This window comes from Mauremys reevesii, linkage group 2 (assembly GCF_016161935.1).
Source record: "Mauremys reevesii isolate NIE-2019 linkage group 2, ASM1616193v1, whole genome shotgun sequence".
Lineage (NCBI taxonomy): Eukaryota > Metazoa > Chordata > Testudines > Geoemydidae > Mauremys > Mauremys reevesii.
The window spans coordinates 283,999,520-284,140,377 of NC_052624.1; the positions used below are offsets into that span (position 1 = coordinate 283,999,520).

The 140,858-nt window shown below is 50.8% G+C and overlaps 5 protein-coding genes across 13 annotated transcripts; 2 read left to right on the top strand and 3 right to left on the bottom strand.

Annotated features, from left to right (window-relative positions):
- Positions 1-8,533: 8,533 nt before the first annotated feature.
- On the bottom strand, positions 8,534-42,693 carry EEF1D (eukaryotic translation elongation factor 1 delta). Of its 9 annotated transcripts, XM_039523265.1 has the most exons (11): positions 42,624-42,647; positions 40,770-40,815; positions 40,607-40,658; positions 27,152-27,275; positions 25,003-25,074; positions 15,459-15,530; positions 13,075-13,174; positions 12,655-12,782; positions 11,273-11,542; positions 9,688-9,882; positions 8,534-8,631 (listed from the first exon to the last, which is right to left on the bottom strand). In XM_039523265.1, exons 3-11 carry the CDS (start codon positions 40,630-40,632, stop codon positions 8,593-8,595), a joined length of 1,026 nt encoding a protein of 341 aa, XP_039379199.1. In that variant the 5' UTR covers positions 40,633-40,658; positions 40,770-40,815; positions 42,624-42,647; the 3' UTR covers positions 8,534-8,592. The 9 variants fall into 9 exon arrangements, with proteins under 9 accessions (XP_039379199.1, XP_039379200.1, XP_039379192.1 ...); XM_039523266.1 differs by lacking the exon at positions 40,770-40,815 and having other exon boundaries at positions 42,624-42,693; XM_039523258.1 differs by lacking the exons at positions 40,607-40,658; positions 40,770-40,815; positions 42,624-42,647 and adding exons at positions 31,219-32,492; positions 36,887-36,893.
- A 473-nt stretch (positions 42,694-43,166) lies between these two features.
- On the top strand, positions 43,167-47,238 carry TIGD5 (tigger transposable element derived 5). Its single transcript, XM_039523267.1, has one exon. The coding sequence runs from the start codon at positions 43,217-43,219 to the stop codon at positions 45,443-45,445; it is 2,229 nt and encodes a 742-aa protein (XP_039379201.1). The 5' UTR covers positions 43,167-43,216; the 3' UTR covers positions 45,446-47,238.
- An 8,837-nt stretch (positions 47,239-56,075) lies between these two features.
- Positions 56,076-64,571, bottom strand: PYCR3 (pyrroline-5-carboxylate reductase 3). Its single transcript, XM_039527521.1, has 6 exons — positions 64,425-64,571; positions 63,667-63,731; positions 63,026-63,205; positions 61,407-61,619; positions 60,671-60,763; positions 56,076-59,227 (listed from the first exon to the last, which is right to left on the bottom strand). The coding sequence occupies exons 1-6, from the start codon at positions 64,507-64,509 to the stop codon at positions 59,045-59,047; spliced, it is 819 nt and encodes a 272-aa protein (XP_039383455.1). The 5' UTR covers positions 64,510-64,571; the 3' UTR covers positions 56,076-59,044.
- Positions 64,572-67,444: 2,873 nt separating this feature from the next.
- LOC120398100 (protein brambleberry-like) lies at positions 67,445-90,364 on the top strand. The gene is made up of 12 exons (XM_039525143.1): positions 67,445-67,714; positions 69,019-69,147; positions 71,070-71,255; positions 71,500-71,722; positions 73,705-73,821; positions 77,095-77,274; positions 78,144-78,350; positions 78,977-79,139; positions 80,859-80,920; positions 81,837-82,027; positions 84,578-84,669; positions 89,157-90,364. The coding sequence occupies exons 1-12, from the start codon at positions 67,466-67,468 to the stop codon at positions 89,290-89,292; spliced, it is 1,935 nt and encodes a 644-aa protein (XP_039381077.1). The 5' UTR covers positions 67,445-67,465; the 3' UTR covers positions 89,293-90,364.
- Positions 90,365-92,878: 2,514 nt separating this feature from the next.
- On the bottom strand, positions 92,879-110,278 carry GFUS (GDP-L-fucose synthase). Its single transcript, XM_039525144.1, has 11 exons — positions 110,144-110,278; positions 106,866-107,019; positions 103,163-103,277; positions 101,608-101,736; positions 100,187-100,260; positions 99,654-99,787; positions 96,627-96,691; positions 95,762-95,828; positions 95,325-95,404; positions 94,462-94,561; positions 92,879-93,902 (listed from the first exon to the last, which is right to left on the bottom strand). The coding sequence occupies exons 2-11, from the start codon at positions 107,006-107,008 to the stop codon at positions 93,847-93,849; spliced, it is 963 nt and encodes a 320-aa protein (XP_039381078.1). The 5' UTR covers positions 107,009-107,019; positions 110,144-110,278; the 3' UTR covers positions 92,879-93,846.
- Between the last annotated feature and the right edge of the window lie 30,580 nt (positions 110,279-140,858).

Sequence of the window (140,858 nt, forward strand, 5' to 3'; positions counted from 1 at the left end):
ACAATGTTCCTGCCTGGCCTTAAAGTCTACGAGGAACTGCTTTGCTTTCCAAGAGATGGGAATGGCTCAGAGGGGATCCCACGTAGTTAAGACCCCAAAACTTCTCTTAAGCCCCTCCCAGTTGTGATTCCTTCTTCCTATGAGCTCCTATCCGTTCCCAGCTCTGCTGACCTCTTGGGGCCAGATTCACCACAGGGCTTGAGTGCCTAACTGCTGTTTTAGGATCCTAACGGCCAGAATCAGGCCCCACTGGGATACCCAACCCCCCGCCCAGCTGCTGCTCACCACTGCAGGGTCCTAAACTCACTCAACAGTGACATTTTTTGTAGTAAAAGTTCACTAGGCATCTGTGTTTCTCAGCATGCTCCCTGCAGCACCCACACCAGGGCAGGAGGAGTCTTGCCACCTAACTTGACTATGGGGCCCAATCAGGCTCCTCTAAGTGAGCTTACAGAGGGTGAGGGAAGGATGGGGAGGTGGAAGACCCAGTGTCCAGGCTCCCTGCACCAAGGATTTTTTGATTATTCCCCCCACTATGGAACAGCTTCAACAGGAGTGATTGAGGGAGCCCCTGTCAAGGTGTCCCAAAGCCCAGTGTGTTCACCTGGCAGGTGGCAGATCCCCACTCAAATTCTTCTCCCCTCAGCCAGAGGGTGGGCCTTGAACCTGGAGTCTTCTCCACTGCCAGCTTTTGTGAATCCCTTTCTCAGGAGTCTGTCTCGCCCCAGTTGTCGTACAGGGAGCCCAGGCACCAACCCAGGTTTTGTGAATCATCCGAAAGTTAGGCCTGGTGACGTTCACTGTCACCGCACCTCAGTCGCATTGTAATTTAGCTCTTGGTGTTCTGTGTCAAACTGGGTGACGTTCTTTGGATGAAGAGGATTATTTCAGTTTCGAGTGACCTGAGATGAATAACGCATTTGACACAATACAGTTTTGGCCAGTCACAAAAGGGCCAGGAGAGAAGGAGAAAGGTGGTGCTGCTGGCGCTGTTGCAACTTCTCTGCCTTTAGTCCAGTGGTTAGGCTGCATTTCCCCTAGCTGTAAAAGGCAACAGTTCAAATCTCTGCTCTGTAATAGACCCACCATGGACTGTCCTTGAGTCACCGAAAAGTCTGACAAATGTCACATTCAGTTTGACCCAAAACAAAACTTTAAAATAACGTATTTCTCAGAAGTGCCACTGCACTGAAATATCCATTGTTTGCCCAGCTCTAGCTCTATCTAGAGCCCACTGTGGTAGTGCCGAGGCATCCAATCAGGGAGCCTCTGCCACTGTTTGATCAAGGGGGACCCCCCTCCCTTAGCTTGTAGTAAACCCCATGTCCCAGGCGGGCCTGTGCTGCAGACAGGAGGCGCTGGGGCACTCTGCATTGGTTTCCACATTGAAGCAACACCCCCACCACCGAGCCCAGACAGAGGCCCCCTGGGCTAGCAGACTTACATCAAGCTGTCTGGGACGGGAACGGTTTCAGCCCTGTCCCTGGCAGCTCTGCTGACTGCTGAAGATATTGTCAGTGCAGCCCCGGGCTGCCCGTGCACTCGGAAGAGGGTCTGGAGGGTGGGTAGATGAAGAGCTTGTGAGAGTGGAACCTCAGCCAGAACTGAGAACTGTTTGGAGCTCAAAGCGTCAGGGGCTGGATGTGTGTGTGTGTTTTGAATCCCAATTTCCAGTTCAGTCCAAGGGGCCTGCTCTGAAGATTGGATCTTACACCACATTCATCACTGTAACATCAGGGTGCCTTCTAGTCACGCATTAAACAACCTAACAGCTACTACCTGTAGTTTGTTCCTGAGCTTTGAAATTCAAGTCCTCTGCTCCCCAGAGCCAAGTAAATATTATCTGCATTGTACAGGTGAGGAAACAAGTGCACTGCCTTATGCAATATAGGGAGTACAGGCGATACGAGAGACTGAATTCACTGCTACATAACTATTAAAGTTAGTAGAATGGCACCTGCTTATGGCAGCTGTACAGGTATATAATTCTTCTAAGGCCCTAGCAAGAGCAAAGAACAAAACTAGCCAAAGCTCTACTAAATACAGCACAAGAAATCTTTACCTTCTTTGTTTCCTAATCATACAAAGTAGATGTTTAATCAGAACAGAAGGTACCATTGAACATAAGAACGGCCATACTGGATCAGACCAGTTGTCCAGTAGCCTGTCTTGACTGCAGCTATTGCCAGAGACTTCAGAGGGAATGAACAGAACAGGGTAATTTCTAGTGATCCATCCCCCCATCATCCAGTCCCAGCTTCTGCCAATTGGTTTATTGACACCATGAGGTTGCATTCCTGACCATCTTGGCTAATAGATTTTGATGGACCTATCCCCCCTGAACTTGCCCAGTTCTATTCTGAACCCATTTATATACTTCAAGAAAGGAATTAGATGAGTTCACAGAGGATAGGTCCATTAATTGAGATCGTCTAGTAGTCCAGCCTCCCGCATAACAGGCCCTAAGACTTCCCTGAGCTAACCCCTGTTTGAACAGGAGTATCTTTTACAAAAACATCCAATTGTGATTTAAAAATGTTCCCGGGGGGGAGTCCATCCTGAGCCTGGGTACGGTGTTTCCAAAGGTTAATTACCCTCTCCTGACCTGTTAAACATTTACACCTTATTTCCAGTCTGACTTTGTCTAGTTTCAGCTTCATAGAAACTTAGAAATGTGGGGCTGGAAGGGACATTGAGAAGTCAAAGTCCAGCCTCCCAGTGCTGAGGCAGTACCAAATAAACCTAGACTAATCCTGACAGGTGTTTGTCCAACCAGTTCTTAAAACATCCAACAGGGATCCCCCCTTCTCTACAGGAAGCCATTGGAGATTAATTACCCTTATTGTTAGAATTTTTTTCCTAATATCTAACCTATATCTTCCTTGCTGCAGATTAAGCCCATTACTTGTGGTCCTACCTCCAGTGGACATGGAGAACAATTGATCCCTGTCCTCTGTAGAACAGCCCTGAACATATTTGAAGACTTATCAGGTCCCCCCTCAGTCATCTTTCCTCCAGATGAAGCCCCCACCCTTTTTTTTAACCCTTTCTTCATAGTTCAAGTTTTCTAAACCTTTTATCATTTTTGTCGCTCTCCTCTGGACTCTCTCCAATTTGTCCACATCTTTCTTAAAGTGTGCTGCTCAGAATTAGACAAAGTGCTCCAGCTGAGGCCTCATCAGTGCTGAGCAGAGTGGAACAATTAACTCCCATGTCTTACATACAACACTCCTCTTACTATGCCCCAGGATGTTGATGTGTATTCTGGTTGTGATCCATTACAACCCCCATCTCCTTTTCAGCAGTGCTACCGCCTAGCCAGTTATTCCCCATTGTGTAGTTGCACATTGGATTTTCCTTCCTAAGTGAAGTGCTTAGCACTTGTCTTTATTGAATTTCATCTGGTTGATTTCCGATCAATTCTCCAATTTGTCAAGCTAATTTTTAATTCTGATCTTACCCTCCAAAGTGCTTGCAGCACTTCTCAGCTTGGCATCACTGCAAATGTTATAAGCCCACAGAGTTTTGTTTCAGAAGATGGAGTGTATCTAACCTTTACACTTGAGAAGTATCACTTGGATATAAAAGCACCAAAGGACTCCCTGCAAAGGAGTGTTTAGTCACCACGAGGACCTGCAGGAAATGAGACCCATGGTCTGAGGTGTACCTGCCTTTTATCTTCACTGCATTCTGACCCCATCCTACATGTTAGCCCCACCTCTGCTACTTCCCAGAGCTCTCCCTGCACCTAGGTCTCTTTTCTGAGCCTTTCCTGCAACTCCTGTGCCAGAGCTCAATAAGGAGCATTTAGTACTTAGAGACTAGTATCAGAGGGGTAGCCATGTTAGTCTGGATCTGTAAAATGCGACAAAGAGTCCTGTGGCATCTTATAGACTAACAGACGGATTGGAGCATAAGCTTTTGTGACAAAGTGAGTATTCACCCATGAAAGCTTATGCTCCAATACGTCTGTTAGTCTATAAAGTGCCACAGGACTCTTTCATTCATTGGATTCATGATGATACCTGCTGAGTAAGACAAATGTATCAATCATTGATCAGATAGGTTTCCACAACTGGATTTCAGTTCGTAATTGCATCCTGAAGTAAAACAGTCAAGAGCATCAACACACCCTTCCCGAAGCTTCGCTCCACAGCTAACTTTGCTCTCAAATACACAAGCTCTCCAGCAAAAGCAAACATGAAGCTCAGGTGTTGAACACCCCCATTCCCACATTGAAATCAATAGACGCAGGTGCTTGGCATCTGTCAGGATTGGGCTGTTCATTAAATACAGAAGCTATATAATTTCTCAGGAGCCCCACACACCTCCATGGCAAGGTCAACATGAAGCGCTCATTTAGGTAACAGAGAAACTACATTTATAAAGTTTGCGGACCATACCAAGCTGGGAGGGGTTGCAAGTGCTTTGGAGGACAGGATTAGAATTCAAAATGGTCTTGATAAACTGGAGAAATGGTCTGAAGTAAGTAGGATGCATTTGTCCATACTGAATTTCAAAGTACTATACTTAGGAAGGAACAATCAATTGCAGATATAAAATAGGAAATGACCGCCTAGGAAGGAGTACTGCAGAAAAAGATCTGAGGGCTATAGTGGATTATCAGCTATATATGAATCAATGTAATACTGCTGCAAAAAAAAGGAGACATCATTCTAGGATGTATTAGCAGAAGTGTTATAAACAAGACATCATAAGTAATTCTTCCGCTCTACTCGGCCCTGATAAGACCTCAGCTTGAGTATTGTGTCTAGTTCTGGGCACCACACTTTGGGAAAGATGTGAAGAAATGGAAAAAGTCCAGAGACAAGCAACAAAAATGATTAAAGGTCTAGAAAAACCTATGAGGAAAGACTGAAAATATTTGGTTCGTCTAGTCTGGCAAAGAGAAAACTGAAGGGGGACGTGATAAGTCTTTTCATAAAAAGCTTTTATAAAGAGATGGGCGATAAATTGTTCTCCTTAATCACCGAGGACAGAACAAGAAGTAATGGGTTTAAACTAGTGCAGGGGAGACTTAGATTAGACATTAGGAAAAAAAAACCTTCCTAACTATAAGGGAAGTTAAGTACCAGAACAAGTTACCTAGGGAGGTTGTGAAATCTCCCCGTCATTGGAGGTTTTTTAAGAACCAGTTAAACACCTGTCAGGAATGGTCTAAATAATACTTAATCCTGCCTCAGTACAGAGGACTGGACTAGATGACCTATCGAGGTCCCTTCCAGACCTGCATTTCCACAAAATCTGTTTGGCTCTGCTGTCAGTACACTAGCCTAGTATGGACGCAGGGGTAAGTTAACTGCATGGGAATTATGAAGAGGTCCCAAGAGAAGTCTTTAAGAGGAGTTTTTTAATATAGCAGCATTGCTTCTAGGTTAGCTAACTATTTCAATTGATAACATTACTTCTCAATAAGAACGACTATACTGCGTCAGACCAAAGGTCCATCTAGCCCTGTCTTCCGACAGTGGCCAATGCCAGGTGCCCCAGAGAGAATGAACAGAACAGGGAATCATCAAACTGGGAGGAGTGGTTGATACGCTGGAGGGTAGGGATAGGATACAGAGGGACCTAGACAAATTAGAGGATTGGGCCAAAAGAAATATGATGAGGTTCAAAGGACAAGTGCAGAGTCCTGCACTTAGGACGGAAGAATCCCATGCACTGCTACAGACTAGGGACCGAATGGCTGGGTAGCAGTTCTGCAGAAAAGGACCTAGGGGTTACGTGGACGAAAAGCTGAACATGAGTCAACAGTGTGCCCTTGTTGCCAAGAAGGCTAATGGCATTTTGGGTTGTATAAGTAGGGCATTTCCAGCAGATCAAGGGATGTGATCATTCCCCTCTACTCAGCACTGGTGAGGCCTCATTTGGAGTACTGTGTCCAGTTTTGGGCCCCACACTACAAGACGGATGTGGATAAATTGGATGAGAGTCCAGCGGAGGGCAACAAAAATGATTAGGGGCTGGAGCACATGACTTATGAGGAGAGACTGAGGAACTGGGATTGTTTAGTCTGCAGAAGAGAAGAATGAGGGGAGATTTAATAGCTGCTTTCAACTACCTGAAAGGGGGTTCCAAAGAGGATGGATCTAGACTGTTCTCAGTGGTAGAAGATGACAGAACAAGGAGTAATGGTCTCAAGTTGCAGAGGAGGTTTAGGTTGGATATTAGGAAAAACTTTTTCACTAGTAAGGTGGTGAAGAACTGGAATGGGTTACCTAGGGAGGTAGTGGAATCTCCTTCCTTAGAGGTTTTAAGGTCAGGCTTGACAAAGCCCTGGCTGGGATGATTTAGTTGGGTTTGGTCCTGCTTTGAGCAGGGGGTTGGACTAGATGACCTCCTGAGGTCCCTTCCAACCCTGAGATTCTATGATTCTATGAAGTGATCCATCCCGTCACCCATTCCCAGCTTCTGGCAAAGAGAGGCTAGACACCCCATCTCTGCCCATCCTGCCTAATAGCCATTGATGGACCTATCCTCCATGAATGTATCTAGTTCTTTTTTTGAGCCCTGTTATAGTCTTGGCCTTCACAACATCCTCTGGCAAAGAGTTCCACAGGTTGACTGAGAGTTGTGTGAAGAAATATTTCCTTTTGTTTTAAACCTGCTGCCTATTAATTTCATTCGGTGACCCCTAGTTCTTGTGTTATGAGAAGTAAATAACACTTCCTTATTTACTTTTTCCACACCAGTCATTTTATAGATTTTAATCATATCCCTCCTTAGTCATCTCTTTTCCAAGCTGCAAAGTCCCAGTCTTATTAATCTCATACAGAAGCCGTTCTATACCCCTAACCATTTTTATTGTCCTTTTCTGAACCTTTTCCAATTCCAATATATCTTTTTTTGAGATGGGGTGACCACATCTGCACACCGTATTCAAGATGTGGGTGTACCCTGGATTTATACAGAGGCAATATCATCTTTTCTGTCTTATTATCTATCCTTTTCTTAATGATTCCCAACATTGTTCGCTTTTTTTTTTTTTGACGACTGCCGCTGCACATTGAGTGGATGTTTTCAGAGAACTATCCACAATGACTCCAAGATCTTTCTTGAGTGGTAACAGCTAATTTAGACCCCATCATTTTATATGTACTGTTGGGATTATGTTTTCCAATGGTGACATGTACCCAGTCAATATGGGGATAGTTGAAAACCCCCCTTATTGAACTTTTTATTTTAATAGCTTCTCTAATCTCCCTAAGCATTTCAATCACTATCGCCATCCTGGTCAGGTGGTCGGTAGTATATCCCTACTGCTATATTCTTGTTATTCAAGCATGGAATTACTATCCATAGAGATTCTATGGTACAGTTTGGTGACTGAAAGCAATATCAGAGTGTGAATACAGACACTAAGAGTCAGCCCCCTGATACCTGAGTCTATGCTCCTCCTGTCACACACAGTCCAATTAGAGTCATACTCGGAGTGTAATGCCAGAAGGTATCATTGGTCTAGGTTATCTAGTCTGATCTCCAGTACCTCATAGGCCAGCAACACCACTCAGCATCTACACACTAACCACAACCACCGAAACTAGACCAAAGCCCACAGGAGACTAGACTTAGTGTCACAGGCAAAGACTAGAAGAACCCGAGGTACACCAGTGCCCAAGGTCCTTGCAATGGCAGGGCAATGATTAAATGAGATATACCCAGATATTGCTGGCAAGTGACCCGCACCCACATGCTGCAGAGGAAGGTGAAAAACACCAAAGTCACTGCCAGTTGGACCAGGGGTAATTCTTTCCCAACTTCATATGTGGTGATCAGTTAGACCCTGAGCATGTGAGCAAGAACCAGTCAGCTGTGCACTCAGGGGGGAGAGTGCTCACTGCCACCTCAGAGCCCTGGCCCTCCCTGCCCAATGTTCCATCTCCAGCTGTGGCCATCTCTGATGCTTCAGAGGAAGGAGATAAGGGGAGGTGTGACCCCTGCAGGTGGCAGGCAAATTCAAAGGACAGTTTCATGTTAAAGATTATTTGATTTTTTTAAAAACATGATTAAAGTAGCTAGTGTGAATAAAGGCAGCTACTTTTTAAAGTTACTTAACAAGCCAGCAACACTGCTGAACTCAGAGCTGTTTTAGCAGGTCTAAATAAATGAAACCCTAAAATCTCTTCACTATTTCATGGCCAAGGCTCAGCACAATGAAATTTAACGTTATAAGTCTGGAAGATACAAATTACGAGCCTTACATTAGGTTACAATGTTTGTACACTCAGTTTAAGACTAAGGGAAACAATGAGGTCCTAACCCCTGCTTGGGTGAAGTGGAAGCATAAAATACAGCCAAGTACGATATATTTGTGGCTATTCACTCTGGGCTATTTTATAGGACCCCTTGTCATACCAGCTTGTCAATGACATTGGGGATGATAGTTGCCTTTCCCCTATTTTGCAGTTTTGTAAGCAATATGCACAAGAGACTCCTGGGATGTTGGCTACCACCTTCTGATCCCCTGTGCAACTGGCACACGTTGCAAGGAAAGTCACCCCACACCATCTGCACTCAAAATCTTGACCTTTTATTAGTTACAGTTCCAGAAAGGATAAACGTTAGCTCTTAGATCTTGTTGAAAGCCGCTATGTCAACACTCTGCACCTGAAATAGAAAATAAATGCTGTTAAAGATCAGAAAACACATTCCAGAGATTTAAGATGTACAGAAAGCACATTTACCGGGTTGGTTTCTTGACAGAAGAAATTTGCTCTAACCACCCCCAAGTTTATAAAGCACAATCCTTTATTAAAAGACCATTTTTTAATCAGTCAACAATTAGTCCTGTGAATGGTTGTATTTTAGGATTGGGAGCTATATAACTATTAATGGCATTCAGGATCAGAACCCCATTGTGCTGGGGATTGGACAAATGGCAAGAAAAAGTTCCCACCCCAGAGAGCTTACAAATTAAAACCGGTTTCAGACTCACCCTATAGAAAGGGGATAAGTTCCATTCTTAATTATGGTCTGTGGGCCAGGATATAGTTTTAGGACTGCATACTCTCCTGAATCCACAGCAACCTCCCACTGATGTGAAAGGTTAGTTTGCACAGATCAAAAGGTAGGAGATAGCCTTTATATAGTAAATTAACTATGTTAATATTTGTCAATGCGCCGTGTCATCTTCAGGACCACTCAGTGGGAAAAAAAAACTAGCCTTCAGGATTGCCACTATTTCTGCTCTTTGTTTCTCTCCCTGTCCTTATCCTTGTGGGTCTCCTCTCTTCCCCACACAATAAGTCCCAATTCCACCTCTGCTGTAGACTTCATTCCACCTCACATCCATGTCCCATCCCAGCTGCTAAAACAATCAGTGACAAAATAGTGAATTGCTGTCCCTGAAGCATCAACACACTAAGCACCAGGAACTAGGCACCCCAATGAGTACAAGGGCAAGGGAGGTTCACACCTCTAAGCTATTGCTTCAGGCTGTCTGCAGGCTCTGGAACAGCATCCTTATACTCTTCATGTTTTCAGGGTTATCTTCACAAACATGGGGACTAAAAACTCAAGTCCCATCCCACCCTTGAAAGTTTAGATGATGCAGAACCTGAATATATTGTAGGCTGCAAACACATGAAGTGGATCAAAATCTGGGGTGTGGGTTTAAGGGCCCAGGTGTTTGAAAGCACCGCAAGGCACTAGAGGAGGACTTACGTAGTCTTCAAACTTAGTGATCTCCTCCTCCAGTATGTCTGTTCCAACCTTGTCATCCTCCACTACGCACTGGATCTGGAGCTTCTTAATACCATAACCCACTGGAACCAACTTGGAGGCTCCCCAAACCAGGCCCTCCATCTGAATGGACCGGACGCACTCCTCCATCTTTGCCATGTCAGTTTCATCGTCCCACTAACAAAGCACAAAAAGGGAACTTAGAAGGTTTACCTACATTAGCTGTGGGACTGTCCATCAGGGCTGTGGACTTTGCAATCCTCATCAATGGAAGCTGAACTGGATCAACGTGGTACATATTCCAATTCCATACATACGTCAGCAACAAGGGGTTTAACACACTACCCTGTAGGGCTGCGATCAGGAAAGCAGCGAGGAGATGCGAGATAGAACTCTTCCATGCTCAACAGAGAACAAGACTGACAAAATCATGAATTCTACTTGTACCTGCCAATTTGCTAGGCAGTGCTCTAGTCAGTGATGAGCCAGTATTCAGCTCTTTCCACCCAGTTCTACCATCGCTCTCTGTTAACGAGTCCTTTCTTTGATGAAAGGAGCCTTTCCCAGAGGAATCATCTCTCAAGTTCGACTCTACATGAAGCGAGACCAAGTTACTGCAGATAGTCTGGATTCTGCTTACCTAGGGGGAAGTGTTCTTGGAATGATGCGTCACTTCTTCCATCTCAGAGTCTCAGTTTCAAGAACTAACTCTAAGCCCTTGATAGTTGGTAAAACTACTACTTAGCACTTATCTAGTTAGCCGGAAGCGTTGGGTAATCCTATACACTTTTGTTTCATTGTCATCTTGAGAGAGTTTGTGCTTTACTGATCACTAATCTGTGCTCGTATTTCAGGCTTTTATTCTCTATATGTGCGCTCTAACAGGTGCAAGTTTTTTCAAGGGCTTTTCCACACAGACACGTCATGCATGGCAAGCCAGGGTGTGAACATACAAACACTCTACCCTGTCACACACTAAGACTGAAACAGCAGTATGTCCAAGCGCTCTATGGAACTTTTAGTGCGTGGTAGCCGGGCCCACCTGCCCAGATTGCGCACAGCAGGCTAGAGAGCTACAGATTTACACCCCATTTTCCTACTCTTCAACTGACCACGTAAATAAGCCCCAAGAGAAGAAAGATCTTCCAGACCAGGGGTGATCAAACTGCAGCCCACAGAACATCTGCAACTGCCATCTTGAATATGGAGCAGAACTGCTCACAGATCCCATCATGCAATGCTCAATGCCGATCCAAACAACTGCATGCTGACAGGTTCTGTAATTTGTGCACCAGATCATCTACACAGGGCAGCTGCAGTCTGCAAGTTAGATGTAAATAGGGTGACAAGATGTCCTGATTTTATAGGGACAGTCCCGATTTTTGTGCCTTTTTCTTATATAGGCTTATATTACTCCCCCACCCCGTCCCGATTTTTCACACTTACTGTCTGGTCACCCTAGATGTAACCCACACACTCCTGCAATGTTACAATCATAATCTCAGGACAGACACCCCACTTTACAGCCAAAACAGTTGTTGTGTAAGGAATAGCTTAAGCTGCTTACAGGCTTGACATCCAGAAGGATGGAAGACTTGGCAATGAGGCCAGGCTTTTTAGACTTCTTCTCCGCATACTGGCGTAGTCGCTCTTCCCGAACTTTGGCAGCCTCCTGGTCTTCCTCTTCGTCCCCACTGCCAAATAGGTCAATGTCGTCATCCTCATCTTCGTCGTCAGCCTCGGATGGTCCTACTTTCTTTGCAGGTGGAGCAGAAGGGAGTTCCACTTTCTTTGGGGGAGCAGCAGGTGATTCCACCTTCTTCATTGGGGTGACATGCTTCATGGAAACAATGGGCAAAAGAGGGAGAAAATAAATCCAAGTGTAAAACAAAGCAGCAAACTCCACCCCCTATCACAGTTAGGACTTGACTTGCCAAAACAAGGCTATGCCACCATCCAAAGGCATGAGCTCAAAGTCATGCAGCCAGGAGCTTGGTGCTTATATTCAAGGCACTCAATGGCCTGGGCCCAGCATAGCAAAAAGAGCCTAAGTGCCAGGCACATGTCTGCAGGTTGCCTTCTCTAAGCGGCATAGTAACATGTACACTTAAAAATAACCCCCAAAAGAAATTGCTCCAGCGTACAAACAATTCTTCTGTGGGCAAGGGAGGGAAGAGAGAGTGAACCACATTACGCAGGTTAATCTCACTGCTCGGTGCCCTACTGGAAGGCACTTTAAGGGTATGTCTGTGCAGCCAAGAAAAACCTGTGGCTGGCCTGTGCAGCCAACTCGGGCTCACAGGGCTCAGGCTGCAGGGCTGTTTCACAGCAATGAAACAGCTCCACGAACCAGAGTCATCTGGCACAGTCCAGCCGAGGGTTTTTCTTGGCTGTGTAGACGTACCCTCAGATACTGATGAAAGTACTATAAGAGTATTTATAGAATACAATACACAGGGGCAAAAGTTAGTTCCATTAAAGGTCTCCAATGCATCCTCCAAACTGGAGCAAGATGCAACGGGTAGAGGATACTCAGTTCCCAGAGATATTACTTTTTCCTACTCGAGGCAAAGATTCTCACAAGGCTTCTGAGAACCAACAGGTCCCCAAGTCTGTCCATCTGTATAGGTCTCTCCTTGCTATATACCCAATAGGTACCAAGAAGCTTAGTTTACTTAGTGTGCTCTCATTTATACACAAGTGTAAATTACTGGCTTAGCATCACAGATTTTGGTGGACCTCTACAGATCTGTCCCAGCTGAGGATCTGGCCCATCACATATCCTCTTCACTGGGCCTGAAGCAGGAGAATCCGTGCTCTGCATCTGCACTTGGGCTGAGACGAGGAAGAAAGAGCAGCTCTAGAAGGCTCTGCTGGGGAGCCCTTGGCTAACACTTGTGGAGAGATCTCTTTTCTCTTAGTAGTTGGCATGAAGTATTCTAAACTGACCTGGCACCTTGAGGAGTTGATTACCTGGGTTGGCGGCGTTGCTGAGGGATGGTGAGAGGTGGAGGATTTTTCTAGTGTGTTCAGGCGAGTTTCCAGCTTGCAGATGGCCAGCTGAAGATCTGCAACAACTAGAAAAGGGAGAAAGAACTCTCTCATTTTACTGGTTCAACGCATGGCAGAAGATGCAGCAATTATTCTTTGGTAAGGTCAGGATGAGTTTGCTTTCACTCTAGGCAGGCTACCAAGCAAACTGCATCTATCCCAACTCAAGAGAAATCCTCACTCCAATGTTAACAAAACCACCAACAAAATACACACAATTCACAGGGCTTCACAACATTACATTGAGTGGTCAGCAAGATGTGCCTGCCACTAGCTGCCAAGTCCAATGTGTTTTCTTGCCAGAGATTTCTCACTTACCACTGTGGAGATTTTGGTTCTCCACCTCCAGGTTAGCTATTCTGGTGACGAGCTCATTTTGGTCACCACCAGGCCCAGCAGAAGAGGTCGTGCTTGCACTCTGCAACAAGGGAAACCAAGATGAAAAACTAGCCTGTTCACTCAGTTCTCAGACTAAGACAGACATGCTGCCTCTCTAAAGCAGGAAGGCAGAGACAACACTGGGAAAAAGGAGAAGAGATTTTACAGGCTAGCTAGAAAAAAGTCCTTTTGATCGCAAGCGTTTTAAAGCAAATGTTAAACACCAAAATCAGAACGTGAAAAAAATTCTGGTGGAGCTGGCAGGTTCAGAAGACCACCACATTTCTACAGTCCCAAATTGTGGACTACCTTAATATTTGCATCTCTAGCATCTTCCAAAACTTCTCTAGTGCACCTCAGAAAATTTACAAACATTACTTACACTAACACCCCTGCTAAGGAGCTAAAGAGCTTCCAATTACAGATAAGGAAACTGAGGTACAGATGGCTGAAGTGACTTGGCTAAGGTCATTCAGTAAATCAGTGGCAAGGGTAGGAATAGAACATAAGAACACAGCACTAGCAGAAGACTCAAATGAACAGCAAACAATTTTTTTCAGAAGCAGGAAGCCTGCCAAACCAGTGGGGCCACTGGACGATCGAGGGGCTAAAGGAGCACTAAAGAAAGACAAGGCCATTGTGGAGAAGCTAAATTAATTATTTGCATCGTCTTCGTTGCAGAGGATGTCAGGGAGATTCCCTTACCTGAGACATTCTTTTTAAATAAATCTGAAAACTTTCCCAGATTCAGGTGTCAACAGAGAAAGTTTTGGCACAAACTGATAAATTAAACAGTAACTGGTCACCAGGATCAGATGGGATTCACCCAAGGGTTCTGAAGGAATTCAAATATGAAACTGCAGAACTATTAACTGTGGTATGTAACCTATCGCCTAAATCTGCTTCTGTACCAGATGACTGGAGAACAGCTAACGTGATGCCGATTTTTAAAAAAGGCTCCAGAGGTAATCCTGACAATTGCAGGCCAGTAAGTCTAACTTCAGTACCAGGCAAGCTGATTGAAACTATAGTAAAGAACAGAATCATCAGACACATACATGAACAGGATTTGTTGGGGAAGTCAACATGGCTTTTGTAAAGGGAAATCCTGCCTCAATCTACTAGAATTCTTTGAGGGGGTCAAATATGTGGACAAGGATGATCCACTGGATATAGTGTACTTGGACTTTCAGAAAGCCTTTGACAAGGTCCCTCACCAAAGGCTCTTAAGCAAACTAAGCAATCATAGCATAAAGAGACAATTCTCTCATGAATCACTAACTGGTTAAAAGATAGGAAACAAAGGGTAAGAATACATGGTCAGTTTTCAGAATAGAGAGAAGTAAATAGTGGTGTCCACCAAGGATCTGTACCGGGATTGGTGCTGTTCAACATTCATAACGAATGATGGGTCACCTGATGAGTGCCCTGCTCTGTTCACTCCCTTTGAAGCATCTGGCACTGGCCACCGGAGGAAGACAGGATATTGGCCTAGATGGACCATTGGTCTGACCCAGTATGGCCATTCTTATATTCTCTGCAGTGAATTAGATAGTGGCCCAGGGGGATCAGGAGACATGAGAACCATGTGTTCTTCTCTGCATTAGCCCCCCATGGTCTTGTGTCCAGGACACCAGGGATACTCCTGCAGATCTCCCCCCCCGCCACCAAGTTGCACAAACCAGTCTTGTGGCTGCCCTGCCATAGGTTGGCTCCCAAGCTTGGTGGGGGGGTCAGCAAAGGCTGGGACTGCTGTGAAGGGAGCAGGAAGAAGAGAGGAGCATCGTCTATCTTTCATACAATCCCTTCCGGCTATAAGAGGAGCACACTTTGGAGAACACCAGATTCAGCCCTCAGCTAAAGATTACTGTTCTGACACAAGGCTTTGGGTTAATGGGCAGATCTTAGAAGAACCTCCCCCCCGCCCCCCCCACCCCCCTGGAGTGTGGCTTCCAGGTTGCACAAGATGCCTAAAACTCAAGTCTCATCCAAAGGGCAAACCACTCGCAATAGGCACAGGCTCTGACATATAGGTGCAGATCTGCAATCCAGGGCCTTTAGCTCAGAGGTGGGAGGGCTACCTACTGAGCCCTTAAGACCTATCTACTTTAACTATGAACACTGACAGTCTGCCCATGGCCAGGCTCCTGAGTGTCCAGCATAGCATTGGTGGCAAATGCACTGCAAGAATTCATCAAATCGCCTGGGGCCCATACACTTCAGCATGAAATTTTTGTCCAAACGGGGGCTGTTTCTTCCTCCAGTTTATTCACAAAAAACAGACAACCACTGGTTAGCTGTCCCCCATCCCCAACAGGACTTACAGTCAGGCGACCTGACCTTCTCTTGGATTGGGCAGGTGGGGCTTCTTGGGGGCTATCCAGAATGGTCTTGCGCTGGTAAGGGTGAAAGGTTTGGGGATTCAGGACAAGTATAATATGAAAAAGAAAGTAAGCATTTCACTCATGCTAGGGTGGGCATTCAAATACAGGCATCACACATGCATGCAGGAAAACCATTCAGATTCATCAGGACAGTGAGCCATATATTCACAGAATCCACATCTAAAAACTCTGACCCGCTAAACAGAAAGATTCAAGTGGACGCGGAGGAAAACAGCACTACATTAAATCTTCCTAGTCAGCCTTGGCTTGAACTGCTGGGGTAAAATGCAGGTTATATGCCAGGTATTCATATTGCCAGCTTCTAGTTACACATCCTAGTACTTCCCAGGAAGGTACAGTCGCTTGGTGACAGGACTAAGAATCAAGAAGTCTGGATTCTATCACCAGCCCTGACCTTGACTTGTAGTGTGATTTGGGACAATTTCCCTATCTACAAAACAATAAAAGCGCACTATATAAGTACTAAATATCATTATATTATGTGACATTTTTTATTGTCAAAGCATTGTAAAAATCAACTAACTCTTAGCGCTCTGGTACGACAGATAAGTATCCCCATTTTACAGATGGGAAACCAAGACACAGAGGATATGTCAACACAGCAATCAGAAGGCATGACTGAAGCATATGCAGGCATACACATGCTTGCTCATGAAGAACAGCAGTGAAGCCACGACAGTATGGGCTAGCCGCCCGAGTACGTACCCTGGGTCCCAGGTGGGATTATACTCTGACAGCTAGCCTGTAGCACTGCAGCTACACTGTCATTTTTAGCAAGCTAGCTCAGATATGCTTATGTACTGCAATCACATCTCCTGAATGCCATATAGACATACCCAGATAAATTAACTAACTTCCTTAAAGTCAGACTGAATCAGCAGCAGTCAGGATTAACTCAGGAGTTCTCAGCTCCTAGCCAGAAGCAAAATCCAGGAGACCACACTCATTTCTCTCCTACAGAGAATAAAGCAGCAACATCTACACTAAGCAAAAAGCTCACATGACAAAAGTCAGCAAAGGCTTCCCCCCACCTTCCCAAATTGGTGTTGAAAACTAACTGCTAGCAAACACAGGACAACCAGGGTGAGCACGAGGTCATTTCCTAGTACAGACTCACTTGACAAGGCCACTGCTAGCCCAGCTCAGTAAACCACAAGGTTTTCAAGGCTAAAACTCATTGAAACCCTCAGCAGTTAGAACTCTTTCTGCTCTATTTACACCAACAGGTCTGAGAACAAAATATAGCTAGTTTAATTAAATGAGTGAACAAGGACAGTAGTCTCTTCCATACATTATTTAAACCCATTTTCTTCCCCTCTACCCATGTCACTGGCTCCAGATATGCGTTCGTTTTATTTAAAAATAAAAATAAAATAAAGATTTTTCTACCCCTAACGGTTATGAAGAGAACCTTAAAGACAGGAGCCAGATACAAACAAATACAGTGTTGTCTTCCTGAGTAGACATACAATCTGAAACAACAGCTCAGAGAAGTATCAATTGCTTCATTTGCCCCAAGGGGTTAAAAATTGAAACCTAAAGATGGCAGTTTAAATATCAGCATTGCTAACTATTAGGGCTGTCAATTAATCACCGTTAACTCACACGATTAACTAAAAAAACCCTAATTGCAATTAAGCACAGTTTTTATCACACATTGGTATAAACCGAATACCAATTTAAATGTATTAAATATTTTTGGATATTTTTCTACATTTTCAAATATATTGATTTCAATTACAACACAGAGTACAAAGGTTTCAGAGTAGCAGCCGTCTTAGTCTGTATCTGCAAAAAGATTAGTCTCTAAGGTGCCACAAATACTCCTGTTCTTTTTACAGAATACAAAGTGTACAGTGCTCATTTTATATTTTTTTATTACAAATATTGGCACTGTAAAAATTATAAGAGAAATAGCGTTTTTCAATCTACCTCATACAACCACTGTAATACAATCTTTTTCCTGAAAGTGTAACTTACAAATGTAGGTTTTTTTGTTACATAACTGCACTCAAACAAAACAATGTAAAACTTGAGCTTTTTTTTATTTTATTTGAGTGCAGTTTTTTATATATAATATATAAATTCTACATTTGTAAGTTCAACTTTCATGATAAAGAGATTGCACTACAGTACTTGTATGAGGTGAATTGAAAAATACTACCCCTCTACCTCGATATAATGCTGTCCTCGGGAGCCAAAAAAATCTTACCGCGCTATAGGTGAAACCGCGTTATATCGAACTTGCTTTGATCCGCCGGAGTGCGCAGCCCAGCCCCACCCCTCCGGAGCACTGCTTTACTGTGTTATATCAGGTCGCGTTATATCGGGGTAGAGGTGTATTTCTTTTGTTTTTTACAGTGCAAATATTTAATCAAAAAATAAGAAGTGAGCACTATACACTTTGTAATCTGTGTTGTAATTAAAATCAATATATTTGAAAATGTAGAAAACATCAAAAAATATTTAAATAAATGGTATTCTATTATTAACAGTGTGATTAATCATGATTAGGTTTTTTTAATCGCTTGACAGCCCTACTAACTATTTCCCTACTGATAGCTGGACATTTCTGCTAAAATTGTTATGCTCATGTCAGTCCCAAGACACCACTCATTTTTGGTGAAAGTCATTCAGTTGTATGAGAGGTTGGAGGAAGAGGAGTACTTACTTATTTCATGTTTCACAATGTGTTTGTACTGATCGATAATCGGACTTCAAACTTTACAGAGTCCTCACTGAGGAACAGTCAGAGTTTGGAAAAATATTCTAAGATTATGAAGTGATTACAAGAAGTTTTGCTATTGCAGTTAAGCGATTATTTAAATGACATAAAAGCCTGTTGCAAACATTTTATACTATACTGTGCCATAGGTTGTATTCTCTGTATTTATACATGGCTATATTTAACAGTTATGGAACTATACAGCTCTACCAAGCTGGAGTAAGTTTGCTCCAACAGCCTTTTTTCCTGTTAAACAAGGAAATTAAAACTTGCATGGAGGCAACATTAAGGTTGCAAATATAAATACTAAAGCCAGAAAAAGAGTTGTGGGTTAACAAAAGTTACATCTGCAACTTGGGTATCTAGTAGGCGATTAAACAGTGCTGTGCAATTGAACAAGTTAATGTTCACTTCCTGTTTCACATTTGCAAAGTTGTTGGATTATCAGTTTTGTATTTAATGTTAAAAATGATATATTTTTAAGAGGGGAAATGTGCCCCCTCAATGTATGTACCTGGGAAAATGGGCACAGGAGTGCAGCAGGTAGGCCTGGAACAGTCCCTCTGCTGGCCCATGGTTCTGTCAGGTGGGCATTCTGCAGAGTTACAAAGATCAGGAACAGAAAGACTGATGGACAGGCAAGGACATTCCAGGTTTTCAGGGACGCATAGTCAAGTACGTTTATTCCTATGTACAATCGAGTGTTTTTCCCTCTTACTTTTGATTAAAAGATTGCATTGGATTTCCTCTTGGCAAAAACAAACTGTAATGGATTCTATTAAGGATGAGAATTCAAATGCAAAAAAGGTAGCCATTCAAAGATTAAGGTTCCCACAGCATCACTGACTTGGTCACTTGACCATGTTATCTGTAATATTTACAAACGTGGATATCTTCTGTTTGGGAACCTTAGGGCAGGTCTACACTACGGGGGAAAATCGATATAAGATACGCAACTTCAGCTACGTGAATAACGTAGCTGAAGTCGAAGTATCTTATATCGAATTACCTACCGTCCTCACGGCGCGGGATCGATGTCCGCGGCTCCCCATGTCGACTCCGCTACCGCCGTTCGGGTTGGTTGAGTTATGGAGTCGACATGAGCGCGTTCGGGGATCGATATATCACGTCTAGATGAGACGCGATATATCGATCCCCGAGAAATTGATTGCTACCCGCCGATATGGCGGGTAGTGAAGACGTACCCTTAGTTTTCAGTTCCTGATTTCAATGGGGTTAAATGTTTAGCTTTAACAGGACATTGAATTAAGAGTGCTAAGAGCAGCACAGCAGTCTGCCTAAAAATCTCACAAGGAAGAAATCTCAGCCTGCCTAGAGAAGCCTCAAGTAGGCATGTAAAAAATTCACAGGAGTTTTCCCTAGTTATGAAGCAAGGAATGTAGAATCCAGTCCTGTAGCTTTACCATAGGTCTCAACCATCTGACCCTTTCCAGTTTACAGATATTTGAAGTAGAATAAACTTTTGTAATTAAGAGTTTAAAAAGATAACCCTAGCACTAAGCTGAATAAGACATCCCTCTGTTACAAAATGCAGGGACACTGCAGAACTCTCTTTCTAGCCTCAAGCAGCTGCAGAATCGAAATGTAATGGCAACAGAATGAAAATGCATACATGGCAGAATACACAGAAACTTAGATTTTCCCTTTTCCAAACAGCACTGTGGATCTCACAACAAATGACCCACTCAGTATTACTCTGAGAAGTACATACATAATACAGGAATCTACCCTGCCTGTCTTCAATGTAACACAAAACTGCCCGCTTACAAATAGTTATCACTACACTAACTTGAATACGGTACGAGTGAAAAGTTATGATAAAGGGGAATTAGATGGAGATGGCCTAGACAGCAGTTACACTATATGCATTTTGCTGCCAGATATTATTCTGAGATACCCAATAATTCATTAAAAATTGAGGGAGGGATGAATTATGGGAATGGATTGGAAAGTGTCAAAAATTCTGTTTCTGTAAACACACTTCAAATCAGATAAAGGAGCACCAACTAGTGGAGAAGAAAGGAAATTGGAATAGTTTAAAATCCAGAACTTTAGATTCACTTTATATGAGACTAGCCCAACCCAGAGTGAAGAAAGTGATCACACTAGTGTAGGGAGCTGACCCAACCCCCCCACCCCTCCCCCCCAACTGTAAACAGAACACATCCACTTTTTTGAGGGGGTGGGGGGGTGGGAGTGGAGAAAGGATATCCACTTCCCCAGTGGATCACTATCTAATCAACAGCACGTTAGGTCTTATAAGCACGTTTATAAACGGATGTCATTGAACTCAATGTGCACACTTTATCCTACAGTTTCCAAGAAGGCAGACCCAACCCATTTAGGGGTAAACTCTCATGCACATTAACCGCCAGGCGGTCTTCCTAATTTACTACTATGTCAGAGCACATGCTCTGGAAGGTTTGGTCATGTTCTTGGCCTGCAAGAACAGAGTCAGACTTACACACACATAAAAGCAGCCTATTCCAGCTGTATAGGGTTGCCTACAACACTATTACCTGGATACCTCAAACATTTCTAAAATGCATCCTCATCCTACCTCAAAAGAGGGTGTTAAGTAATCCCATTTTACAGATGGGGAATGCACGTACAGAGAGGTTAAGTGACTTGCCTAAGTCTGAGGGAGAGCAGGGAACAGAACCCAGAACTTTTAGGTCCCAGTCCAATGCCTAACCACAAAATCATTGTTTATGGTTAACAGTATGGACAGAGACTCTGGGTTCAATTCCCTGCTCTGTCAGGCTTCCTGTGTGTCCTCGGGCAAGACGCTTCACCTCCATGCCTCAGTTTCCCATCTGTAAAACTGAGATAACTCCAACCCCTTTGTCTTGACTATTTAAACAAAGTTGTTCAGGGCTGGGATTGCATCATACTGTACGTCTGTAGACTCTTCAGCCCATAGTAGTCCTGATTTCATTCGGCCCTTTAGACACCACTGTAATACAAATAATGAAGCCCCTTCCATGGTCTCTTTGGGAAACAGGGTTTGCAAAACAGCAGAGTGTATTTGAAGACACTAGCGGTCTCTGTATAGAGTCTTCCACATTGGCACAGCAAGTGCACCAAAGCCTCCATTAGTCTCTGGGCTTCCAATATACTTTGTAGTCACATCACAAAATCAATAAGGCTTTTTAAATGTTTAAGAAGCTTCATTTAAAATTAAATCAAAATGCAGAGTCCCCCAGACCAGTGGCCAGGACCCAGACAGTGTGAGTGCCACTGAAAATTAGCTCGCGTGCCGCCTTCGGCACCAGTGCCATAGGTTGCCCACCCCTGCATTAAAGGTACATAAGAAAGTGTTAGTATCAAACAGATGGGCTGAAATGAGTGATTATAAAAGCAGACGTGTCCATGCAAAGCAGAATGAAAGGTATGTGCAAATAAATGTTTCTGGCATCTTTTTTTTTTTTTAAACTTTTTGGGAGATGCAAACCACTACCTCAGATTCCTTCCACTGCACAGTATTTCGATATTTCTAGATACTGACTGTCAAACTGCAGTATTGCTATTTGCAATAGATCCATGAAATGCAACCAGGAAAGAGCTAGAAAAATGTAATTCTTCCATCTTCCCATCTCTACCCAGAGCCAGAGAACAGTTCTCTGGATCTTCAGGTTATCAAGCTGAAGTTCCCATACTTGGACTCTTTCCCACCACCAAAATCCTGGATACCGAGCACAAAAACCAACAGGCCTCCAAAGTCATTCTACAAATTTAGTGTAAACCAGTTTGTTTTGTGAGGTATGAGAACAAAATCCACGTTATCAGGCTATAAAGCAATGTAACACACTTATGCTATTCCATACAGATACTTTTGGTGCTTGTATTGTTACTGTCCATAATTTATAATGATCCTTTAGAAACGGAAAGCTAGGGAATTTGACATTTCAGACCTGTCTGTCTTCCCGCATGTCTAAGAGCAGAGGCCAACCGCTCTTACTGCCTAGCTGTGCACCGGCACAGATGATGTTAGCAATTATTTATGTTGTTGCACTACAGATGCACATGGTGCTTTACAAGAAAAATTAAGACTGCAGTGTCTGCCACAAAGAGCTAACAAAGCTAATATAGGACAAGATGAACAAGAGATCATGAACAAGGCGGGACTGAGAGGTCATTAATACTATGCATGTGCTTGGGTAAGCAGTGCACATATCTCGAGGGTGACACAATGGTTGTGGGTTTGCTATGTTGTTATGAAGCCACCTTAACAGCTACCTAGTTAAGCCTGCAACGAGTTTTCCCACTTCAAGCAGTTTTAACTGCAAATTCAAGTATGATAATTAATTGAGATCAGTCTGGTGTCCTACATGTATTTCACACTCTTTAGAGTCTCCACTGCACAAGTCTGAGATTTAAAATCCATCCCTTTGGGAATCCTCCCAGAGATTAACTGCATTTGATAGCACTTTCTGCCTACTCACTTTTGTTGAAACAACAGGGAGTTCGGTGGTACCCTGAAGACTGGCAGATTTATTTGGGCGTGGGTTTTCGTGGGTAGAAAACCCGCTTCTTAAGATGCCTGGAGCGTAAGGTCCCTAGAATCTCTCACTCTCAAAAACCACAACCATGTTGAAATCTCAACACAGGACCTGAGACTACAGAAAGCCCCAGCATATGGGAAAGTCAATATACAAACAAGTTATTTGGCTTCTTTGCCACAGAGACCACACAACACTATCTCCAGAGAAGACGTTTGTTCTGATGCTGCCTTGGCTTCACTAGCCCTCTTGCCCTGACTCCCCCACCTCTGAGGCTACAGTGCTTGGCTGCCCCAACCCTAGATGCCTCTACACCCTCCCATCCAAGCCTCAATTAGATAAAATAGCCTTCTGTAACAGGACTCCCATTCCAGCACAAGTAAAGTTCATCAGGCTGAGGGAAACCAGGGGACATTCACCAAACAGAGAACCTGCCTTCAGAACAGAGTTGCAAGCTCCATTTGTCAGGCAAATTTGGATTCAAGATCCCCACTCCTCTCCCTACCCACTCTCACCAGGCCCTCATTCTTATTACAAGCTGGGGGCATGGAGGGAAAGAAAAAAGGATTTACAATCAACGTTGAGCCTGATCTCCAGTAGGAAGCAGCTTCAAAGTCCACTCCACTTTCTATTACTATCTGAAAAGCTTTCAAAGCTTGCCTTTGATTGTTGGCTGAACTCTCCATAGTCCAGGATGTTTAGACCGTATTCAAGTCTTCCATCTTAGATTTAAAGATTTATATTGAAAACCCAAGCAGATTATGGAAGATTATAAATTTGCAGATGATTTCAATGCAGATTTCCCAGCTTGCCCATGCTGTTAGCAATTGCAGCAACACAAGAAAAGCAGTCAGCAGCAGCCCTTCAATCAATGGTCAAACAATTTACTCCCAGCACTACCCTCCTGAGTAGGTTTTTAAAACGTCAGTTGTTTCCCCTTTTCACTTCCAAAATTTAGAACCTGCTTTCAGGACCAATTTAGAAAGCAAATCTAATCCTTTTCTCTTGTTTTTTCTCCCGGTTTGCCTGCTGTCCTTGCATCAAATTCCAAGTGACGAATTCTGTGCTGAGCAGCTTTACTCCTGCACGTGATCTCAGTTATTCTAACACAGAACTATACAGCTGAACTTGACACAACAAAAACAGCAGGCCCAATGAGAGGACCAAGGGAAAAGCAGTTCCATTCATTCCTGTTTACCTACCCAAGATATTTGGGTACTAATCATCTTGTAACAGGCATATTTTGCATTCCAAGTCAATAGCTAGGGTTCCTTCCTCAGGAGGAATTACTGGGTCATCAGGACACAAGGCCGGATACCTAATAGTTCTAATTTTGTTAAGCATCTTCCATCTGCGGATCCCAATGTTTTACAAATATTGATTTGTCCTCACAACCTTCCTGTGAGTAGCTGACACGATCACCTCCATTTTACAGATGAGAAAACAGGAGGCATATCTTGGATTAGAACCTGGTCACTATCCCTCCTCCCTGCGTTAAGTCAGCACAACACCTCTTAATACGGGATCTAAATTCCGTTCTGAACAATCACCGTGATTAAAACTGCCAGCTTTGTGACAAACTGATTATGTAGCAGCAGCAAAAAATGCTCCAGCAGGGGATAGTAGCAATCTATTATAGTAGTGTTCAGAGTTAAAACTAGTAGCCAAGCTGAGTACCCTAGAAACAGTAGATGGAAGATGCCATTTCTTTGCACATACCCTAACTGAAAGCCAACAGGAAAGAGAAGGTGGTAGTTCAGTGTACTCCAGTATACAAACATGCCCCTGCTGACAGATGCATGCTGTCCCTATGCCGCTCAGCAGGGGTATTTTAACTATGGTTAAATTGGTTACATGTTAGTTAAAAGATCATTGGAACCAACTCAAACATTCCACTGGGAGAAAAGTAAGAAATGCATAGCTCTTTGAAGGCACCACTGAATTTTAGCCCCAGTGCAATTTGCCTGTAATTTTAAAGCCATTGTGCCAAGGTAAGCAGTTACACAGCATGCATTTCTGGCAATAGAGGGTGTTCTTGATGAAACAGAGCTAGTCTGGTGGTACACAGCACTGCACACCTTGTCAATCTCCTCTAACTTAAAATAAGAAGCCACACAATCTATGGAATCAGTCATAGTGGAGGAGATCTGTGAGATGCGCCATAGCTAAAAATGGACTGCAGGTAGCCAGCTGGTGAGAGAGCTTGGGTACTCACTCCGGCCAGCGATTTCTGGATATTCTCCCTGGCTCTGGCAATGTCGCGTAGGATCGTGCTGGCTCCGTTCTCCTGCAAACAGCGCAGAAAGAACCAAGATGTTTTGTAAAATGAGACATGAGAAATTGCTGTGAGCAGCTAAGAGGGGGAAGATTGGATTCTTTTAGCAATGATTAAGTGAGTATTGGAGGCAGCTTTTCAAGAAGCATCAGCTGGAGGCATGGAGTGCAATGACTGCAGCTTAGTATTGGTCACGTCATGCTACGCCTCCAGAACAGTGTCCAGTTGCAGAGTTTCTCCCCACTCTGGTCTCCTGACAGGCTGGCATAGCCATCACTCAGGCAGGTTGTCAGGATCACTTTAGTGGAGCTCTAGCTAGGCAGCTAATTTCCTTAAAAGATGGTGTGTGAATTTCATGCAGGTGAGAAGTGGCAGAGTCCTGCAGACTAAAATCTTCTATTCAAAGAGTGGGTGTGGTCCAGGCGGCGGCAGCGCTAGCTTTTCCACATTGATGTAGCACATCCCCAAACGGGAGGGTCCACCTCCTGGGACGAGAGTTCAGTTTCCAGGGTCCAGGTACTCCTTGGTTCTCTGAGACTACCAACAAGGGCACCACTTATAGCTGTGGTTTCTGTGACACAGACTACTGTCCACTGGAAACTGGACTGAGCACCAAAACTCATTTCACACTGGGCACCAATCAGCCCCAAGTAATCCCACGCTAGCATGGCACTTCCAAATTTGATGCAAATTAAAAAAAGTTTACTGAAGACTCCTAAACCTTCCTAGGAAGGGAGTGTTGTAATAAACAACAACTCTAAGAGTTTCAGTCAGTTGGGTTTCAGGCAACTTCTGGCAGGTAAAATTACCTCCTTCACTGAAAGTTCTGTGTGTGTCATGTGATATTCTAATTATTCCCCTTTCTACTACACAGAACACAGCTGTGCTTTAGAATCTGCTTTAATGTTTTACTTACAACTTCCAATTTTTGTAGACCTACTGTAGGAACATCTGCCCTTCAAATAAATGTTGTACAGAGCTTTGTGCTACCGCTATGGTAGCATAGCCAGCAGAAATTCAGCAGAACATGCCTACAAGCTACTAAAGCATTGACCTTTGTTTAAAAGCTCGGCCGTGCCACTTGCAAAACAGCCATTTAAGATTTCAAGCCGCTTTCTATGGAATTAAATGCATATGCAGTTAACCGTCCTTTACATTTTAGGATGGGAGCATCACTGCTCCCTACAATCTTACTCCAGTTGTGGGGGTGCAGATACCTCAGGAATGCAAGTGTGAGCCACCTTGAGAACTTTATGCTGGACCTGAAGTTTGTTTTCCCTGCTCTTCCCCCACCATAGCCACCACTGCTCTGGTGCAGACAAATAATATCTACAGCATTCCCAGCGGCCTCCTGGGGAAGCCAGAAAGGGAATGTGGGTCACAATCTCTCTGGAGCGTTAGCACCACTATGCTCCCGTCATGGACTCGGTCTCCAGGATGTGTCTGGCCAAAAAAAAAAAGCAGCTTGGACACTCCTGAACACTGGCTCCCTGGAAAAACAGGAAATTGCTAGATATCGTAATGGCTCACACAGGTCAGTCCTTAGCATAACTTCCCACCCTCCCATATTACCTCAACATTTGTTCTCAGATCTTGTGAATGGGATATAAAATTGCTCGCTGATAGGTCACAGACCCTATTTGTGGCCCTGCCACAGGTAGGGCACAAGTAACCTGAAGGATTAAGAAAAGACCAATTGTTGTAAACTATAACCCAGGTTTCCCCCCACTTCTGTTTCACCCCATTCACACAGTTGAACCTCTTCTTGTACACAGGCAAATCAGCTTCAGATACACCCTATATTTTGAACTACAGCCTGTGGAACACTGGAGGGGTTTGAAGCAATTATTTGTGGTCCACAGAACAAAACATTTTGAAAACCAAACAGGGAATTTGGTGACAGCACCTGAGTCTCCAAGAAAGGAGCTTTTACAAATTGGTCTCTAGAATAGGAGAATTACTAACAGACCTTAACAAATACATACAGGTGGGAAGGGTCAATTCTTTCACCTGCTATCAGTACTGGGAGCTCCTTAGACTCTAGCACTCTGCAAAAACTACTTCCTTACTACTTGAGGATATGCATTACCTGTTGGCATGAAGGACTGGCAACTGGCCCATTCATCTGTTCGTAGTATCTCTTCTCAGCATCGTCATACTTGAATTTATCAAACCAGATCTTCTCATGCATAAGGAAATCGGCTGCCATTTTTCTGCAAACAGGAAGAGACAATATGAGCACCGAGGAATATTTAAGGTTAGCTGCTTGTATCAGGTTCATCAGCAATAGCACTTATTTCCCTCCTCCCTCCCTCATAGAACTGCACTGTAGCTTTCTGCCCTTTATCTGCCTTCCCCTCTGGTGAAAAGCTTTAAGAAAATGGGATCCTATTAAGAAAGCAGGGCATTCTAATCATCCATCCACCTGTCTGCCTGATCTGACCTGCATTTAGCAACACAGCATAAAGCGGGGGCTGTACACGTTGGACAGTCTGCCCCTTCCCCTGTGGAAATGCCAGCTCCACCAAGATATATAGATCAAAATGTCAGACACTAAAAAATCCACACAAGTCAATTAATACAATGGTTTAAAAAAAAAATGGACAGAATCACAGCTGTTTTGGCTCATGTACAGAGACTTTTTTTTTTTAAATATGCCTAGTCAACCTTAGTAACTAATAGACTAAACTCCTTAACGTAGCTTTTAGCACAACACAGGGTGGAGGACACGGTGTTTTAGTCACATTACAACTATGTTAGGAAGCAGTGTTCAAACAGTAATGGGGAGCAAGTTGAGCACATAGTTCTATTGCATACTGTCAAAAGATTTCAGCCCTGCCCACACCTGAATCAGAACTGTGCTGCTCCAACCAAGCTATCTTTACCTTTGGGGGAATTCTGCACCACTGCGCAATGCAGAATTTTGCAGAAATTAACACTGTGCACACAGAATTGCTATTTGACCACAGAAATGAGCTGCAGTGCTGCTAGTCACCACTAGGGACCACTGGACTCAGCAGAGCCCAGCTTGCACATAGAAGACACTACTGGGGGAAGGAGCTAGAGAGTTCTGGCAGCTGCAGTTCCCAGCATGCTCTGAGGGAAGGAGAGAGTGGCACGCAGGAAACTCCATGCAAGCCTGAGATCAAGCATCAGGCTGTTTCCCCCTTTGGATCCCTGGGTTTTGGCAGGGCAGGGGGATGGATATCTGGGCAAGGGGGGGGAGGGGCCCGCAGCTGGGGTTATGGGTGTCTACCTCCCCCACCCCACCCCACCCCAAGCTGGGTTCTGAGTGTGTGTGGTGGGGGAAGGGGACAGAGAAACAGGAACTGGGCTGTCATAGGGATTTCTTTAACTCTCTACTCCTGGTGGAATTTTTGTGAGTGTCCATATTGTTATAAATATGCTTGCTGACAGGTATTTTGATATAAATTACCAAAATAATTGAAATTGGCCTGATTATGTACAGTGTTATTTTGACAAATAAAATTCATAGAATTTTAAAATATCGTGCACAGAATTTTTTGGCACAGAATGCCCCCGGAGTAGATTATCTTACATGGTTAATGCTAACGCAGTTCGGACCCTCTAGATGGGCAAGGCATCACTGAGTGTGCTGCAGAACGAGATTACCCAGTCCTCCTGGATAACTCCATAATAGTATGTGGCATGACAGACAAAACAAAACGGAGGTACTAGAAGAGCGCCTCCTTTCAAATCAAGAACCACAAAAAGTATTTCAGAAGATGGCATACGGAGGGGTGGAAGATGGACCTGCATGGGTGTATTTTCAGAAGACCCTGTAGTCATTTAGAAATTAAACTGTTACACTGTTGGGGAGAGATCCTTCCCATTGTGCTTTGTGTTAGTCAGAAATCACAAGATTCCAACCCATATGGGGAGGATAAGGAGGATGTTCTAAAGTGCACAGGGGTTCCAAAATGGCTATGAAAGTAGGCCAACCTACTACTTTGTATGTGGTAACAATGAATTCAGAGGCAAAGAGGCTAACTTAACATGGGCATGCAGTTAAACAGCTTCCAAAGGCTATTTAACTTCATGGTATATTTAGGATGGGGCTATTCCGAGAACCTAACATGGAGGACATACAGTTATTTCAAAGCAAGGGCACAGTACAGGAGCCTAGGACAAAAGGTCAGTTTGAGGGGGTAAGAAGAGACAAGAAAGGAGCATCTCAATGAAGTAACAGCAATTACAAGGCCCTGTTGTGAGAAGTGTAAGCAGGAACATAGCAACTAAGGAATATCAGCTTATGTAAAGGGCATTTAAAGATCTTTTAGGGAAAGTTTACACCACTCAAATGCTCTAAGGCAAGGACCATAACTTCAAGAATCAGCCTAGACCTTTGTAAGCCCTACAAATCCTCCAAAAACACACCTCCAGATCTCAACACTGGTTAACTAAGTAATGCTTTCTACTGTACGGTTGTAAAAACATCTCAGTATCAACACCAACCCATTCAGAAAGGCAGAGAAGGATCAAGAGAGACTGCTAAAAAAAAAAATCTCCAAATTCTGTAACCCCTTCCCAATGTTCACATCATTCCTACAAGAGACTGCCAGAAATGCTGTCCATATACACAAGGCTACATGCAGTCAGTTTACCACACACAATCCTAATTATACACTGGCCATATCAATCTCACACTGTACATTTTGTACTGACACAATCGTCATTTCATGGGGAGAGTGTGGGGTACAGATTCTTCTTACTCCATCTGGCAACAGAGAATCCTATTCAAACTCAAGGGATCACAAGTGTCTCCTCAAAGGGAGGAGAAAGGAAGACCTATTTATTCTCTGAGCAATTTATTTATTGCTGGGCTACAAAACAGCACTTAAGTACTGGCCTTTAAACAAATCCACTGAAGAGCTACAGCTCAGAAGGTAATGTGGCCTCTGAACGGTAGAAAAGTTTTGGGTTCAGCAAGTACAATGCAATTATGTAAAATCAAAATATAAACTGCATTGTTTCATGTACAGTGGAACAAAAATGCTGTTCTGTACTCACCCAAGACAGGCTGCTTTCAAATATTTCCAGCCTTTAAACAAAATTAGACTGTTTTAATTAGACTAATCGCAGGGCCAATAACTATGGATCTTTTCTACATTTTAAAAATGCATCTCCCCTCCCAGATCCAATGTTTGTTCATTGGATTTGTTATAATCTAGTTCACCTTCCCTTACATGCCCAGATTAAACACCCACTTTTAGATAAAATGGCTTATCAGATTACCTTCCCTCAATTGTTCAGAGGAAGCACCTGCGGTCTCCAGATTAAAACTTTGGGCCTATTTTACAGACAAATGGCATCTTTCATCCTGAAGGATCCCAAAGCTCCTCTACAAGCTGAACATATACAGTGACACAAAAAAGCATCCATTTCTCAGGGGAAGCCAGTGGAAAACCTACATACAGCAACCTCTAGGGAAATTTTGGTCAAAGCCACCGGAACAAATTCCTTCTCTTGTGAAGAATGCAATGGGATCTTTAATACTCATGCACTGCAAACACAATACCCATTCTAAAGGTCTAGTCCAAAAGAAAGCTACTGTTAAACCTGCCTAAAACTCAGTTTATGAACCTCAGAATGATGAGGGGCTAAGTGGTCAGTACCACCCCAGAGCAATGCTTAGACAATACGGTCATCTCCTCCACCTTTCTGCTGGTAAAGCACTTTGGGATTAAAGGCTCTGTGCAAGAAATGGGTGGCCTGAGCACAGGACTGGGAATCAGAACTCCCAAATCAAGAGTTCTAACCCCTCCTTTGACTTCAGTTCTCTGTGACCTCGAGCAAATTATCGAACTTGTCTGGCTCCAGCAATAAAATGACAATAACTTAACTACCGATCTCCTAGGGGTGTTTGAGGATTAATTACAACTCATCAGTGTAACAGTGAGCTACCTTAAAAAAGGAGGGCCCTCTTCAAAAGCCCTGCTGGTAAAGTGAAGCCTGATTAAGGTTAAACAGGACCTTTGGCTCAATAACTGGAGGTTATATCTATAGCGCCAGTGTTGTGTTTGGCACTACAGACCCACAGGGCGCTTGCCTTCTACATATGCCAATTATTTCAGCTCAATCCTGAACCATCAATTTTCCGAGTTTGAGTGTTACCCCAGAATAAGCTTTTCCTACTTAGTTTCTGATGAGGGCACACTTGCGGCACGAGAAGCAGGTCGAGATGGTTTTGCTAGTGAGAGTTCTGGAACCCTCGAATTATCTTGTCTGATTGACATTTTCAGGGCCTCAGATGCATAGTATCGTGATTCAGCGCTGTCGTATGTGGATTTACTAAGCCACAAATGCTCACTGTCCTTGTGTAGGAAATACCAGGTAGGCGAAGGGTGCTCAGCATCTTTAGGAAGGGAAGGGTTAGTGGTGAACTCCACATGTCGAGAATTCATTCGTTTCCCGGGACTGCGGCCCTTCTTGTCCTTTCGGCTGATCTTCAAGGCTTCTGGACGGCTGCGCTCTTGTGGCCTCACCTTCCCTGGAGGATGCCCGTCAGTCATGTTCTCGTAGAAGCATTTCTCAGCATCATCATAAATAGGTTTCTCCAGCCACACCCCCGAAATCAATGCCTGCAAGCTCAATATCTGAGGCTTGCCATTTATTGTCTGGCATGCAGGACTGGGCAAACTGGTAACAAAAGAGGCACCAGAATGAACCACCACATCTGTTGACAGGCATGGTGTAGCAGGGGTTGCAGGAGTAGATAGAGCTGTTATATACCCTTCATCTGGAGTTCTTTGATCAACATCACCATAGTCACTGTTCCATCGTACCGATGGAAGATCTAGAAAGTGTGGGTGAACAAAAGATTGAGACCTTTCAACAAACACCTTCTCTGCCTCATCAAAGTTGAACTTGTTGACCCAGACATCCTGGATGACATGGTGACAAGCAATCAGACTGGCATGAGTGCAGTGCAAGGCTGCTGGGTTCTTCCTTGGCTTATGAACACCTGGGACAGCTTCTTCTGACCAGGACACTAATGCTGGCTGCTCAGCAGCCAGTTCAGTCTCAGGGGCTTTCTGGGTCAGGTCATCTGCAAGTTTCTTTCTGAACATGTTTTCAGCATGATCGAAGAAAGGCTTGTCAAACCACACGCCATCAGCTAATAAACCAGTCAGGACGAAATCTACCTTGGAGACCAAACTCTTGGTTTTTGGAGAGCGTTTCCTTTTCTTTTGCTTCTTCCCATTTCTCACTCTTTTCATGTCTTTCAATTCGCCCTCGACGGGATCATCGTGGCAAACACTGTTCATTGCCTCCACCTCTTGGCACTTTTCAGTGGCTGAGGCTGCCAACGTGGCTTCTCTTTCATAGTGGAGCCTCTCCGCTTCATCATACTGGTGCTTGTCCAACCAGACCTTTTCTAGTAGGTACGGAAGTTTCCTTGTCCTCATCTTCCAAAGAGTGGCAGCATTAAAAGATAAGCACAATAATGTAGTTGCAACATAACTAAACAAGCCAATGGCATACATTAGATTTGAGCCATTTCTTAAGCACTGCAAAGTTTATATAAAAACCCACCACTCAGTCATGATTAATATATTAAGAAATGGTGCTTTGGGCATTTAATTCAATTTCCATTTCATTGTTTACACATTTCAGTGAGAAGGAATTAAGTTGTCCACATGTTTAATCCAAGTTCAAATTTGATCTATTTCTCTGTAAAGCACCTTTTTAATTAAGTTATCTACATCCACATTCACATTTGGTCTGGTTAGATCTGTATTAAGTCCTCAGAAACTGAAGCCACAGGGCTCTACATGTAGTTCACATTTTACACTGTAAGGCACACTTGTCAGTCATGTAGGCCAAACTTGAATCCTTTTCAAAGTTTTATGGTATAGTGGAGGGATTTTCCAAATCACCACCCAATAAGCACCACCAATGTGCTAACTAGATACCCTTAAACCGGTATTTTTGGAAAACTTGCTTTTTTAAAAAAAGATTCCCTACTCATGAAGATCTTTTTGTAGACACTGCCAATATAGGACATGCTGTATTGTACTTGACTGCTATAAAACCAGCAGAGGAGCAAAGGAAACTATTCCCAGAGCTGCACAAAGTTAGCTGAGATAGAGTAAGGTTATGTGTTAGTAATGGGCTCCAGGCTTTCTTGGAAACCATGAATCTCTCAAATATATTTTGAGCCAACAAACTTTGACACTCACTGGATTTCAGTTAAAAATCAATTACTGCCAAATGAAAAGGACAAGAGTTTTTAAGAGCGTGTCTCAGGGTTCATATATATTAACCTTCATTATATATGACAAGCTTATTTTAAACACAGCAATTTTAGAAAGATCAGCCTATAACTTTAAGCTAGATTTTGTTAAATGCTATTGTTTCACATTTAAATCAACTGAAATATCTCATACAAAGGAAGTGGCATAAATGTTGCATTTGTTTGGCATGAAAGTCTTGTGCTTTAACTATTGTTTATAATCCACTATGAAGTCAAATTTAGCTTCCAGGATATCAAAATTATCAAACATGATATTGGAGAGATTTTCCTAACTGCAGGATTTACAGCAGTGCTCAGAAATCCAGGTAAAGGTTAGCTACTAAATTTCAAGATAGTAAATTAGTAAAAGAGTGTGTTCAATTATGCACAAATCCAATTTAAAATTAACTAGCTGAAAAGTCAGTTCCCTCTTTGCTTACCTGCCAGTCTCAGTTTCAAGATTATATTTCACTCTGCAATAGGTGATCAAATCAGAAACATTTAAAACTGAACATTTTCCAACATTCCATTAGGTGCAGATGGCGATACCAACAGTTGGAAAAAATAAACCAGAATTCCTATTTCAGGACTCGGCAGACAAGTAAAGGGGAAACTATTTTCAAATTTAAGTGCCTTTGCCATTTTAAACTTACACTTATTATTTTGGGGATTTTTACATTGATATTAAAAAAATCTAACACCTAAATACAGTATTAAAATCACAATTTCTTAGGGGAACCCTTTTTTTTTTTTGCTTAAAAATAAAAATTGATACTTTTTATCAGGTAGAGAAGACAATGAACAACTCTTGTCCAATTGAAACAAACAATATATTTCTCTTGATTAAAATATCAAAACTGGAAACCCTGAAAGTCAGGCTGATTTAAAAAAAAATAGTTTAACTGGATGCTCTACCCTATGGACATTAATAAAACACTTCTTACTACAGTAAGCCACCGGTTTCAAAGAGAATTAATCCTACTTATTACTTTTGAAGTCAAAGCGTCCCATTAAGTGGGTGGCAATGTGGGGATAAAGCAGCAACTCTATGATCTGGCCCTCAGGATAAGCCATGCTGTCACAGCTTCCTTGGCATTGTGACCAAGCAGGCAATGACGACATCAGATTATAGGTCAAAGTCAGAACATATGCTAGTTGCATAAAAATGACTAAAATGTTAATCAAGTGCACATAGTACTCTAGAATGTAAAGATGACCATGTTACATGCTTTCATTGTAAAAGCATGGTAGCCCCACACTTATTTTAGTGTCAGATTTTTGACTTAGAAATATTTTACATGTTAACCTTTGTACTCAGAAAAAAGGAGCAGTCTCTACCCCACAAGACAAATATTGAATAGCAATACCTACTACAAGAAATCTTTTAAAGGGAATGGGGTGTTTGACTAGTTACACCAAGGAACTGTTTTGCACAGGAGCTTCCAATGCATCTGCAGAAAAGTAGTAGCATCCCCCACAGAGGAAGAAATAATCTGAATTGTGGTTATTGAGCAGTAGGTGGAAAAGGAAAAGGGATGATGATACTGAAAAAGATTAGGACTGAAGAAAAAATAGGATTAGGACTTTTCACAACCAGTGATTGCTTAAAACAGGTGTTCAAAATTAAACTACTATCTTGCAAGGGTTGTATAATTTAATTATACTGTTTACCTAGTTTTGACCATCTGAAGTGTACAAAATGTGAAAGTGCATGCTTAGATCAGCATTTGACTAAGATGGATAGGACAGTTATGTCTATGAACCTGAACTTTTAAGGTACTGACTGCAACAGCTCAATAAGGACACTGAAGTGGGAGCTTTGGGTATTGTGAATGCACGAGGTGTTTTAGATTAATGGGAGGGGGGTGCTCATTGGATCTGGGTTCTCTTAAATCATACCAAGAACAAAATATAGGCTGGCAGTGAACAGATAAAGCCTTCCATTTAAAAAGTCACATATGATTGTATCAGGTGAATCTGTGGCAGGCAAGTGCTTGCTCTGCATCTAAAGGTCACCTTCTGGTTACAATTCTCAACTACTTCAGAGAAGAGGGGAATATAGTCTTGGCTCTTAATATTCTGCTATTACATGTTTAACATTTAGTCTGCATGACTACACCTCTACCCCGATATAACACGGTCCTCGGGAGACAAAAAATCTCACCGCATTAGAGGTGAGACGTTATATCAAACTTGCTTTGGGCCCGCCCTGTTCCTTGTTCCCTGACTGCGCCCTCCAGAGACCCCCGTCCCTAATCACCCCCAGGACCGCACCCCCTACTTAACCCCTCTGTCCACTGACTGCTCCGATCCCTATCCACCCCTCCCCGCCCCGACAGGCACTCACCAGCGGCGGGAAGTGGAGCAGCCGGCCCCAGCCCACTCCACTCTGCCACCTCCAAGTACAGGGAGGTTGGGGAAAGGATGCCCCCCTGCACTCACCTGCAGAAGGAAGCGGAGCAGCCCAGCCCCAGACAGCTCCACTCCGCCAGCTCCCAGCTGTGATGCTCCACTTCCTGCTGGGCAGGTGAGTGCAGGACCTTTCCCCAGCCGCCCCGCAGTGACACGGCTGGGGAAAGAAAGTGGAGTGGGCTGGGGCCGCGTCGCTCTGCTTCCTGCTGGAGGTGACTGCGGAGAGGTTGGGGAAAGGACGCCCCCCATACTCATCTGCAGCAGGAAGCGGAGCGCTGCGGCTGGGAGCTGGCGGAGTGGAGCAGGCTGGGGCCGGGCTGCTCCGCTTCCGCCGCTGCTGGTGAGTGTGGGGGAGGAAAGGGGGGGAGGATCCCTTCCCTCAAGATCCCTCCCCCAAGCGACACAGCTGGGGCAAGGGAAGCAGAGTGGGCTGCTCCCGGCCCCCCGCTAATCCCCCAGGCCACTCTGGGACTGCGGGGCCACCAAAAGTGCCCTCCCACAGCTCCTGACCCCAGACCCTGGGGGCAACGGGGGAGGAAGAGCCCCTGACCGCCGCCGAGACCCTCTGCCCCTTATCGAACCCCTTGGCCCTGGCCTGGCCCGGCACCCGTAACACGCTGCTCAGAGCAGCGTGTCAGAGCTTCACCGCCTTGTATGTGAACCCACCTTATATCGGGTCACGTTATATCGAGACAGAGGTGTATAATTCAAGTCGGACATAAGAAGGCAACTGCATAGCAGATAAAACGGGAGGTTACTTAATCCAGTTTAACATAATTAGTGACAGTTTCTTGCAACTCCTCAAATGACCTCTGATTAATCAATGAATAGCAGTCATGGTGATGTGCATATATGGGGGTACATGTGCATTATGTATTTAATAAGGGTACTTAGGACACCATTACTATTGCAGGATTTGTGTGTTCTCGTGTAAAATCAGATGAGAGATCTTCCTCTCCAAAGAGCTGAAACCAGAATGAACGGTAAATTCCTATAAGTATACGGTCATTTCTATTAGAAGACAGAAAACTTAAATTGACAGTGACTTGTTTATAATCAAGGTGAACAAAATCCTAGCACCAATGCATGCAATCCAGTGATTTTCTTGAAAAAAAGAAAGCAGAAGTGACAAGATATTGACCTGTAAGTACTTACTTTTTTAGTTCCTATGACAGCATTAAGAAATAAAGTTAGGAAAAGTGAGAAAGTTTTATTTCTAGAGACGCAGAACCAGTGAGAGCACAGTAAACGAGTTGTATAGCAGGTAGGATATTACTTGTATAAAATGTTTTAACTTTCAAAAGAAATTAGAAACAATACAGTTTACTGCAAAGTTGTGGCTGCTTAATACTAGTGAGTCTAGAACTAACTAAATAGAACTATGTACATATACATCTAAAACCCAACTGTATTTGTTTTAAATTACTGTATCCAGCACTAAAAATACAATTAGATTACATACACACTGGAGTTGTTACCTCAGTGTACTTGATAGGGATCAGCCTTGGGTAAACTACAAATGTTTTGAGTATTCAGAAGAGCCTATAGAGCTGTTAACTAGCTAGAGCTAACTGGCAGTTAACGCAATTTAAAAAAAAAAAAAGGACAAGCCTGTAGCAGAAGTTTGTTAAAAGATTATACAAGAACAATTACTGGAAGAAGTCCAGTCCCCCTAAGAATTTAACAGGTCGTCTTTTTAGTCAAGAGACAGAAAATATACATATTTCTATGTCTGTTAAACATGATGTTTTAAAAGTTAATTCTTCAAACACCCAGCCTGTGGGCCACATGCAACCTGCTTAAGATATTTATCAGCATGATCATCTTAGCAGAAATCAAACTTATTTTTTATATATAAAATGCTAGTGCGAAGAAAATCTTCCAAATGGGAACTGCATGCAACCAATTAAGAGCCTACAAACATCCTGAAACAGCTCTGAGACATGTCCAGTTCCCTTTTACCTCAATGGAATGTTAATTCTTAAACCCAATTATGGTTACAGCTACACTAGAGAGTTTACCACCACTGTAAGCTATCTAACTGCTCTAAACCCACGGGAGAGAATTCTCCCATCAGCACAGTGCTGTCCACACCGGCGCTTATGTCGGTGTAATTTACATGGTTTATTCACACCCCTAGGTGACATAAATTATGCCAATTATGCTGTAGAATAGACATAGCCTATGACATTTAAAAAAAATCAGATTTTTAAATAATATAAGTGTACAATTGCCAATGTAATTTGCACAATTATACACATAGGACAGTTTCATATGCAAATACCTGATTTAACAAAAATACCACATCTGCATTAGGGAAAGTATTTTAACAAGTTAAAACCCTAGTGTAGACAAAACCATTATTGCTTTAATATGTGTCAGCTTCTGGAGGTAACCCTGAGTAGCCAAGGCAACTCAGAACAGCACTGGTAGGTGCTTTGTAACAACTCTGCCCAGAGAGATTCATTTCACTTTCATGAGCACTAAGCTTTACAACTAAAAAATAATCTTACTGTGCTTTATGAATAATCTCTGCAACAATTTCTATTTCCGAGTACATCAACAGTAGAAATCAGAGAAGCAAAGAACCCTATTCTATACTTAAATGCAAAGTACAGTAACTCCTCATTTAACGTTGTCCCGCTTAATGTTGTTTCAATGTTACGTCCCTGCTCAATTAGGGAACATGCTCCTTTAAAGCTGTGCAATGCTCCCTTATAACGGTGTTTGGCTGCCTGCTTGTAAGATTCTGTGGAAGAGCAGCAACTTTACAAGAAAGCATTGCCCAAGTTCCACTTCTCCACCTCCTCCCTCCCAGCGCTTCCCCTACTGCTAAACAGCTGTTTGGCAGCACTTAGGACTTTCTGGGAGGGAAGAAGGGGGAGGAGCAGGGACACACCACATCTGCCAGCTGTTTGGCAGCAGGGAAGCGCTGGGAGGGGGGCCAGGAGCAGGCCTGGAGTGGAGTGGGGACAGGAAGAGGCGGGCCTGGGGCATTCCTGGCAAAGTCCAAGCCTGTTCTTCTCCGGGGAAGCTGCCGCTGCTGCTGCAAAGGGGCTTCCTAGTGTTCCTGCCTGCAGTGGGCTGTGCCTGTGTGGGATAAGCCAGGGGCACTTCCCAACCATAGTACAATGCAGTACTGTACAGTATATAATGCCTTTTCTCTGCCCCAAAAAAATTTCCTTGGAACCTAACCCCCTGCATTTACATTAAATCTTATGGGAAAATTGGATTCATTTAACATTGTTTCACTTAAAGTTGCATTTTTCAGGAACATAACTACAACATTAAGTGAGGAGTTCCTGTACAATCACCTTATAAGCCTTTATTGTGCTCCCTAAATTGAATATAGTTATTAGGTTCTTATGCATTTAATTCATCGTAACTATTCTAGGAGCCACTAGTATTATGTACAAAATGTTTCTATGATTATAAAAATGTGTGTGCAGACTAGACAAGAAAAGTGCAACAATGTTTGCTCTTGCTGCACAGGTTGGATACTGGCCTTTGTATTATCCATGCCACTGAAACGTAACAGGCAGCAACTTAAATGGTGGCACAAAGCGTACCAGCTATTTGTAAGACTCAAAACATCAAAAAGGCAATGGTTTTTGTGTTGATTAATACATAGTTATCAACCTCCCTCACCCAATGTAAAGTTACACAGGACAATGCAGTGAAAACTTCCCATAACCAATATATAAGCAATATTAACCACCATCTAAAAGCCCTCTAAGTTTCAACAATTTCTAATTGAAAATGCATAGTTGCTCAGCTTCCTTTTCAGTTTCTGCTTATTATCACTTCTTGGCTGTCACAAACTAAAATAAGACTGTCACACTGGATTTCCAATGAAACAGGGGAATGCGTAGTTAAAAAAGTGATGAAAACATTTATATCAATATTTCATAAAACCCAAAATAAGATTTGAGCTTAAGCTTTTCACCTGTATTATTTTAAGATTGTGTTTTTCTTTTTCTTTTTTAAATGAAGGGAACACTTTTTCCACAGCAGCTGTTTCTGAAGGGAAATGTCAACTGCTTTTCAAAATCCACAATCTTAAACAGTGCAAGATTACCAATGAGTTGACTGTATCTCCCTACAGTAGAGCCCATCGACAATGAAATAGGAGACAGGGAGAGGGGGGGCCCGATGACATGTACCCAGAATCACCTGAGACACTGTTTTTGCCCCATCAGGCATTGGGATCTCAACCCAGAATCCCAATGGGTAGTGGAGACTGTGGGATAGCTACTCACAGTGCAATGCTCCGGAAGTCGACGCTAGCCTCGGTACTGTGGACGCAGTCCGCCGACTTAATGCACTTAGAGCATTTTGTGTGGGGAGACACACAATCGACTGTATAAAAATGATTTCTAAAAAAATGACTTCTATAAATTTGACCTAATTTCATAGTGTAGACATACCCCTAGACAAAGCCAACAGGGATTATGTATAGAGTATTCTCACACTATCTCACATGTCACATCCATCCCCCAACAGTATCTACTGAAAGCTAATCCCAGCAACAGCAAGGAAAAACGTCAACTACAAGTGAAAACCCAGAGTGGAAAGAGAAATTTGGTAGTTAGTTCAATTATGTGCACATAAGCAAGAATCAGTTTAGTTAAGCATTTGATCTCACTAATGAAATTACCAATCCAGCTACCTGCAGTACTTTTTGTGGGGAGATTGCAGAGTGTTTCAGGACATAAATGAGCAAAAGGATTGCCAGTCAGCCAACAAAATGACAGTTGGGACCTCCCAACTATGATTCCTTGAAACCTTGACATCCACCCCCAGGTGATTAGCAACCAATAATCAGCACCTAAAGTCACTCAGCTAATAGGTGCAGAAAAGCAAGTCTGGAGATACCTGTCACTGGGAAAGGCAGGCTCCATTTGCTCCTCCAGACAAGTGTGTAGTACTGCAGAAAATCAGTTGGAAAAGGATAAGAAATAAGTTAGTAAGAAAAAATATATCAACTAGTATCGGAAAATTAACAGAATAGCAAGTGGGGGAGAGGAGAAAAGTATACCTGTAAAGGAAAGGAGCAAAGCCAGACAGAGGAAAAGAATATGTACCTGAAAAGAAAAGTAGAAGTGAGCAAGGAGGCACATAGGGTGCATAACCAGAGAAGGTAATAAGGAACATCTGGCCAAGCCAAGCAACTCAATAGTATTTCTCCCATCTGTAACAGGATAGACTTTTTAATCCAATCAATTCCAAAATTTCAGGGAATGTTCTAGGCATCAATGGGCAGAACCCTATTGATTTTGGTGCAAATCAGAAAGCCAGAAGGGAGTAGAGGGGACACACAACCCCCTGCATTTAGTTAGCAGAACCTGCAGTTTTAACCACATCTGTAATTGTCTATAGATGTACAAGCTGGTTGATAGCAGCCATTATTGGGGGGTGAGGGGGGCTGAATGCCAGGAATCCCTGAAAGAGGAGGAATTGGAGGATGAAACACAAGTTTATGCAAGGAATGGAAAATGTAAGGAGCCCCTTATGCGTGCAATGCACTCAGATTACAGATACAACAAACCATGAGAGACTCTAGGTAATAACTATGGTTATGACCAGAATAAATCAGGATTAAACAGAGATTATGGAGTCAGATTGCTACACAGCAACAGAAAGTGCAAGAACAGCAGCATAATCCTGTGATGTTCAGGACAGCCTGATCTGTTACAGAGCTAAAAGGAGGTTGGGGATGATCAGCAGCTTGCTGGATCAGGCCCTTTCTTAGGGAGTGCTCAAGGATACTCCATGACAGATGGGCATAGCATCAGGGAGCTAAAGTACCTAAATAAGAAGACCCATCAGATTTTGCCTGACTTTGGATTTTCAGTGGAAAGAGCCTGAAGTGCCAGCAGAAGTTACCAGACTGAGAGCTGCTGAAAAGTGAGTCAGCACCACAGAGTTCACACACCCCTCATCTCTGGGCTGCTGGCACACAAGACAGAGCTCCCTGGTTGTGAGGGGAGCACCAGGCAAACAGGCTGATGCTCACAGAGAGGGTGCAGGGGGAAGGGAGGATTCTTTGGAGGACCCTCCTATAATCCTTCCTGGGACCACCTGCATCCACAACTGAGCTCCTCAGCCGTAAGGGAAGCACAAGCTCGTAGCGAGGGGGAAGGAGTTTTGGGAGGCTCACCTATGATCCCCCCCCAGGACTCTGCTCACAGCACAGTCATGGGGGGGGTGGGGGAAGGATTCTTCGAGCGACAGAGTCCCTGCTGCCACTCGCTATCATCCCCCTCCCCCACAGCAGGGCTCTCTGGCTATGAGGGCAGCATATGATAAGCAGGATGGTGGACACGGGCAGGCATCGGGGGAAGCAGCGAGACACAGAATCCCTGCCCCCACCACCAGAAGCACCTGCCCACAGCAGGGCTCCTCGCCTGTGAGAGAAGCGGCGGCTGCTCGTGCGGTGGAAAGGAGCCTTGGGGGCACAGAGGGATGCAGATGAAGCCCCCTCCCGCCATAGGCCACCCCTCCAAGCCACCAACACCCACGGGGAAGGTCCCTGCCCCGCCCCCACACCACCAGCCCCCACGGGGGAGGCCCCTGATCCCCAAACCACCAGCACCCACGGGGGAGGTCCCTGCGCCGCCCCCACACCACCAGCACCCACGGGGGAGGCCCCTGATCCCCACACCACCAGCACCCACGGGGGAGGTCCTTGCCCCGGCCCCCAGCCCCCCCGGGGGAGGCCCCTGCCCACGAGGGGAGCACGGGGCTGCTCACGGTGGGGGCGGGGAGGCTGCCGGGGAACCCGCCTCAGCCCCATGGCCCATCCCCCTCCCGCGCGGTGCCTCCCCCGGGCCCGGCCGTGACCCCAGGCCTCTCCACGCCGGCCCGGCCCCCGCGGGGGCTCCGTACTCACGCGGCGGGCGCGCAGCTCTACTCGGCCTCAGTCAGCAGAAAAGAAGCCGCGCTGGCCGCGCGGGGGATTGTGGGTCGCGGCGCCGACCAACCGTGGCTAGAGGGAGGGGGCGCCGGCTGGCGGCGGCGGCTACGCAGAGCGGGCGCGGGAGTGGAACAGTCCGGGTGGGGAGTGGGTCTTTGCTGTGAGGGGAATGGCCGCTTCTGTGGCAGTACATCCCCGGCCGCGGCGGGGAACGGAAAGGGCCGAGGGATTGGACACCCCCTGTTGCGACAATGGAACATTCCGGCGAGGGTGCCGGCAATAGGAATTACAGCCTGCCACAGAGGAGGAGTCCAATGGGTGGGGGGAGAACAGGACGTTCCACTTGGGGGGGTGGGCGGAGCAGCGACGGCGCCTGCGCCGCCGGCCCGCCCTATCGGCTCTCAGGGGCGAGAGAGGAGACAAAAGACCTTGGCTCCCCGCCCCCACCCCCGGTTATAACGCGCCCCCCCCCCCCGGGCCGGGCCGGGCCCGTCCGTCTCCCCAGGACTGCGCAGGGCCGGGCGGGTTTATGGCTGCCAGCGGCCGCGGCCCCGGCGCCGGGCCCCGCCATGGATCCCGCCGGGGAGCGCGCTGAGCGGCCGCAGGCAGCCTCCCGCATGGCCTGCGGGCAGGGCGCGCTGCTGCCCCCGGCCACCGGGGACCCCTGCGCCGGGCCTGCGGGAGCCGCCGAGGCGGAGACGCTCCCCGGACGGGACGGGCGCCAGGCGGCCCCGGGGGCGACCGGGCAGCAGCAGCAGCAGCAGCAGGGCCTCGCCGGGGCTGGAGGAGCCGAGCCGCCGGGAGCCTCCGGTGGAGCCGGGCGGACGGAGCCCGCTGGAGCTGGAGGAGCCGGGCAGCAGGAGCCGTCCCCCGTGTGCCTGGAGCTGGGCGAGCCCGGGGCGGCGGCGCGGTGCCGGCGGGGCGGGGGGCCCCCCGGGCGGGGCCCCGCGGGGCTGTCGGTGAAGATGGCTTTCCGCCGCGCCTACTCCATCAAGGACAAGCTGCAGGCCATCGAGCGGGTGAAGAAGGGCGAGCGGCAGGCCTCGGTGTGCCGGGACTTCGGGGTGCCCGGCGGCACGCTGCGCGGCTGGCTCAAGGACGAGCACAAGCTGCGCTGGTTCCTGGACCAGCTGGGCGGCGAGGTGGGCACCCAGCGCAAGAAGATGCGCCTGGCCAACGAGGAGGAGATCGACCGGGCCGTCTACACCTGGTTCCTCACCCTGCGGCAGCACGGCGTGCCGCTCTCCGGGCCCATCATCCAAGCCCAGGCCGAGGCCTTCGCCCGCCAGATCTACGGTCCCGAGTGCACCTTCAAAGCCAGCCATGGCTGGTTCTGGCGCTGGCAGAAACGGCACGGCATCTCCAGCCAGCGCATCTATGGCGAAGGCGGTGGAGGTGGAGGGGGGGACCCCGCCGCCCCAGGGACCCCGCCACTCAAGGCTGAGCTGGAGCCCGGGGCCCCCTCTTCCACCTTTCCGGACCCTTCGCTGCTCCTGCCCCCGCCGCCTCCTCCTCCAGCCGCTGCGGCTCCTTCGGACGGGGGAGGCTACGGGGACGAGCAGATCTACAATGCCAATGTAACTGGACTCTACTGGAAGCTGCTGCCAGGCCAGGCTGGAGAGCTGCGGGCCCATTCCCCCCGCCTGCAGGCTCCCCCCCGTCGGAGGCTGGTGGTGAAGGAGTGCGTCACCGTGCTGCTGGCTGCCAACCTGACTGGCTCGCACAAGCTGAAACCGCTGGTGGTTGGGGGGCTCCCAGACCCACCCAGTCTCCGGCACCACAACCAGGACAAGTTCCCGGCCTGCTACCGCTACAGCCCCGAGGCCCGGCTCGGACCTGCCCTTCTCCGGGCCTGGTTCTTTGAAGACTTTGTGCCAGGAGTCAAGCGTTATCTGCGCCGCAGCTGCCTCCAGCAGAAGGCGGTGCTGCTTCTCAGCAGCCCCCCGCCGCCCTCCGGTGCTGGCCCAGAGGAGCCACCCCAACTGCAGACCCCAGATGGCTCCATCCGAGCCCTCTTCCTCTCCAAGGCTGCGGCAGGGGGCAGCTCAGCTGGAGGGGGAGGCCGTATCCCAGCCCCGCTGGAGCAAGGCGTGGTGTCCGCCTTCAAGCAGCTCTACAAGCGGGAGCTGCTGCGATTGGCTGTGTCTTGCGTGGCCAGTGGGGGAGGCGGCCCCGCTGGGGGGCCCGGCCCAGCCGGTGGTGGGAGTGGCCCCCTGGACTTTGTGCGCTCTTTCCTGCTCAAGGACATGCTGTACCTCGCTGGCCTCTCCTGGGACCTCATCCCTGCTGGCTCCATCGAAAAGTGCTGGCTGCTCGGGCTGCGTGCTGCTTTTGAGCCCCAGCCTGGGGAAGAGGAACAGGGGGAACCACTGGGTGGGGATGGAGGCGGTGGGGACAGCAAGGTCTTCAGCGATCTCACCCATCTGGCTGCCCTGGCCTATAAACGCCTAGCACCCGAGGAGGTGGCCGACTGGCTGCACCTGGACGATGCGGCACCAGGCATGGAGGGGGAGGATGGGGAAGGGGATGGTGGAGATGAAGGACCTGGAGGCTGTGGTGGGGATGAGGAGGAGGAGGCAGCAGGGGTGGATGCAGGCAGTGGGGGAGGCAGTGGAGTGGAAGAGGGAGGGGATCCCCCACTGCCCACGGCCCGGGAAGCCATCAGGGGCTTGGAGACAGCACTACGCTGGCTGGAGAGCCAGGACCCCCGGCAGGTGGGACCACTCAAGTTGGTGCAGCTCCGCTCCCTCATTAGTATGGCCCAGCGGCTGCACCCAGGGGGTAGCTCAGACTCATAGGGGGTGCGAAGGGGACTGGAGCTGGTCAGCCGCCTACTGCTGCACCTTTGGGGGTGTAGCCCCACCAGACTCCCATGGGATGGATGGGGACTAACCCCACTCTGCAATGGGACTGACAATGGGGGACCCAACCCCCCCCCATCATTGCTAGGGAGTGGGGTCTAATACCTCGTGGGGTTCAGATGTCCCTCCCCCTGGGGCTACCCCCCTGTCACTGAGGGGTACGCCTACTTCCTGGGGCTAATAAGGGGGGATAACCCACCGTAAAATGCCATCACTTGAGGGCTATTCCTCACTCTAAACATCATTGGGAGGTGCTATTCCCTACTCATGGAACGTAGGGGGATAATTCCCAGCAACATCACTGGAGGGCTAATCCTTACCCCTGACATCAGCAGATCCCCCAACCCATGGGGCAGAGGCAGGGGGACCAATCTCTGTATCCAGTGTCGCTGCAAGGAAGGGGCTTACCGCCATTCTCCTGGGATTGAGGGGAGACTAACCAACGTCCCTGAGAAGGGCTGAGGCGGGGGACTGGCCATCAGTGGGACAGAGAAGGCATGCTGCCCCCTAGCTTGACTGAGAGGAGGGGATTCTCCCTCACAGGAGTGGGACTAATGAAGATGGCGGAGCTATGAGATGGTCGGCAGTAAGAATCCTGCTGTGAGGGGAAGGGGGCCTGCATGGCTACACACGCCAAGAGAGGCTCTTCCTTCTCAAGTTGTAAAGAGGAAAACAAATGCTGGGCAAGGAACGAAGCTAAACAGATAGCTTGGCTGCAGTCTCCCACGCAAAGTTCTGTGGAGATGAATCCAGGTGGCAGCAGCAGCAGCCTCACTGTCCAGACCCAAATCATCAATGGACTGTAGCTGCTACCAGGATGTAAACTGGCAGCCACGTGCTTGGGTATCTTTTTGTAAGAACTAATGTTACACTCTGGCGAGGGCTGGTCATTCATACCCTTCCCATTTGCTAACTGGTTGCTTGTTAAGCTAGGGTGGGTTTAAAACTGGGGTGGGTTTTACATGCACTGGATTAGAACCGGTACGCTCTGGGCTGGGGGTACTCTTAATAAGCTACAGGCCACCCCGAGAGCTGGTGAGCTAATGTAACCTCCATGGCTACTTTATGTGCACAAGGGATGCTATAGCTCTTAAACCATGGATACTTCAGACTCTTTAAAAATTAAAATACCGTTTTTTGCAATCATAGCAAAATAGTTAAGCCTGGTGGCTAGGAAGAGAACGAAATTCCCTTCAGCGGTGGGACATTCTGCAGGCAGCAGATTCTTGGTTTTGCCTCTATAGAGGCTGTTATAGTGAGGCAGCTTGTAACATGTCCTGCAGCTGGAGCGAGGCAGGAATTGGAGGGGCCCACAACATTTATATTAAAAAATAGAGGCATGAGATTCTAATTGGAATCTTTTTTTTATTTTTTGGCCTGGTTTTAAAAAAAATACTTTTAGTCTGGCTAGTTAGCAAAAATAAAAAATAGTTAGTTGAATAGTCCTGCATTGTGGCAGGTGGGGATGGATACTTAGCCATCTTTTCCATCTCATAACATAACTATGAAGATCTAATCAATTTCTGTTCCACTGGGGGAGGGGGGGTTGGTAAATCGTCCCCTTTGCAGGATGTATAGTGAAGCAAAATAGATTTTAATGTGACTTGTCTTCAAATGATGTGGCAATTATGCTTTTGATTTAACCCTTGAAATTGCATTAACTACATGATTCTCCTAAATTTGTTTCAATAGGCAAAGTCATCCGGTTACCTGTTTAAAAAAAAAAACAACAAAAAAAACACTGGCTGCTCTGAAAAATAATCTCTTGAATTGTAGTTCAACTCTTGCTTCTGAGCCCATGAACTAATACTGAGACTTGTTTACAAAATAAAATCTCATAGCTTGAGACCAAGAAGAGTGAATAAATTGATACCGTTGCCTTATAATCCTGGTTTTCTCCATTTGGATAATCAGCTCTGAATAGTGTCCTTTAAAACTGGAATTCCAGCTTCTGCTTTGGAGTAGCTTTATTAGGGACAGGTGAAGACTGCCTGCTAGCAAATGAAAGACAGTTAATTTAGGAAACAATAGAGAGACAAAAACTAGCACAAAACTGACAGTAGGGTTCATATTACCAGGAAACTGGCTTTTCAAAAATATAAAGGTAAATTCCACTACAGTAATGTTAAACACTTAGATTACTGGAGCCATGTGCACTTTTTAAAAATATCTTTATTTTTGCTGTTCAATTTGCACTGTCTTCAGAGCCAGCATATGAAAATAGTTTAATCAATTTCGGTTTTCTCACTGTCACATACAAGCATATGGCAGTGTTTGAGTTGTGTACACTATGGGAAAGTTTTAAGTTACACAATTACACTGATTTACTTACTTTAATTATTTAAAAATGATTTCTACTACGTTTTGTAATTTTTTTTAACAAAACTTAAATTTTCACCTTAAGCTACCTATATCACTTGAAAATAGGTCAGCAATTTGTATATTGCTGAAAGATATCCTTTAGTCAAACACTAGTCTGGCTCAATACAGAGGTCATGTGAAATTATATGGCCTCTCTTGTACTGGAGGTCAGATTAGGTGATCTAATAGTCCCTTTTTGGCCTAAAATGTCTGTGAATCTCTACGAAGATTTAAAATGTCACTCTGTTGATGATGCATGTGACAGAATAGACGCCAGCTCTCATGAGCTGCTTTATATGTATATGGCTAAGAGATGTAGGAATGTTTATCGGAAAAGTGATCTGTTAAAGGATGAGCCATTAACTACAAAAATCAGGATAAAACATGGCAAAAAAGTAAGTAGTACCTGGTTCAAAAAAATAACGTAATTGGAACAGATTTCCTTAAATCAGTAAGGATTTAACTTCAGTTTTTATAAACATTTTTGCTAAAAGCTTGTTTTAAAAGTACTCCCCCTCAGTCTGATGAGTGTCATAAAGAGAACCAGGAAAAGATTATTAGGAAAATACAATGAATGCTTGGGACTCAAATGGACTGTTTGAAGGAACGAAACCGATTTCCTTTGTTTCCACTACGGCAAATGGAAAGGCCCCACCCTAAAATTTTTAGTTGGTGGGAGCAAAGTGCAGCTCAGAGCTTGGCAAGATGGAATATTACATGCTGGGACATGTAGTCTCTGGGTTGAGCCTCTTAAAAATGACAGTGGCTGTAAAATGTTTTTTATGTAACTTAGGTTCATCCCTCAGCCTTCCAGCACGCTGCCAGCATTAGTCCCAGTTGGGCAAAGGTTGGATAGCACTGGGACACATCTGTATGGAAACTAGGGGTGGCTAAAGCAGCAAGCTGAAAGTTGAAACAACCACCAGAGGAGCAGCGAAATCCACTGGAGGAGAAGATTCAAGAAGTTAGGAGTAATCAACGGTGCCATGGCTTTCAGAGGCTTGGGATGATGAGGATGGAGTAAGTGTTGTGATTTTGGTCTGGAAGAGAGCTCTGTCTCACTAGTGTGTAGAGGATGGGAGCCGGATGGAAAGTCAAGGGTCAAATTGGAAGGTGATGTCAGATCTTATTAAAGAAATCTGGACGATCCCATGTGAGAGGGGCAGGAGAGAGTCAGAAGTAGCAAAATGAGCTGGGGCTACAGGTGTGATGGAGGAGAAATGAAAATGCTGGTAGAATTGAAGAGAGTAAATTTGTAGTGGAGGAAATCCGCAGTGTCATGTGACTTACCCCAGAGATGATTAATACCACCTGAACAAGAGTGGAGACAATGGGTGTAGTGGTTTTTTTAGCTGCCATGTGGCTCAGAGGAGACCTGAGAAGATGCTGTCCCTGCCCCAGAGATCCGACAATCTAATATTTGCTGACATGAATGAAGGTGACAAAGAGGTGATGAAGTAAGCGAGGTACAAGCTGTACCACCACACTAATAAGCCATGTATGTATGTTCACAATTAGGGAGTATAGAAAAATTATTTGGAGCTCATTTTAGCAGGTTGGTGAAGTCATGTAATTTCTAGATAGGCAACAATCAGGAAACTTTCTACTGTTTTTAAGAAACATAAATAAATACTGGTAAACTTCAGGCCCTGTATGTTTCATCTGGGAACCTACTTGTTTTGAAATCCTTGGTGGTGAGGCTTCTCTTTGAGTGGCCAGCTGTGCTTTGCAGTACTAGCTGCTGTAAAAGACTCTTCCCTGCAGCCCCGCTCCCACCCAACCCCCTGAAAAAAACACCCAGTATGGCTGATTGTAGCAATCTCATTCTGGCGTGTATCTTTTCTGCCGTTCCCAACAGAGTCTATCAGTTACTGCTTCCAATCCTGGTCTTCGGGAATTAATAAAGCCATCAGTCAAGTGAAAGGTGTTTTTTCAAAAATTTTGTTATACTGAGGGAGAGCTGGTGAGCTGCACAGAAACAACACTTCATAAATCCATGATGACCCTCCTTGTCCTCTCTCTCACCCACTCACATACACAAATATCCTGGCATATTTCAGTGTGTCACCTTTTGGGAATCGCTGCTTGGGTGTCTTCAGGCCTAAATGTCAGCTCTTCTGTGTTGATGCTTCCAAGGAGCTGCTGCCCCTGAAAGAGGGGTTAGGGTCTGTATCTCCCAGGCGCGCTTTTGTCTCCCAGCATGAAAAAAAATCCTTGCGTTGTGCATGGGGGGAGAGGGTGAGAAGAGAGGAAAAAGGGATGGTATTCTCCCCACGTTACTTCCACAATTCCAGAGTACTTGGTTGTTTCTGTTAGGATGATCAGCAGCAAAATAGTTTATTATACAGATTCAGTGACTGGAGGGGACCAGTGAATGTTCACACCTGTTTTTTTAATATCCTGTTGATGTGCCACATAATCTTGCAGCTGCATGCATCAATTTTTTTTAACTTGTGCTTCTCCACTCTTAAATGTGGTTGCCATCTCAATATTGGCACGATGAGTCAGATTCCAAAGCCAGAAGGGACCATGGTGATCATCTCCTGACCTCCTGTATGTCACAGGCCAGGGAACGCCCCCAGAATAATTCCTAGAGCAGAGCTTTTAGAAAAACATCCATAGTGGTGCATTGTTGCCATTTCAGAGCTACTTTTTCAGTGCTGTGTTGGGTCTCAGTCAAAGTTATTGTTGCAGTAGTAAGGGCTGTGGTGTAACACTGACATCTCAAAATTTTGCCACTGAGTGCTTTGGGTATTGGCAGTCTTTGGAGGAGTAACTTAGCGGCAAACAGATTTAGTTCTAATATGTTTGTTACCCACTGGGAGGTTCATCCAGTGTGACTAGGGGCTGCTGCCTCAGCCAGCTACTTGATGGTACAGAATAATTCTCAGAGGCTGAAATGTAAGGATGGTGTGTTGTAATTCCAGTTATGAGAAACTTGGAGCTCTTGGTATGGGTCTATCATGAAGGTCTTTTGAAACACAGTTTAACTCCGTCCCCAAGAATAACCGCTCCCTTCCCCAGACATGGAATGGGAAGGCCTCTCATTTATGTCCCGTATTTCACCCTGTGAAGCACCAAAGTTCAGAATTACACAGCTAGGAATATTCTGCCTAGGAAGTGACTGGATTGTCAGAATCCAAATGTAGTGATCTGGTGGAATGGGGAGTGGTCCTGTCTGGGACTGGGAGTCAGGACACCGGGTTTCTAATCCTATCACTGTGGCTGTGGGGGGAGGGGAGGAGGGAGAATATGGTAGAGTCCAGGGGATACTGGACTCTTGGGTTCTGCACCAAACTCTGGTAGGGAGTGTAGGCTAGTCGGGGGCAGGGGTCCGAACTGCGTTCGTGGCTTTAGGAGGCAGTGGTGTCCGATCTAATGAATAGAGCAAGGGAATGGCAGACAGCCAATCTCTCTGCTTCCCTGTAGGAAAACATGTCCGTGTTGTTTGCTGGGGAGACCTGGGAAGATGCACCTCATTTTCAAGGAAGTCTTGGGGGCGCAGCAGCTGTGTCAGCTCATTTCTGTGCGCTCCAGTACCTCCCAAACACTGCCCTAAGCTTGCTTCGAAACAGACATTGAACTGTTGTAGCTGGTTTGTACTCAGTGGCTCCTTCAGCTAAGAGCCCAAAGCCTTACGGCAAGATGCTATTGAGTATAACACCTCCGTGTTGTACCAGTAATATGTAGCATGCAGAAAGAGCTTTTCATTGTCAAATTGTCTTACAAACGTTAACTAATGTAATCAGTGCAACTCTCAGAGAAGGAACGGTGCCTAACTGAGGTTTGTGAAATGCTCTGAGATCCTCTGTGAAGGGCTGGATTGGTTCAAAGCGGGTCCTCCCCTTGATGTGTGTACACAGTTCCCCGGGAGCAGAGGGTGCCCTTCCCAGAGCAAAGCTTGGGGATAAGCGAATGCCCCTTGAGGGCACTATCGGCTCTGTTCCAAGCCCATTGCAATGGGAGGAGGCTGCCCGAGGTCGCTGTGCTTTGGATCAGGCCGGTAGCGATGGGCCGGGATGTTGATGACATGCAGTGGCTGGTGTTCCCATGGAGTCTGTAGCCCTGGGAGGAATCTTGGCCCTCAGAGGGAGAACAGCAGCTGTGGGGGGGATAAATGGAGCATTCTGGTTCTGCCGCTGAGGATTACGCTCTGCTCAGGGGAGATGGAAAAGGCCAGTGAGCTCAAGCCCGTCCCCCTGGCAAGAGTTGGTCCCCAGGCAGAGCATATCCTATCCTTGATCTGGGTTGACTGTCATATACCAGAGGGCCTAGGGAGGTGCATTTCTCAGGTATCAGCTTCCTCCCTTTACTAGCACCGCACTGTCCCTCCCCCAACCCTCCCAGGCTGTATTTTCATGCTGATGGGCCACCACCTGCTCTCCTGTCAGTTGCAGCAGCTCGCTCCTCTCTCCTTCCTGGTAGTGCTGGGGGGCGGCGTGTGTGCGTGCGCACAGGCATTGTCCCTTCCCTCTCGGGGCACAGCAAGAGGCTGGCAGGAGCAGTAAGGGTCAGGTGCTGCTGGATGGAGTGGCAGGGGGCCTGCTAGGTCAGCCGTGTGAGACTGGTTGATGGGGAGGGTGGGTCCATATGGTGGACTGGAGCATTAGGCAGGCTGGAGAGGATGTAAGGGAAAGCTGAAAATCCATCTCAGCTGACCAGCTTCACCACCTCTGGTGAGTCAAGGCCACCCACGAGAAGAACCTATGGGCCATCTTCTTTAGGGCTGGCCCGGCCCCGTTTCTCTCTTCCTACTCAGTGCAGTGCCATTTTCACAGCCAGGGGACTTGCTGCACTGCCACAAACACAGATTTGGGAGGCACTGATGAGGAACCCGCAAGCTTCAGCCAGTTACTGCCCTTCTCTGCCTCAGTTTCCCCATTGTAAAATGGGGATGACACTAAGCTACTTCTGCAAGGATGTGGGTGTGAGCAGGAAAATCAGCCAGGTAGAGTTTAGCCTTTCTGCACTGGAAACCAGATGATCATAATGGGCAGGAGCCCTCTTGATTCACAGATTCTAAGGGCCCAGTATGTCCATCAGGTCCAACCTCCTGCAGCGTGCAGGCCAGAACATTTCACCCAGCGATTGCTGAAGTCGAGGGAATGATTCTTTCCCTCCCACGTCAGTGAGTGCTAGTGAGCCCAAGAAGTTGTGATTGAACTGCAGCATCTGTCTGCACACTTCTGTGTCATGTACAGCACCTTGCACAGCAGCAGCACTTCCCACCAGAATTCACAGTGAAGTTGGTCAGTTTCAGGCATTGATGCCGCCTTGGTTTCTCCTGTTCTCTGCCTGTGGCAGGCCTCAGATTAGGCTTCCCAGGACTGAAAGGCTTTAGTTAGACCTAAGTTATTGGGGTCAATATCATGGGAATGACGTAAATATTTAATAGGGATCAGACTCAAGGGTCCCTTCTGGCCTTAAATGCTGCAAAAGAAAGATTTGTTAGTTTTAAAATCCCTTGGTTCAGTAAAAGGGGGCTGCTAGGAATGCAGAGGAGAACAGATCTATCCAAACCTGGGACCATTGTGTCACTCTGAATCAGCAAAGCGCTTCCCCTTAGCAAAAGGTGTTTATGGCTCTCACCAGAAAACAGAGCTGTTCCTCTCTGCAATACACTTGCTTGTGTAACCTTGCAAAGTCCTGTGTAGCACATGCCATAAACCAATTCATTAGGTCTGTGCCTTAAAAGGGAAATGTAAATCATCACAGCAGCTGACTGCCCCCTCCGCAAACCTCAGGATTTTATGTGCTCAGGAGACAATTGTTTTTTAGCTGGGTGAGTTTTCATTCAGCCCCAGGGTGGGATATAAATGTCAAACTAATTCTAACTGCTGGTGCTTCTGCAAGCCAAGAAGGGGAATATGCAATTATACCTATTTATAGCATGTGAGCCCAAGGCTGCTGCCCAGTGTTTTATTATGAAATGAAAGACTTTCTATGCACACTTTGGGCAGACATTCCATTGACTGCCTCCCTCTTCTCCCTGCACCCTGGTGCTTTCCGATGCCTCTCACTGGAGGACATTCAGTCTAGTGCGGAACAAGAGAGGGCCTTGAAGCACCAGCTACCTCCCTGTGTCCGAGGATCTCCAGCGCAACGCTAATTAGAAAGGAATGCATTCCCCCTCTGCCCCAGCGGAGTCTGGCCTGCAAGCTGCTCTCCAGCCCCTATTGCCATAGAATCCACTGTTACCATTTACTGCTGCTCTCCCTGCTTTCATCCCAGCACTCAGCAACCAGAGATCACTTCCTCCTTCATTCAGCAGCCTTCTCATTATTATTTCCAGGGCAAAAAGGTTCCAGCTGAGACCAGGGCCCCATCCTGCTAGGAGAACTGATCAGTTTTGTTGGAAAATGCCAATTTTGCAGAGATGTAGTGGTCTGACGCATTTCCAATGAACCAACAAGCAGGGTTTTGGCAGGCAGCTGGCAGGTCTCCAACCCACTCATCTGGTGGACTACAGGGCTTCCAGGGTCCATGCCACCGAGCAGGAAAAGAGCCACCCCTGGGAGCTCCAGTTGGCTCCAGGGCTCTCAGCGTTCTTGGCTACCCTTTCTGCAGCTCTGGACCCTGACTTGTCCCCTAGAGTCAGGGTCAGCTGGCTGCTCGTTCATTCGGAAAAATACTGAATCAAAACAGTTGGATTTTGCCGCAAAATAAAAAAAAATCCAGACTGTCCTTTTCCCTGGGAAATGGCATGTTTTTGAGTTTCTGTTCCAATTTGGAACAAAAACTTGTTCGAGAGGCCGAAGAATTTCTGTGCAGAACAGAAATTCAGAGTTTTGAGCTGTGAGGAACTGCACAGCCTCACACTGAGAAACAGTCCCTGCCCCGAAGAGCCCACAATCTAAACAGACAAGCCAGATGAAGGGTGGGGGGAAATGAGGCGCGTTCTCCCCCTTTGACAGGTGGGGACTGGAGCAGGAGATTTGCCCTGGATTACACAGGGAGGCTATGGCAGACCGAAGGACTGAACCCAGATCTTTGAAGTCCCAGCCTAGCACTTCATGCACCATCCTTCCTCCTTTCCTCAAATAGTCAGTGTGAGTTTTTAATTGCGTGGGTGTGTGTGTGAAGCTTTAGACTTTAGTTTTAAAGACAAAAAATTAAGACCTTTCCCCAAGGGTCAAAGAAAATAATGCTGGAGCCTAGAACCTAGCAACCCCAGTGACTTGAGTGCCTTACAACTAAGCTTGTCAGAATTCAAGCCTTCTGGGTTTTTTACAATTTCAATGGGTCATATCAATGTTTAGTTTTTTAAGCATTTTTCCCCTACCGGTAATTTTTATCTATTTAAATTTTCACATTTGTGGGAAATCAGTATGGGGGCAAGTTTCAGACAATAATTATTTAATGACCATAGATGTTAAGCTTCAAAAAGCAAGATCTGCTAACTGTTAAAACCCGTTTTGTGAACATCACATGTTAAAATATACAAAGTAAATATCCTTAACTCGGAGACTAACAAATTTATTTGAGCATAAGCTTTCGTGGGCTACAGCTCACTTCTTCGGATGCACAGAATGGAACATATAGTGAGGAGATATATATATACACACACACACACACACACACAGAGAACATGAAAAGGTGGGAGTTCATGTTCTCTGTATGTGTGTATGTATCTCCTCACTATATGTTCCATTCTATGCATCCAATGAAGTGGGCTGTAGCCCATGAAAGCTTATGCTCAAATAAATGTGTTAGTCTCTAAGGTGCCACAAGTGCTCCTGTTCTTTTTGCGGCTACAGACTAACACGGCTGCTACTCTGAAACCTGTCCTTAACTCAAATTCAAATACATTCTCAGGCAGATTTTTTTTTTTTTTTACTTTGGCTGTCAGTAAATTTTGATAATGGACAGAAACCTGCGTTTGGTGAAATTGACAATTAAAGATATTTACTGATAAAAATCAAACCCTTCCAAACCTCCTTATCAATCCCATGATACAGGCACCTCGTTAGCCTGACACCCCCTTTAACCACACAGCAAAGGCAGCAGACTATCCAATACTGCCATGCACGTGTCCCTTGGAATGACACGACTTCAGCTCCACAGCCCACTCACCACTCACCCTTGCTTCTGAAGTGCAGCCAGCCAGCGCTGATCAATACTTTTCATTCATAAGATACAGGGGTGGGGGGTTGGCTTACACAGAAAATGACCTTTTCATAAAATAAATTTCAGCAGGAAATATCTGTTTTCAATTAGGTTTTTATTTGGGGGGGGGGGGAATCAGACAATATCCCCAAATGACCCCATTTTTCAATGAAAACCTGAACATATTTGTAGAAAAATGTAAACAAAGATGAAAACCTTACAATTCCTGACCAGCTCCAGGGGCAACCTGGAGGGGGATAGATCCTCATCCTGTCCGGCGCTGTTCTTACTCTGGAGGAATCGCTCCTCCCATCCCCCCAAAAATCAGGCTCCCTGCAATTGCCCCTCTCGGTGGCCCGATCCAAAGCGCACTAAAGCCAATGGAAAGATTCCTATTGACTTCAGTGGGCTTTGGATACTGCCCTATACAGCTCCCCTCTCTCCTCCTGAGCCAGTCCCTCCAGCCCCACAGCATCCGTGCTGCTCTTCTCTGCACCCTACCTCCTGCAGCCTTTATTTCTTTCCCTCACTTCGCTCATTATTTCAACCTGAAGCCAATTCGGGGTCCTGCACCAGAGCTGCCGGCACAGCCCTGAAGGGCTGCAAACGGGGGTGGAGCAGAGAGACGGCTGGCTGCGTGGCTGAGAATGAGCCACAGAGTGGGAGGTGGCGCAGGAGATGGGAATTGGCCTTGCAGGGACACCTGTTCAAGCCCCTAAATGGAGGCCCGGTCCATAACTGTGTCATCCTCCAAAGCCGTATGAATATTGCATGATGCCACCTGCCAAGGTGCATTACGTAGCTGGAGTCCCAGGACCGTGAGCTTGGCTGACAGATCCCGGAGGGAGCAGTGGGGGAAAGCCGGGCAGGACATTTCAGAGCCATTTGGAGACGGGGCACACAGAGCACATCCTCCTCCCCGGGGCCATGCGTTGTGCCGGGGTCACAGCTGGCCCTGACCCCGAGGCACGCACCAAGGGGCTGGTAGTGCAGCCAGTCAGAGATTGCCGAGGCCAAGGCACTTTCTGCTTCTGTTTGCAGCTCACCACTCGGCTTAGAGCTGGCATTACCTGCCCACCCCACACCAGAGCAAACGGGGGTCACAGTTCAGGAAGGATCTTCGCTGCCCGCTGTGGGTTCCCCTGCATGAATGTGAGAGGGGCTGTTAGCTCCTGGCTGGGACCAGCTCACCGGGCAGGGGTGGGCTGCCAGATGAGACAGAGAGGCTGAGCACTCAGATCAGAGCTCTACGCTCTAATACTGAGCTGGCTTGTGTCACTCTGCCGTCCTGTGCCTCGGTTTCCCCAGCTGTAGAATAGGGACAATCATGCCACCCAGCCTTTGAGAGCCACAGAGGGAAAAGCACTCCGTGCATCAGCTTGTGATGGCCAAAGTACGCGGGTGCGTTCTCCGAGGGAGCAGGTAGGTAAGTATAGTTGGGAGTGGAGTCTTGTGCAGCCAGAACACAGCCCTACAGGTACCTCCGCATGCCATCGTTAACTCTTTCACTGCTGAGCATTTTATCACACAGCCAGACAACGTACTGTTGGTAGCTGGCGTGGCTGACAATAGGGCAGCGGAGCTGTTGGTCGAGGTTTGCTGGCATGGGGAGATAAACTCTGATGCCCCCGCCCACCCTACGATCACTGCTGCCCGAAGGAGGGAGGAGATAAATTCCCTTTCCGCCTTCTAGCTCCCCGACGACCCAGTTACCCACCTCCCTCCCTGGTTCTGTCAATACCAGGTTTCACCGAGCATTTGGCGGGGCTGTGGGGGCTCCCTGACTTCGATTTGACAGTGAGCCAGGGACACTGCGTAGTGATGGATTTGGCCCTGCAGCAGAGTGGAGGAGCTTCTGCACATGGAGGATCTGTGCCAACCCCCCTTACTGAAAATGCTGCAGCAGGAGGAGGAGGGTTAACGCAACCTACAGCCATGGACCAGCTTCTTCTCCGCTTGCAACGGAGGCACTCTGCCTGAGACCAGCCCTAACTTTGCTGACCGCTGCTTGCCCCCAGGCCAGGGGCCAGCTTGCATGCACTACAGCAGGTGATGATGTCACCATTAACCCTTTAGTTGGCAGAGGAGCCAAGAGATCAACACACCTTTGGAGGGCACAGTACAGCTCTATTTCACCGCCCGCTGCAGGCACACATAGCTTCCTACGCCGCATGGCAGCTGGGGCTCTCCTGGGACTGCCGGTGCAGCTGCTAACAGGCAGCTGGAGCTTATGGTCTCTTCCAGGCCTCTGCTGGTACCTATTTCCTGCCCACCCAGCAGTGAAAACAGTCAGGAATACAGGGAACTCCCCCCTCACCCAGGCACTCAGAGGGAGCCGGGGCTGTTGGGACCTGGGGACTTGCTCCTCCCTGCTAAAGGGGGAGGGAAGCTGCAGGCTGCATTAAGGCTCCAGGAGCCATCACCCCCAGGAGAACATCCTATAAACCAGCACCTGCTCACACCACCCGCCACCAGACCAGACCCACCAGCAGGTGAGACGCTGGCTGGACCGTCACCAGGCGGCAGACGGGAAGGCTGCACTTTACCGGTCGGGACTGTTTCCCTGACAGCCGTGTGATCATTGCAGATGCAGACGGCCAGCCTGGTGCCAAGGCTGCCTTCGGAGGATGGGCACCGTCTCTAAACAAAGGAGAGCAGAAGAAGCCAGGAGTCTGGGCCAGCAGTTCCCACGTCCTGCTGTTGCCATCACTTATTAGGGACCCACCGTCCGGAGAGAGCAGCCAATGCGTACGGAATGGATACGAGCGTGAAGTCCCCACAGCCGAGGCAGGGCTGGGCCAAGGCAGGTCGGGGGACTGCCAGGAACGCGAGGGGACCCTGCCTCACCTGTGGGGAAGCCATGCCCCGTGGGGAAGGACTGGGGCTAGAGGAGATCACTGGTGACCTGGAGCTGGGAATCCCTCAGGCAGGAAGAGAGGCACCTAGGGAGGGAAGAATGGGATCTACATCCGCTGGACAACCTGGGAAACTTCCTTCCATCACGGAATGGAGATTCGCACATGGCTCAGACAGGCCAGGCGCCCCGGAACACCCCGCCCGGTTGGGCCCCTATCTCTCGCCCAGCTCGCGAGCCCGCGTGGTCGCAGCCTCCACGGCGTTCATGACAGTGGCCCGCAGCGCCCCCTTCTCCAGCTCGTGCAAGGCGTGGATGGTGGTGCCGCCAGGCGTGCAGACGTTGCTGCGCAGCTTGGCCGGGTGCTCCCCTGTCTCCAGGATCATCTTTGCTGCTCCCTGCAAGAGGAGACGGGCTCAGATGAGAGCAGGGTGGGTGGGGGGCTGTGCCTTAGCATCCTGTAAGTGTCCCTGCTCTCTGATTTGGGGAGCTGGGGGAGGAGACCATGCTGCTCCTTCCCAGGAAGAGACATGACTTCCCCACTCTCCCATTAGCTCACTCTGTGGCCTTTGGGAACAGAACCCATGTCTCCAACCTGGGCACCTTGCTCTGATTGCTAGACCGCACTGCCTGCCATTGTTATACATGGTGTGAATGCCATTAACACAAGAGTTAAGGGGAACCAGCTCAAACTCTCGTCAGCTAACGTACCCCATTGTAAATTCATGACCTGTTTCCTCCAAGGGGTAGAAAACCTGCCTTACAAGGATAGACTCACAAAGCCTGGTGTATTTAGCTTAATGAAGAGCAAGTTAAGGGGTGAGTTGATCACAGTCTATAAGTACCTACATGGGGAACGAATATTTGATAATGGGCTCGTCAGTCCATCAGAGGAAAGTCTAACACCATCCAAGGGCTGGAAGTTACAGCCAGACAAATTCAGACTAGAAATAAGACATAATTTTTAAAAGTGAAGGTAATTGGCCATTGGAACAATTTACCTCAAGGGTCTTGGTGGATTCTCCATCACTGGCAATTTTAAAATCCAGATTGGCTGTTTTCTAACCGCTCTGCTCTAGGAATGATTTGGGGGCAGGTCTCTGGCCTGTGTTAAACACAAGGTCAGGCTAGATAATCACAGAGGTCCCTTCTGGCCTCGGAATCTATGATGGCTGCAAGAAATTGGCCAGCTGGTAATCCACAGTCCCTACCTCTAGCCTGTATCCTGCTCCCCCTCTGTTCACATGGTTTTGGTTTCGCGGACTGGAAGGACTTTGGGGCAGTTACTGACTCTTCCTAGGTTTGTCCGGTTCAGCTGCAGCCACCTCCTCCCTCTGGTGGCCGTGCTAGGACAGCCAAAGAGGCTTTGCTTCTTCCAGTTCAGCCCCATCACGTCCTGGATGAGTCCCCAGGAATCTTTTGCACTGAGTGCAAGTGGTGGAACTCAGGATTCTTACGCAGCAAGGCCCCTACGGGTCCCAGAGGAGCCCGTACGCACTTGGCTGATCACAGCTCAGCTCAAACAGCAGAGTCGTCAGAGAAGCTAAAGGGGTAGGAACCAAGGTGTGGTAAGACAGCGACAGCTGAGGAATTACTGGAAAGGCAGATGGAGCCGCAAGGCACAGGGGTGATACAGGTGTTTTCCCTAAGACTGAGAGCTTTTCCTGGGCACTTGCTGTATGGGCAGTAGCAGAGGGTGCTGCAGGCTTCACTGGGGAACCCAGGACTGGAATAGATGGGGGAACTGCAGGTCAGAAGAAAGGTCCATTGGGGGCTGATGGAGGGGGCAGGACTGCGTTAAGCGGGGGAATCTGAAGACTGAGAGCAAAGTCCAAACTTACCAGCAGCGTCTGGGCTGCAATTTTATTGGCCAAGGCACTGGGCATGCCCATCTTCACAGCACCTTCCGCCAGGGCTTCAGCAAACAAGTAAACCTGGCGCAGGGAAAGGCGGACATTCAGCGAACAGCTAGATCTCACGGCTGTTGCTTCTGGAGGACAGGACATGGAGGCATCCCAGGACAGGAGCCAGCAGAGCCTTCCAAAAGCTGCTGGCCACCATCCTGATCCTGGCAGGAATCAGATGCCCATGAAGCTAGAAGCAAGTTACAGGCCAGGGACTGAGGTCTCCAACTGGACTCCATTAGACCCCTGATTCCCAAGCCTCTATGGGCAACGGCAGCAGTTACTAGACTAAGAGCTCAGCTGTAGCAGCCCCGGATCCCTGTTTGCTGACTAACCCACCAGGGGCGCAGGCTGCCCCACTCTAAGATCACATGGTTTAGAGGCTGCCGAGGGTCTATCGTGGGCATGAGCGCACACAGCCCAGCAGGCAATGGGCGGCACCAGGGATTCGTCATTCAGGGAGAGAGGGGAGCCCAGGGTGCCCATCAGAGAAGCCTCAAGTGTCAGGACTGATAACCCAGAGCAAGGCTTGGGAGTCACTGTATTCAGCTGCAGAAAGGCCAGGGTGGAGGGAAGAACCCTGCCCTGGCAGGGCTGGCAGATGATTAACCGGGAAATACCTGGGGCTGGAGGGCAGCATTAAGAGACGCTGGGCCAGCGCAAGGGCACTCACGTAGGCTACGCCGCTGCCACTCAGGCCCGTGTGGATATCGATGTAGGACTCAGGCGTTTCTTCACACAGCCCGCAGGCAGACAGCAGGCTCTTCAGCAGGGCGGCCTCCTGCTCCCCAGCACAGCTCCCCCGGGCAAACACCACTGCCCCCTCCTGCACCACGCAGGGCAGGTTGGGCATGACCCGCAGCACCTTGGTCCCAGCAGGGAGAAGCTGCAGGGAGAGACGGTCGTGAGGCTAAACCAGGAGAACACTGCTGCTGGTGGGGACGGGGCTGGGAGATAGCCCAGCGGTCTCCACGCAGGGCGTAGTACGTGCCTTTGGTCACAGAGGACGTGGTAGGCTTAACCCAGCCCTTGCAGTGTGTCCACATGGCACACCCACCAGGCAGCTCAGGAGCGCAGCAGGATTGCCAGGGGAAGCCGGGGCTGAGATAGCCGAGGGGCGGAAGGTTAGGATTGAGGGGCATCGGCAAAGCTGTGTGTGCATGGGGGTCGTCCAGGAGTGGGATAACGGGGGGGCGGGGGCTGCAGGTCAGGATAGAAGGGCACAGGGCATAATACTCAATCCGTGACAATCATTTTACAAAGTACAGGGAGGAGTGGAGGTGGGTGGGGAAAAACCACTGACAGCAACTTAGGAAGGAGGGTTTGCGGAGCCTAGCCAGGGGTGGTGTGTGTGTGTCAGCTCAGCGCCCCCTGCTGGATTCAGTCTCTTCAGATGCGTACAGAGAGGCAACAATCCAGAAGCAGGACTAAACAGAGAGCAGCTGACTGATGACAAGAAACACAAAACCGCGAGGGATCACGCTGCAGGCCCATGTACGCCTGTGCTAAACTCCAGGGCTTTGGCTCCTCTGCTGAGACTGGCACAAACTGACCTGCTTGCTGGCAACCAGGACATGGCAACCTGGCAGGGCTGGATTAAGGCATAGGCATGACAGGCCCATGCCCTGGGCCCCAGCTCCTGGAATCACGGGATTACAGCACATTTTCAGCTTTCACTTAAAAAAATAAAAGTCTCTAGCTCTCTTGACTCATTACCTGGGCATAACAGGTACAGAGACGGCTGCCTGAGTCTGCAGAGAACCTGGGACAATAGCTCTGAGAGGCGTGAACTGCCTCATACACCTCAATGGACTGGATTACACCTGGAAGTAGCAAGCACCGCCCTTCCCAGAACAATACTCCATGCGTGGCAGAAGGGGAAGAGTACAGCAGGCCTGGCGTTCCACCCCAGCAGGCCAGGTGTGAGTACTGGGACACCCCTTGCTACCCCCTGCCTCTCTGGGATGGAGAGGGTAGCTATCCTTAAGGGATGGATGTCCCCTGCAACTCCCTCCCCTGCCCCCACACCCATTCCATGTAGGGGGGCATATCTATGGCACATGGGGGGGAGCCTTGATCTGGCCCTGGCTGTATTCACACCGGCCTCACTGGAGAGCTGCATGGATTTGGAGCGCTCTTTACCTACAGGCATTCTTCCTCTTATCCAGGCCATTGTATAAAAGCAAATATAAACCCTTCACAGGCGTGTGCATGCCCCAGACACTCACCCAGCCAGCTGCCCCACAGTTTAATGGGGGGTGGGAGGGCCAAGAGGGACCATCAGACACTCACCTGTTGCAGGGTCTGCAGAGTGACTCCAGCAGCCACCGATACGATAATGTGGTCCCGGGTAACGGCAGGAGCAATCTGCTGCAGGACTCCAGGAAGCAGGTGAGGCTTGGTGGCTAGGAAGACCAGAGTACAGCGCTGCAGCACCTCGCTGTTGCAGTGTGTCGTCCTGCAGCCCAAATCCTGCCACCCAAGGAGATGGGACACGGTTAAAGGCTTGGAGAGGAAAGGCCAGCAGAGCAGGACAGGCTGGAATTCACCAGTACAACAGCAGCACTCAGCACCCGCCTGCTCTTAACACGCTTTGTGAGGTTAAAACTCAGCCCTGTGAGGTGGGGAAGGGCCATCTGAGGATCATTCCATCCGCTACTGGCATGCACTTTAAACTGCAAGGCTGGGGTACTGGGCTGAGTATTGACCCAAAGGGAAGCCCCCCCCAGCTAATTCACCAGCACCATTTCCCAGGGCACCCGGGTGTTCCTCACAGGAATTTAATAGCTTGCAGGATCTGATGGGATAACAACAAAGCGGCATCAAGCACCGCTACTGCGTTTGCCTCCTGTTTCCAGACATCAAGGCACTATTAGCTCTCCCAGTCCCATGGAAGAGATTCAGCCTTTCCCACGCAGCCAGCCCTCGCTCACCTGGAAGGCACCCAAGTTCCTGTCGGACGGCGCGCTGGCCAAGATGTTAGCAGCTTTGACTTTTCCTTAAAACACAGAGCAGAGGGAATCAGCTGCGTTAAGATGCATGGAGACAATCCCGCGTTGCCTCCAACACAGACAAGAGCCCAAGACAAACACAGTTGAACCTTGGAACCGTCACCCAGACCGGGCGGCGGCAAGAACCCAGCCCAAGGGTTCCCCCCTCACCAGCAAGCGTGAGATTCCCAAGGGCTGTGAAATGCTAATAGGCGGGAGAAGAGGCTAATCGCTGCCGGAGGAGTTTGCCAAGCGTGGGCAAACAGGGGCCGTGTGCTATGCCAGGTGATTGCAGGGAACTTACGAGGGCAATGGTGTCAGCAGACCTGGAACGGCTGCAAGCATCCTGGCAACAACCAGGCAGCTCCATGCGGCCTTCACTCCCTAGGAATCGGATCCCAGGGCCATGGATAATGGACCTGAGCAGAGATGCCCCTCGCAGGGGTGCGGACGCTGGGCATGGCAGCTGCTTATCCCGGAATCCTTCGCACAGGAAGGACACGCAGACGCTGCTGGGAGGAGGGGGTGCAGCAGGGGCCCGCCGAGGGACGTAGCCCAGGCTGCGGAACTCCAGCGCTGGGCACGGCAGCGCCTTACACGGGGTGGTTGTACCGGGACCCACTGCTGAAATGCAGCCACCTCTGGGGCGAGGCCCGCGGTCCTACAGGGACCCGCACGGTGCGGCGGGGGAGGGGCCCTACCTGCGCGCACCACGCCCTGCGCCACCCCGTGGGCCATGCGGCCGGCGCCCACGAACCCGACCCGCAGCTCGCCGCGCGCCTCCATCCCGGGCCGCCGCCGCCGCCCCCACGTCACGCGGCCCGCCCGCGCTCAGCCGCGTGGGGCGGGGCTCCGTGCTCCCGCGCGGCCCCGCCCCCCCGCCTCGCGATTGGCCGCGCCGGGTGTGATGTCATCGGGCGCCGCTTTCATATGGGTCCCGGGGAGCGTGAAGCTGCTTCCCTAGGGGGCGGTGTCAGGTGAGTGCCGCGGCTGGGCCACGTGGGGTCCCCAGGGGGGCGGGGCCCTCGCTCTCCTCCCACGTTAGCTGCACATGCTAACGGGGGGGGGGCTAGTCCCCGGGGGGAGGCAGCCCCGCCCCCATCTCTCCCCAGCCCAGTCCCTACCCCTGGCTGGTTGGTGGCTTTGCACCCCCCGGCTCCTTCCCCCCCCCGGCTCTCCCCGCAGGGCGGTGTCCTGCTCCCCATCCCGGGGGGGGGGGCTGGAAAGGGGGGGGCAGACCCCCCCCAGCATGGAGTCTTTACATCAGGCTGGGGCATCTCGGTATTTAAGCGCTAGCTCCACCCCCAGCTGTGGGCTGGGGGCTGAAATGCTGCCGTGGGCCCCTCCGGCCCGCGCTAGGCAGGAGGCCAGTCTGAATGATGGCAATGGGCCCGTCAGTGTCTCACCCACCCCCGCTCCCAGTCACTCATTAGCGCCCAGAGAGCCCTGCTCCAATCCCCTGGCCCTGCTGCCGTCTGCCTCGAACGCGCCCGCTCTGCGCTGAGTGCCCTGGTCCTGCAGGGACGGGCTCAGGCTGTGAACGGACTGCCAGGGCTGTGGCCTGGAGTGGCTGGCGTCACGGTTTCTGAATCAAATGATCAGCTTTAGTCCACTACTGGTCTTTTTTAAAAAGTTCTGTAACATCGCTGTTCAAAGACACCACATCTAGTGGCTAAAGCTGGGGACTTGGAGTCGCCGGGAGTGCGACCGGTACCGTGATACTGAGCGGTACCGGGACTGCAACCGGTGCCAAGACGGGGAGCGGTACCGAGACGTTGATCGGTGCCGGGATCAGGATCGGCGTGATGGCGACCGTTTCCTGGATCGGGACCGGGTCCGAGACTTGGAGCGCCGTCCATCCCGTCTGTCGGGGGTCGGGGGCCGCATCATTGCCGGCTTGCCCACCGACTGAACAGCCCGCACCGGCGTTCTGAGCCTGAGTGGCCTCTGTTTCCCTCTCTGGGAAATGTGGCTAGTACTTCAGTCATCTTAGGTGGGTTGCGAGGACAAATCCACTGATCTTGGATGTGCTTTGAGATTCTTAGACAGCAGAACCCCTTGAGCTACAATGTACAACCCGCCAACATGGTAAATTCTAACATGAAAGGATGTGAAACCAACAGAGATTGGAGTTAGAAAATAATTAGCTACTTCAACAGGCACATTAATTTCATCTGTCAGAAGGGGAGCCGTGTTAGTCTGGGTCTGTAAAAGCAGCAAAGAGTCCTGTGGCACCTTATAGACAAACAGACGTATTGGAGCATGAGCCTTCGTGGGTGAATACCCACTTCGTTGGATGCATGTCATGTATTCACCCATGAAAGCTCATGCTTCAATACGTCTGTTAGTCTATAAGGTGCCACAGGACTCTTTGCTGCTAATATCTGGTTTCACCTGCATATTGATATGTCTGATCCTTTCCTAACATGCCTTTCTGTAGATGTCACAACTTGATACCGCGGGCTTTGTTCCTTACTCAGGGGTGGAGGGCCTCTCTGATACGATTGCCTTGGCTGGTTTCATCTTGGCTAAAGTCTCCTGTTGTATGGGACCAATGTTTAAATGCATGGAGCTGCCTCTGGAAGTGTGCTGCTCTTGGACAAAAAGGATTTGAAGGTTAAACGTTAAGGGAATTATGTGAGGCACAGAGTCTACCAAGAAGGAGCAGTTTTCTCTTTAAAAGTATATCTTGGATAGGGAAGAGCTGGGAGCCGAATTCCATCTCCATTGCTCCTGGGTGGCTTTAGCATCCTTCATGTTATCTTGTTACAATCCGGTCTGTAAAATAACAGCTCCAATAACATGTACGCAGCAGCACCATCGTCGCTAGCTACCCATGGCTCCTACCCTGGCAGCCTTGCTCACTTTGCTTCAAACCAGCTGTAGGAAAATCTGGAGACTGTACCCGAATGTTACTGCCCTGAGGGCCACGTTGCCAGCAGCATCTAGGAGCACAAAGTTCTGTATAATGGAGAGACCAGGACAGGTGCATGCAGTTGTGTGGCCTGTGGAGACTCTAGATCCCAGCATGTATCAACATGGGACTTTTGCATGCTGGGGCCGTTAGCTTCCATGATCCCCAGACCCTCGGTTAGTTCTAGCTATCTGACCATTAATCTTCCTCTCCCAGATGCCCCCTCTAGAACATACACAGGAGGAAATCGGGGAGGAACCGTAAGCCCATGGGCACCTCCCAACTCAGTGTCACAAACATCACTGTTGTTATTTCTTTGTATTGTTGTAGCACCTAGGAACCCCAGACATGGCATTGTGCTAGGGGCTGCACAAACACAGACACGTCCCTGCCCCCAGAGAGCTATCGATCTAAGCATGAGACGAGATCACAGATGGGTACAGACAGAGGAGTACAAGGCAACAGCGAGACAGTGCGGTCGGCGTGGCAGGCCGTGGCCTCGGCACACCAGTGGCATAGCAGTTGTCAACGTAACATCAGGCCTGTGCCGTTCGCTCCCCTCTTCTGGAGCTTGAGGAAGGTGTTCGGGCCAGTCCCACGCCGGCTCCTGGATGGGCCCCACTCTGCAGCTCGCTACCGTGCCATTTACTATTGCTCTGTCCTGGGCCTCCTAACCGAGTCAGGCTGAGCTCTCTGAGATCAGGGAGTCGTGAGGGATGTAGGGGGCTGGGATGTGGAGCTGCTGCTCAACAGCTGGGGCTCCCCAGACTCCTCTCAGTTCAAACTCTCTCTGTTCTCTCCCTGCAGGATCACCTTCCATGCCGCAAGATGCTGTGCCTGGACCGCCGGGCTCTCTTCCTTCCTACCCTCCTCTCCCTCCTTTTCGCTCCCTCTTCTGGATTTTTTGGCTGGCTGAGGCAGGGAGCAGCTCCAGAAAGAGACCCCATCCCCCCGACACCAGCGCCGGACTCAAGGAGTCTCCCTAATGCTCCCTTTGAGATGACGACGGGGGATGAGCGATTCCTGGCTGAGGCCAGGCACCTGGATCTGTCTCCACTGGACTCTTGTCACCACAAGGTGTCCTTTTATCTCTTTGTTGCAGGAGGTCACTAAATGGGCTGGGAGGAGGGACTGGTCCATGCGCTGATCCGGTGGCTCTGGTTGAACTGCTCTGCAGTCATGCCTGAGGACAACTGCCTGGGTCCATGCCCCAAAGCACTTGCCATCCAAGGTCCAGCTCCCGCAAGCACTTCTGCGTGCGCTTCCCTGTGTGCAGGAGCCGTGCATTGCACTCAGTGGGATTGCTCCCTGTGCGTAGCTGTTTCACGTTTGCATGATCAGGCCCTAAACAGAGCAGCAGTGAAAGGGAGTGGGGGAGGGAGACGACAACGGTGCTCAGGCTGATGGTGCCACTGTTCCATGTGGCCACCAATTGCACTGGTGTCCGTAGGAGCTCTCCTCAGCTGCCCGGCCCCTCGTTAGCTGGCTCGTTTCCTGTAAAGGGGGTCTTGTGGGGGGCCCTCGAAGGTGAAGCAGGTCACCCTGTTGGTCCGCTTTGTCCCCCAACCTCTCCAGATGTTCTTCCAGGCCACCTGCTACCCCTGGAACGCTCCCCAACCCTGGAGCGGGTCCACGCAGCCCCTGCATGCTCACATCCCTCCTCCCCCCAGGAGGCCTGAGGGAAACAAGCCGCATTTATTTGTCAAATATATTAAGACGATGCCGTCTTCCTCCCCCTGCTGTGCAGCTGTTCCCGGGCAGAGCCCTTGCTGATGGCCTGGGGGTGCCAGTGGGGCACATGGTGCGGGCTCCTTGGTCAGTCTGCTTCTCTGAAGGCTTTTAGGCTCTTCCGCATTTGCAGAGCAGCTAGAAGTGAGGAGGGGAGGGGAGCTGGCCTGGCGGGAGGGGAAACAGCTGCTCTCAGATAGTGGGAAAGGAGCTGCCCGCTGGGGGTGGGGGGGGAGGAGGGGACTGAGCAGGGAAGAGGCATTGGGGTAACATCTCCAGGGGAGCAGAGGCAGAAGGGCACCAGCTGGCTTGACTGCGCTTTCACAGGGAGGGGCTGTGTGAGGAGGGGCTCCCCTTGTGTTATTGGGGTGCCTAGAGGGGCTGTGTGAGGAGGGGCATGGAGGATAGCAGCGGGGGGGGGAGGGCGAACCCCAGGAACTGAGCTCTCCTCATTGAGTCACTGCCCAGCATTAATGATTCTCCTATCATGGGGCAGCAGGTGAGGATTTAAAATGGAAGTCTAGGGGCAGAGGCCATGTGTGGCCTGCAGATGAGGCGTTACCTTCTGGGAGAGGTTGGGGGTGTGGGAGGCACCAGCTTGCTGAAACCACAAGCCCTAACGCGCTCCTTCCCCTCTGCGTTGCTGCCGGCAGGTTATTGCCCAGATCCACTCCTCCTGTACGGACCTGACGGAAGAGGAACTGGCCAAGCTGGGGGTGTCCCTGTTCAACTGCCAAGCGAGCGTGGAGGGGCGCAGGACCTATCCCTGCACTGCCGACATGGTAAGACGGCGAGGGGCGGCTCTGAATTCACGCCCTCCCACGCTGGCTGGGGAGAGGGCTGCCGCCGGTGCAGGCACCCTGAGATTCTCCTCACACAGGCCTGGGGAGTGAAGGAAGCCATGGAGCAGGGACTCCTGGGCAAGCCGACCGTCTCGCACCAGAGTGGCCCCGCCAGGAATGAGACTCACATCCCCCTAGGCCTGCAAACAGATGTTGCGTGGTGGAAACGACCTTCAGCCATCCCTGACCTTAGCCAAGTTTCCGAGGGGGTGAAAGGAGAAGTCTCCATATTCTATTGCTGACGTCTTTTGCCCCACAGCCACCCTTCTCCCCTACCCATCTTCCCTCCCCCCCACAAACATCTTCTCTCCCTGCACAGATGGAGCTATTGAAATGGGCTGTGGTGGGCTGGGGGTGCTGATCCCCCGGGATGGCTGCACAGCTAGTTTGGTTCATGTTCCCGACTGGCTCGTTGCGCATCGCTGGGATATCGGGACAGTGAGGCCAAGAGCATTTTGCGTAGCTTCAATGATGGAACCTCTTGGGTGTGAGAGGTGAAGACCCGTTAGGCTGACTGTGACTGGTCCATCTCGCACCCAGTGCAGGACTGGTTCCTACGATGGAACTTGGAGCGTTTTGTGCCGTCAGCCTCTTCACTATCCCAAAATGGGTCTCCTGCCAATTGCCTTGGGTTCCACAGCCCCGGCGAGTTCGCTACGCAGTATCCCCGCTCCTTATCTCATCCCGTCTCACACGTGGGTATTGCCCTGTGTAATTCCTCTCCTTCTGTGGTGCTCCTCTTTCAAATGTGAGGCATGTCGTCTGCCTAGCTCGCTATCAGTTAGCCACGTAGCCCTGCATACTCTTTCCCTCCAGCCCTTGATCACGTCTGTTGCTTTTTTTCCCCAACTCCCTCCAGTGTCACAGTCTCTCTCAGTCCCATGGTGTCCAGGACTGAGCACAAAATCCCAGGTGCGCCCGCACCAGGGCTGTGTCAATCCATTTGTGATGAATAGCTCCTGCATAGCACTTTTCAGCTTTAGGGTTCTAAATGTTCTGCAAAGGTGAGTCAGTGCGACTCGCTCTATTTTAAAGAGGGGAAACTGAGGCACACAGGGATGTGACTTGTGTACAGTCACGTGCTGAGTCAGTGGTGGAGCCAAGAATAGACCTCGGGTCTCCTGATTCCCAGTCCGATGCCTTGCATAGTGGGCCATGCTGCCTAAGATCTAGCATCCATCTGCCCTTGAGATCTGCCCATGGTAGGGTACTTTGGTCTCACACGATAGTGCTTCAGTTGTGTGAGACGAGGTCGGTCTTGCTTGTGAGGATAATTCACCCAGCTTCGTCCTATATTTGAGTCCTAAACTGTCCATAGCTGTAGAAGCTATTATCTTGTGGGGACCCAGGACAGCTTTGCCGTATCACAACCTGCTTCTCATAGTTTCCTAGATTAAAGCCAAAAGGGACCATTTGCTCATCCAGCCTGACTTTCTGCATGTCACAGCACGTCGAAGTACACCCACTTACACGTGTATCGAGGCCAGCAGCATGGGTGTGGCTAAAGCATCTCTTCCACAAAGGTAGCTGGTCAGGATCCGAAGACACCGAGAGATGGAGGATCCGCCACATCCCTGGGGAGCTTGTTCCCGATGGCTAATCACCCTCACCGTTAAAAATGGGTCTTCTTTCCAGCTGGATTTGGTCTGGCTTCAGCTCCTAGCCTTCAGTTCTTGTTCTGCCTTTCTCTGCTGGATTATAAAACCCTGTGAAGTTACTGATATGCCATGATCAGGTCCCCTCTTGCTTTCTCTGGAGTACTGCCATGCAGTTCCTGGGCTAGGAGGGATGAGGGGCATTGGGAAGGGCCCTCTCCTGTGGCCTTATTGAACCTAGTCCTGCTTGGCTGTCTTTCTAACCAGCCCCTCGCAGAATGTACCGCTGACATGGACCCCGACACCTGGAACGCCTACCACATCGTCAGCAACCGGGCCCGCGCCGTCTGCTACTCCACCCGCCAGATGCAGTTCAAGCGCCGGACGGAGCACACGGTCAACACCCTGGTCTCCGCCGCCATGAGTCAGCTGGAGGCCATGAGGCTTCTGAAGGTGGGTCGTGGCGGGTGGGTGGCTCCCAAGAGGTCTGAGCCAATGAACAAAGGGTGGAGTGAATGAAGGGCACAGCCACCGTGGTCTTTGATGCAGAGAGGGAGATGACCGATCCCAGCGTGCAATGCTCCACTGTTAAGCATGGCATGCTGGGACTTGTAGTCTCTTAGTCCTCAGCATGCACCACTGCAGTCTCTGCACCGCTACTGGCACCTCGCTGATTGAGTCAGTGTCTCGCTAACAGGACGGCCAGGAGGAACTGAAAGAGCTGACAGCAGAGTCCCTGCACAAGGTGGTGAGCAGCCAGCATGAGCTGCTGCTCCAGCAGGAAAAGCTGCAGGGCGGCCAGGAGGAGATGGAGTCCTCCATCCACAGCAACCTGGAGCAGCTGACTCAGGAGAAGGCCTTGATTGCCAGCGGGCAGCAGCAGGTGGCTCAGCTCATTGAGGGCATCACCAAGAGGATGGGTGAGAACAGGGAGACAAGGGCATGGAGCATCTCCCGTCTCCCTAGAGCAGGGGTTCTCCGGAGGTTGCAAACAGCTGTCGGGGGGAGGAGGGGCTTGACTTCCCATCTTGCTAAATGAGGTGGTGGTGAGGGGGTTCCCAGCTACACAAGAGGGTGGTTCGGATGGGGAGGAGGGTCATGAGGCTGGAAAAAGCGGGTTAAGAGTGTGGTTCTGTGGGGAAAAGGGTGCGAGGAAGAGGGTCAAGGGAGATTCTGGTGTGGGGAAGGGTCACAAAATGGCAAATGAAATGTAATGTGGATAAATGTAAAGTAATGCACATTGGGAAAAATAACCCCAACTATACATACAGTATGATGGGGGCTAATTTAGTTACAACGAATCAGGAAAAAGATCTTGGAGTCATCGTGGATAGTTCTCTGAAGACGTCCACACAGTGTGCAGAGGCAGTCAAAGCAAACAGGATGTTAGGAATCATTAAAAAGGGATAGAGAATAAGATGGAGAATATCTTATTGCCCTTATATAAATCCATGGTACACCCACATCTCAAATACTGTGTACAGATGTGGTCTCCTCACCTCAAAAAAGATATACTGGCACTAGAAAAGGTTCAGAGAAGGGCAACTAAAATGATTAGGTGTTTGGAATGGGTCCCATATGAGGAGAGATTAAAGAGGCTAGGACTTTTCAGCTTGGAAAAGAGGAGACTAAGGGGGGGATATGACAGAGGTATATAAAATCATGAGTGATGTGGAGAAAATGGATAAGGAAAAGTTATTTACTTATTCCCATAATACCAGAACTAGGGACCACCAAATGAAATTAATGGGCAGCAGATTTAAAACAAATAAAAGGAAGTTCTTCTTCACACAGCGCACAGTCAACCTGTGGAACTCCTTGCCTGAGAAGGTTGTGAAGGCTAGGACTATAACAGGGTTTAAAAGAGAACTAGATAAATTCATGGAGGTTTAGTCCATTAATGGCTATTAGCCAGGCTGGGTAAGGAATGGTGTCCCTAGCCTCTGTTTGTCAGAGGATGGAGATGGATGGCAGGGGAGAGATCACTTGATCATTGCCTGTTAGGTTCACTCCCTCTGGGGCACCTGGCATTGGCCACTGTTGGTAAACAGGATACTGGGCTGGATGGACCTTTGGTCTGACCCGGTACGGTCGTTCTTATGTTAAGAGGGTGATTCTAGGGGATGGGGACCTGGGATAGAAAAGGGGAGTCACAGGAGTATGGTTGTGGAAGGACATGGTAGGGAAAGGGATGGACAAATTCAGGAGCCGTTGACTTAGAGTGTCTAATGCTCCTGCAGCAATGCTGGTGTCCGTTAGTTTCAGGGACCCAGGCCGGGCCCCACTGAGCCAGCTGCGGCTAAACCTGACTCGTGAGTCCCAGAGAAGAAATTTCCACCCTTGTTCCCAGCTGAGGGGATCCACCCCCCTATCATTACTCCTCCCCTTCCCTGAGCTAGCCAGGAAGCTACAGCAAAGGACCAGGAGCCAGGAACAGACCCAACATCTGATTCCCACCTGAGCCATGGACCTCTGGGCGAGTCCAGTGGCTGGATCGTGTGATGGCTCAGTCAGCCTGGCTGTAAAATGGGGATGAGCAAGAACCTCCACAAGTCCTGGTTGCTCCAATGAGCCCAGCTTCCCTGCGGGAGAGCATGATGCTGTCTGGCACTCTGACCCTCCGGCAGGCTCCGTGTGGCTCCCGCCTCTCCCTGCTGCCCTCCCCTTCTCTTGGCGCATGTAGAGGTCGTATGTGGGCGTTAGGTTTGGAAGGAGGCACTTAGGTTTGACTAGAAGAGGGAGGCACAGTGTGACCTCCTCTGCAGCATCTTTGCTCACCTAGGCTAAGAGGCTTTTACCATTGGTGGGTGACTAGATCACAGGCGTGCATGACACTTAACATGGGGAGTGGCTTCACGGGAGCTTCTGCCAGGACCTGAGCTCTGCCCTGTCTCCCCCGCAGAGAACGTGAGCACCCACCTAGATGACCAGGACTTGGAGCTGCAGCAAGGACACAGAGCCATCCTCACCGACCTCACCCAGATGCAAAGGCGAGCCCAGGAGGTCTACTCCAAAATAGGTACTGTGACTGCTGCTGGCAGGGCAGGCTGCTCCCGGCTGGCCAGCGTGGGTGGGGCTGGTGTATTGTTGAGCTGGAATATACGGGGCTCAGGGTCAAAGGTGTTAACATGACCCAGGGTTAAACAAGGTTCGGGGTTTGGTACACACAGACCTCAGCCTGCTTGGTCCCAGGGCAAACCCACCCTTAGGCATCCTCTTAATCAAGATTCAAAAAAAGAAGGGAAAACAATGCAAGTTACTAAATCAGCTTTTCATTGTAATATCCCTTTCCCTTTGTCTGGAGAGAGTTTTTTAGAAGGAAATCCCCTCCCTGTTGGACAGTCTCGTAGATAACTGTCCTTTCTGGGGAGAAGAGCTGTTAGCTGGGCTGGAGGTGGCATTATAGCTGCTGTTAAAGTCTGATCCCAGTTCCTAAAAGCCAAGAGCAGCACACACAAGGGTGAGAGAAAAGAGCAGCAAAGATAGAAAATGCAGCTTCTGTCTCTGGGGTTAACGCTCACTTGCAGTCTCACTGCTGGAGAAGTACAGGCCCAGCACAGTCTGATCAGCCACTCAGAGGCCCGACAAGGTTGTACCCGCGTCGAGCTCTTCGGGGCACGGCTTTTAGCTGCCTCCTCCTGCTCAGTCTTACAGCCGTGTTGCAGAATATCCAGCCTTGTCCATCTAAGCCAGACTCTTCTTAGACACAAGTCAAAAAACCGAACTGGCTTCAAGGCTGAGCTTGATAAGTGTATGGAGGGGAGGGGATGATGGGACTGCCCACAATGGCACGTAGCCAGGGCCGTCCCTACCCATGCGCAAAGTACACAGCTGTGTAAGGCACCAGGAAATTTGGGGAACCACAATTCCTGGTGCCCTGCGCAGCTGCGTGTTGCTCCAGCCCCTGCCCCTGCCCTGTCCCAGCCCCGTCCCCACCCCACCCCTGCCCTGCCCCCACTCCCCGGAGAACTGCTGCAGGGGTCAGGCCTGCACTCACCGTGTGGTAAGTTGAGCAACTCGGCCCCAGCCTGCTCTGCTCCCTGGCTCCCAGGGGAGCAGAGCAGGCAGGGGCCAGGGGGTGGTTTCCCCCCTGTCCCCCAGCCCCCATCCATCTGTGGAGGCCTGGGGCCAGCCTCCATGCCTCAGAGGCCTGGGGCCCCACACAGCCCCCCTGGGGGGAGGGGGTGCATAGGGCACCAAAATGGCTAGGGACAGCCCTGCACATAGCTGATCTGCGACTGCTAGCAGCAAATATCTCCAGCGGTCGGGGATGGGACACTAGGGAGGGAGGGAGGGCTCTAGTTATTACAGAGAATTCCTTCCCAGCTGTCTGTCTGTCTGTCTGGGTCGTGCCCACATGCTCAGAGTCTAACTGATGGCCACATTTGGGGTCAGGAAGGAATTTCCCCCTGGGTCAGATTGGCGGAGACCCTGGGGGTGGTTTTTCACCTTCCTCTGCATCATGGGGCACGGGTCACTTGCAGGTTTAAACTAGTAGGAATAGTGGCTTCTCTGTACCTTGGAGTCTGCAGATCATGATGTGAGGACGTCCATGACTCAGCCAGAGGTTAGGGGTCTATTCCAGGAGTGGGTGGGTGAGGGTCTGTGGCCTGCGATGTGCAGGAGGTCAGACTGGATAATCATGATGGTCCCTTCTGGCCTTAAATAATAATAATTGGAGATATACCAATCTCCTAGAACTGGAAAGGACCTTGAAAGGTCATTGAGTCCAGCCCCCTGCCTTCACTAGCAGGACCAATTTTTGCCCCAGATCCCTAAGTGGCCTCCTCAAGGATTGAACTCACAACCCTGGGTTTAGCAGGCCAATGCTCAAACCACTGAGCCATCCCTCCCCCCTCTTAAAGACTGAGAGGGGTCAGAAAGAGAAGAAATAGGGTAAGGAATCAGACAGACACGTTGTGGGGAGAGAGCCTCATCCCTGGGGGTGGTCAGGATTCATCTGGGTCCCCCTCTGTGGCCCGGTCTGGTCAGGACACCCCTTTGGGTCAGGATGACAAAGATCCAGGGTCTGAGAAGATAGTGGGGGTGGCAGCCATGATGGTGAATCTCCTGCCTTCCCCTTCTTTCAGTCAGCCAGCGTCGCTGGCAGCCTCTGTCCATTTGTCCGTGTTCTTCTCCCAAAGTCTGTCTTTAAGGACCCCAAAAGGGCACGAGGGGTGGAACAGCCCATTTTCCCCCCCTCCCCATTATCTCGTTCACCAGCCAGGCTTAATTTCCAACACACCAGTTTCGGTCAGGACTTGCACTTTTCTCGTTGACCGGGCATGAGCTTACCACAGGCCTCGAGTTAGATCAGTCGGCCTCTTTGTTGGGACAACTCACCCTGTCCCTTTTGCCCCGTGCACGTGCAGTGTTCTAGGTGCACGCACCTTCACTCTCAGCCGTAGGCCCCGTTATCACAACCGGGCACAGGCTGAGGAGTGGAGAGGGCCTGGCAGCTGGTAACTGGGCTGTGAGGGTGACATTCTCCTGCATCAAGGGCAGAGGGACCTGCCTCCTGGATCTTCATTTAAAAACCATATATTTCCAGTTCATTAACCCTTTCCCAAATTCCTCATACACTACACTGTGCCCCTCGATACTGTTCCTATACCACACTTATTGCTGTCATAGCAGAGTGTTACCGGTAGCGCATTAAGCAACCTAACTAACAGCTGTCATGTGTTTGACGGTCTGGTCCCTGCAAATTCGCCCTGATCCAGCTTGAGACCAACACCTCCACAGCTGACCTAGCTACTCGGGAGGAGGCTGGAACCACTGGTGAACTGTGTTCCCTTGTGTCTCTCCGGAACCCACCCTGTATTCTCACTTCTACCCTCCCAGTTTCCTGGAGGTGCTGGCAGATCTGACAGAAACTGTCTCAATGTGGGATCTACCCTGTAATTGCAGTGTCCCAGCCTCAGCTAGGCTGTGCCTACTGTGAGGAGAGGCAGAAGCGAACCATACAGTGGCAATAACCGTACATTTTAAACTTGATAAAGGAAATCCCCAGACATTTGGCAGGAACAGGAATAGACTAGAGATAATAGACTATAAAGTAACATCATAGACTCACTCAGCAAAATATTAAACTGTAAATTACTATCCCAATACGAATGCCAGGCTGTGTCACCCCTAGAGGGAATCAAAGCCCAGTTCCACCCCAGCCATCCCACCTGGGCCTCCCTCTGGCTTGCGATGCTCCAGCAGGCCTGCCCGTGATGGACAGTTCCCCACTATTCTAAGCTGGGTTCCTACGCTGGCGCTGAATCCTCTGCCCCTCTCTGCCCAGAGGCCGACCTGGCGCTGTTCCTGGCCTATCAGAACCAGACAGCCCTGTACTACGACGAGCTGATGGGGAAGCTGCACAGGATGAACCAGAGCCTGGGCCTGGTGCTCTACGCCGTGGGTCACATGCAGAGCAGCGTGGAGGGCCGGCTGCTGCACATCCAGAGATTCATTGGCTGGGCAGGTGACTTGGGGGTGGGGGCAACGTGCATCGCAGGGCAGCAAGGAGCTGAGCAGCCTCCTCCCACCCGAGTTCGCTGGGCCACACGCTGCTCGGTGGCTGTGGGCTGGGAACTGGCCAGCCAAGGGATTGGTTCTCTGCTTGCAGCACCGCTGGGGTGGGCTCTGCAGCCCAGCCTAGGCCGGAGGGGACGTGTGGCACCGAACAGCGACTCCGGGCTTCGAAGGGGGTCTGACCGCCCACTGCTCAGTGGGGTAGATGTGGCCAGTGAATAAGGCAGCATACGGCCTTTCTCCACCCTGCGCTCAGAGACCTGGATTGGAGCCCTGGGCTCTCCCGCTCTCCTCCCCAGCTGGGGCTGCACAGAGCCTCCAGGCCCTTGTCTGCTGTGCAGGGAGCATGGGCCTTGGGCGAGGGAGTTTCAGAGGTGTCATGGGGAAGGGTGGGAGAGGCACTTGCAAAGGAGGAGACGCCCCTCTGTCCGATCGCAGGGCCTGAGCCGCTGGCCCCCTGGTGTGGGAGGGTCCCAGCCCGGAGAGGATACGACGGGAATGGGTGTCAGAGGCTGGCGGGAGTAGCAATGGATTGAGCAAGCTGCTGCATGGGCAGGTCCTGCAGCAGAGATGCCGCCTACCCCTCGTTAATTATCGTAGTGGTGACCTCCCCTCCCGCAGCCCCCCAAACCCTGGGTGAAGCTGGGCAGTGTAGTGTCCCCGCCCCCGGACTTGGGGGAACGTTGCAAGGAGGAGACGTCTCTCCCCAGGCCACTCCGCTGGCAGGAACCAGCCGGGAGATGGCGCTGGTCGAGCATGGATCTGTCAGGGGGGCGAAGCGCCCGCTCGCCCGTCTCCCCATCCCTCTCTGTCTCTCAGGAGTCAGCCTCGGCGCCGCCTGCACCTGCGTCCTGCACGCTGCCTACTTCCTGCTCTCGGCTCTGCTCATGACCTTCCTGCAGACCCCGGGCCTGCCCCGCGCCGTGCTCCTGGTCCTGGTCATCTCCAACGCGCTCTCCGAGCTCAACCACGCCGTCTCCCTGGGCTTCACGTCCCTCACGCTCTTCCTGGTGCTCGTCGTCGCCGGTGAGCGCAGCCGGCTCCCCCTCTCTCCTGTATCGCTGGAACCAGGACCCGACCTGGCACCGGTGGCCCAGCCCGGGGCAGCCTCAGCAGGGAGGCCAAGGGCTGAATGGGCCACGGAGACAGAGCCCCGCTCTGGAGTGGGCTCGCGAGCTGGGGACACGCCGGCGCAGAGCGTAGGGAGAGTTTGCCCTGCCATTGGCCACGCTTGGGTAAACAGGCCTGTGCTAGACCATTGACCGCTCCTGTGGCTGCTGGTGCAGTCAGTTTCCACCACCCACTGACCTGGAAAGCTCGGGTTGTCCAGCGACCAGAGTGGGACAAAGCCGCCGTCAGCTTGGGTTACGCTTGCCAGCTAATCTCCTCCCACCAGCCTGTGCTAACTCCCACAGCCCCCTGCGGGGTGGGTCAGAACCCCCAGTGTTGCAGGGACGCAGACCCCGAGGCGTCAGTGGTAGTGCCAGAATTAGCCCCCGGCACCCTGACCCCCGGCTCTAAGCAGGTAAGTTTTCCTCCAACAAAATATTGAATCCACAGGTCCGTCAGCCCACCCCCCAGCTCCCCTTCTGTGCTAGCCGGACGCTGCTCTGAACTTAACCCCAGCTCCGGCTTTGCTCACGTTTTTGTAGGTAACTGGCTGCTGGCGAGCGTGTGCTGCTGCGCCCGGAGCGCGAGGGGCCGGAAGCTGCCTCTGGCGCTCTCGCCGACTCCCCAGAGGGCAGCGGGGGCCAGCAGCCCCGAAGCAGAGCTCAAGGATGGTCCCCGCTGTCATATCACCTCCACCCCTGACAGGTAGGAGGGGGGAGGTGGGACCAGCACATGGCTAACCAAGGTAAATCTGGAGCCCTGCATGGGATACTGCAGGGGACAACAGGTGCATGGCCAGATGTGCCCATTTAACAGCTTCCCTCCTCGGTTCTCTGCTAAGGTCACTTCAAATGCCCTCTGATCGCACATTAGTGAGTGTCCGGATTAGCATGTCCAGTCGAGTGTTAGTGATGTACTCTCGAAAGCCGCCTTCTTTCAAGGCCGGTGTCGGGTGCCAGGAAGGGTTTGTGGCCCTGTTTTCACATGAGGCCCGGGATTGTCCGTTCATTCAGGTTACAGCTAATCCCAGGGGAAGAGGCTGGTAATGAGAATGCCTGGTATTTATATAGCATCTCACCCTCCACGCTCCCTGCCCGCCATGGGGGTCTGTGTGCAGTGGGGTGGGGGCATCCAAACCATACCAGGCTTGATGTGGGTCGGTGTGTTCTGGGTCGGGATTTACACCACATCCTCTGGCTGTTCAGATGGGGGAAACTGAGGCACAGGTCATGCAATGACTCAGTGGCAGAGCGGAGAAGGGAACCCAGGAGTTCTTTGCAGCAGGAGCACCCAGGCCTGTAAGGTGCAGAGCAACAAGCAGCCTCACGTGGACTGCTGCTTGCCCAGGTCCTTCTGTGTTAGACTGGGAGACTGAGCAGCAGCGCCCCAGAGCCTCCAGCCCTGGGGGCTAACATGGTGCACAGAGGCTGGCTGCAGCCATGCTGCTGCCCAGCCTCTGGGGAGCACACGTGCTGCCGTAGTAGCCGGCAGCAGCACAATCCCCAGCCCCAGCCGCAGCATCATGTCAGCAGGAAGGAGTGAACACCTGTCACCAGTGGCTGCAGAAGGGGTGCGCTGGTGCCGAATAGCCTCTGGGTGGCAGCAGAGAGCTCACCCTGCAATAGCCCTTGTGCAGGGGGGTTCCCAGTTGGGTCCTAGGGCGACCCCAGGTTACACCCATGCTTGGCTGTGTTAGTGGCGTGTTACACCAGCTGTCCAGTGCCTTGGGTCCCGCTTCTGCGTGCGGCTCCGGGTGCGGGTGCTGGTGTCGGAAGCCTGGTATCGTTTGGATGCCCCCACAGGTATCGAGGACCAAATCTTCCCATGTATGGCCAGGCCAGTGGACGTCAGCTGGGATGTTTGTGCACATCTAGGTCTAGTGTGTCCTCTCCTCGGGGCGGGGTGCCCCGGCTCTGGATCTCACTCCCCCATTCTACACCCACTTGTCTGGCAGGATCAATCTGCCACAGAGGCGGGAGGCCCCTCTGCTCTTCCAGCTGTGGCCTGAAGGGGCTGAGGATTGGGCATGTGTCTGCGGCACGTCTGCTCTTCGTTGTTCTGTCGCCTAATGCACATGCGCCCAGGGACACCTCTTCTGAAACTTACAAATTGATGCACATAGAAGAAAAGGATGATGAGAGAGAGATCGTAGAATCATAGAATATCAGGGCTGGAAGGGACCTCAGGAGGTATCTAGTCCAACGTCCTGCTCAAAGCAGGACCAGTCCCCAACTAAATCAGATGCTTGGTGCAGAGAGGGCTCTCCCCATCTGGTCTGTAGGGGACAAATGCGCCCCCGGCTAGGACACCCTGCAGCTTCATGCTCTGAAGGGTGGGAATGGGGCAGGGGCTTAGCTGGGCAGGACTTGGGGTGAAACTTCATTGGTGATGGAATCTTGTAACCTTTCATCCTTCCCCTGGCAGGGAGTGTGAAATCGGCCTCTTGCAGGAAGAGCTGAACAAGCTGGAGATGAGCTACCTGCAGGGTAGGTGAGATGAGTTCAGTACGCAGGGTGCCTGGGGAACACGTTGCTGCGTGCCAGAGCGCTGCAGCAAACCCCGCTCCGCCATGCTGCGTCTGAAGAGAGCAGATCCCTGTCCCTGGCTGGCTGGGAGCATCAGAGCACTAGTATCTACCCACCCTGTCAATGCAAGACCTGATCCCTATGCCGGGACAATCACCCCCACCTCCCCGGAGAGCTTGGACACCCAGTCTGTAGAGGGACCTGCACTCGGCCTGAATACCTTAAATAACAACAGTAACCGTGAATGCCTGTTTCTTACCTAGCGCATTTCCTCCGTAGATTCCCAAAGCGCTTCACAAACTCTAAACGTATCTATCCTCACGCCTGTGTGGCAGGGAAGCATTGTTATCCCCATTGTACAGATGGGAAACTGAGGCATGGAGGAGGCTTAAATGACTTGCTGAAGGAAGCTCACAGCAGAGCTGGGGCCTGAACGCCGGTCTCCCATGTCCTAAGCTGGTGCCCTAATCACTGGACCTTCCTTCCCCCTCCTTGGCTTAGGCAGCTGGGCTGCTTAAAGCTCCCTTAGTGAGACTTCTCTCTGCTGCTCATCAAAGCACGTCAGCTCTGCAGCATCCAGAGGCCACAGCCTCTCCAGCTGAGCCGCGGTGGGGATGTGGCAGGAACCGCTCCAGAGCCCCGTGCGTTAGACGGCAGAGCCTCTAGGGCTGGGGTGTGTGCCAGGCCCATGTGGCTGGAGAGCTGCACACACAGGGGCTGTGCCGTAGCGGGTGGGCTGGGGTAGGGAGGCTGAGAGCCGTAGGCGCGCTCCTGGGACTCCAGCATTGAATGGCTCAGCCTGTCCGTGGGCGCAGGAGCCGGGTACTGGAGGGGACTGACCAGTGTACCCGCTGTGCTAGCCATTAATGTGTTGCAGACGACTCCTGCCTGGGGAGGGTGTCCCCGCTGACGGGAAACCCCTTTCGGGATGGGGGCGTGCCGCTGCCCCCTACAGGCTGGAAGGCACAGCCGAGAGCCGCTGCTCCGCCAGCTCCCTGCGTCCCCATCGGGAACTTGCGCCGCATCAGTCTGAGCCGCACCAGCAGGCACGAGGTGATGGAGAGGCGGGTAAGTGGTGGGAAGCTGGCGCTGCCCGCCGTGTGCAGGGGCAGGGCTGGCACTGCCTATTGTGGGGCACCGGGAGAGGCAGGCAGGAGTATGGGGGGGAGGGAAACGAGGCTGCCCGATGTGGGGCTTGGGGAGAGGCAGGAAGGAGAGTGGGGACAGGGCTGACTCTACCTGCTGGGGGGCTCAGGGAGAAGCGGGCAGGAGAGTGGGGGCGGGTGTGGGGGAAGAGAACGGCGCTGCCTGCCGTGGGGCACAGGGAGAGGTGGGTAGGAGTGTGGGGACAGGGCTGGCGCTGCCCACCGTGGGGCACAGGGAGAGGTGAGTAGGAGAGTGGGGGTGGGGAGAGGCGGGCAGGTGTGTGTGGCTGGCGCTGCTCGCTGTGGGGCACAGGGAGAGGCGGGCAGAAAGGAGAGTGGGAGCAGGGCGGTGTTGCCCACCATGGGGCACAGAGAGAGGTGGGCAGGAGACTGGGGGCAGGGCCAGCGCTGCCTGCCGTGGGGCACAAGGAGAGGCGGGCAGGTGTGTGTGACTGGCGCTGCCCGCCTTGGGGCTCAGGGAGAGGTGGGTAGGAGTGTGGGGACAGGGCTGGTGCTGCCTGCTGTGGGGCACGGAGAGGCGGGCAGGAGAGTGGGGGCAGGGAGAGGCGGGCAGGTGTGTGTGGCTGGCGCTGCCCGCCATGGGGCTCGGGGAGAGGCGGGCAGCGAGGTGTGTGGCTGGCGCTGCCCGCCATGGGGCTCCGGGAGAGGCAGGCAAGGGAGAACAGGCTTTCAGTAATCTGAGCCACTGTCCGTGCTGTCGGCCGAGATGCGGGGTCTCTCCATTCATTCTGGTTAATGTGGGGTTGGGGACGCTGGCTGTGCATCACTGACCAGTGCTGTGAGGGGCCCCTCCCCCTCTCCCCAGTGCCCTGGGCGGCTTGGCACCGGCTGTTGCAGGCATGGGGGGGGGGCAGAGAGCATTAAAAGGTACAGGGCTTCAAGGCTGGCCTTGGGAGGGGGGGCCTGGGCAGTTGTCTGGGGCACCATGGTCATGGGGGCACCGTGCGGCAGCACAGAGGTGAGCACTGCTGGTGCAGAGTCAGAAACTGCTCCTGGCGGGCAGGGGAGCGCTGCGTGTGTCTGTGGGGGGGCACCCAGATTTCTCCCAGCGGAGGAATGGGGGGAGGGGCTGAGCGGTGATGCACAGATACTGATCCCCCCCCAACATTCCTCTGTGCCCCCCAGGGGGCTGTTCGAGGGGGGGAGTGAGGAGCAACGTCAGGGCTCTGTGCATCCAGGTTACTTTCCCCACATGGGCCAAGGGGGCACAGTGCAGGGGCTGGGGGTGCAGGAGGGTGGGGAGCCTGGGAAGCCTATGGGGGCCAGGGGCAAGGGGGGGGCTGCCCACTTGGGGGCCAGGAGCGTGACAATACAAGTTCGCCCAGGGCGCCATTTTCCCTAAGGCCGATCTGCACATTCTGGTGCTGGGGCCAAGCTCACCCCGGCAGAAACAAAGCCGCTGATTTCAGCCGAGCTGGGCAAATGTGGCTCTGGCGTGGGAGCCCGGCCAGGGGGCCAGTGCAGGCAGGGCCCAGCCTGGGGGCAGGGCCTGCAGGCTTCCCCCAGCTGGGTCACTGGGTGGGAAGAGAAGATCTGCTGTCTCGTACCCTGGTCCCCGTCACAGTGACTGACCTGGGAATTTCCATAGCTCTCACCCAGACCCTGAGGTCCTGCAGTAACTGGTTCACCCTTCAGATCCGGAGTGGCTCTTGGATGGATGTGGGTGGACAGAAACTGGTTGTTAAAAGGGCTTGGAAGTGGGTCTGGTGCAAGGGGTGCTGGCCTGGGGACGAGGAAGGGTTTTCAGCACCCAAGAGCTGGGGCAGGCCAGGACTTGCGCCTGGGGAGTCTGACCTAGCTGTGGCTGGAAACCTGTCCAGAGTCTCCTTCCCGGGCTGTGTTACCAACAGAACTTGCTTCTGTGCGTGGCTGGTTCCCGAGCTCGTAGGGTGGTAGCAGCGTGTCGGGGTGGCTGGGCGTGTGACACTGCTCAAGCCGGGGTTGGTGATCCAGCATGCAGGGTCAGAGACAGGGACTCTAGCCGCTGACATGATGTGATGGGGAGGGAATGCTGGGATTGTCTTGGCAGCCGGTTCTGCAACAAGTGACCAATCGACGAGCAGGGGGCAAGGGCCTGGCACTTCCTAATCCTGCCTCTGCTTGGGGATATCAAGGGGGAGGTTCCAGGGGACCCCAGCAGTGCCCTCAACAGCCAGGCCTTGAGGGCTGCGATGGATCAGACCTGCAACTACCGCCAAAGCACCATCAAATCCACCCTGCATGGTGCTGCAGCCTCTTGCTGGGCCATTAATTCCGAGCCACAGCTCCTGGGCACGCTTCCCTGCGGGGATTCGCTGCTCTAGAAGCAAGAGCAACAGCTGGTGGTTCAGATTCTCGGTAGCAACGGGTGGGCTCTGGCACTGGGCCTGCAGCTGATCCTGGTTCTCTCGCTGTCGGGGAGCTTGTCTTCCTCCTCATCAGCGCCACACGTGACTCCCTCTTTCCCGAACAGGCCACACTGGAGAGGCGCCACCTGGACCCCGCGTTCGAGCCCTTCTCTGACTTCAGGTCCTGGAGCCCGGACCAGTCCATGGCTAGCGACATGTGAGTATAGAGCGCTGCTCCCCTCTCTGAATAGGCTGCGGCGGATTCCTTCTGCGCAACGCTTCACTGATCCCTGCTGGCCAGCGCTGGCATCCCCAAGGGACACTTTGGGGCTGGGTTATTCTGCTAGTAACCGGCCCTGCCTCTAAGACAAGGGGTGACGGATGGTGCAATAAGCCATCCCAAGGCGAGGGTGGCCTGACCTACGTGATGGCCGGAGCAGAGAAATGCTGCAGACACGTTCTGGGCGACAGTTGTCCCATGGCTGCTGGTTTTACTCCTGGGGGAATTCTGTGCCGAAAAAATTCTGCACATGATATTTTAAAATTCTGCATATTTTTTGTCAATTACACAATATAATCAAGCTGCTTTCAATTATTTTGGTAGTTGTATTTAAACTACAATACAGTGAATGGAGAGTGGGAGTGGGGAGCATTGGAGGAAATCACCAACCCCACTCTGTTAAACAGTAACATAGCTAATGTTGACCCTTTACTTCTAGTTATTAGTCAACAAATATATGCAGCCATGGGCTCAGGGTTGCATCGTAGGCAACTGAAGAGCAAGCAAGGGCTGGGGACTCAAACTCCCAATTTACACTGGCTACTGACCATCTCCAGAGAGTTCATGGAGCACATTTTGATGGGAATTTTTTTTCAGTCCAAGAATTTAGACCAGTTCTAATCACTAAAGCACCATAAGCCTACTGTCCTCTGCACCACTCTGGCAATGCAAAGGAGCCTTAAAATTTTTATACTTGTTTTTATACTCCTGGGGAAACTCACTAAGAGCAACGGGAACAATTCACTAAGCAGGCAGGCTGCTACATTCTGCTCTGCCTGAGGGAACTGAGCCTGCTCTATCTCTTCAGAAACGCCCCAAAGTCCTGCCCCTCCACGCCGAGTGTGCTCTAATAGCGAGCGAGAGGGACAGAGTGTGTGTCTGTCTCTCTCGTGCGCATGCACACACACGACTGTCCAATCCCCCCACCCTGCGGTGATTTACATCCCTACCAGCTGCTCTGGGTGCCCAAAGCAACCTGCCTGCACTGCTGGGGAGGGGGCACATGACTGCTCTTGCAGCTTCCCTTTGGTTCACTGTCAGAAGCCATTTTTCTGCGGGGAAGCAAAGAAATCTGGGGGGGCCGTGAATTCTGCACATGCGCAGTGATGCCAAATTCCCCCAGGAGTATGGTTTGCTTTCCAAGTGGAACAAGCTGGGCCACTCCCTCTAGGGACTAAATGCTCCATTCTCTCTCCTAATCTCGAGGCCATTGGCTTCTGATGCCCTGACTTTGCTAAGTGGTCCCTGGCTTTAGTGGCTAGAGGCAGACCAATGGGGAAGTACAAGGACACCGTGAGACAACATTGATCAGTGTGATGGGCGGTCATCTCTACGCGCCAACTGCCTCGTTGTCAAGTTTTCTGACCTCGCTGCAAAGGAGAGTTTTGACAGATAACAAGGTGGCTTTGTGGGTGCTTGCGGAAGCTCCTCCCAAGAGCAAGGGGCAACACAGGAGAAAGCACAAAGTTATTGGTTTGAAAATCTAGCAAGAGGGTGATGGAGGCTAACGTTGGCATTTTGATACTGAATGAGATGACAGGGTGGTGATGGGCCCTGGAGGTGAAGACGAGCTGCTTAGGTTTGATACAATGGAGATGAGGCAGCTAGTGGAGGGATCCACAGAGACGGGTGTCGTGGTCAAAGTGACAGCCTAGGAGAATAATCTTCACAGAAGCATTCTGCCTGGGTACGAGCAGGGCAAGACTGCATTCGTCAAGGCCGGAGAGAAGGATGCTGCAGTAATTGAGATGACAGCCTGGACCACAGTTCTAGCTGTGTGGATGGATGAGAGAGGCTGGATCTTAGAGATGTTTTGCAGAAATAATCGACAAGATTTAGAGATCGCCTGGATGCGAGGACCTAGAGAGAGGTCTGAGTTGAAGATGCTGCCCAGGTTACGGGCTTGAGTGATAGGCAGGATGGTGGGATTGTCCACAGTGATCGGGGAGGGCTTGGGATGGGGGCTGAGGGTAGACGAAGAGCTCTGGTTTAGCAATATTGCACCTGAGTTGATGGCTAGACATTTATCTGATTAGATATAAAAAAAAAAAAACTCTATAACTCTAGGTTTAGGAATAGGCTTCCCCATGGGAGTTGTGGAATCACACCATCCAGGAGGTTTTTGGACCCAGTTGGACAAAATACCTGTCGGGGATGGTCCCCGTATACTTGGTCCTGCCTCAGTGCAGGGAGCTGGACTTGAGGGCCTCTTGAGGGACCTTCCAAACCGATGGTGCTATGATTCCATCCATGAGGAGATGTCGGAGCTGGATGGAGACTAATCTGGCCAGGTCTGGAGTGGAGGTAGATCTGAGTCACTAGCAGAAGAATGGTAGTTGAATTTGTGTTTGCAGATGAGATTAGCCATTGACAGGGTGTAAAGGGAGAAGAGAAGGGGACCACGGACAGAGCCCCGTGGAACCCCACAGGAAGTTAGAGCAGCATGTCTCTGAAAGACACACGGAAGGAGCGACTGAGAGGTAGGCAGTCCATGGAAGGACAATATTTCAACAAGAGGATCATGGCGAAGGTGGCTGGTGGGTCAAGGAGGATGAGGATGGAGTGCTGGTTCTGAGAGACTCTGGCAAGAGAAGTTTCAGTGGAGTGTAAGGGGCAGAAGCTGGATTGGAGGGGGGAGTGTAGGGTGGAATTGGAAGAGAGGAACCTCAGACAGAGATACTAGACAGTGCATTCAATGAGCTTAGAATCTAAAGGGAGATGGGGCTGTAGTTGGACAGGCAAATGGGATTTTTTTTAATGGGAGAAGCTAGAGTATGTTTGTATTGTGAGGGGAAGAGCTGGAGGAGAGTGGGCACGAGGGAGATGAGGTGATGGGATGAGGTAACTGGGGTGATGAGTGGAGAGGTTAGAGGAGGAGAGCGGGACACTGCGTCTGATGGGGAAGGAGAGAAGGGGAAGGCTGCATCCACTTGTCAATTTTCTCTTGGAAGAATTTGGCGCGATCCTGGGCAGGAGGAGAACAGCGGGAGTGGCGGGGAGGGAAGGTTTGAGTCAAAGGTGGTGAAATGCAGCTGGCACTGTGGGCGTGGGATTCAGTGTAGTCAGAGAAGTGGAGGCGTCCGTCTACATAGATGGCAGAACCGAAGGAGGAGTGAATGAATCTGCAGTGGAGGAAGTCGTGGGATTTCCACCAGTCAGAGACGCTCTGCAGTCGATAGTGGGGGTGAACCAGGCCTGAGGGTTGGTGGGACAGACCTGGGGAGAGGAGGGAAGAGAGTCATGGGTGGAGGAGAGTGGATTCGTGGACAGAAATCAGCTACTGCATGAATGTAAGAAAGGGAGGGGAGGGCTTAGAGCAGATAAGACGTCGTCAACACTGCAGGTCTGGAAGGCACAGAAAGGCCACGAGACAGGACGTGAGGGAGGGGGCTGATGGATGGTGCTGAAAGAGACCCAGCGATGCAGGAACTCAGCTGCAGGGAGAGCAGGTTGGTGAGAGAGATTAAAAAGACTAGATGAAGTTAGACTGGGATTTTTCAGCTTGGAAAAGAGACAACTAATAAAATCATGACTGATGTCGAGAAAGTGACTGTGTTATTGCCCCTTCCCAATGAAATGAATAGGCAGGTTTAAAACAAACAAAAGGAAGTTCTTCTTCCCACAATGCAGAGTGAGCCTGTGGAACTCACTGCCTGGGGATGTTGTGAAGGCCAAGACTATAACAGGGTTCAGAAAAGAACTGGATATAGCCACTGAGGGACCTGTCCTCTATGAATATTAGCCAGGATGGCCAGGGATGCAACCCCATGCTCTAGGTGTCCCTAAACCTCTGACTGCCAGAAGCTGGGAGTGGACAACAGGGGATGGATCACTCGATTGCCCAGTTCTGTTCAGTCCCTCTGGGGCACCTGGCATTGGCCAGTCAGATGACTGGATACAGGTTTAGACGGACCATTGGTCTGCCCCAGTATGGCACATGAACAGCCCTTGGGCGAGTGGGAGAGCTGAGGCAGGGCTGCAGGTGGAATGACGAGATCAGGGCGAGGAAGTGTGCCTAAGCGGGGTGTTATCCGCTTGGGAGCAGAAGGCCCAGAGGATGAGTGTGGGGGACTGAGAGGAGGAAGTGAGAGAGCCAGGGGGTGAAATCCAAGAGCAAGGCAGGTGGGGAGGAGCTGGGGGGATGGTAGATGAGGACCAGGTGGAGGGAGAGTTGGATGCAGGAAGGGGCTGGAAGCATTCATTACTGGTAGCTGGCTTCGCCTAGGGTGGCTGTTTCGGCAGCTTAACTTCCTCTCCATTGGAGCTACCAACAAACCCGGCCTGCTGCCCAGAGACACCCCCCCTTAGCTCTGGGGTACCCCCTGCTGCTAGTGAGAGCCTGGTGGTTGCTGACCTGACCCCACACTTGATCCACAGGGCTCTAGACCTGCAGGTATAATCAGCCTGTCTCACCATTCTTCCAGGTCCACCTCTTCGATGTCTCCGCGACGCCTGTGCCAGGGCATCACCAAGGCCGGGCAGCCATGCAGGAAGAAGGCCGTTCCCGGACAGGAGTTTTGCCATGTTCACGTATCTGGACAAGTATCCTACACCAGCTGAGCCTTGGGGCTCTCCCTCGAACCTGTGCAGCCGCTAGGTTAGTCTGGACCTTGGGTGGTTGGCCAGGGACCTGTGGACTCCTGGAGTGCAGCTGGGGCACCACCCCCGCGTCTCAGCAATAGCCATTCTGTGGCATTATTTTAAACACTGCCTTTGATTTTAATGTGTACGTCTGAATGGAGGGACTACGTCTGCAGAGGGCCCGGCCGCCCCTGTCTGGCAGCTTTTCTAGGGTCTCATGGGGCTTCTTTGAGAAAAGCCCCATTTTAAATAGACCACCCTGCTCTGTGAATGTTCCAACGTGTCTCAAATGCTTCACCCCATGAAAACTGCAGGAGATGAGGAGCTTCTACGTTCACACTGACTCAGGAGCCAGTGGACTCTGTTTACAAGTCAAGCTGGCTTTTCTAGTGGCCACAGCTGCCCAGCTCCAGCTGGGTTCTTCCGGCCTGCTCCACCTCTGCCAGCCCTTGAGACACTCATCTGGGTTTAGCTGAGCCGGCAGCACAGACTGCAGCTCCCTCAGCACCATTGGGACAAACCTCTTGTCAGTAAAGATGCCTGGGGTAAGAAGGTGCCATGTTGGTAGCCAAGTTTTATATGGAAATCTGCTGTTTGCACATTGGTTTAATAAACAACGTTTATCTACTGCTGGGATTTCCGTGTCTGTCTCAAAAGAAACCTGAGAGTTCCTGGGCTGTGGACAGGGGCTCCAACCTCTGGCTACATGGGGATGGGGTTGTATTAATTTAGATGAAAATAACGTTGGACAGTCAGGGTCCTGACAACACTTAACAGTATTAACCAAGGTGTGGGGTTTGGTATACAGAGACCTCAGCCTGCTTCGCACCATGGCAAACCCACCACTAACCATCCTTTTAACTTTTTACTACAGATCCAGAAGGAAAAACTGTTCAAGCGTTTGAAATGTAAAACACAAAATCAGGCTTTCGTTTTCACGCCATCCCTTGTTCCCGCTCCGTTCGCTTGAGAGAGGTTTTAGAAGGAAGCAGCCCCCCACACTCCCTTTAGCAGTCTTTTAGATGCTATTAAAGATGCAAATAACTGTTCATTGGGGTAAAAGGGAAGTTGTTGCTGCTGTTAAAGTTTGATCTCACTTCCTAGAAGCCAAAACAAGACAACTACACACAAGGGGAGAGGAAGGAGCAGCAAAGAGAGAAAAAGCAGCTTCTGTTTCCAGTGCTAACTTCTATTTGCAACCTTACTGCTGGAAAAACAAGGCAGGGCTCATGGCTTTAGTAGCCACTGAGAGACCTTGCAAACTTGTACCACTCTCAGGCTGCTTCGGGTACTCCTTTTAGCTGCCTCCTGCTGGTCAGACTTACAGCCGTGGTGGCTGGCTGAGCCAGACTCTTACTAGACAGAAGGGGAAAAGAGGGACAGGAAAGAAGAAAATAAGCTGGGGAAGAAAAAGGACATGTGGGAGGGGGGACGAAAGAGCCACACCTCTCAGGTGGTGGGTGGGAGTTAGCCCCAAAATGGAGCAGTGGGTGGAACAGCCCATCCCCTCATGATTTTGTTTGCCAATTAGGCCTATTTCCAACACACATTTAGTCCACTGATTTTTGGCCACTGTACCTTGTTTATCTGCCATGATCGTAACAGTCCTCCAGTCACAGCAGGAGACTCTAGTGCTTCAAATTAATTCCCTGTCTCCTTAAATATTTTTTCTCAAACAATTTGACAGGCCCTGAGGACAATCCATGAACCTTTACCCACTGGGTGAAGTAGGCCTGGCTAGACCTCCTTTACTGCACCGGGGGGTGGTAGGAAACCTGACCAGGGGGAGAGGGAAACTGAGGCTTGGGGCTGTTTCCTATCCCACCTTCCTCCCTCTGGGCCCTGTTCCAACGTGCTGGCACTTTGGCTAGTTGAAAGTAAGGGTGATTCTGGCCAGTGGGTGGTAGGAGAACAGGGCTGCAGAGCTCTGGGGTGACCCATCTCTCCAGTCAACCAGCAGTGAAGCCTGGGGGCCAGGAAGATGCTAGCTCGCCCTGAGAATAGGGATGGGCAGCAATGCTAAAGCTGGGCTATGGGCCCTCTTGTTCCCTCAACAGGCACCTGTTCAAATTCTCTAGCCCAGCATTTCTCAAACGCAGGCACTAGCAGATGTTTTTTGCAGCTGTGACCTCTCTAAAGCATGGGTGGAGATGGGGGAGGGGCAAAGCCCCTCCCTGCAGCAGTCAGCTGTTAGTCCTGAATAGCTGTTACCAAGAGCTGTGAGAGATGCACTGGTGTTTGCACTGGCAGCACCAGCAGGGATCAGCACCTGGAACCGTGCAGCTGCTGGAGACTTGTAGGGCTGGCGTGCCTGGTGCCAGAGGCGGTGCTTGTCAGCGGAGGCAGCTGCAGCATGTGGGCACTGCAGGATTCCCCAGAACTGCTCCCACCCAGCCAGGGAACAGGGCGCCTGAGGCCCCACCCGTGGCCAGTGAGTTCCTGACCCCCCCAGGGCAGGCTCACAACACAGGGCTATGGGAGACAGGGACAGAGAGGGGGTTGTTAGAATGGCCACCAGGAAGAGGTGGTGGCTGCACTGATGTCCCCAGAAACCTTTGTGAGACAACTCTCTCCTGCGTGACCCCTGCAGAGCCTGAACCAACAGCAGGGGTGGAAGGGGATTTTCCTGCATGCTGTGCGGGGCTTGGGTCAGTGCAGGGGTAGCAGCAAACCAATGGGCCGCTGCTGTTCCTTGCAAAGGGGAGGGAGGGCAGCCCCAGCATCTGACCCTGCCTGTTGACCCATCCCCACACTGTCAAAGATGCTTTGGGCCGAGAGCCACTGGAAGAACCAAGGGGTGGGAGTGTCTCTAATGCTAAACTCACTGGTGCCTCGGCTTAGTGCCTGCCTGCTCCCAAGGCAATGCTCATTGCCAGCAGAGGTGTAGAGAGTTTCAACACCCCTCCCCCACAAGAAGCTTGCCTGTCCCTAGGTGTTGGAATAGTCCATGAGTTGCTGGTGCAGCCAGACAGGCTGTAACAGGGGCTGGAGAGTGAATGTTTCACATTGTAAGAGCTACACAGCTGGGCTTTTTCCCTTTCTGAAAGAGGCCCTGGGGAAAGCAGTGGGCCTAGGGGAGTGGAACATGGGCACACCTCAAGCCAGCCCTTGCTCAGCTGCAGCCACTCATGGCAGATTGGGGTGGCATCGCCCAGGAAAGCTTCCTGTCAAAGTCTAGGGGACTGCATGTTCTCCCAGGGTAGGTGATGGGAGCACCTTCACAGAGGATGGTTAGCAACAAGACTAACTAAAGTAGCAGCTGTAAGAGATCGTGTCCTCTCTCATTGCTCTGCTGGAGAGCACTGGAAGCTCCATCACCTGATTTAAAATAAGACCAAGCACCAGAACCTCTTGGGGACAAGTCCACACTGAGCCAGAGGGACACTCTAGAAAGCCTGCAGACCTTCCAGTTGACTTCTTCCAAACATCGGTGACAATAAGTAGTTACAGGGACAGGGAGGGGCACCTGCTTTGGCTACAAAACTTATCTCCCCCAATCTGAGCACTGCAGGAGAGCCTCACTCTGCCATTCTAACCCTGGGGGAGAAGGCAAGATTTCTGCTAATGAACAGCCCTCACTGCTGAGCAGCACCCGCCGCTGGCAACAAAAGAGGGAGTGTCCCAGGAACGTGACACACAGCTGGGCTGCCCAAGCTCTGGTGCAGGATTAACGCTCTGCATCTTGTTTTTACAAGAGCATAAACACAGGGGAAAAAATCAGCTTTGATTTATTCTGAACCTAATTCCAGACTGCTTTACCCTTGATTGGCAGCCTGACCAATTACAGCTTAACATGAGGTGACAACAGCATGGGCAAGATAAAGGGATCCAGCGAGAACAGTGATGAGGTCTGATGGAGAGGGGGGCTCTGTCTATTTCAAAAAATATTCATTACATGATGCCAAGGCAGCATGTAAACTTCCAGGTACCTCAACCCTCAGGTCCAACCCTCCGGCCTCTCCCAGGGCGGTGTCTTTGGGGGAAGCCCAAGAGGGTTCTCACTAGGCAAGACTTCCCTTCCTAAACGCCTTTTGGCCGAAGCTAGAGCTGAACCTGAGGGGCTCTTCAGGCTGCCGTTCCTGGGATATTTATAACCACAGGGAGGGATGTTGGCAGCATTGCAGGGGAAGCCTCAGTCTTTGCATTTTTGGAACCTTTTAACAAAGATTCACTTTGATCCCCGAACAGGGAGTTTCTCCCCATTCCACCCCACAAAGTTCTACGCCCCTGGCTGGCTGAGATGACTAGTAGTGTGAGTTCTGTGTCACAGAGAAAGACAGGGTATCTCCACCCCTAATGCTACACATTTCTCACTCATGTTTGCTGAGCTTATCTGTGATTTGGCCATTCAGGATCTCTGCCCCCAATTCCATTCCCCACCCCACTCAGAGACAGCTTTTCCAAAGTAGAATTTATCTCCAGCATCATTTCACAGCCCCAAACTACCTCACGCATCCCCTCCTCTGCTCCAGCAAAGGAAAACCCTGAGTCTCAGAGGAACCTCCGATAATCACAACGGCTTTGGTGTGCTGGTCACTTCCGGGCGATGTCGTAGTGCACGTTGAACCAGTCGCAAGTTTCCTTCACAGCTGGAGGGGAAGGGGGAAGGCAGTTAGACCCCCATACAGCCTGAAGCAGCACAACCAGCGGCGGCTCCCTCCCTCCAGTTAATGCTGTGCCACTGGCCGCTGCTTACTGAGCTAGGAGTGGAAGAATCATTATCGCCATGCCAGAGGAGGAGGAAATGGACCAGGGAGATGAAGTGACCCATCTGAAGTCACAGGCTGTCTCAGAGCTGGGAACAGAACCCAAAAATCTGAGCCCCCAGGCCACTGCTTCAATCACTGCACCGTCCTGCCCCTACAGCCAGAGCTGCTGCCTCTGCTCACAGGGGTTTCTCACAGCATCTCTTTAGACACTCGCTGCATTTGCGTTCGTGGTGCATGCACCACGGTGATGCCTGAGGCTGTGGGACCAAGTTCCCAGCACCCGCGGGAGGGAGAAGGCCTTCCCCACAAACCCTACCCGACTCCTTTGGAGGGCAGAGGTGAGATCAGACATATGCAGCCAATGCAGTGCAGTGGATGTTCCCACTGAGGGGCAGGAGAACTAGAACGACTCCTGACCAGCGTGGCCTTCGAGTCTTACCTTGTTTAAACGGCGTGAACTGGAAGTCGGGCAGGCACCGCCTCAGCTTGCTGTTGCTGGCTGTTTTCTTGAACTGGCCGTCGGATTTCGTCGTGTCAAACTGGACACCGCGGGGGGTAAGGGAAAACAAACGGGAATTCTGCCGAGTTCGAAGCTACCGTTACTCCGGCACAATCCCCACTGGTAGCAGCCAGGCAGGACCAGAGCTGGGGCCTTGGTAGCAAAGGTCTACTTTGCGTGTCCCTTTCTGTAAGGTTTGCAGCTGTCTCGGTCCTGCCAGCAGACCCTGGGCCTTAACCACAAGGTCTTGCTGTTGGTTAGTCCTGACCAGCCAGGCGCAGGGGTGAGCAGAGAGAGATCCCTCAGGAGGGAGATCCCTCGCGCCCGCTGTTTCCAGGGAAGAGGCTGACAATAAAGGGGGCCCATAGCCAAACCTGGAACGTCCCGTGCGAGCAGCAACTGCGGTCACCCTCTCAGCTGCACCACGAATGGAAGCCACCGTCTCCAAGGAGACCCCAGGGTCACCATCAGATCGCAGAGACCTTGATGGCCCCAACTTCCAAGCACGGATCGAACATCCATGGAACAAGTTCTCCAGTCAGAGACCGACCCACGGGAAGCGAGGGGAGTCCCATCGCTTGAGCCATTTCACGCTGGACCAGACCGAACATTGGAGAACGTGCCGCAGGGAATAATCTTGCACTGGATCAGCGGGGAATTAAGCCTTAGCTGTTTGGATGCGACAGTTCTCCCCCTCCCAAGGGTGCACGCGAGTGTGGGGAATGGGTGCCAGGCCAGGACCCTGAGAGCCGGGCACTGCTCAGGGAGGCCGGGCGTCGGAGCAGCCATTTGTAAAAGGATACGATGAGTTCTCCCTTGAAATCCATGGCTTCCACGACGCTCTCCGCAGCTTCCCTGATAGAGACCTCGTCCTCTTCTCCCACTAAGCAGAGAGCAAGGGTGAGGCTAGGCAGTTCTTCCGCCCCTGGTGCCAGCCACAAATCGCCGCCCGCCCTGCTCTCGTAGCCACTTGCCTCCCCTTAGAGACGGGAGGGTGGGAGACCAGAGCCTGCAGCCGCCTTGTGCCACCACTGCGGGCTCTAGGTCAGCCTGTGGGGGGCGCTGAGGAGAGGGACGTTCTGCACTGACCCAGCTACAGAAGCAGATAGGACGGCATAGGGAGGAGTGGGGACATGGGACTTCCCCTCCCAGTGCTGCAACACGAGCTGAGGGCATCTGCCAAAGGGGCCAGGGTCGTGACACCGTCAGAGGGAGAGCGATGGCACAGGGGACACCTTACCTGAGAGGATGATGGGCTCCACCTCGTCGTACTCCCTTAGGACCCAGAGGAAGAGCCGTGCCAGGTCCTGTGGGCACAAAGGAGCAGCTCTCAGTCCCTCTGTCTCCTCCCTTTCCCCTCCCGGGAGCCACAGGATCCCAGCTCAGGGCTCAGACACAAGCTCCTCTTTGCTGAAGGCCGGGGATGTTGTATGGGGGCTGTTGCCAGGAAGCTGAGCCTGCTACAGCAGGGCAAAGCAGGAACAGCTCCAGTCTCTCGCTCCCCAAGCTGCCAGCTCCCTCCCTCTGCAGCTACCCCTCTGAGCCCTGCTTTAAAGGGGGCCTTTAAAGAGACCCCAGCCCTGGCTTGGCAGGAATAAACACAGTCGTTCCAGTAGACATGGCCAAGCTAACAGACAGAACCATGATACCTCCCAAAGGGCAGCCTCCGCCAAGGCCCAGCTCCCGAGAGCCCGCGCCCGCATGCTGCCAAGGCACCCCTCTCCCCAGCTAGTGTGCAGGGTTGGATGTGCAATCTGGGACCTGTCCTAGGTTTACTGCTCATTATTTGTCAGAGGCACTTGCTCATTTTAGCAGCTTTACGTGGCTCATATAACGGTAACAGTCTGTGCCTGAGTGCAGGGAGCTAACAGCACACCCAGGCCAGGGTTTCAGATTGCCTAGGCACATGCCAGCGTGTCGCTGCAAAGGGTCACATGGCTTCAGAGTCCCCTCTGCCAGCAACCCCCGCCAATCAGAACACACCTCCCACACCCTGCTAATTGCCAGCCTCCCAGGGCCAAGCAACCCGTTCTCCCAGCCATGGGGTCAGGATGTCTGAAATCTGCTCTGGGCCCAGGGCTGGACTCCGTGAAGGACATGCCTACCAGAGAGTAGATGAATTGTCTCCTGGGCTTTCCCGTCCCCCAGACAGTGAGAGCCGTGCCATTTTCTGTGGGACAATCACAAGAACGGCCATTAGTGGATGTTCCAACTGCAGCATTGGCCTGGTAGGCCACAGGTTCCCCCCCACCCCCCTATCCAAACACCCTCGTGCAACAGAGAGCCAGGCCAGCTCTCCTTTCTAAAGCCGAGGTGCAGCCCCTGGAGACTACAGATCCCAGCATGCCAAGCTCCAGCTCGACATAAGGGGCTGTAAGTAGCCATGTGTGACACTACGCCCCACATTCTTCAGAGATATTGTTATGATATAATTACAGCAGATCCATGATGTATTTTATGCAAGATGGATCACGTGAGAGATCATTGGAAAGGTTATGATTTACTGAATAGGATTATCCTATTTATAGGCCTGTATCATTTCTGTATCTGAAATTAGGAATATTGACTATGTATCAATGACAAGTGTGTTTACTCCTGGGGGACACCCACCAGACAATGCAATCAGTCTAGATAGCTCGCTGTGAGGAAGGGCCATGAGAGAGAACAAGAGGTCTCAGAAGATGTTTATCACCCACAGAGAAGTTCTTCCTGGGAATGCTGCAAACCGACTCTGAGTTATGGCAGCAAGGTCATGTGAGCAAGTCACCTGATACTGGACTCCAGGAATCATACCAGTATTTTTCCACTGACCGGGGGTGGGAATCACACTGTAAGACAAAGGATTCCTGCCATAGGTAAAACCTATTTAAGGCGGGGAGTGACATAATCATGGTTCCCTCTTGACTGAATCCCAGCCCAAGAGGGGAGCTGTAAACATCTAAGAAAAGACTGAATGAGGGGAGAAGGACTAACTCCAGGCTGGAAGACTGTCTAGCTCATGAATGAAATATCTGAAGTTTTAAATTGCAAGCAAGTGCATCTGGCCTTCAAGAGTCTCTGCAGTCTGCCTAAAACAACATTTAGGGTGAGAAATTACTTCTTGTAACCAAGTATCAGAGGGGTAGCCATGTTAGTCTGGATCTGTAAAAGCAGCAAAGAGTCCTGTGGCACCTTATAGACTAACAGATGTATTGGAGCATGAGCTTTCATGGGTGAATACCCACTTCATCGGATGCACGTAGTGGAAATTTCCAGGGGCAGGTATATATGTAACCAGTTTCTTTAGTATCTTAAACTTAGATTGCATGTTTGTTTTATTTGCTAGGTAATCTGCTTTGATCTGTTTGCTATCCCTTATAATCACTGACATCTACCTTTTGTAGTTAATAAAGTTGGTTTTGTTTTCTCTAAAACCAGTTTATGGAATTTGTAATGGGGGGTGGGGGAAGGCTGTTGCATACCTTCCTCCACATTGAGGGAGGGAGCAAATTTCATGATTTTACGCTGAATATCCCTTAGCTGAGCCTTCCCATACAGAGCTGATCTCAGCGTGTGTGTTTCTGCAGCTGGGTGTGTCCCTACCTGTGTGCGCGCTGGTAGGGGCTTGAGACCTGTCACAGCAGCACAGTATAAAGGGAGCCCAGGCTGGTGGATCAGGCAGCTCAGTGGTACCCCAGTTCCAAGTGGCATCCTGGGGGAACCCGTCACACCATGGAGTCAGAATGGCCCTTCTCTGTTCCTCACTGGCTGAGATTTGAGCATGGACCCCTTCCCTGATGCCGCACAGAAATCACTTGCTAGTTTCACTCCTGCAGGGAGGGGCGATACCCAGCCTAGAGCCAAGTGAGAAGGGAGGAATCCAACCGCCATGGCTCTCAGGAACTTACCATCCAACAACTACAGCAGAAAACCCTGTTAGCAACCCTGCAGCTAGGGCTGCCTGGAGCCATCCATGGCTCGTTAGAGGCAGGGAGGTTTAGCTGTACAGTAGAAAAAACCCACAGGGTCCCAATGGACTCCACAAAATGTGACACTGCAGCCTGGATGCAGACCATTCTGGGTACCAATGGGTTAACCCTCCCATTTCCTGCCCCTCCCCCAAGCCCATCTTGTACCTGAGGATCAGTTTTGTGTGTGTGTGTATGTGTGTGTGTGTGTGTGTGTGTGTGAGTGTGTGAGAGAGAGAGAGAGAGAGAGAGAGAGAGAGAGACACACACACACACGACCTGGGGTCCTCTGTGTGTGTGTCCATTAATGAAACCATGGCACATACGGGAGGGATCTGCCCTAGCATCCTAGCTAAAATTCCCCTCGTCTCCCATTCACAGCTGGGTGTTCACTTGGCGGCTGTCCTCCACCCCAGAGGCACCTGCATTTCAGTGGTGATTCATGTGGGCTTGTGGAGCTCTACAGAAAGGTACATCGTTGCCACTTACAATTGCAGCAAAGGGCAACTTGTGCTTATTAAATGCCTAATGCTTTCATTAGGAAATCAGCCCCATGATCAATCGAGCCCTGATTGTCTCATGGGGCAACCCCCTTCCTAAATGAGGGCCAGAAACTCCCAGGACATTATTGCTTTGCGTACATAAATTCAGTACGGCAATCCTCCATGCTGAGATATGTAGAAACATTCTGGATGGACCAAGCTTCGACCATCCTCTTAGCCCAGCGCTAAATGGTATCTACTCAACATATCTGCAGATATGAAACACCGTCACCTCAACAACCTCGATAGCACGCCAGGCGAAGATCAGAAAGAGAAAAGGATTTTGCAAACCAAATAATTTACAGTAGCCCCTTCAGCTATGCATCTTAAAGCACTTCACTAACATTAGCCAGGTAACCCACATTTGAAAAAGGTAAGGGACACCATGAGGATCCATTCACCCACTGCAGAAATGCAGCAAGCTCTGGGGTGGAACATGGCACTTGTGTAACAACACACAGCAACACTTTCAGATAGTTTAGGGATAGGATGCAAAGAATGGCACAGTTTCATTAGGAGCAAAAAAGTCACATGACTTCCCTCCCCACAGCAGGAATGGTCTTTGCTGCCCATATAGCCCTAGCAACAAAACCCTGTTGGGTGGACGATGAAGCTGAGAGCTGAATGAAGGCTCCCCACTCACTCTTTGCCAGGTACACCTTGTGGATCAGACCCGGAAGGACATGCCCGTCCTCGATGTTGTAGTTATCGTGAGGTCCGAAGACGTTGGTGGGGATCACAGCGGTGAATCGGCAGCCATGCTGTTCAAAATATCCCCTGGGAGAAGCGGGAGAGAGGGCCAGGGTAGGTGAGTGACTAGCTCAGTGGCTTGTTCCATGCAGCTGAGGGCTGCAAGCACAAGTCACTGTCCCCATTCCGTGTATCAGATCCTAACTCTGTTCTTCCAACAGGGCTTAGGGAAATGAACTGGGGCCAGCCAGCCCCTCCGGGGCCCCTGCAAGTTCCATCCACCCCCAGCCTCTCACTCCTTGTGCCCGCTGAGGTCAGAGAGCACACAGGGGGAAGGAATTATCCTATAGTGACAGTGATAATATTTATACAGTCCTTCATCTGGGGATCCCAAAGGTCTTTACAGAGATGTACGGACTGTGTAAGTCCCTCCCCTGAGCCACACAGCTTGGGGCTCGGGCGGAGTGGGGAGGGGATGGACCATACCTGTTCTGAACGTCGATCATTCTCTTGGCGTACGAGTACCCAAAGTTGGAGCTGTGAGGGGGCCCATTGTGAATCTGGGGAAACACAGTAGATGGCACGGTTGGGAAAAGTAATGTCAGCCTGATGAAAATGGGGTTTCAACCTCTGCTGCCTGGCTCCAGGGGGAAGGAGGCGTATGGAGAATAAACGGAAGCTATGTCTGCACGGGAGCTTGACACCCGGGTTAGCCTAACCTGAGTGCGAGCGTCCGCACAGCAAAGCTCTCCCCGTGCCCCCATGTCCTCGCTGTCTCTGCACTTGCCTGTGTGTGTTTGGGGGGAGTATCCCATGGTTCTTTGTGACGAGATGCTCTAGGATTCTTCCTCCCCCACCCCCATCAATCAGGTCAATTGCAAGAGAACTTATCTGTCCTTCAGGAAGGCATTGTGGGAAGGCACTGGAGGACTATTGGCACTCGCGTGATTTAGCCTGCATCCTCACTGCAGAGTAGGTGGGTTCCAGCCCAGACCCTGGGCTCTGACTTATACTATACTCCCAGCTGGGTCAGCTAGCCCAGGCTTAAAGCACCCCCGAGGCCAGGCCAGGCCAGGCCAGGCCAGGCCAGAGCTTTCTGAAGGTGGACAGTGGGGAGGAGGGGGCTGGTGTTAAGGCTAGAACCCAGCTAAGAGCCAAGATTAGCTGTGCAGCGTAGACATATCCTGAGTTCGGAGAGGGAGAGCAGCCTCCTGGAGCCCCTCGATCCGCTGAAGGGGGAGCTGTCACCACCTGCCAGCCCTGGGCTCAGCTCGCATCAATGACAAGTCACAGGCAGGCAGAGATGGCAGGAATCCTCTATGTCCCCTTATCCCTCTTGAGCCCGTGCTGCAGGGCTGCCCGAGGAGGCTGGGACAGGACTTGCACTGGACCGGATGATCCTGCTCCTTGTTTGGCCGGAGGGATCGCTGTCGAGCAAGGCAGGTGCTCCCCACTCTGCCCGACCCCACGTGCACATCAGTGCAATGAGTGAGGGACAGCCCCCACGGCGGTGCAGAGAACTAGGATGCAGCTGACTGGTTACGGCACAGGCCTGCATCAGAGAGCTGCAGGAATCCCAGCCCACGCAGGACGCTAGCCGAAGGGTCAGCTCTGCTCTCCCCATCACCCACCCACCCACCGAATCAGCCAACCAGGGTGGGAAAGAAGAGCAGAGCCAAGATGACCAGCTGTCACTCTCTCAGATCAGCGTAACTGGCATCACAGTAAGTTGTCCACCCGCTGCACTGAGGCAGCCCCCAATGATCTCCCCCTCCAAGGTGCACGGTAACTTAACCAACGTTACTGTGCTTAACCCACAGCTCTGGGCGGAGCAAAGGCGAAGCTGAGTGAGCGACGGGAGTTGTAAGGCAGGGTGCTGTGTGCCCAGCCCGAAGGCCGTCCCTTACCATGGACTCGTCGATAGGATAGGTGGTCTTGTCCGGGAAGATGCAGGTGGAAAGGCAGGAGACGACTTTCTGCACTCCGAATTCGTACGCTGAGTGAAGGACGTTGTCATTGATGTGCACATTTCTCCGCTGGGGAAAAGACGTCCAGCGGGGAATTAGGAGTCCCGTTATATTCGCATCAGTTACCGCATGACCCCCCCGGGCCTTCCAGCATGTCACAGGCTCAGGACAGGGAACGGGTCGCCATGGAGCTCTCAGGCTAGTCTCACTGGTGGTACCAGAGTTGAACGGCCGAGGGTTGAAGGGATAGTCCTTGGGGGAGACTCCAAGCTTGTCTCTGGAGTCAGCAGTGGGATCAGCTCCAACCGCTCAGGTCTGGACTTTACTTTGCATTCCACCTCTCTCACGGCCGTGTCAGCTCTGGACCCAGCGAAGGCCCCACTCCCCAACCCACAGCTCCTGCCAGAGGGCAGTCACTGCCCCCCACTGAGGGAGTTCCGCTGCTCGTGTTGGTGCTATGGGGCTTTCAGGCCCCCTTCTCTATGCAGACTTGCTACCTGCACAGCCCTTTCATACTGTCGCTCCCCAACCCCTCCCCAGGCACAGCCACTGCACCTACTGGGCTGGGCCGGGAACGGACCAGCATTTTTTTCCCCCAACGCTGATCCACAGCCAGGTGAAGGGAGACCAGACAAGGAGACGCGCACACAGAGCAGCGAGCCAGGAGGGCCACACATTACCCAGCCCAGGGCTGTATCAGCAACTTGCCAGGTGCTGAAGGACTGCACTTAATGTGAGTAGGAAGGAGCAGACACCAGCCACCATGTGAAGACTACACATCCCAGAATGCAATGTTCCATCTGGCGCGAAGGGAAGACTGCTCAGATCAAGGAGGAGCATTGCATGCTGGGACTTGTAGTCACCGTGGATTGTTCTTCTGTACTACAGGCAAGGTGACTGCAGGCCGCTGAACCACATGGGCCAGCCCTGAGAAATCTATCCAAGCTAGGTTGACCTGGTGTGTGATTCAGAGAAGAGGGCCAGGGGGTTCAACACCAGCTGCTAATAAGTCACTCACCAGCGCCTGGGGAGAGAATCATCCCAGCCAAGGCCCTGGGGTTAATCTCTGGATGCAGGGCTAGTGCTGGGGCCAGTTCATTAGCCCCACAAGCGCCCTGGTGGGAAAGTGGTTCCCAGTTCAGCAGCACTCACATGGCCCACCTGCAGTGTCAGAAGGCCCAGCACCCAAGGGGTTAATGACTTTATCCACCCATTTAATAAGCCTGAGCATCCTGGGCTCTATTTCTGGCCCTCCACGTGTGACCCAGGGAAGTCATGTCTCGGTGCCTCAGTTTCCCTACAATTACAGTGGTGCTAACACTAACCTACAGCCTGGAGGCAGGGGGTGCGGCGAGGGTTAATTCATGAATGTCTGCAAAGCACTCCCAAGTCCTTGGAGGAAGGGCAAAGGGGGATCACATGGCATGGTGCAGCGAGAGTGACAGCTCGCTGGACCAGATGTTACATCTTTGCATTTGCCTCCCTGGCCCCTTACCCAGAAATCCAGGTTGTATTTGATGTTTTTGAAGAGGCCTCCCACCAAGGCTGCCAAGTGGATCACGTGGGTGGGTCTGTATTTCTCATACAGGGCTCTGGTCTCCGCAGCGTTCCTACAGGGGAGAGGAAACAACAAACAGAACCCTCAGGGGCACATTCTAGCCATCCTAGGTACCTGTCTGGCCCCCATGACCACGGTATCTGAGCACCTCACAGTCTTTGATGTATTTAGCCTCACAACCCCTGGGAGGCAGGGCAGTGCTGTTATCCCCAAATTACAGGTGGGAAACTGAGGCACACAGTGACTTCCCCAAGGTCACACAGGGAGTCCAAAGATCTCCCAAGTCCCAGATTAGTGTCATCACCACTGGACTGTCCACATGCCGGTTGGACACCATGCTGCGGGCTGGCTGCGATGAGATGGGAGCGGATGGCGGGGGAAGAGGCGTGGAAGGAGCCTGGTGCCAGACCCTTGACCCAGCAAGCACCGTTAACGAGCAATTAACTAACCGACTGTACAGCAGTGGCAAGAGCATCCTGGGGAACGAAGCTGAAGGCAATAGCTGGCCCGTGTCCCCTTTAATTCCCAGTCAGGTAAAACTCAAGGGGTAACGCTGGCAGGAAAGGAGCCCCAACGTGCTGCTTAGCATTAGTGTGCTGACTGGCTGCGGCATGGTGGCACCCACGACTGGGGAAAGCCTTGTGGATGCTTGTCAGAAAGAACAACAATAAATGTAAAAATACCTGAGAAGTGGAAACCCCGAGGAGGGAGAGGAGTTACTTAGTGCAGCCCCAAGGAGGAGAACTAGGAGTAACAGGATGGAAAAGGAAAGGTTAGGGACGGACGTCAGGAAAAAGGAGTTGGCTGCAGAAGAAGTGGGTCTCGAGGGAAGGGGCTAAAGAAGCAGGAAAGAAAATATGCTGGCGGGAACAATCCTGCATTGACAGCTGGCTGCTGTCCAAACATAACAGAGAGACCCTCCCTGGCCCAAAGGAAATACAGACGACAGGTGGATACGATGAACAGCACCTTGCGCTGTCCTGTCTGTTGAGACAGTTCTGAACAAGGGGGTAAGCAGGAGACATAGCACGGCAACTGCCTAACCACTGTGGAGTGTTTTGTACCTATCCCGGCACAGGTGAGCTTTGATCTCATAGGCCTTTGCTGTCTGCCATTTCTCTTACACACACCATCGCATGTCAGTTATACAGCTCTTTTTATCCTCAAAGCATTTTACACAGGTAACTAACGGGCCCTCACAGCACCCCAAGCAGTGTGTTGTACAGTCAGAGAAACCGAGGCACAGAAAGGTGATGGTGACTTGCCCAAGGCCAAAGAGGGAGTCAGTGTCAGGGCGAGTTAGAACTCAAAGAGTTCCTGGCTCCCAGCCTTGTTCTCAGGAGGCAGTAAGCTGATCTTGCTGCTGATTAAATGCCACTCCTGTTAGCACAAGGAGCGTCAAACAAACCTGCAGCACAAGGACAATGAGTCTTCTTGCCTCATGAGGGTTTGATAGGTGTGTGCTGCCACCACTAGAATGATTAGAGAGACAAGGGCGGGAGGCAGTATCTTTTATTGGAGAGAGAGACCTAAAGGAAAGCTCCGTGTAAGGTAATATCCTGGGACCAACATGGCTACACCACCACTGCAGATCACTAAAACCAGACAGGATGAAAGCCCTGGATGGACCAGACAGGACCTATTCGGTCACTCTCACCCGGAAAGGGGGCGGGGCTCCGGGGAGTGGCATACGTGGGGGAATGTGATTGGACCCGGTGACAGCAAGGACTGAATTGCCAAAGAGAGGGTATCGTTTAACTCTCCTTGGCTGGGATTGGCCAGGCTCCTTGCCTGGTGCTACAACAGGCGGCACCGAATGACATGGCAGCTGCAGGAGCGAAAACAGCATGTGGCTAGGAAGCCAGCAGATGGAGGGCTCAACAGCAGAGATAGCGGATAGACCCAAAGGACCCGTCTCCTTAGCCTAGACCCGGCATGGTCCTACAGCACCCCTCACTCACACCATTTCCTTTTTTAAAGGCACAATACTCCTGACCTCGGTCTACGTGAGGATCAACATTGCCCAGACCCTGAATGCACTCAGGGTCTCCAGCGCGCTGCATTTCCACTACACCAGGGGCCCATGGAATAGAAGCACTTACGCCCTGCCCTCTGCCTGACGACTTCTGGTACAGAGCTGCTCCCTGATCTACCCCACGGCCCCAGTCACCGGCAGATCCTCTGAGCCACACGCCATGTGTGGCCGGCCACCTCAGTTAATCTGACATCAGACTTCTGAATACGCATCCAGTTTGCTTTCGTTTCACGACGCTGCACCTGGGAGGTGAGTGGGCATCCCGGAGCAAAGCTGGTGCTAACACATGCGAGGCAGCTGCAATGGGCTCATTCTGTGGCTGTCTCAACTACTCCAAAAGCCAGTTTAAACCAGAAGTGAACATGATTTTCCTACCCTCCTACACAGCAGAAGCTGCACATGGGCTCGCCGACCCGAGCTAGCTGGAATCCAGCTAGAGTGGGTAACCATAGCAGTGAAGACAGCACAGCGGGCATAGTGCAAATCCAGCATGGACCCTAGGTACGTACTCAGCTTGCTAGCTCAGGTAGGCTAGCCCGTGGTTGGCTTTTGCTGTGTAGACACACGTTTAGTGGGAAGAAAGAAAGTAAGGGGCTGACAGCATCACCTTAAGTCAGGCTCTGGCCATGCAGTTGTGCCAGCGCACCTCCACCCTAACGTACAGCACCTTCCTGCTATTCCAGCACTACGGCTTCACACACAGCTCTGCCAATGCTCCTCACCAGCAGCGCCCATTGCTAGCTCTGTTCCTGGGCGTCTCTGGAGAAGAGACTGCCTGTCATTCCAGAACCGTGTGGGAGTTTTGTAACAGGGCCTCAGACGAGGCACAGCCCTCCGCGCCACCCACATCATTTTCACTTGTCTGCCGAGGATTTGAACCCTGCTCTCCAGAAACTAGTGTGAGGGCACTCCCCCAGCAAGCCACCCCAAAGTGGATAGGGACATTTCAGACAACAACAAACAAGCAAAGAAGAGTGCAGTGCAGCAAGGATATTGGAGATGTACTGGAACTGGAAAAGGTTCAGAAAAGGTCAACAAAAATGATGAGGGGTACGGAACGGCTTCTATATGAGCAGAGATTAATAAGACTGGGACTTTTCAGATTGGAAAAGAGACGACTATGGGGAGATATGATTGAGGTCTGTAAAATCATGAGTGGTGTGGAGAAAGTAAATAAGGAAGTGTTATTTACTCCTTCTCATAACACAAGAACTAGGGGTCACCAAGTGAAATTAAAAGGCAACAGGTTTAAAACAAACAAAAGGAAGTTTTTCTTCACACAAGACACAGTCACACTGTGGAACTCCTTGCCAGAGGATGTTGTGAAGGCCAAGACTATAACGGGGTTCAAGAAGGAATTAGGTAAGTTCATGAAGGATAGGTTCATCAATGGCTATTAGCCAGGGTGGACAGGGATGGTGTCCCTAGCCTCTGTTTGCCAGAAGCTGGGAATGGGTGACAGGGGATGGATCACTTGATGATTCCCTGTTCTGTTCATTCCCTCTGGGGCACCTGGCATTGGCCACTGTCAGAAGACAGGATACTGGGCTAGATGGACCTTTGGTCTGACCCAATATGACCGTTCTTATGTTCTTAAGGACTCACGTTAAATCAGCATCCTTGGAGCACACGAAGATCCATTCCTCATCTGGCCTGCCCTCTCCATCAGCAACCACCTTCTCAATGGCTCTCCCAACCAGTCCGGTGCCACCGGTTACCAGGATGCGCTTTGGCTTCGTTTCTGCCATGGCTACAAAATCTGCAGGGCGGGAGGGAAGGCAATTAATCCCAGACCATCTCAGTGCTGAGATTCATGCTGCAAACCTGCCTGGCCAGATGCAACTGCAGAAGCCAGGAGCATGTGTGAGCTTAACGGGGCAGAGATCCTGGCAGGGTGAGCAAACCTGGCTTCCCACTTCCTCCATGTCACCAGAGAGGTCATCAAGCCCCCACTTGGAAGGCAGTGGGCAAACTAGGATCCTGAGCAGGTCACGAGGGCAGTGGGAAACACAGCTGTTGCAAGGCAGCTGCACCACAGTTAGTGGGGAAGAGATCTGGCTAATCTGTGCCCTTTCCATCACTCCACTGCCATCCAGTGGCTGTTTGGTGAAATGAATTGCTGGATGCAGGAGGAATTTCCCGTTTTGAAGCACAACTTTTAATAATCTTTCAAGGCCTCTTTAATAAAAGCACAAGACTCAGAGATAGTTCTATGGGAATTAGAAGGACATCATCCACGGAGAAGTCACACCTACCATTGTTGCGAGTAACCCCTCTGATCACTAGAACTTAAAGCAATTGGAGACTTTTTTCTAGTTTGTTTCCTTTGTGCATTTAGCAGCACTTTGCAAGAGGCTGTTTACCTTAGTGGCAGCAGCAGCAGCAAAGCTGGAACGTAAGAGGCAGCAAGCAGGTGTGTGGAGAGGCTAAGGTGGTATTGGTCCCAGACCCTTCCAAAAGACCCTTATGAATACCTTTTTCAGGTATCTAAAAGGGTGTCATAAGGAGGAGGGAGAAAACTTGTTCATCTTCGCCTCTAAGGATAGAACAAGAAGCAATGGGCTTAAACTGCAGCAAGGGAGGTTTAGGTTGGACATTAGGAAAAAGTTCCTAACTGTCAGGGTGGTTAAACACTGGAATAAACTGCCTACGGAGGTTGTGGAATCTCCATCTCTGGAGATATTTAAGAGTAGGTTAAATAAATGTCTATCCGGGAGGGTCTAGACAGTATTTGGTCCTGCCATGAGGGCAGGGGACTGGACTCGATGACCTCTCGAGGTCCCTTCCAGTCCTAGAATCTATGAATATTATCAAAGAAGGAGAAAAACCCTTGCAATTTATTTAAGCAACTAAAAAATATTTTTGTACATGCTAGTTAAAGGGTGTTTTAAAAGAGCACTGATTTTTAAAGAATGGTTTAAAAAAACCCTCAGGTTATCAGTGTTCCTTAAATTAATTATTTTTTTAATAAATCAGCCACACTTCAAGTTGAGGGCATCACTGAAACTTCTTGACAGCGTCTCGCATTTAGGACCTCGCATTTAGGTTTTGTTTGGGCAGAGAGTGCTGGTAAAGCCCAGCATGAAAAGAAACATTTTAAGAGATTCTCAAAAAAGTTTATGGGAGAGGGGTTTCTTGGATTTATACCTGCCCCTGCAGAGCCCTGAACACAAAAAAGAAAGTGACACTGGACAGTTTCACTGTTCAAGCTGCATGAAGGGCCAGAAATAAATCAGACATGGGATCTCTAATTAATTAATCCAGGGGTCGGCAACCTATCAGAAGTGCTGTGCCGAGTCTTCATTTATTCACTCTGATTTAAGGTTTTGCGTGCCAATAACACGTTAACATTTTTAGAAGGTCTCTTTCTATAAGTCTTTAATATATCACTAAACTATTGTTGTATGTAAAGTAAATAAGGTTTTTAAAATGTTTAAGAAGCTTCATTTAAAATTAAATTAAAATGCAGAGCCCCCCGGACCGGTGGCCAGGACCCAGGCAGAGTGAGTGCCACTGAAAATCAGCTTGTGTGCTGCCTTCGGCACCTGTACCATAGGTTGCCTACCCCTGAATCAATCAATCACAGCTTGCCCCTTCCCCAGCACTTCCATTTCAAGAATTTTATTTGCGAATGTGAAAGAACTAAGCATTATACTCACCACCCCGTGACTCAGATTAATATAGTTATGGCAGGAGTCACCAATAGCGCTGTTACAAGTTATTTTTCTTAGTTTTCAGTCTTTCAAGAAATGCTGTACTGTTGTTAGCTTTGTGATGGCGTCTCAATTTGGGGGAGCTGTTGCAAAAAGCAAGAGAGTTTGCTCTCTGCCTTAATCTATCAGAGTCATTTCTCGGAGGAGTAAAGTTGCTTTCGGGAAACTGGGCACAGGCACCTGGGCTGACATTTCTGGAAGAGTTGATTGACTGCGCGCCATTTGGGACCACCTCTGTTTCAGGACTGGTGCACAGAGTGCAAACAAGTTACAAGCATACACCAGGTCTACACTACAAACTTACGTCGCTTAGGGGAGTATGGATTTTTCACGAGAGATGCAGTTATACCGACCTAACCTCGGGTGAGGACAGCACTACGTCAACGGGAGGGTTTTTCCCCTCTCGCCTCTCAGGGAGATAAATTAACACCACCAATGGGAGAAGCCCTCCTGCCGGCGTAGCAGAGCCTTCACTGAAGTGCTACACCGGCGCCCAATGCAGGGTTTTAAGACCTACCCTCAGATCCGCCGTGTCACTGATTTCTCAGGGCAAAGCGACCTCCCCACCTTTCCCCGGGGGCTCCTTGCAGAGCCAGCATCCCGCTGCTCCCAGGCGGGGCCGACCAGTCACCAGCACCCTGCGTGGGAATGGGTATCCACGGGCCTAGGGTGACTTCTAAACTTGTGGGGGGGGGGGGGCAGGGCAGCTCCAGTCAGGCCAATGGGGCTGTGCAGGGGGGGGCTCCAGTCAGCCAATGGGGCTGGGGGGGGATTCTGAGCCTGTCTGAGGCTTGCAGTTTGTGGGGGCAGAAACCACACCCAGGTGGGTACCCTGTGAACCCGGGCTCCCCCATACCAGCCTCCCACCACAACCCCAACACACACCAGGGCCCCCCTCCTCTCCCTCCCCCCATGCCAGGGCCCCAACTTCTTCCACCCCCCCATACCGGGCCCCCTTCCTCCTCCCCCCCCATACCGGGCCCCCTTCCTCCTCCCTCTTCCTCCTCCCCCCCATACCGGGCCCCCTCCTTCTCTGCCCCCACACCAGCCTCCCACCACAACCAACACCCCCACCAGCCCCCCTCGCTCCCCCCCCATACCGGCCCCCCTCGCTCCCCCCCCATACCGGCCCCCCTTCCATGCCCCCGCCCCGGAGCTCCCGGCTCCCACCTGTGCCGCGCCGGCCGCTCCCTCCCGGACCCGGCTCCGCTTCCGCCAGCCCCGAGTCCGGGTCGCTCGCAGGTCGCAGCCCGCGGGGCTCGCTGGGACATGGAGTCCGGACAGACAGACAGACAGACAGATAGATAGCCGGGCGGGGCAGAGAGACAGACAGAGGGTGCAGGGGGCGGGGAGGGGAGGGCAGACAGACAGCCGGGGGCAGAGAGACAGACAGACAGCCGGGGGCAGAGAGACAGACAGAGGGTGCAGGGGGGCGGTGCGGGGAGGACAGACAGACAGCCGGGGGGGGCAGAGAGACAGACAGAGGGTGCAGGGGGGCGGGGAGGGGAGGACAGACAGACAGACAGCCGGGGGGGGGGGCAGAGAGACAGACAGAGGGTGCAGGGGCGGGGAGGACAGACAGACAGACAGAGACAGACAGAGGGGCGGGGGCGGGGAGGAGGACAGACAGACAGACAGCCGGGGAGAGAGACAGACAGAGGGTGCAGGGGCGGTGCGGGAGGACAGACAGACAGACAGCCGGGGGCAGAGAGACAGACAGAGGGTGCAGGGGCGGTGCGGGAGGACAGACAGACAGACAGCCGGGGAGCAGAGAGACAGACAGAGGGTGCAGGGGCGGTGCGGGAGGACAGACAGACAGACGGGGGGCAGAGAGACAGACAGAGGTGCAGGGGTGGGGAGGGGAGGACAGACAGACAGACAGCCGGGGGCAGAGAGACACAGAGGGTGCAGGGGGGCAGGGAGGGGAGGACAGACAGACAGACAGATGGGGGGGCAGAGAGACACAGAGGGTGCAGGGGGGTGGGGAGGGGAGGACAGACAGACAGACAGCCGGGGCGGGGCAGAGAGACAGACAGAGGGTGCAGGCGGGGCAGGGCACGGCAGAGAGGAGAGACAGACAGACAGCTGGAAGGAAAGACAGTAGGACAGACACACCGCTGAGGAGGGGAGATAAACAGACTTGGGGATACAGACGGACTCACGGACACACTGATCTTCATGAAATATTAATAATATTTCGCTCTGACCTGGCACTTGTCGCCCCAGTGCTCACCACGTACAGGGATGTGTGCAGCTGGATAGACGCATGGACACAGACCCCCAGCTGCCCCCTCGCATCTGGCCCCCCTCCCCCTAAGGGTGTATTTTACTGTCCAGTCTTACACTTTTTCAGCTGCCTCTGTTCGAAAAGCGTCTCCTGGGCCCATTGTCCAGCCCAGCCCACCCCTGCACTTTGGGGAAAGTGCTGACTGGGGGCCGAATGCCCTGGCTCTCTTGGTAACGACCCTGAGGGCAGAACCCCGGCTCTGAACACGCTGCCCTGGACTTGGGGAAAAGCCCAGGTCTGGATCTAAGTGCCAAGGCCCTGGTCCGTCTCGGTGACAGTCCCCCAGGGGAAGCCAGGACTGGAACTGCTCCCCTGAACTCCGCCTAGACTGAGGTCTTTCAAGTTTGTACTACAGAGAATGTTCCTGCATAGCTACGTGGACATAGCCCCATAGTGTAGGTGCAGCCCGCGCCAACAGAAGGGTTTTTTCTCCTGGTGCAGGAACACCACCCCCTGACTGACTTTAGCTCTGTTGATGGAGCATTGGGAGTTAGATGGGCATAGCTGCATTGCTGGGAGGGGTGCATCTTAGCCATGCCCCGGAGCAATATAGCTGTGCCAATGTAACTTGCAAGTGCAGACCAGCCCTTGGTAAATGGTAGTAACTCTGCGGGAAGGGCTTTGGAGAGTCACCCCTTTCCCTTGAGGGACTCAATGTACATATACATTTGTATCATAGTGGCCAAACGCTGCAAGGATGGAGGCCTTAGAAACCCGTATGATAATACAGAGAACGAGGACATATGCAAATCAGCACAAGGATGTGCTCATTGCTACAGTCTGTTAGCATTTCCAAAACACTCTTCACCTTGATATCGACTCAGGCGCTGACGATAATGTTTTTCATGTGAGTAATTCCCTCTATCCTATGATCACTTCCTGCAATCTGATCTGTGCAACTGGACTCTGAGGCCCATGTGAAGGCAGCTGGGCACCTCCTGGGTCTTCTGCACAGAATCAGGACCATGAAAGACCTCACTGCCCCTCAAAAAGGCAGGGGAGTATCACTAACACCATTTAATTTCTGGGGAAACTGAGGCACAAAGTGGTTAAATGTCTTGTCCATGGTTACACACTGAGAGGCAGAATCAGAAGTTGAACCCAGAACTGCTGATATCCAGGTCTGTTTTTGAACTCCATGACCATCCTTCCTCTTGTGCTATATGGACCCTGATAGCACCTTTTTGACATTTTTTTTTTTTATAACATAAATGTTCCAGTTTTTTCTCCTCCCCAGTCAGGCTGTTCAGTGTTTCAGGTCAGCCACTGACTATGGGATTTGTTTAGGACTAATTACTGACTCCTATTCCAGCACCGGTTACATCAGAAAACTGCTTTCTTCCCTGTTTTCTTTGGCGCATTCTGCATTGCAAAACGAGGAGCTAAAAAGGCAGTATACAGTGGGGAGGGAAACAGTTGTTTATATTCTGATTACTCCTGAGGCAAAGGGCATCTGAAACAGTCATTCAACCAATGAAGCAAATTAGCTCCAGTCAAGAGCCTAGAGGCTTTCGTGGGCCAATGTTGCTCACCAAAGCAGATGTGAACGCAGCGCGCTGGACTCGTTGGCTACGGTAATCCAATTGCATTCATTTCATTGCACTCTTGCGTGCCAAGTTCAGTCACACCTGGGGCCTGCTGAGTAGAAGGTGGTTGTACAAAATGAAATGTGAACTGAAGATGAACAAGAAGTGCCCCCTCACAGCCTGTGGGGGTGCGGGGTAAGAGTGATCTAGTGTCTTGGTCTCTACTCTCTAGCACAGAGTGCATGGACCTCCCCGCCACCCCTCACGCAGTCAGTGATCCAGATTCTGCGCAAAGTTATATCCATGTAAATCTCAAGGAGCCCTATTAAAAAGTGGGTTTATTTCACATTTACCCCAGTCTAACTGAGATCAGAGGCTGGGCCCATGCAAAATGTGTATGCAGAACACCGCCCCCTGCAGGATGGAATAGGTCAGACCCCTGTCTGTGTGAAACACTGCTCCCACATGCCTGACCTACGTATGTGTGTGTGCATGCTGCCATGTGTGTGCTCATGCACAAGCAGAGGTGTTGCTCTCCTGTCCTGCATGGAATGGGACATGTTCATTAATGCTGTGTGTGCACTCCCCAGCTTCGAACCGGAGGAGCTCTCGGACCAGCTGTTTCTTTAGAGGGCCATTGTCAACTTGAAATCTTAGTGATTGTTAAAAAAAAGTGTTTACAATCATTTCAGGCCCCGCATCTTCCCCCCCGAGCCCCGCTGCCAGTGTTTCTAGTTGTATAACCACAAGGACGGCGCTACAGCTGCTGACCTCCTTTGTAACGCACCGACGAATCATAGAATCATAGAATCTCAGGGTTGGAAGGGACCTCAGGAGGTATCTAGTCCAACCCCCTGCTCAAAGCAGGACCAAACCCAACTAAATCAACGAGAAGCGCTAGAGCAGATCTAGGCATTATTATTATTTTATTTTCCTACTGCTAATCCCCCCCCCCCACTCCCGCTGTTGCAGAGGCACACAAACAGCAGGGGGAACTGACTGTCAGTGTCTCCTGGGGACTCAGTGACAAGGGCTCTACCCAAAGTGCTGCCCGTCGGTGCACAGTCATCCAACGAAAATGCAGAGAGAAATATAGTTTTCTCTTCAGCCCCTTTCAGCCATTGCAGTCTTAGGGGAGTCGCTCGGAACTATAGGAGGTAAATGATTTTCACACCAAAGGAGGATTTTTGTTTTAAGTTGATGCTGTCTCGTTACCTCCTGGAGCGGGGACCTGTGTTACTGGAAGCAAATAGGATCCTGACTTGTATATTCTGGTCAGCACACAAAGCCAGCTCTGGCCAGAAGCACCCTGGCACCGTTACCCCAAGAAGGCCTTTCTGCTCACCCTCGAACATTGCCCCCACCCCAGGAAACAAACTGCACCCTGTACCCGAGGAACAACCCTGATCTCTCAATCACGCGTGCAGCGCTTCACGCTGGACGGGAGATGTCAGCAAAGAGGCAGAGATCAGCCCGAGCCAGCTGCCCTTTGGCTGAAGGTTCTGGAATTTCACTGGGCACTGTGTCATGGAATGTTACACCAGCTGAGCATCTTGGTGACACACGCGCATGCACACACACTCTCTCTCTCTCTCTCCTGGCTTGCACAAGGAGGCCAGAGCCATAACAGAAAAACCTGAAGCAGCCTTCTTAATGTTGCCTCAGGGCAGGGGATGGAGGGTTTTGACATCGGGGTGGCGGGGTTGGCTTAGGGGGCACTTGTCACTGGGGGTCAAGTCAGGTGCATTTATCACTCGGGGACTACAGGAAGGCTTGCACGACACACCAGGCTCAGGTGATGTGCGTGATTGTCAGAGCTCAGGCGAGGGCTGGGGGTCCTTGTCACTGGGAGGCAGGGGGGGATTGTTAGATGGGAAGGAATCAGGTGAGATGAGTATGTGGGAGGCTTTGCTAGATCGGAGGTGGGAAGTCACCATGGGGGTGCTTTTCAGTAGGTCACCTCCTGGCTCAGCAGAAAGGCCAGGAACTGAAGGGGCCATGGAGCCCAAAACTCCTCCCCAGCTCGGGGCTCAAGCCTTTTGTCCAGATCCGCCCAACCTTAACTCTTCCACCAAAGAGATGCCTGGAGGGAGCAGGCACGTCAGCACCTTCCCCATCCCAACCGAAACTGGCGATTGCCTCTGTGCTCCCTCATCATACGGCGGCGGGACCCTCTCTGTGCTCTCTGGAGAGCACTTGTGGCAGGTTGGGTCATGCTGGATGACAAGGCTGAGGGAGGAGTGCGGTGCTGGGATCCCCTGGAGGGACACCCCCTAGCAGGGACCAACAGGGCAGAGTGAAGCCTGTGTTGTGAGGGGAGTGTCTCCTTGATGCTGCATTCCCAGCTTCTCCACTGCTCACGGCTTGTCTCTTAGGCTATGTCTACATTACAAAGATAAGTTGACCTATGTTAATGACTGGGATGGCTGATGTCCACACCACCCTCCTTCCAGGGTCCTCACCAGGAGCACTTCCACCGACGGAGGAGGGGCAGTGTGGGGAACTGAGAGCCCGATCTCTCAGCTCCCTGCCGAGAACCCAGCTGCCCCACAGGATATTATGGGAGGCTTCTACCCACCCCAGTTGCTTGGGGGCCTCCCGCACTCTCGACTTGCCTAGGGTGAGTACCGTCCTTCTGGGGGCAGGCGAGTCATTTCCACCTCCCGGCAAAGGGCAGGCAGGAGGATTTGGTGCCAGAGCTGAGAAAGGTTCATGACAGGCCTGCAAGGCTGCCATAGAGATTGTCAAACAAACGACGCTGGGGTCATCCTGGTGCTTTCCCTGGCGAGGCTAAGTCAGTTCCTGTTTGACTCAGCTGATGCTCCCCTGCCTGGGCAAATAGAACAGCTCCTGACATACATCCAGGCTGCTGGCAGATTGGTCCCCACTGTGTATTATGGCCTCTGCATAGCCAAACGCTGTACCCTTGGGATGATTTCTGTAGGGGAGGCTGGAGCTGACGTCTGGTTGTCCTGGAATAGGGCCAGCAAATGAGATTCACGATGGAGCCCAAATATCTCAGGTTCATACCCAGATCATACTTGGAAACTGCCATTATTCACAGCAATTCCAGTGCCAGGCTGCTGGGGATCATGGGAAAGGCCTCAAGGGGCGTCCCTTAGCCCTTATCTGGGGCTTCTTTTCTTTTCTTGCCACAGAGTAGCTGAATCATGGTAACTACTGTGGTCAAATTCTAGTGTGGAGAACTTGGGCTGTAGTTTCAATGGGTCGAGATAAACCCCACCTGCCCCCACTAACATATGCGAACACCGCAAGCTGCCTTGGCCACCCTGTGCTTTTATCACATTAATCACTAAGTGTCAGCGACCATGGGACCAAACCCCCCCCACCCACTGCCACCCTTTTTCCTAGTGGTGACACCCCCCCCTTAGAGCAGTGGTGCGAGGAGGCGCTAGACTACGGAGCCTTTCACGTCAGGCTACGAGTTCAAATCCTATCCAAGTTAATAACAGCTAACAGAATTATTCCTATTCTCAGATGGGCATAATAATCCCCATTGTGGCCTCCCAGCGGGGAGATTAGCCCCTCCCCCCTTGTTAATGTTTGGAAAGTGCTTTGAGGTGTTTGGCTAAAAGGCCCTAGAGAAGGGCAGGGTGGAACCGATTCCTCTTGCTGTGGAAGTGAAACAGCTTCTCTGTGAAATCAGCAGCTGGGAGCGGCCCCTGGAATTGGGATGAAGGTGAGTTTATGTCGCACTGAGTGGGGCAGGTCCCAGAGAGCCTGGCTGGCAGAACCGCTGCTGCTGCTTTATTTGAAGGCCAGATCCTGCAGCCCTGACTTCGATTTTGCACAAGCGAAACTCCCCCTGACTTCACCGGGCGTCTGGTTGAGTGAGAACGTGGGCAGCTCTGGAGGCTGAGCCTGTGGGGCACCGTCATAAGCAGTTTGTCTGTGCTGCAGACTCATCACATTGTCCTGACAGCTCGTGTCGCTCCTCAGCCTCTCGCCGCCACGTGTCAGCCCCGCACAGATTCTTCCGCGCTGCTCACGGCTGTGACGGGGCTGCTAAGTTTGACGGGACTGTTCCAGGGCTGATGTGGAGAGCCGAGCTGTCCTGCCAGATGGGGCTAGGGGTGGGCCGTGGCTGAGTGTTCAACTCTGAGAGTGCTGGGACCTGCCCCTGCTTTGCATTGGGTCTCACAGAGGTAAAAGAGGACACAGCTGCTTTGGCTCAGAGCCCCTCCCCTCCTGGGGTGTGTGGAGACGCACAAAACCCCCTCCTCGAGTGTGGCAGTGCTAGTCACTCACATTGGTACCATGACACCATGACAGGCTAAAGCCCAAGCGAGCAGAACTCATCAGCTGCTAAGCAGCATGGACACAAGCTAGCGCGATTCGAGTGCTGCCCATCCTCCAGTGCCTTCCCGTGCTGCCCGTGAGCTGTATTTCCTTGCCACCGACTCATTCCCTGCTTGCAGACTGGACGTCACTTACCAATTCATATAGGTCAATTCAGGGTTCAAAACCCTTATTCGCATACAGCTGCCAGCACCAGCAACTGCGCTCATCCGGCTCCAGTACAGCCCAAGAGGCCATCATCTCAGTGTGCTGCCAGCTGGCCAAAGGCTGACACGTTGTTCTGGTGGTTCTCGGGCGGGAGGCCAGCAGGAACCATTATTTCTGGTCCAAGACCTCCATGGAAATAGTTTCCATCATATCCAGGCTTTACAGTTTGGTTCAATGGCTCTCAGCACTCGCACTATACAAATTGTTCCAGCCCCTCTGGCCCCAGACAGCTGGCAGAGCAGAGGATCCACCCAACAGGGCCTCAAGTGCATTAAAACCCTATATGGGAAGGACAGTTCATAACTCCCAGCCCAGCAGCTCCCTGCTGAGATTATGCCTGTTCCACACTAAGATGGACCCAGCACCCCACGCACAGAGTCCAGTGCCACAGTCGACGGTTTAAGGGCTCTGAGCCGGGTTGTGGCTACACCAAAATGCCCTGTCACGGGGTGCCTGGCCTCCAGGGCTGGAGCAGATTCTCCCTTCTAGCCTGTTAAGAGGGCGGGGCAGCACCTGGGAGCGATAAAGGCTCAGGGAGTGGCCCAGTGAGAAGGAGTCAGACCAGACTGGGCAGGTGAGAGCTACCAGGGGACCGTGGGACGTCCTTGAAGGAAGGTGACGGTGTTTCCGGGAGGAAGGCTGAAGGCCAGGAGAGCAAGTGGGGTTTGATGGCTGACGTCCCCAAGGGCTGGGGATGCTGGAGAGCAGCAGAGGGGCTTATCTGATGACCTGCCCAGGGCCAGAGAGCTGGTGCGAGACCCTATGAGTGTGTCGGGGGAGCAAGGGAGGCTGTGGGGCTGGGTGCCTGCTGGGAAGAGCAAGATTGCCTTCTAGTCAGAAGGGCTTGGGGGCCTGGCGTCCGCGAGGGTCCCCAGGGCTGCTCTGGAGAGCTGCCGCCTGGCGGGAGATGCCGGGGCTGGATGTTGCTGGGGGAACGCGGGACTGTGGTGTTGGGACTTGTTATGGGGTTTTCTTTGGTAATAAACTAACCCCACTGGGGCTATTTGCACTAAGAAAGACTCTTTGGACCATTTCTAGGGACTCTGAAAAAGGGAGACTGAGGCAGGCCTGCCTGCCGTGCCGTGGCCTGCCAAAGGGGGAGGCTCCATGCGGGGCCGCCCTGTGATAGGCTCCATCACTGCTCATGCTCTGCATCAGCTTCCTCTTCCCCACATGAGAATGCCCTGGGCTGCATCAATGCCGTCAGGGGGCCCGGTTCACCTAGGGCGCTGAGCACAGACAGTGCTGGACAGCCGCTGTCACAGACTCTCTGCATCTCCCTCCCGCTGAGCAGCTGGGCCAGGCATTTCAGCAACTTCCCCAGGGCTCAGGCAGATTGACTGGCTGGCAAAGGCAGGAGAGGCATGGAGCGGGTGTTACACAACAAAGGGAATAAACCCAGGGCTCTTTGAATTCCCCTCCCCTAGCTCCAGGTTCAGAGGGAGAGATCGTCCCCGTCCCCCCCTTGGGTATGTGGGTCACAATATCTCCAGCCAGGAGATTCCTACAGGCTCTGGACATGCCTGGGACCTAGGACCAACTGAGCAGAGGGAGTAGGAGTGGAAGCCACAGTTCGATTAGCTGTTGGCCTATAGGGGAAGGGCTACACTGCAGCTGGAAGCAAGTCTCCTAGCCCGGATAGCCAGACACACGCCAGTGGGGTTCAGGTTAGCGCACTAGAAATAGCCATATGGATGTTCCGGCTCGGGGTCTCGAGCCCACCCGACCCCGCCTAGGCGTCACAGCCCTACCTGGAACATCCACCTGGCTATTTTGAGCACACTAGCTTGCATGCCGCTGGTGCTAGCTTGAACCCTGGTAGTGCAAGTTTGTCTACCCAGGCTGGGAGGCTCCTTCCCAGCTGCAATATAGACATGGCCTAACACTGACCAAATGCACCGTGTCCCTCTTCAATGACTGGTCTGCATAGAGGATAAGAGCCTACTACTGTTACTAGCTAATGGAGTCACTCTGTTAGACCAGACAGCCTGCATATTATGTTTGTTGCGTAAAGAAAAAAAGACACAATAAATGTGCAGCGGTAGTGAAAAAAAGCTAACAATGTTAGGAACCATTAGGAAAGGCACAGGTAGTAAGATAGAAAATGTCAGAATGTCACTATATAAATCCATGGTACGCCCACACCTTGAGCACTGCGTGCAGTTCTGGTCACCCCATCTCAAAAAAGATATTAGAATTGGAAAAGGTGCAGAGAAGGGCAACAAAAATGATTAGGGGCATGGAACAGCTTCCGTATGAGGAGAGATTAATAAGACTGGGACTTTTCAGCTTGGAAAAGAGACGACTAAGGGTGGATATGACAGAGGTCTATAAAATCATGACTAGTGTGGAGACAGTGACTAAGGAAGTGTTATTTACCCCTTCACATAACACAAGAACCTGGGGGTCACACGATGAAATGAATGGGCAGCAGGTTTAAAACAAAGAGAAGGGAGTATTTCTTCACACAACGCACAGTCAGCCAGAGGAACTCATTGCTAGGGGATGTTGTGAAGGCCAAAAGTATAACTGGGTTCAATTCATGGAGGATAGGTCCATCCATGGCTATTAGCCAAGAAAATAAGGGATGCAACCGCATGCTCTGAGTATCCCTAAACTTCTGACTGCCAGAATCTGGGACTGGACAACAGGGGATGGATCACTCAATAATTGCCCTGGTCTGTTCATTCCCCCTGAAGCATCTGGCACCAGCCACTGTTGGAAGACAGGATACCGGGCTAGATGGACCATTGGTCTGACGTATCTTATGTAAATGTGCATGCGTCTTCCTATCCCACTGCAGCATGTTCGTTTACCCAGCTGGGGCTGAAGAGATGCGGCGCTGACCCTAGTGATATTCCAGTGGGCTGGCTGCCTGGGTCAGGAGACGCCAATGCTTTTAATTTCAACACGACTTCTCCGCCTTAATCCATTTAACAAGTCACTGCGGGGCTGGGGGGAGAGGGAGAAAATTCTCCCCCCGCCCCATCCCATTTATTCCCCTCCTCACATAACACTGGGGCTTATCTGAGCTCCTTAACAACGGATTCCATTGAGACAAGATTTAACCATCTTTAATACACTTAATCTGAGATTAAAAATGAAGGGAGGGGGGATTCTGCAGGGCTAAGGAAGGCTTCAGAAAGTCTCAAGCTGGTGTTTTCCCCCTGGGATATCTGCTAAGCAAAGCCGCCCCGTGTAAAAGGACAAGGTGAAGGGAGATCAGGATCTGAAATTCCCCATCTCTTCCTTACCCCCAAAGAGAGCTGGAGTCCCCATTGTTGTCAGCGGTAAGCGGATCTGTGGCTTTTCACCCCTTCTTATCCCCCCTCCTCCTTCTCCCAGGTGAGAACTGAAGAGAAAGTTGCACATTTCACTTGGGGCGGGGGGGGTTAGAGAAGCAATTTCATTCCCACCTTCCCCCTGTCCCCTCCCCTGGCTTCAAACAGCGGCGAGCAAGGGAATGCAGTGGCACAACCCCCACCCCCCCAGAGCAGCACCCCTGCTTGCAATGCCACCAGGCTGGGCCGGATTCTCCTTTCACATGAACTGGTGTAAATCAGGAGTAGCTCCACAGAGGCTGGATGGCCCCTCTCGACCCCCTTCCCCCACTGAAGCCCAGAGACACCCCCCCCCCCCCCAAGGCTGCCAGCTTGCCCCCAGCCCCAGGCTGACCGAGCGCCTCCTGCCCTGGAGCGCCTCCAGCCCCAGAGTGCTGGAGCACTGGGTGGGCGGTGCATGGCTCCACCCTTCCCCCCAGGCCCAGAGCACCCGGCAGCATGGCCCCAGTGCCCCCAGCCCTGGAGCACTGGGCAGTGTGGTCCCAGCCACGCCAAGTCCAGCCGCCCTAGCTCCAGCTCCAGCAGGCTTCCCAGAAGAGGAGCAGCCTGCCTGGGGCCAACTAGTGGCAAGCAGGAGGGGGCCTCAGGGCAGAGTGTGGGTGGGGCCACATGGGGCTGTTTGGGGAGGCACAGCCTTCCCCTGCCTATTATACACACCACCCATGCTGACCTTGATAGCTGGGAATCTACTCGGTATTTATCTAATGTATAAAACATTCAATTTGTGAATACCTGGAGGATGAAGAGGTGATCCCTGGGAGCCAGCATGGATTTACCAAGAACAAATCATACCAAGCCAGCTTGATTTCCTTCTTTGACAGGGTAACTGGTTTGGTGGATGGAGGAATGTGGTGAGTAGTAACTATTAATGGAATGATGTCAGATTGGAGGAAGGTCTCAAGTGGGGTTCCACAGGGATCTGTTTTGGGTCCGCGTTATTTAACATCTTTATTAATGATCTGGATGTAGGAAGAGAGAGCACAGTGAACAAATTTGCAGTTGACACAAAGTTAGGGGGTTGCCAATACTTTGGAGGATAAAGCTAAAATTCAAAGGGATCCTGACAAATTGGAGAACTGTGATATAGACAAGAAAATGAAATTCACCAAAGACAAATGTGAGGTGCTGCACTTAGGGAAGAAAACCCAAATGCACAAATACAGAATGGGGGAAAACTGGCTTGGCAGCAGCACTGCTGAGAAGGATCTGGGAGTTGTGGTGGATCACAGCCTCAACATGAGCCAGCAATGAAATGCTGTTGCAAAAAAAGCAAATGCAATTCTGGGTTGCATTAACAGAGGCACAGCGTGCACGTCACGGGAGGTGATAGTACCGCTCTACTCGGCGCTGGTTAGGCCTCAGCTGGAGAACTGTGTCAAATTGTAGTCACCAATGTATAGAAAGGATGTAGAGAAACTGGAAAGGCTCCAGAGGCGAGCAACAAAGACGGTCAAAGGGCTGGAACACAAGCCAGATGAACAAAGGCTGAAGAAACTGGGTATGTTTAATTTGGAAGAGAGGAGATTAAGGGGGGACATGATAGTGGTCTTCAAATACTTGAAAGGCTGCCATAAAAATGATTGAGAAAAATTGTTCTCTCTTGCCACAGAGAGCAGGACAAGAAGCAATGGGTTCGAACTACAGCAGAGCAGATTTAGATGAAATCTCAGGAAAAACTTCCTAACTGTAAGAACAGTAGGACAGCGGAACAGACACCTAGGGAGGTCATGGAAGCTCCTTCACTGGAGATTTTCAAAAGGAGGCTGGAGCCAGCTGTCTGGGATGGGTCAGACACAACAAATCCTGCATCTTGGCAGGGGTTAGACTAGATGACCCTTGTGATCCCTTCTAACCCTGTTGTTCTATGATTCCATCAATCTCTCAGTGCTTCACCTGCAAAATAAGGATGATAATAATACTGACCTATCTTACAGTGTTGTTCTGAGAGTTAATTCATTATTGTTCAGTGGAGTCACATGACCTGGCCCTAATCCAGAGTTATGCCACATGCGATTGGAATCATGAATTGGCCCCAACTCCGGAGTCATACCAGGTGTGATTGGGATCATGACCTGGCCCAGACTCTGGAGTCACACCAGGTGTGATTGGGATCATGACCTGGCCCAGACTCTGGAGTCACACTAGATGTGATTGGGATCATGACCTGGTCCAGACTGGAGTCACTCCAGGTGTAACTGGGATCATGACCTGGCCCAGACTCTGGAGTCACACCAGGTGTGATTGGAATCATGACCTGGTCCTGGATTGAACCATAGGAAAGCAACCTCAAGCAACAGGTATTTTGGCTGAAATTCCTTGTCCCACCCCGACATGGGCTCCCATTGTTTTGCTGCTGAAAACGAGTAGCAAAATTGATGGGGAGGAGCCTGTCCCCTCCCTTCCCTCTCCCTGCCTCTGCTGTCACTTGTTCACCTTCACAAGCTACAGCTGGTGTGAGGCAGTTGAGTGATGTCTTTGCTACTGGCAGCGTTAGACTTTCCAGAAGCCATTAGCACTGCAGGCCATCAGGGCTGCCCAGAGGGGGGCACAAGTGGGGCAATTTGCCCCAGGCCCCACAGGGGCCCCCATGAGAATATAGTATTGCAACTTTTTTTACGGAAGGGGCCCCCGAAATTGCTTTGCCCCAGGCCCCCTGAATCCTCTGGGCAGCCCTGCTGGCCATTGCAATCAAAAAATTCAAGTGAGAGGCTGAGCTGAGCTAACAGGATGGACCCACCTGGGACAAACTCCTGTCCCTTAATTAATGGAATAAACATAAAGAGAACCCAGCAAACGTGGAGGTTCTTTGCAAGAGATGCAGCCCTTTCGCTCCAGAGGCTGCCAGTGACATAGCTGCTCAGTCAGCCCTCAATTTCATCTGTGGCACGGATGCCTAGAGGGGAATCCATGATCGGGAGATGGGGGAGGGATGGGAGATTGATAAACAGCTCCCTCTGCATTATTTCTGTCACAAGTTCCCCTGGAAACCGACAACGTGAACTCTCTAGAGCTAAAGGAGAGAGCGGCTAAGGAGTGAGCGGGTGAGCATTCTTGTGCACAGGGTGTGTTTAAATGGGCTTACTTACACAGTTGTGTAAATCTGAATTAACCCCACTGATCTCAGCAAAGTTACTCTGGATTTGAGTTTAGAATCTGGCCTGATACATTCGTATGAGCCCTAAGAAGGTGCAGCACTGGCCCTTCTTTACTTCGAGCCAGGACACCACATTTCTGATTCTCCTTTTGTTGTAACCAGTATAAATCTGGAGTTATGCTCCAGTTCAGACTGGCCTTAGGGCTATGGGAAAATGTCCTGGGACACTGTGCCACTGTAACGCTGCCCACAGTGACTCAAGAGCATGAAGACCAACCTCAGGGCAGACTGTTAGGAACCAGGGCACAAACCCCAAATTGATTGTGAATTCTATTCTTCGATTTCTCCAACCAGTTATCAAGTGCGAACTCCTCAGGCACTACAAAAGCCTAACTATGGAGTCACAGACAATTGATCTCATCACCCAGGTGAGCCTACCTTTGTGATAGTCAGTCCTTTACATCAAGGACCACAGCTATGTTTAGGTTACTCCCAGTCCAAAGGACCAGTCACCCCAGGTCAGTTGCACCCTAGATCTCACACACCAAAGACCACGCTTGTAGCCAATCTTATAATAAACTGTCTAAAGGTTTATTAAATAGGAAAAGGAAACCAGAGAGTTATTGACAAGGTTAAAGCAGGTAACCATAAATGCACAAATGAGTTACAATCCTAACTTTCAAAAGGTAACAGAAGCTTCTATAATCAGCAAGAGCTGATAGCTGCTTTCAACTACCTGAAAGGTTCCAAAGAGGATGGATCTAGACTGTTCTCAGTGGTACCTGATGACAGAACAAGGAGTAATGGTCTCAAGTTGCAGAGGTTTAGGTTGGATATTAGGAAAAACTTTTTAACTCAGAGGGTGGTGAAGCACTGGAATGGGTTACCTAGGGAGGTGGTGGAATCTCCTTCCTTAGAAGTTTTTAAGGTCAGGCTTGACAAAGCCCTGGCTGGGATGATTTAGTTGGGAATTGGTCCTGCTTTGAGCTGGGGGTCGGACTAGATACCTCCTGAGGTCCCTTCCAACCCTGATATTCTATGATTCTATGATTCTGTATGTCCTGTAGGGCTAACCCAGGCTAAGCATTGGGGATGTCTAGCTTATGCCTAGAAACACCTTGCCCACCAGAGTCCAAGCAGCATAAACAGTTCCTTCTTGTTAGGGGTTTTATTCTCTTCTTCCCACATGCTTTGGGCTGCAAAGTTCGGTCAATGAGCAGAGTTCTTTGCATGACTCATCTTCATGCAGGAGGTAAAATAGCAACAAACGTCTTTTGTCCTCTGCTGTGGATGGCCCTTTCCTGGTGGGAAGGGTGTAACAGCTTCTGTTGAAGGTCAGCCCTTCGCACTAATTAATCGCTCTGTCTTCTCGGGTGATTTACACAGTCGCAGATGCTCACCATATAACTGAGCAAATATTCCTTTGCAATAAGGGATACAGATGTTATAAGTGAGATTAATGCTGGCTGCAACTCACAAGCAATCCATAAAGGCTAAACACTGAACACTCGTATAATTCTAATACCTGTTTTAACAATGCTAACATGCAGGAGAGCCAGACTGGCTCCAGCTCTGTATTTGTCAGGGCTCAATTGAAACGTGGGGACCTTGGCCTGAGCTGGGACCGGATCTGCCAGCATCACCCCTCCACCCCCACCAACCTATCCAAGCAGTGGCGGATTAAGGCCCCGATTCAGCAAAGCACTTAAGCATGAACTTAACTCACTGACTCTGTGCTTCGCTGAATAGGGATGCACATGTTGTAGTTAACCATGCGTTTAAGGGCTCAGCTGAATCAAGGCCTAAGCACACTTCTGTGGATCCGAGCCTGGCTGGAAGGGGGCCCAAAGACCGACAGAATGTTAGATCCACCTGGGGGGGCCCTCTCCTGAAGACGAGCATGGCCAGGAGGCAGAGATGGGGTCCTGTAGTGTACCGGAATTGGGCAGTATCCCTTGAAAGAGTTTGTGAGCCTCTACTGGCACTTCCTGTGTTCTATGTTAAGGAAACCTGGCAGAACCCCAGTATGTATGTAGCTAAGCCTGGCACATTGTACACAGCTAACAAGCGTGGTTATTTGGGACCTGCTGTGCCCATGTGGTTCCGTCATGCGACGTTTGTTGTGTAAACACCAAAAGACACAACTGCTGGCTCCCCAGTGATGCTGCTTCTGTTTGAATTTAACATGTGGTGCATCATGATCCAAGACACCCGTGATGTCACTGTCAATGCAAACACAAGAGGCAGGCAATGGCTAGAGGCATTGTCCACTCCTTTACCCGCGAGGAGAGAGTGACCATCTCTATCCCACAAGCCCCTGGTGGTGGTGGTGATACTCAGCATGAGGCACCGCTGCCCAGGCACCCTCAGACCCCCCTGGCCTGTTCAGAGCTTGTTATGCCACTGCCCAGGAAAGCTCTGTCCCCAGCAATCGCTCTCTCAGTGGACAGCTCCCCTGTCCTGAGGAGTCCATGGGAGGAGAAGGGATTCCTTGGGTAGCTTGGTCCCAGCTCATGGGAGGCTTTGCAAAGCAGGACCATCACCGTGAGTTTGACCTGGAGTTCAGTTGGGAGCCAATATGAAGGCTGGAGCACCAAGGTGATGTGTCCTCATCTGTAAATATCAAACTCTGCTCCTGCACCTCCAGAGTCACTGGGAATTTTGCCACTGACACCAATGAGCACAGGATCAGGGACCTAGGCTGCCTAGTTCTACACCAGCGTGAGTTATCTCAGCGCTTCCGTGGTCATAACAGGTGTGGCGGGGTGTCCCTCCCACACAGGATTGGAAGCAGGTAAGGTGGCCAGCCAGGCCAATCAACTCCACAGGGTGCACCTGGAGGAGCCAGGGATCAGGGAACTAAATGATTGTGAGCAGGCCCACCTGAGCAGGAACAGGTGGGGCTATAAAGCCAGGTAGTAGGCTACAAATGGGGGTGCTTGGAAAGACTGCAGACAGACAGACAACAAGCAAGCAAGCAGGTACTCCTTGAGAAGAGGGTTTGGCGCTGGTACACCCAGAGTCAGGAGGGGAACCAGAGTGATAGGAAACAGTCCAGGGAAGGAACAGTGAGGGTAGAGAGAGGAAGCCTGGAACTGCTGGGCTGAGGGTTCCTGGACTGGAACCCAGAAAAGAGGGCAGGCCTGGGTTCCCCTAACAGCCACCGGGGGTGTGGCATAGAGCCGGGGCAGTGAATGGGAGGACTGCCTAGGATTGCTGATGGACTGTACCCCGGAAGGGTGAACACTGAATGACCTAGCAACAGGGAGGAGCTTCAGACCAGTGAGAGAGACAAGGTGACGGCAAACTGCGGATGGGGGTGTCTACCTCAAGAGCTAATCCCAGAGTGACCAGGAGGAGGACTCAGACCAGCAGTGAGTGGAGCATCCCATGGCAATAGGCTATTATCTGACACATAGATGAACATGATTTGCTGGGGAAGGGTCAGCATGGCTTTTGTAAGGGGAAATCATGCCTCACCAATCTACTAGAACTCTTTGAGGGGTCAACAGACAGGTGGAAAAGGGTGATCCAGTGGATATAGGGTACTCGGACTTCCAGACAGCCTTTGACATGGTCACTCATCAAAGACCGTTGAGGAAAGTAAGCAGTTATGCACTAAGAGGGAAGGTCCTCTCATGGATCAGTAACTGATTAAAGATAGGAAACAAAGGGTAGGAATAAATGGTCAGATTTCACAGTGGAGAGAGCTAAATAGAAAGGTCATAAGAACATAAGAACGGCCATATTGGGTCAGACCAATGGCCCATCTGACTCAGTATCACCGTGTTCCAACAGTGGACAGTGCCAGATGCTTCAAATGAAATGAACAGAACTTGGCAATTAGTGAGTGATCCATCCTCTGTTGTCTAGTCCCAGCTTTGGCAGTCAGAGGTTTAGGGACACCCAGAGCATGGGGTTGCATCCCTGACCATCTTGGCTAATAGTCATTGATGGATTTATCCTCCATGAACTTATCTAATTCCTTTTTGAAAGGAGTTATAGTTTTGACCTTCACAACCTCCCCGGGCAACAAGTTCCACAGGTTGGATTCCATGTTGTGTGAAGAAGTACTTCTGTTTGCTTTAAACCTGCTGCCTATTAATTTCATTGGGTGAACCCTAGTTCTTGTGGTTACGTACTGGGGCCAGTGTTGTTCAACATATTCATAAATTATCTGGGAAAAGGGGTAAACAGTGAAGTGGCAGAGTTTGCAGACGATACAAAATTACTCAAGGTTGTTAAGTCCAAAGCTGACTGCGAAGAGTTACAAAGGGATCTCACAAAACGGGGTGATTAGGCAGAAAATGGCAGATGAAATTCAACCTGTGGAACTCATTGCCAGGAGATGTTGGTATCTGGCACTGGCCACTGTCAGAAAACAGGATACTGGTCTAGATGGGCCATTGATCTGACCTAGTATGGCCGTTCTTATGTTCTTATTGCAATGATCCAGCCTAGAGGGTTCTCACTCTGTCACATCATAGTATCCTACCTAGAGTGTAAACTCTCTGGAGCAGAGACCATGGCTGTGTTCGTTATACCTGATGCGGTACTTTGTGAGTGTAATGATCCTGTCTTGGGCCATCCACAAGGCCTGGTGCTTTCAGCTTCAGCACCAAAAGCACAGGCCTGTACCATTCGAGCTAAAGGAGTTGCCTGATAGCAGCAGCAGGCCATTATCCTCTGTATGGACCATCCGCTGTATTGACTGGAGTGTTACATTCCAATATTAAATAATGATCAAAGTAATTTTGCAACCTTAAACTGGAGCATTGGTTACTGTGGGTCTGATCTGCTTTTCACTCTGGGTCTGATCCAAAGCCCATTAAAGTTTCAGCTTGACACTGGTGTAATCTTACTGACTACACTAACATTACTCCTGATTTACACCAGTGTCACTAAGTAGAGAGTCAGGCTTAATCTCTCTCTATATCAGCATATAATAATTAATTACCCTAAGGCATTCTTCATTCATTCTTCAGCAGATGAAACAACAGTCACCCATTCCACAAACATCAATAAACGAGGGGGTAGGAAAAAAACAAGAGCACGTCAATGTATAATAGCATTTCCAGCAAAAGGGAGGCATAGCATCCCGTACAGATGGGATCATTAGCGTAAGAATCCATTCCCTGCTCAGCAAGTCTGTAAGCAATTTTTAGGATTCATCTTCATGACATTTCTCTACAACTACGGTTGGTGAGTAGGTCAATAAAAATGGAAAGTAACCTTTTTTTTACTGTAGCTTTTAGCCCTGTAGCTTAATTACTTTATTTGACTGTTACGATTTCATGCTAATTCCCTTTTATTGCATGTTATACAAAGCACTTCTATTCAATTATGGAGATGGCTTCATTAGGAGAAATGATCATATTGTGATAGAGCAACGTTTCAGATTAATGAGAAAAATATTTTAGTATTAGGGCTTAAACACCCCGATATATTCAATTACTGCAACACTTAATATGTTTCATGCTTTGTGTATTGACGCTAGGGTTTTCATTTTCTTTCTTTCTGATCACTAGTCCCTGACCAGTGCTTGGGAAAAGTTTACTGGTCCTGAAAATGTTTGTACTGGTCCCATCAGAGTTCCTATTCTGAGCATGTCATGCGCTATCAGATCTCAAGAATCATGTCATTCTGAGTACTATCTTGATTGTTCTCCCCCTCCACTTTAATTGCATCTTGATTTTGACAGCTGATTACTCATGCACTGTTAGGATGAAAGTCTGGCCCCCACTGAAATCAATAGGAGTTTTGCCATTGATTTAATTGGTTCTGAGATTTCACCCGTCGGGTCAGAGATTAATGCTATATACAACCCCAAAGGTGAGATTCCAGGAGATGGCATGAAGCATCTCTTTCTTTAAAACAAAAAACGTTTGTGTGCTGTCAAGATCACAGTTACTGAAATCATCTCAGAAATGGAAAAGAAAAAAAGGATGCTGCTAATCAAAATGGCGTGACTTTGAGGCCTGATATTTCAGGCTGTGTCAGCGCCTATGACAGGCTTATATTAGGAAAGCTGAGATTCCCGTTCAGATGGTTTAAAGTGTGTGTGTCTAGCACTGGTGGTTTGCAGGATACGGAATGTTAAAACAGTCACTGAATCCTTCGTCTAGTCTGGATCCTTCAGGACTGCTCCAGGGCTGAATATAGTAAAACCCCAGACCTTGGGCCAATGCAATTTCCAATCCCCAATTCATGACATTCTTCAAGAAAGAGAGAGAGAGAGAAACATCAGATCTCCTCCCCAGCAACGAATGCCAAGAGACAACAGCCTGGGCTTTGCTTTTTGTTTTCTGGAGATCCTTTGCCCTTGGAGATCTGAGCAAAACCCCCAGGGAGCAGGCACTGCCAGAGCAGAGCGCAGACCCTTGCTCCCAGAGGCAGCTCATCCCTGGCATTGCTGAAATTGAAAAGAGGATGTCATTGTTCAGCTAAGAAACGGCAGCAAAGAATGAAAGAGACTGTTTGGGCTGGAGCCTGGAAAGAGGACAAGGTGGTGGAGGGAAAAAGAAGCTGCTGTGAGCATCTTATACATCTTGAAGAGCAGTAATAATGTCAAGCTCCTCTCATTAGTAGATCTCACAGCATTTTACAACAGAGGGCAGTCTCATTATCCCCATTTAACTGATGAGGAAACTGAGGCACAAGGAGGAGAAGTGACTTGCCCAAGGTTACCCAGTGGCAGAGCTAGGAATAGAACCAGGTTTCCTGAGTCCCAGCCAGTGTGCTACCCATTGGGTCACTCTGCCTCTCAATCTGCCCCTCTGCAGCATAGCCTTGACTTGGTTTCTGTGACTGGCCTTTCTTCCTTCCCCTCCTACCTCACTTGTCCATTCCCTCAGTTGATCCTCTTCCATTTCCCTCCCCACCTCTGTTTGGACTCTGTCCTTGGTCCTCACCTATTTTCAGCTCTGCCCTGCAGCATTACATGAGCTCCCTTGCTCCTCTGTCTCCCCATGTGCTCTGCTCCCCGGCTCTACCCTGCCCTGCAGTATTACAAGGGCTCTTCCATCTCTCCCCTGCCCTGCAGTGCTACAGGAGTTTCTGCAGAGAGGCCAATGATTGAATGGGCCATGGAGGAAGAACTCCTTTGTCATCCAAAGAAGCAGCCCCTCTGGATCAGTAGAGAAAGTAATTAACCATTGGAACAATCTCCCAAGGGTTGTGGTGGATTTTCCATCACTGGCAATTTTAAAATCCAGATTGGCTATTTTCTAAAAGATCTGCTTTTGGGGAAGTTTTCTGGCTTGTGATGGTCACATCGGTCCCTTCTGGCCTTGGAATCTGAGGGCTCTTTAGGAGAGGGCTGACAGTGGTGTTGCTACCTATGCTATGCCCGCTTTGTGGCTCAGTTTGGCACCTTCTGGCACCTTCCTCCAGCACAAAATTCACTAACCAGGATGTCAGTGCAAAGCCCTGAAGAAGCGAGAAGCAGTGACGGGGAAGAAAGGAACAAAGGGATGGAAGCCAAGTGATTAAGTGGGCAAAGTTCATTAAGGGCCTGATCAAACTCCCATTCAGGTCAAAGACCGGGACCTCTTTCTCTGCTGCTCTTTATCCCTGATCCCCGCCTGCTGTAGGGCTGCTGTCCCTTTAACACTTCACTGAGCTCACTGGAATACAAGGGCTCATGCTTGGCCTATGGAGCTGCCCAGTGGGCCATGGAATCACAGAGCCTAGAGATGGCAAAGGCCTGTTTGCTCACCCAGTCCATCCGCCCAGGGGCACGGGCAGTGTTGTTCCCCATAGGGAACATAGCTGTTTGCCCTGTCTAACAAATCTAGAGTAACTGCAGTCAAGTCAATGAAGAGATCATTCCAGATTGACACCTGGGTAACCGAGAACAGCATCTGACATGAGCAGCGATTGACCGACCTTTAGTAGAGGATTCTTCTCCAGCATATGGATAGGAGGGGAACAAGGAATGTGGAAAGTTGGGCCTGGTGGTTAAAGCACAGGACTGGGAATCAGGAGACCTGGGTTAAATCCTTTGCTCTGCCACAGACTCCCTGTGTGACCTTCGTCAAGCAACTTAATTGGTATGTGCTTCAGATCCCCCTCTGTAAAATGGGGGTGATGAAACTTCCTTCATCCTTCTTGTCTATTGAAACTGTTAACTCTTTGGGGCAAGAACATCTCTCACTGTGCGTGTACAGCACCATGAGCCCCCAATCTCGGATTATCTGGGCGCTATCAAAATACAAACAATAGGAGAGTCCAGACCCTGTGACGTGCTGCTCACACCTTGGGCCGACAGAAGCTCGGCTAACTATTTAAGGGCTTGATTCTGTGAGATGCTGGAACTGAGAGTCCCGACTCCTGCGTCCCTTCCAGAAGGCGTGTAGTGCTGTGCAGGATCCGACCAAGGTCCATTAGCAGCCATCCTGCCTGCCCTTTTGGAGTTACCATGGCCTGACCCCCTTAGCCTCTATCAGCTCAGCTGCCGTTTGTTTCTCTATATTTTTCATTCTCCAACACTATGTGTGAGTATTTCCTGACACACTCAATTTACATGGGGACCACAGCCCATTATACTTGGTGTAAAGTGACACTGGATAGCAAATTGTATTGACAGATCCTCATTGAACATAATTACTGGGCTGGGGCGGCCCCTGAATCCATTAATCACACAGTAGCTCATGTTGCACTGGGCAGAACTCCCACGCGCCGGAAGGTCACTGGCACCATTCCGTCTCCTGCCAGCAAACACACGCTGCGACCCACGGCTATCAGAACAATTTCAGTAGATTGAGTACAGGTCTGTTGCTAAATCTCTCCCGGTAGCACACCCAATATTAAACCTTTTTGAGCGGCGAAAGGGGCAACAAAACTGGCTAAATCTGGAAACGTTTGCAGCAGGGATGGTCAAATCTTGGAATTTCTGTTCTGCAAGGAATTCCAACACTTCAAAGCTTCCCCTTGTCCTGAATCAGAAAGAAATGTCGAAATTTTGAAATTTACAAAAAAAATGAAATTTCCAAGAAATGTTGTGTAGGAAATAGCTAAATGACTTTATCAGAATGTTTTGTTTCAATAAGGTCAAAACACTTTTTATTTTGACCTTGAATATATTAAATGTTTCAATAGTTTTTCATTGACATTTTGACAAACAATATAAGTTCCCGCACAATGTTTCGATTTAGTCGAATCAGCGTTAACCGTTAGAAAACTCTTCTGCATGAAAATGTTTTGACCAGCTCTGGTCTGGAATCTACCATATACAGCCCATGAGGGGCGGAATCCATCCCTCAGCAGAGGACCAGCACATAACCCATCCCCTGCTTCAATCCCACAGATGGTTTAAGTGGGACTGAGGTAGTATGGAACCCACATGCTGGGGTGAATGTCACTGTTACAGAAGGATGGTACTTTGCCTGTCCATGGCACTTTCCATCTGCATGCCTCAAATCTCAATGGATGTAGACTCACAACCCTTTCATGACCCTGGTATCCTTATTTTACAGATGGGGAAACTGAGGCAGAGAGCGATTAAGTGACTTGCCCAAGATCCTATAGAAAGCTCATGTGCCAAGACTAGAATCCAGATCTCCTAAGTTCTATTAGTTCTATTAACCAGTGGGGCCCCTTGATGATCAAAATACAAAAGGAGCGCTTAAAGACGATAAAGTCATTGCAGAGAAACTAAATGGATTCTTTGCTTCAGTCTTCACGGCTGAGATGTGTTAGGAGATTATTGATAAACTCAACATTAACAAGTCACCGGGACAGATGGCATTCACCCAGAGTTCTGAAAGAACTCAAATGTGAAGTTATGAACTATTAACTAAGGTTTGTAACCTGTCCTTTAAATCGCTTCGGTACCGATGACTGGGAAGTTATAATGTAACGCCAATTTAAAAAAAAAAAGGGGGGTGATCCAGCAATTACAGACAGCCTAAGCCTAAACCGTACAGGCAAATTAGTTGAAACAATAGTAAAAGAAAAAATTGTCAACACATATAGAAAAACATAAATTAGAGTTCTTTGAAGGGTCAACAAACATGTGGACAAGGGGATCCGTGGACATAGTGTACTTAGATTTTCAGAAAGCCTTTTGAAGGTCCTCAACCAAGGCTCTCTTACGTAAATTAAGCATGATGGAAATAAAAAGGTCCTTTCATGGATTGAGAACTGGTTAAGGGACAGGAACAAAGGGGTAGGAATTAATGGTAAATCTCAGGATGGAGAGGGGTACTAGTGGTGTTCCCAAGGGTCAGGTCTGGGACCAATCCCTATTCAATTTATTCATAAATGATCTTTCTTATGTTCTTATGTTATTCCTGCCCCTTCACCACAAGACTTTCCTTTCTATGGATTTTGGGTGCCAAAACAGAAACTGAAGCTTGTCCAGAGCCCAGAGGTTGTGTGCGGAAAAACCGCCTCCTAACAATGTATCCAACCTGATTATTATTATTGTGAGAGATAGCTGGGATCCTGACCGACACTCTGGGGATCTCCAGAGCTAAGCATTTGAGTAGCTACAGCTTGAGCTAAAGAGCCTGGCTCTCTAGCCGGGGGCTGTAACAGACTCACATCCTCTGCAGATCAGCACAGCAGGGGGCCTGTAATGCACACCCAACAGCGAGATCCTTGTGTGTGTGCAATGTTCCCGGAGCACAGAGGGCCAGGAGGGACCTGTGTTCGAGGGAAGCCAGTAGCAGGAGCTGGGACACCAAGTCTTAATACTGCCCATTGTTATTTGCATTGCAGCAGCAGCCAAAGGCTGAAATCAGGATCGGGGGCCTGCCTGGGGATGTCTTACGCAGCGTTTTGAAGCAAACTGCCTAGCAGTGCCGGCCTTGTGGTGGTGGGGGGGGCCACCTGGGCAGTTGTCTGGGGCACCATGGTCATGGGGGCACCGTGTGGCAGCACAGAGGTGAGCACTGCTGGTGCAGAGTCAGAAACTGCTCCTGGCGGGCAGGGGAGCACTGCGTGTCCGTGTGGGGGGGGCACCCAGATTTCTCCCAGCGGAGGAATGGGGGGAGGGGCTGAGCGGTGATGCACAGATACTGATCCCCCCAACATTCCTCTGGGCCCCCCAGGGGGCTGTTCAAGGGGGGGAGTGAGGAGCAACGTCAGGGCTCTGTGCATCCAGGTTACTTTCCCCACATGGGCCAAGGGGGCACAGTGCAGGGGCTAGGGGTGCAGGAGGGTGGGGAGCCTGGGAAGCCTCCAGAGGCCAGGAGCAATTGGGGGGGCAGGAATACAAGTTCGCCCAGGGCACCATTTTCCCTAAGGCCAGCCCTGCCACCTAGCCAGGGTCAACAGAGCCAGGCTAGAAGGTCTCACGCTAGCCTGTTAATACACCGCACTTTGAAGCTGTGGCTCAGGCTGTAGCTTGGCCTCTGAAGCCGAGGGAGGAGGGTCGGCTGTTGAAGGGAGCTGTGAAGAGATGAGGCACATTGGCTCTGCCCCAGCACAAGGAGGCTTTGCTCACATCTCACCGTTCCAGCCCTGTGTGTGCGGACAATAGTCAGTGCCCTCTGGCTTGGAGAAGGGGTGCTGGGGGCTTCCATAGTCTGTCGCCGTTGGGTGATGGTGGCTTGGGGGCAAGCCAGGAGGACCCTGTTCATTTGTGGCTGCATTGTTTGAGGTGTCCCCATCGGGACTCGCCACTCAGGGCTGTCACGCTGCCCCAGGAGCTGATGCGCCGAGGTGGGAAATGCTTTCTTGCCTTTGAACAAAACAATTCCTGGCTGCCCTGGTCCTGCTCGGTGCAGCACCGTGGTGGCGGTGACCTTGGGGAGGGAAGGTTTGAGTGCCAGGGCCAGATAATCCCATGGCATCTCCCTCTGTGAGAAATCCTGGGTCCCTGCAGGACTGAAGCATCATTAGAGTCTCCAAGAACCTCCAGGCTAGCCTCAAGGATAAATCTGACTGTCTGATTGACATAGGGCATTATCTGGCCCATGAGAATTTGCAGCCATGTTTCCTGCATGCTAAGAACCAGGCTGTGGGGAAGTAACCCTGGCACAGGCTGAGTTCCACAATGAATTAGGCCTTTCCCACACCCCCTCGCTGTTGCACCCCATTCAATTTAATCCATCACAACTTCAAAGCAGAGTCTGTAGGCAGCCTTAATGCCAGGGAAGCTGTTGTGGTGGTGGAGAGGAGGGGCCTTTCTGCAGTCAGATTCTGGATGACAGTAGGCAAACCAGGGACATGCAGGAAGGAAGAGATGTCTTTCAAGTGTTTATTTAAATCTCTCTTCCCCTTCCCCCAGCTCAGGAAGGATAAAGCATCTTGTATCCTAGAGACCAATCCTTGATGAACCCAGTATTTAGCCACCTGGCTCCCAGGAAAGAGAACAGGGATACTAAGTTCATAGACTCTTCCGCAGTGATTTACAGGATACCATAGTGTGAGAAAGCTAATAGACTTCTGCGCAGAACTTCCATCCTAGCAGCTCAAAACACGTTGCCAATGAAACCTCACAACACCCCAAGGCAGGTGAGGAACGTGTTGGCTAGTTAGTATGAACACCACTGCCCTCCAGCTGGACGGAATTAGAAGTGCAAGAGAGTGTGCTCTATGATGCTCACGTGGGGGCCGGGCTGTACTGGAGCAGGAGGATCTGAATTCTGTTCTTCTTCTTCTTGTGGATTTCTGAGCAGCCATGGTTGCAGCAAAGTGACAACTGTGACAGTAGGTGGCTGCAGATTTATTACATTATCGCTTCTCAGATGGGGAAACTGAGGCTAAATGACCTACTTAAGGGCACAGAGTGAATCAGTGGCAGAGCAGACCTCTAAAGTCCCAGCCCTGTGCATTAACTACTAAACCAATGCTGCTGCTCCCCATGCTGTCCCTCGCTTGTGGTGCTTCCCCGGTGAACATGCTCCTCGCAGCCGCACTAAACTCACTTAATTTGTTTTACCAGAGAAAAGGGTGGCATGACTCCACAATAACTGCTGGAGGCATAAGGGCACAGCTCGCTCAGGGGGAGCACGGCCTCCTGTCTAGCAGGCAGCCCGCTGCTGGCGGGCTCAACCTTTGCTAAGCAGCAGAGAGGCCTGGGGGCCCTCGTCTGCAGGGAGCAGGTTGCTGGGACGGGAAAGGTCAGGGCCCAGCCCAGCCTGGCTGAGGCCTGCTTTCTGCGCGGGCTGATAAGCGGGAAGTGCATCTTATTAGCATGGTACAATGGAGCCCAGAGAGCAGCCGCCCACCCTTCAAAGGAGCCATTCTTGTTTGCACAAAGGCCACTGGTGTGTGCAGGAGGGGCGGGGGGGGGGAAGGGAAAGAGGCTGATCCTTTAGCCCCCTCTCATCCCATACCTCTCACACATTCCTTTGCATCTCTGTCACTGACTGCCATTGACAACAGGGCCTGGGGGCAGGGACTGGCTTAGCCCTGGCTGGAGACCCATCCGGAGAATTCCTCTCCTCAGGGGCTGGTGGCCAGGGATGACGAAATTCATAAACACCCTCGCCCTGGACTCAGCCGGGCCGTGTTTCTGAGCACAGGGTGCTTGCCAGCCAGAGACTTGACACTGTTCTCAGCAAAGTCGTCTTTGTGTAGGGACTGCACCTAGCCGTCACCCTGCCGGGTCGATGGGCCAAACGCCGCTCTTAGATTGGTGTAAATGTCAGTGGCGTTACTCTGGATTTAATCTGGTATAACAACCAGCTGGGGCTTGCTTCTCCCCAGTGACTCGCGCACAGTCACCTTTAGGCAGTTTTATTGTCCAAACTTAGGTCAAATCAACAAAACCCCAGTACCTCAGCCCAGCCTGGGCTGCAGCTCCCAGGGGCTTTTCCTCTTTTGTTCTCAGGTTCCTTTTGCCTCCCCTGCCAGCCAGGGGACCCTGGCAGCCCTAGCTCTGGAGAGCTCCCTGTTCCCAGGGCCCAGGCAGTGAGATCCCTAGGTCCCTTCTCTGCCCCTTTCCTACCCAGCTCTCAGCCTGACCTGGGGTCTCTCTCTAAGCCCAGCTCCCTCTTTTAAAGCTCAACTGGGGTCAGCTGATGGGTCACAGGTGCATGGCCCTGCTTCCTCTCATCACCCTGCAACGCTCACCAGGAGCAAAATTTGGACCAGTGCCTGGATGAGTCCCTGTCTCGCCCAAACACAGGCTCACTGAAGCAGTTGCTAGTGCTTAGAGGTGGGCTGGGATTAAGGAGTCCTGGGGTCTGGGCTGAGCTTTGGGTCCCTTTAAAGCAGGGGTGGCCAACCTGTGGCTCCGGGGCCACATGCGGCTCTTCAGAAGTTAATATGCGGCTCCTTGTATAGGCACCAACTCCGGGGCTGGAGCTACAGGCGCCAACTTTCCAATGTGCTGGGGGGTGCTCACTGCTCAACCCCTGGCTCTGCCACAGGCCCTGCCCCCACTCCACCCCTTCCCACCCACCCCTGAACCTGCCATGTCCTTGCTCCTATCCCTTCCTCCCCAGAGCCTCCTGCACGCCACGAAACAGCTGACCAGGAGGTGCAGGGAGGGAGAGGGAGGCACTGATCGGTGGGGCTGCCAGTGGGTGGGAGGTGCTGGGAGGGGGGTGGGGGAGCTGATGGGGCTGCTGACGTATTACTGTGGCTCTTTGGCAATGTACATTGGTAAATTCTGGCTCCTTCTCAGGCTCAGGTTGGCCACCCCTGATTTAAAGGGTCTGTTGTAAGGCACCTTAAAGGGATTCCCCAAAACCACTAGCCATTTTCAAAAAGGTGCGCCGGCCATTGCAGTGCTAAAGATAATGGGATGGTGAAGCAAGAACCCTGCTTTCCAGAGCCTCCTGCGCGTCCTAGGAATAGCCAGGAGAAGGTACACCGCCCACATCAGCCAGCTGAGCTCAAGGTACAACAGACAGAGAGAAAGGCAGGGCGCCCACTCGGGTGATGGTAGCAATAATTCCTCTGGGGCAGGCTTCTCTGGCACCTCATTTGCTTCCGCCAGGCCCTGCTGTAGGCATATGCCTACCTTCTAGTCACTGCTGCCCTCCGCCCAGCAAGATGGCTTCCGCTTTGGGCTGTCACTGCCATGGGACAGGGACAAACTAGTGACAGAGAGGTCCAAGCCCTGAGCCAGCCAGGGCCTATGGCGGAAAGGGCAAAGTCATGGGGAAAGGATCTGAGCAGGGTTTGGAGTCTGAACGAAAGAATTGTATGCTGCCTTTCCAGCATAAAAGGCCTATGGGGAGGTTGTGGCCTATAAATTGAATTACAGTGTCGTGTAGACATGCACGGTCTGAAGACTAATCTGGAGGTTTGTTATCTGTAGCCTCCCAGGGGATGCGGCAGACACTGTGTGTTTCCTGAGAACAGAAAGTTAGAGGGGACAAAGGCCCGAGGAATGGACTGGCCTGGCTCAGAGGGGGTGGGCCTAGGCTTTCCTATCTCTGCCTGGCATGCTTCATGCTGAAATGTAACTGACGGCCCAGCAGGGGAAGCCCCATTAGAAGGGTGTCAGGACATCCCCAGCTCTGCGGCTTTGTAAGGAAGCGGCTCTTAGGGTGAGCAGGTGTCTGGTTTTCGAGCAGAAAGTCCAGTCGAAAAGGGGACCTGATGGTGTCGAGTCAGATCTACTGACCTTAAACCCAAAGTCCAGTTACTGCAGGCGGGGGAGGCTGGGAGGTGCTGGGTCATCGCCCACACCAGCCTCTACTCAACCGAGGCCACCGCCTACCTGCATCTCCCAGACCCGCTTCTGCAGGCGAGTCCCTTCTGACCCACACAGGGAGGGGGCAGAGGGAAAGAGGAGCAAACAGGGGATGGGGCCTCAAGAAGAAGGGGTGGGAGGCCTGGGGGAAGAGGCGGGGCAAGGGGAGGCCTGGGGGATGAGGTGAGGCCTGGGGAGAAGAGGTGGGGCGGAGGTGAGTCATGGGGAAGGGGCGAGGCAGGGGAGGCCTGGGGGAAGGGGGAGGCCTGGGGATGAGGTTGGGGAGGGGAGGCCTGGGGAAGGGGCAGGGCAGGGGAGGCCTGGGGAAGAGGTGGGGCAGGAGGTGAGGCCTGGGGAAGAGGCGGGCGGAGGTGAGGCCTGGGGGAAGAGGCGGGGCGGAGGTGAGGCCAGGGGGACCAGGCGAGGCGGAGGGGAGGCCTGGGGAAGAGGCGGGCGGAGGTGAGGCCTGGGGAAGGGGCGAGGCAGGCTGGAGGCCCGGGGGAAGAGGTGGGGCAGGGGGAGGCCTGGGGGATGAGGTGGGGCCTGGGGGAAGAGATGGGGCGGAGGTGAGACATGGGGGGAAGGGGCGAGGCAGGCTGGAGGCCTCGGGGAAGAGGTGGGGCGGAGGTGAGACATGGGGGGGAAGGGGCGAGGCAGGCTGGAGGCCTCGGGGAAGAGGTGGGGCGGAGGTGAGGCCTGGGGGAAGAGGCGGGGCGGAGGTGAGGCCTGGGGGAAGAGGCGAGGCGGAGGTGAGGCCTGGGGGGAAGAGGTGGGGCAGGGGAGGTTCTGGCACTCCTGCTGGAGTGACTGGTTTTTATATATTACAAAGTCAGCAGCCCTAGTGGCTCTAGGAGCTCTGAGCTCTGCTGACGCAGGCACAAGCCCTCAGGTCCTGCCTGGCCCGTACAGACGAACGGTGCATGCAGGAGGGAGCTGTCTGGAAGCACAGACCTGACTCAGTGGAGATTCCTGTGTCCAAGCGCGTCCCTTTTCTGCCCCTCCTGTCTTTCTCCCCATAGCAGCCTCCTCTGCAGGCGTTTCCTTTGAGTGTAATGTTCACCGGGCTGGGGAGGAGAGAGGAGCTTGGTGGAACTTGCCAGGCGCCCAGAGCATCCTTCCTCCTGCCTTAACTAATTCCCTTCTTTTGCCCTTTTGTTGGCTGCTCCGCACAAGAATGGGCTTCAACGGCTCCAGGACCCTGAAGGGCCAGTGAGGGCTGCAAAGTCTGGGGGAAAGGCAGCTGAGTTTGGGGGGCTGGGGAACCCTTGCTGGGGTTCAGCTTCACCCAGTCACTGATCTCCTCCAGGCCCTGAGACAGGGGTAAAAGGGACATGGTGCTCTTTGGTGGTGAAGCTGCATTGGTGATGTCATCCAGGGCAGGGATAGGAAGGGGGGGGAGAGACTGAGGCTGGGATGCGGGGTCCACAGGTGAGGGCTCTGTGAGACAGAGATGAGCCCTCACTACTTTCTAGGCTCACTTTGAGAAAGGATCAGAATAATTGGAGCAGGAAG

Bases quoted from the DNA above. Each gene is read 5' to 3' on its own strand.
- EEF1D (XM_039523258.1), bottom strand. From the start codon at position 32,492: ATGAGGACAAGGAAACTTCCGTACCTACTAGAAAAGGTCTGGTTGGAC. The intron at 13,175-15,458 runs GTAAGTCCTGTT...CCCTTGTTGCAG, and splicing joins GAAGGTCAGGTCGCCTGACT to AGTGCAAGCACGACCTCTTC. The intron at 8,632-9,687 runs GTAAGTCCTCCT...TTTCTATTTCAG, and splicing joins TCACTAAGTTTGAAGACTAC to GTGCAGAGTGTTGACATAGC.
- TIGD5 (XM_039523267.1), top strand. From the start codon at position 43,217: ATGGATCCCGCCGGGGAGCGCGCTGAGCGGCCGCAGGCAGCCTCCCGC.
- PYCR3 (XM_039527521.1), bottom strand. From the start codon at position 64,509: ATGGAGGCGCGCGGCGAGCTGCGGGTCGGGTTCGTGGGCGCCGGCCGC. The intron at 63,732-64,424 runs GTAGGGCCCCTC...CTGTGTTTTAAG, and splicing joins GCAGGGCGTGGTGCGCGCAG to GAAAAGTCAAAGCTGCTAAC. The intron at 63,206-63,666 runs GTGAGCGAGGGC...CTTGGGTGGCAG, and splicing joins GGAACTTGGGTGCCTTCCAG to GATTTGGGCTGCAGGACGAC.
- LOC120398100 (XM_039525143.1), top strand. From the start codon at position 67,466: ATGCTGTGCCTGGACCGCCGGGCTCTCTTCCTTCCTACCCTCCTCTCC. The intron at 71,723-73,704 runs GTGAGAACAGGG...TCTCCCCCGCAG, and splicing joins GGGCATCACCAAGAGGATGG to AGAACGTGAGCACCCACCTA. The intron at 82,028-84,577 runs GTAAGTGGTGGG...TTTCCCGAACAG, and splicing joins ACGAGGTGATGGAGAGGCGG to GCCACACTGGAGAGGCGCCA.
- GFUS (XM_039525144.1), bottom strand. From the start codon at position 107,008: ATGGCAGAAACGAAGCCAAAGCGCATCCTGGTAACCGGTGGCACCGGA. The intron at 99,788-100,186 runs GTATGGTCCATC...CGCTTCTCCCAG, and splicing joins ATGATCGACGTTCAGAACAG to GGGATATTTTGAACAGCATG. The intron at 93,903-94,461 runs GTAAGACTCGAA...CTTCCCCTCCAG, and splicing joins GTTCACGCCGTTTAAACAAG to CTGTGAAGGAAACTTGCGAC.